A 138,649-nucleotide genomic window follows, 5' to 3' on the forward strand; every position below is an offset into this window, starting at 1 on the left:
GAAGGACACACAGGTCCACCTCTCCAAGTCCTCTTAGCTGCAACGTCCCATGGTTTGACTTTTTATCCCAGCCAAAATTGCTGAGCTTGAACTGGTGACCGCTTTGGGAGCGGACGGAGCGGGATGCGTCAGCGTGGGAGCTGCTTGCCGGAGCCACGGGGCTGGAGGGGCTCCATGGCCAACCCTCCTTTCCCTAAGGTCTCCCTGTTGATGCCCGAATCGGCTCCGAGCAGCCCTGATTTGTCCGCTGCCTCGGGCTCGTCTGCCTGTGTTTCCCCAGCTCTGGCGTTATTTCTCCCAACGTTACCCAAACCTTCCTCGCCTTCAGCCGTGTCCCGCGCGCAACCGCGCAGCTCAGCGCCCGCTCGTGAAGCCTCGCGACGGCGTCCGTCTCTGCACGACATCCCCGTCACCCCGTCCCAACACGGAGACGCGGGCACAGGGCGCGGCGAGGGGAGAGGGGACAGCCCCGGGGCGTCTGCGGGTACCAGGGCGCCCGGCTCCGCGGCCCGCATGCGCACGTGGCCCTGGCCGAGCGGCTCCGTCCCTTCCCGCTCCGTGCTGCGCAGCGCATCCCTTTTTTTAATCAACCCCTTGAAGTGCTCTCCAGATTTCGCAGCTCCTGCCCTCGCCTTTCCCCCCTTTAAATCTTGGAAGCTTTTAGCCGATAGATCAGCCCAATAAAGCCCAACAATCGGAGAGAAACCCAATCCTACCCCACCCTGCCCCCCTTCTCCGTCGAGATCAAACGCCTTTTAATCGGAATAGAATTTCCTTTGACAAAATGAGTAAAATCTGTCGCTCGCATCCGCCCAGCCGGCCGCTCCTCAGCCCTGGGCTGTGTATCCGTGCTTGGCGCGGGAGCCGAAATCTCCCCTTTCTGCTGCCCCCTGTCCTGCCGCCAGCCCTGGCCGGACGGCCCGTCCTCGCTCGTGGCTTTGTCACCCCCGAGGGACAGCGGGGTCCCGCTGAGCCGTGCCGGGAGCCCTCCCTCGCGGAGACGCAGAGGCCGGGAGCAGCGGCCTCAGGTGCCGGAGCATCCGGGCTGCCCCTCCGGCAGAACCCGGGGCCTGGGACCCACCAAAGTGTCCCGCGCGATTCAGACATCTGCTCTGGGGGCTGGTTAGCCAAGTCCTGCTGCAAATGAAAGCTCCTGCCATGGCGCTCAGGAAATGGGCCTCAAACCCCACTCCAAAGCACCAGCAACTCGTTCCAGCCGCGGAGGGGAGAGTTTCCTTTCATCTCCAGCCAGGAGTTTAACCGGCCTTTCGTCTCTCCCCAGACAGGGCTTTGAAGGCTTGCGGGGTCCTCCCACATGTGCTGCTGGGGCTGGGAGTGGTGTCAGGGACCGGGAGGGAGGAGAGGGTGGAAAGCAGCACGGGAGAAAAGCGTGCTTCCCTCCGGGAGATGCCCAAACGGGGCAACTGGAGGGGCTCCTCCAAGCCACCTTCACCGCGGATGGTCACGGGGGGCACCCAGGGGCTGGGGGGATGCTGGGGCTGGAGCACTGTGGGACACGCCGTCTCTCAGGCATCTCCTGGTTTTGGACTTCCTAGGCGGCTCAAAAGAGGTTTTGGAGCTCTTTGGGATGGAGGCAGAGGCGCTACCCCCTGCTTTCCCAGGCTTTTGGAGGGGCTCTGGGCTCGCTGGCTCTGCCTTCTGCCCGAGGCTGTGCCGTGGGGAGAGCGAGAGGGTTCCTACAGGATGGAGCTTGGTTCTGACCGGCACCAAAGTGTCAGTGATGTGGGGAAGGGTCTCCACCACCCTCCGCTCCAGCACCCGCCCCCATCCCCCTTCTCCCAAGTCCCCCCCTCCTCTTCCCGGCCCTCTGTGACTTTGACAACGGAGCGGGGCACAGGGTGGCGGTGGTGGAGAGGGATGCTGACGGCTCTAGAGGCTGGAGGGGGGGAGAGGACCCACCCTGTCCTCTCCCATCCCACCCAAGCGTGCCCATAACCGCGCGTGGGCCGGCTGGGAGCGGTGGGAAGCCACCAGGCTGTGAACGTGAGCCGCTCCAAGATGCCGGCGGCTTGCAGGAGCGCGGACTCTCGCGCAGAGCCGTGCGAAGGAGACCCGGCACCTTGGCTTTTCCGAGACCCCTTCCTCCTCCGTCCCTGGGGCTGGCAGGGCTCCAGTTTGGCCCGCGGCTGGGAGGGAGGAGATGCAGAAAACTGAGTCAGCGTTGAGCGCTTACAAAGTTGCTCACATAAAAATAACTCGGCGTTCTTTGGGACGTGCATCATCGCTATCATCTGCCTGTCTGTCCGCTCGGTACTTTGTGGCCTCGTCCTGCTGCTGGGCTCTGCGGCATTCAGCTAACAGCCCCAGGAAACCCGCTGTAAAATGGGGGGGCTCGCTGGTGTCTGTCTTCTGCCTTTTCTGGTTGCCCCCAGGAAGGAAAAAACCAGATTTTTTTTTTCCCCCCTATTTTCACTCCCTCCCAGCTCCTGAACCTGAATCTCTGGTCGATTTGCTGTGAGCACGAGGGACCAAGAGCGATCGGTTGCCGCTTGGGTGGAACAGCAAGCGAAATGTCCCCTCCCAGCTGGGGAAGATGCTCTCGGACCGGGACCCCCGGGGCCATTTCAACCTCTGCCCTTCCAACGTCTTCCCGCACAGGTTTTTTCAGAGGCTGTTTTGCTCGCAGTTTAAGCAAACCTCACCATAAACATTTGTCTTGTTGCTAACGGCAGTTCTGAACTCCGCTTTCCCACAAATACCTGAGCCGGTGTCAGAGGATCGCGTGGCGCTCGAAGGTCGGGACGGCTCTGACCGACTGGATCCTCTCTGGTTCTACGCAGAGAGAGGTAACTGTGCACAAAAAATATGCATTTGCCCCAATCCAATTCCTTTTAAAGCAAAAGATCAGTGCACTGGGGGAGAAGAGTCAAGTTTTGGGCTTTGCTGGGATTTCAGGATCGCACGCAGGGGAGAGGGGAGGGACAGCCCGGCAGCAGGACGGCAGAGTGAGCGGCCGCACGCGTGGTACTCAGCAGGAAAGGGTCCGTGGGGGCGGATGGGTAGGCAGCTGCGCGGGCACGGAGGTGGGGTTACGGCTGCAAGAGGCATCCAGCAGTCAGATGCTGGAAGGTCTGAGCCTGAAGCTGAGGGTGGGCACACGGCTGAGCCCAGGAAAGGGCAGAAATGAGCCCAGGAAAGGGCAGAAATGGGCCCAGGGCTGCGGCCCGCGAAAATAGGAACAGCTGTTTCCTCTCGTGGGCTCCCACACGTCGCAAACTCCGCTTTCGGGGGTCAACAGCTGCAAGGGGAGGGTGTGACGTCCTTGAAGGACGTCAACCTGCCCTGGAGCAGGGGGTTGGGCACCTTTTGCACATTCAGAGGGGATTAAACCATGGAACTCCCCGGGAGCAGAAGGCGACCCACGGGCCGGGCTGGGGGCTGTCGGCGCTGCTGGCTGGGGGTGACTCACCGCAGGAGCAGCCGAGCTGATGCACAGCGCGGTGGAAAGGCGCTTCCTGCTAAGCCAGCCGCAGCCGTCAGGAGCCTTGCTCCATCCGACAGTGAGTCACCGACCTCATCCTCGCGTTACTGGTGCTAGCCCAGCTCCAGCTGTGTACTGGGAAGCACTGGGATGAAACGTAGAGCTCCCAGTCAAGCCCTCGCCTGCAACGTGCCCACGACAGCGCTTGTTTCCTTCCCCTGGAACGCATCAAGCAGAGCTGCGGCATCACGGTGCCGCGTTCACCGCCCAAACCTGCTCCCGAGGCACAGATCTCCGTGCCTCCAGCCGGAGGGAGCCGGGAGCCGGTGGTCCTCGGCCAGGCGTGAGCCGCGGTGTGGGCGAAGCGCGTGGGGGTAGCGAGGCAGAGGGTGGAGCTGGGGGGGGGTTGCATTGCGCTGGGGGCAGGAGCTGCACATCTGGAGCCAGGATCGGGCCCTGCAGCTGGGTCTGCAGAGCCGGGGAGCTGCAGGAGGACGGGCGCCTCGCCCGGTTTCTGCCTGGCAAGGAAGGAAAGGTGAGGGTGCCAGGGGGCTTGTGTTTGCTCCCCGGGTGCAAGAGAACAACAGGTACGAGCACAGCCACTCGCAAGCGCGAAGACGATGCAGCCAAGCCCTTCTTGGCAGCGCCGGGGCGGCCAACGCCGCACGTCGGAGCCGAGGAGCCGGCCCGAGGAAAACGTGCTGAGGGGACGGGGCAGACTCGGGGTTAGGCTGGGTTCACCCGGGCTGCGGGGCTCTGGCTCCCTCCTCCTAGAGGGTTCCTTTGCCTGCAAAGCCCACGTTCGCCCCCTCCATCCCAAATCCTGGGTCAGCTGTTGGCTGGCCACAGCACGCGTGCCCCCCGCCTGCCCCAGCCCCTGCCCGCCCTCCCAGGACGGCTTCGCGCCTGCCAGGCGTCACGGGGCTGGCGAAAGCTGGGTCCTCCGGGGGAGAAAGCTGGGGTAAATGGGAAGAGCAACCGCCTGCGACGGTCTTTCACTGCTCGCGGGAAAGCGGATCCCGGGGGGGCTGATCCACTTCAGCGCTGCCTGGGACGGGTGCAAATTCACGGGCAGAGCAAGGTCGCGCGCGCCGGCAGCGCTCGCTCTCCCGGCCGAGGCTCCGTTGGCGGCGGCGGCCAGCGAAGGTCTCTGCTCGGAGGCCGCACCCCAGGCGCGAGCCCATCGCTCTCGGCCGAGGCGTCGGGGCTGGGCCGGGGGCCGTTGCGGTGGGAACGGCTGGGGGAGCGGGGAGAGCGGGGAGGCTCTTGGCAGCGAGAGGCAGAGCACGGCGTTTTGCTGCTTTGATGGCCAGATGGAAACAGATGGGGAAGGAGGGGCGGGGGGGGGGAAGCGCCAAACTTTCACGTGTAAAAATTAACTGGAACAGGATGGTTGGCGGCACGGGGTGGTGGTGGCATCTGCGGCAGCACATGGGGCGTCTCTCCATCGCTCGGCCCCATCCCACTGCTCATCCCACCGCCCCGTCCCGTGGCTCCGCTGCCGGGGAAGGGGCAAAGCGAGGCGGGAAAGCACCGCGGCTCGCACCCAGTCTCACCAGTAACACCGCTGCCAGACCCCATCCACCACCCTGCGTCCCTTCTGCGAGGGGGCTGCGATTCGGTGGGGGAACTTCTTTTAGTTCTTAAAAAGTTCAGCAAGTTCCAGGAACATTATGTCACTTTGACAAGGAAATGAATTGCGAGGCCATCAATCACAGCCGCGGGCGCGCGGATCAAAGGACCCCGCGGCGCTCGCTGTCCCTTTTACAGCCAGGGCCCGGCACGATCCCCCTCGCCCCGATTCCCCGCGGTTGCTGCAGCAACAGCACGCCACAGCGGATGCTTCGCATTTTTATTCGCGCCGCACATGTTTCCACTCTAACGCTGCAATAACCAGAAAAACCTGCGAAACCAAAGCCGCTTCCCCAGCCTCCAGGGCAGCCGCTATTCCTGGCTCCCTTTAATGTTCCCACTTTATTAGCGCTATCCTCCCTTTTTTCACGCAGGATAAAAACAGAGATTATTTTTGTCCTCTCTAACAAAGAAAAGGAGCTTGCAAAATAAAAAATAAACCCCTCTGCGTGGAGGCTTGCCCTCTGATTTCGTGCCCGGAATTATTTGCAGCGTAACCAGGTCCCCGGCCATCAAAGCGATGCCGTCGCCGGCACCGGGCTCGCGCAGGGACCGCGTCGTCCCCGCGCAGCCCCAGCTCTCCGCAGCAGCCGGCAGGGTCGCAGCCCCGTTTTACCGGCGAGCAAAGCGAGGGTGGAGGCACTTTCTTGGCTTCCCCGGCCCAAACCGGCGTGAGCGCAGAGGCCGTGGTGTGCGTCCTGTCCCAGCCCCGTCTGCCTGCCGAGGGCAGGTCGCCGTGTCTGCGGAGGTTGGTTGCGTTGAACCCAGCGCTCTCGGCCACTCCACGCTGTTACAAGAGGTGCAGCTCTGGTTCGTGCCACACAACACAAGAAATATCAAGTGTTCGACCCCTTCCCAAAAGCCAAGGATGGAGAAGCCTCCAGCCCACCTCATACCGGTGGTGATGGTGCATCAGCTCCACACCAAGCTCTTCTCCAGCCTGCGTCAACCTAAGGACCCCGTCTACCCCGAGACCTCCTCCCATCACAGCCAACCCAGTTCAGCGTGTCCGGCGAGGTCGGGACGGATCCTCACGCTCTAGCTCCAACCCGGGAAGGCCAGAAGACGTGAATCAGTCACAGCTTGCTGTGATCAACGTGTTTGCTGTTTGTGATACCGAGTGGTTCCTCTGCTCACCCATGGGTTGTCCTCAGCCGGACCTGGAGGCATGGCAGTGCCCCACCGTCCTTCAGACCACGCACTCGCTGTGATGAACCATCCCCCAGAGCTGTGGCTGACGGAGAGGGGCCGGCACGTCCCGGGACAGCAGGCCGTGCGAGGCGGTGAGCTGTAGTGGAAGGAGCTGAGTAAGGGTTTGCGCCAAAGCTCAGCAACCCTGGGGCTGTGAGGAAAGGCTGGTGCCCCACGGGGACAGCACAGAGTGGGGCTGGGATCACCAGAGGTTTTGGAGACCTGCTGGCAGGGGAAAAGCCTGAAAGGGCTCGGCCAAGCAGATGGCAGAGGGGGGGTGAGACAGCTCCGGGACTGGTGAGGAGCATCTGCAGGCTCGGAGACAGAAATCGGCTCAGGCTGACCAGGACGTGCTTCAGCTCACCCAAGGATGTGGTTTTGAGGGGACCCCTTTCCAAAGAAACCCTGCCTCCCAGCTCGACCCCGTGGAAGAGCTCCCATTTGAGGTCCCTGAAGTCACTGGCGTGCCTCCGCCCCGTTTTTCCAGGCGAAGGACACCCCGCTCCCTCGCGCGCTGCCCATGCCTGGTTTGGTAGTGTCCTTGTGGGTTTTTTGGGTTTTTTTTTCACCCTCCTTCCCGTTCCAAAGTGCCAAGTGGCCCTGCAGGAGCCCTGCATGCCCTCTTCCAGGTTCAGATCTGCTGAGAACACCCCGGCACCGGGGACATCTCCTATCTAAACCCCAAAAAAGCCAAAGATGGATGTGAGCAGCGCGAGGGCGGAGGAGGACGGGGAGGGGAGGTGGGCAGAGGGGCTGGGACACGGTGGGAATTCAAATCTTCCATCTGGTGGCTTCTCACTGAGTCAAGCAAGCTAGACTTTTTTTTTTTTTTTCCTTTCTCTCTGCATATTTAAGGTCTGAAATTGTCACTGATCTGTCAAAACAAGCGCTACAGAACCCCCAGCTAGCTGGAAAGGCAAAGTTATTGCAACCAGTCTGGTGACTCGTGACCTTTCCGTGTAAAGTTTATATTCATCTTTTCCCCAAAAAAACACTCGCTGAAAGAACAAATTGAAATGTTCAAGGGGGAAAAAAAAAATATTCTTGCCACAAAACCTCCAAATCTGGGTAAAAAAGCCGTCGGGAGCAGTCCGGGGCCTCGGCTGGCCCGTCCCGCGGATCGAAGATCATTGTGTTTCTCCTTTTGCTCAGGGATATCGGTGGCAATACCAAACTTGGCTTCCTCCGGCCAAAGCCGTTCGCCAGCGAGATTAAATTAAACTTTTTTTAAAAGGAAAACAATAAAAAAAAATTAATAAAATTTAAAAAGGCAGGAGCCTGTGCCTCAGCTGGCGTTACCTGGCAGCTCCCCAGCCCCGGCTCTTCTGGGCGCGGATTGGGGGGCCCTGGCTCCCCCTAAATCCCGCTCTCCCTGGGGTGTTTTTTTCCTCTCCCTTTGTTTTCTCTGGTGTTCCCAGGCCCCCGCGATCCATTGTCTCTCCGCGTTGTGAACATCTGATATCCGTCGCTGTCTCGACAACGCTCGCGTGCGAGTGACGTGCCGAGCCGGGCCCTGCCGCCAGCGCGGCCTCGCTGAGGAGGAAGGCAAAGCCACCGGGCTCTGTCCCGGGTATCAACTCGTTTCTGAGCAGCTTTTATTTCTTCCAAAGCCCTCTCCTTCCAAAAACCGTCGTCCTGCACCGCTCCCTGGGACGGGGGCTGAGGTTGCCCTTCGAGGTCGCCATTTCGCTTGGGCCCCCGCCCAGAGTGAAAGTCATTCGAGAGCAAAAAACCGTGGAAGAATGTGAAAGCACACGTTTCCTTAGAACAGAGAGCAGGGTGCCTGCGTCCCGCGTGGGAAAGCGGGATCTGGGCGGGGGCGGTGAGGGAGCCAAGGGGCTGGGAAGGGTTTTGCCCGTGGACGAGAGGTTGCGTCCGGTCAGCAAGGCCGCAGGCGCTCGGCAGGTCTGCGGAGCCCATTTTTAAGAAACGCCCCATAGCTGAGCTTGAATTGAGGTGATTTTTTATTCTTTTTCCTTCTGGAAAGGGGTGTAGCTTTCCTGAGCAAATTTGGGCAAGTTGTTGGCTTTTGTTGAGCCCCATCCCAAAGAGCAGAGAGGACATCCCCCTGCTCCTCCTCCTCTTCGTGCTCTCGGGTCAGGGGTTCCAGGATGAGGAGAATACTGACAAGACGAGAATATTAATTCATTATACGCATTCATTAATTCATTATATACAGCAAGACCAAAAAAAAAAAAAAAAAAAAGAGGACATTGTGTTTTAAAGGACTTTCTCCTGCAGCCTTCTGCCCACGCTCGGCCTGAGCTGCTGCATCCCCGTCACTGCCGGGCTGGGGCCGGTGGGGAACCCGCTGCGGCGCAGCGCCGGCCCGGCAGTGCCGAGAATTCCGTGGTACGTTACGTGTTCCTGTCAGTAAAATACATCACACAGGGCAGCTCATTATGTGTTAGAAAAAGGAGATAATTTGAAAAATATCTATACAGAGACAGGCACGTCAACTCAACAATTCATGTTTTTTGATATTATTTTAATTATTTCAATGAATTATTGACACTCTTCTAAACGATATTGTTCCCGTTTGTGCTCTCGTTATAAGACAGGACGGCAAAGCAAGATTTGAACGAGGGCTGTGGAGCGCCGCTGGGGACGGATCCTGACATCCCCAGGGAGCATCGTGCCAGGACTTCAGTGTCCCCACAAAGAGACTCGAGATGAGACCTCCCAACAACCGGAGCAATACTGCTGATAGCACTTGATTTCCCAGGAAAATCCGGGGCTGAGCTGGCTGTGGATCCAACCAGGAAGAGGGTCTGGACCTATGACACCCCCTCTACCTGCAACAGCTGCCGTATTTGTTTGAGGGGAATCTGATGGTGGATGAGAATTGGCTGCCATCTGTACCATGAGGGCTATTGTAGGCTGCCAGAAACGTGGACAGAGGAAGAGGGATGGATGGATGGATGGATGGATGGATGGATGACTGGGTGGATGGACAAATGGAGGTAAACTCAAGTTCATTTTGAATTATGCCTGTTCTCAAGAGCAGTATGGATGCCTATGATGGTTGCTTCTTCCTTTGGGTTCAGGGAATACCTGTATTGCCCATCGAGACATCCATTGCTCCACGTCGCCACTTGGATCTCTCGTAGATTTAAGTCTCCTATTCTAACCTACACAAGTGAATGTTTCTGGTTGGTTTTTTTGCAGGGTCAACTGGGCTTAAAATTTTTTTTAAAAGTCTAAAAACCAAAAAAGCCTGCCGTGAACTCCATGCCTGCTGCTCGCATTAGCATAGGCAAGGTCCCCTGACATCCGGGCAGCAGGCAGGAGCATCTGCGCCGGAGGGCTTGGGGGTGTCGGTGGTGGAGGGAGGGAGGAAATCTGGAACCCATAAGCTCCTCTGATGTTTGCATTACCTTGCACGGCTGCATTGGTCTGTGCCTGGTCCGCCCACGGTCCTCCTCGCCCTATCAGCAGGAGCCATTCCCCAAAGTTATCCGAACGCCCTCCTCTCTGTAGCCCAAAGGAAAAACCAACCGAGCTCCTTGGAGGGCTCCGCAAGGCTTGGGAAGTTTGGGGAGGCTGAAGGGTGGATGCTCCGCGCTGCATCTCTTGAGCGGGCGCCGGCTCCTCTCCAGGCCACCTTGCCGATGTGCCGCGGCCATCGCGTCTCGTGAGAGCCCAGAGCCCTTCACCTGCAAGGTGCGGAGAAGATGAAAGAGGAAAGCATGTGCCCGGAGTCCCCCGAAGGCAGCCTGGTCACCAGCGAGGAGGAAGGCGAGCGGCTGCACAAGAAATGCCTCCGCAAGCGCGGCCAGGGGGGCAAGCCGTCGGAGGACTGTGGTGCCCCATCGCCGCAGGGCAAGCGGAGCAAGCGCAGCCCCGTCCCGCAGTCCTTCGAGGACGTGCACACGCAGCGCGTGATCGCCAACGTGCGGGAACGCCAGCGGACCCAGTCGCTCAACGACGCCTTCGCGGAGCTGCGGAAGATCATCCCGACGCTGCCCTCCGACAAGCTGAGCAAGATCCAAACCCTCAAGCTGGCCGCCCGCTACATAGACTTCTTGTACCAGGTCCTGCAGAGCGATGAGCTGGACCACAAGATCGCCAGCTGCAACTACCTGGCGCACGAGCGGCTCAGCTACGCCTTCTCCGTCTGGAGGATGGAAGGGGCTTGGTCCATGTCCGCGTCCCACTGAGCCGGGGTACGTATCGCCGCCTCCCCGCCGACGCCTCCGTGCGCCCCTCGCTCCCGCGTCCTCCGCGCATCTCCCCGGCTCGGTCCTGTGGGGGCAAAGCGCAGCAGCTGCCCCCTCCTCAGGCTCCACGTGCAAGCGATTTGCGTTAACGAACCCCAGGTGCCACCAAGGCCGGCGGTCGGAGGAGGTGGCGATTCCCGGCCTCGCCGGGGCCGGTAGGGCGTTGCAGGGGGCCGAGCAGCGGAGCCCTAAAGCAACCGATCTTATTTAGCGGGGTCTGGCCAGGGCAGGCTGGTGAAAGGTTTAAAACGAGGGCTTAAAATTCTGATTTATCCTCCCGCGGTAACCCGGGTGGGTGCGTAAATCAGCAGCCGCCCTTCCGAATGTGCTTGTGTTACCGAGGCGTCAAAGCCGCACGAGCGAGGCCAGCGGCCGCCCGGCGGCCATCGCTCATCGGCTGCCACCCCGGCAAAACTCGGCGGCCGTTCCCTGGGACCTCCAGCCCACCGGGCTTTTTCCTATCCCTCTCCTAAAGCACTGCAGGTGAGGTGGGATCCGTAATCCCTTTGGATCTGCAGGGAAGGAAACGTTGAGCAAGGACGCCGGGGCAGCGAGCTTTGCTTGCTCGTGGCACGGCACCACCTGAGCATCCTTTCCACCCGCAGCAAAGCTGCTGAGAGGAGCGGGGAATAATCCCAATTTTCAGTGCTTTCGGGCTCATTGGGCTGGGAGAAACGGGGAGCGGGGGGAGGAGGGTCAGCTACGTGCCAACGCTTCCTGCAGCCCGCGTGCAGGAACTTCGGAGGGCATTCCCACGGCGTGGCCACTTCGTGGTTTCCCAGCCCAGCTCCCAAGCGTCCCCGCTGTCCCCTGAACAGGATCAGGGCTCCTGGCTTTCCTCGGGCGCTGACCCCTTAACCCCCGCCCTGCGTCGGCCCCGGCGCTGGGGGTGAGAGACCGCCGGGTGTCCTGGGGAAGCCAGCCGCAGAAGGACTCGTTTTTCTTGCACCCAGCGCTGAGGGCTGCAACGCGGAAGAGCCTTTTATTCTTCTTTTCTGCCATTTATTGGGGTCAGCCTTGCGCACCCTCCTTCGTCCCATTCCCGGCCTTACCGCAGCCCTGGGCCGGCGCGGGGACGCCGGTGCCCGTGCCCAGTGCTCTCCCTGCGAGCAGAAGCAGCGAAAGTCCAGACCCCGGCAGGAGAAGTGCCGAGCGGGTGCGAGACCCGAATTTAAGCCGTGCTGACCCCCAGCTGGGGCAGGGAGCTGGCGCGATGCTGCGGTCCCCGCCTCGTCACGGGCGCAGCGGTGGGATCCCGGCCACTGGGCCAAGCCGTAGAGCAAAAAAAAAGAAAAAAAAACCCAAATCTGCTCTCCACTCTGGTCTCGAAAGGCCAGAGGGAGTGGGAAAGGGAGGAAAGCGGCCTTTCTGAGACAAAATAATCATAGCAAGTTCCTGCAAAGTGATGCCCGGGCGGTGGGGACCCTCTGCCACGGCCGGCGTCCCGCTGTGAGCATCGCTGCCCCTCCTGCCTTTGGGTCTGGCCACGCAGCAGCCCCAAATTTAAGGCCGGATCCGCAGATATAGGTAGAGCTGCTGGCTGAGGACGTTTCCCGGCTCCCAAGGGGATTTCATTGAGGGATGTGAGCGACTTAAACGCTCGCTTTCCGGCCAGCCTTGCTAAGATCTCGTCTAACCAACAGGGAAACCGTCAGTTTTCTAAATCCGTGTATAGGTGTCGATTATTTAGGACGGACCCGGTTGTTTAAAAAGTGCTAAGGAAGCCTGCCCTTGCTGGGTGCTGGCGGGGACACCGTCCCCTTCGGAGGTGAAGGTGTCGCTCGATTTTTCACTTTGAGAAGCCAAAACGCGGCCAGGGCCAGGCGGGATGCTGAGCCCCCCGAGCAGAGCGAGCCCGCATCGCCCACGGCCTCCTGCAGCCTCTTCCGGGCGCAATGTTTTTGGGAGTTTGGCAGTTTAGAGCGGGGTTATCCTGTTTGGGGGACACAGGGTGCTCCGTTATCCTGTCTGGGGGACGCGGGGTGCTCTGTGCATGCTCCCGAAAGAGGGGGGCTCTCGGCGTGGCTCTGCCCCGCTCCTGGCTTCGCAAGAGGGGTGAGAACAGCCCGGCGGGGCCGCGGGTTGCTGCGGTGGGTGGGTTTTAAGAGCTTCGGCGTTGCGCTCTGCTGACGAGTCGCGCACTCCGTCAAAGCCCAGCTAAAGGCACCTTCGCCCTGGGGAGCTGGGGGGCTTCGCGTCCCCTCCCCATCGCTCCCAGGCCGTTGCTCTCGGCGCATGCGTGTCCGCTCCCGGTTGCGTGCGTGGGCTGGCGTGCGGCTCTGCGTCCGGCCGTTGACTTGTAGGCCTGTTTATTTCAGCGGAGTGCTTGGCAGGAACCGTGTTCCCGTGATAAACAGGGGAATTAAAGACCCTCGGCGATCCTAAAGACCCCGCTGCTACATGAAAAAGCCTCCGCACAAAACCCCTCGCGTCCCGTGAGCGGTACTCTCAGCGCACTTATCGCTGCCGGTTAATATTCACCCCGAGCGGCTGCGGCGCTCGCCTTGAGGCAAAGCATCCTCCAGCTGAACGGATAACCATCCGCTCTGTGCCAGCCTGCAGCGGTACGCGGGTACCAGTTAGCAGCTCCCAGTTGGGCAGGGATGTAACGGGCGGAGGATTTGCTAAGCGCAGACCAAAAAGGGGGAAGAGCCGCAGGGGGAGCGATGCTGGGGCTGGAAAGGCTGCGGCTCTCTCCCGTTAAGTGAATTAACCCAGCGCTTGCAGCGGGACTGTAATTTTATAATGTAAAGCAGCTCACGGCTGCTGCGAGCGCCAGCGGACTGGTCTCCACTGGAACCCAGCCTATTAAATATCAAAGGGCGCTGGAATAGCTGGATGTGGCTGTGCCCTTGTTAACCAGGAGCCATCATCTGGGGAAAGAGGGACCGAGCCCTCAGGCAAGAAAAATAATGTTTGAAGTTCCCCAAGCTCACGGGTTTCAGCAGATTAAAATGGTTTCTTTCTGCTGGAGGAGAAAATGAGGCTGGAAGCTGGAACTGCTGGGGGGGAGAGGCTGGCGAAGCCGTACGGGGAGATGTTCCTCGCCCTTCATTTGTCTCCTGGATTTATCGTCTTTCTCGCGGTGCCCTCCCTGAATTGTCTGCCCTGAAAGACCTTGGATAAATCTTCCCTTAGGGGACCGTTGCTCTTGCTCGGAGGCGGCTTTCTCGGGCGGCTGCTGCCTTTTCTGTTATTTATAAACACGGCTCGCCGCGCAGCGGTGGAGCACCGGCGTGTTCCAGGAGCTGGGGGAGAGCTCAGCTCCGCTCCGAAAATGCAGATAAAGCAGCAGCTGCTTCGAAAAGCTGGGACCCCGCTGCAGACGGGCAGGAAGCATGGTCCCGCCCGGCTGCGCTGCCTCCCCACCCCGCACCGGTTCCTTTAAAAGCAGTGGGAAGTGGGGCCATCACCGCAGCGCTGGTTAAACTGGCCAAGGTGGCCCAGGACCCCCAGGCTGGCTCAGACACTTGGTTTGAGCTCCCAGAAAAGACGAGGAGTTGCCCAAAGGAAATCTGTGCCTTAGTGATTTTTTTTTTAATCTTTTTTTTCCACTCGGGTCAAGGGCCATGTGAAGTACTTGAGCTCCACGGTCCCGTCCCTGCGCTCTCGCGGGATGCTGCTTGGATTTCCTCCTTGCTCCGGTGCGGAGGTTTAGAGGCCAGAAGTGTCCTCCACAGGCTGCTGCTGAGGACAGCATCTGCCGCGGCGTCGGCAGCGGGGGCAGGAAGGAGAGATGCTGGGTGCCTTCAAGGCTCCAGCTTTGGTGCTCCGAGGAGCTGCCCTAGATGAGGATGCGGGACATCCCCCCAAAATCCCACGCCTGGTCTCACGCACGGGCTCTGGATAAGGACGCAGGACCGGACTGGGATGGGGATGCTCACGCTGACCCCCGCCCCCCAACACCGCGCCGGGCTGTCAGGGGCCACCCCGACTGCCGTGTAGGAGCAGGAGGTGGCATCGCCTCGATGTCCCAGAGCTGCTCGGAGCAGGGAGAGCCACAGGCTCACCCACCCCTCTCCAGGCCCCTTGGCGTGACAGCACCTGGCACAGGGACGCGTCAAAGGGGCAGCTGTTAATTTCACCGTCAGAAAAGCCTTTTTCCAGCAAAAACTTCCACTTTTCTATTAACGATGGAAGAACCCAACATTGAACCTGCCCGGGGGGACTGGGCTCCCCTCCGTCGCAGGAAGGCAGGTTCTCGGCACCGCTCAGGTTTGGTGAAAATTAAAACAGAGGTAAAATGACAGAGCCAGCCTCACGAGCGTTGAAATGTCTGCCGGTTTACGACCCTCGCGAGGAGACGGGCTCGCTAGATCTCAGCTGCGCTCGCTTAGCCCAGAGGAATGCCTTTGAAACGAGCCCGTATTTCATCGCCGAATGTCACGGGAATGCACCTGGGACGCGAGGGGGAACGAAGGAGATGCGTTAACGAGACGGGCTTTGCATTTAATTTCCTTTTATAGGGCCGTACCTGCGCAGAGCCCAGGGCGGTAATACAGCGGAGGGAGAGAAGGGCAGTCGTCGGCCGGGGCGTCGAGGCATCTCCCCGGCTCCGTGTCTGGTCCCCGCCAGCCCCGTGACCGTCCGTCCGCAAGCCCTGCACGCTGGGAGCGGGGCTGCTCCCCTCTGATGGCTCCCGCAGCCCCCTGGCAGCCTTCAAAATCGGGCCGGGAGCGCGTTATTTGGCGCTCGACCACAGCTTGAGGCACAGCCGTGCCGCGGGGCAAGGGGATCGTTCACTTTCACGCGGGCTGGGCCGAGGCGCCCGTGCTCCCCGCACCCCGGGACATCCCCAGCTGGACGCCAGCCCTTTTTGGCTGCCCGCTGTGCCGAGCACCGCTACCCCTGCGCTCCGTCCAGCGCGGACCGTCCGCACCGCGGCTCCGAAGGGTGGGCAGCGGGACGCGTCGGGCTGTGGGGGTTTGTCCTCTCTCTGCCCCCTGGCTCGGGTGGGCTCTGTCCCCCCCCACTAGCCCCCGCCCGCAGAGCGGGTGGGCAGGGGCTGCCCCCGCAGCCTGCCGACCCCGTCTACATTACCTCAGCGGTGCCGGGGGGGAATTACTGGAGGGTTTGATTTATTCCTCTCCAGGCTCCTCTCCGGAGAGTTCTAGGACTAAGCTCTTGTGCAAGGAGGGATTAGAAAAGCGGGGGGCAAAGCGGCAGTGAAGGGGGGATGAAATAAAACCGGAGACCTGGGGGTGGTGGGGAGGAAGCCCAGAGAGATGAGGAGCCATAAAATGGAGCCATCGCCCTTGGGGGGGCTCCGCTCCCCTCGCCCCCCCGTGCCGGAACCGTTTCTGATCTCCTCGCAGGAGACGCGTCCCCCTGCCCAAGGTCGGGATCTGGCCCTTGCCTTGCCCCGCTCCCGCCCTCGCTTCACCCGCACCACAGCCCCCGGCTCCAGGCTGGCGTCCGGCGTCGGCCGCAGGCGCCTGGCGGGGTCCCCTCCGGCGTCACCCACCCTGGGGACAGCCTGGCGTCCTCGGGGCTGGAGGGGGAACCGTTCATCACGGGGTGACACCGGTGCTCCCCCCGGAGCGGGGAGACGAGCAGTTTGGCTGCTTTCCTTCTCCATCCTCCCACAGCGGCGTCTTTGGGGCGAACGCTGGGATTTTTCTTCGAGCGCTCACGGTCCCGGGCTCAGGTGCAGGACATTTCCCAGCACGTCCCACGCAAACTCCTGTGGCCACGGCGGAGTCTGCGAATGCGAAGCACGAAGGAGCAGGAGCCAGCAACCAAACGCGGCTCTTGCCCCCGCCGCCTTCCCAGCCGCGCGCCGGATTTTGGATGATTTTGGGAAGCCTGGGCTGGCCGCGCCGAGCCAAAAACCTCGGCAGCTTGGCAGCCAGGCCGACCCTGCCTGTCTCCCCTTAGGTCTTACGCCTCCGCCTCGACGGAAACAAGCAGCAGCTCGCCAGCGCCCTGGCACCCAGACCCAGCAACCCCAGCACCCGAAACCCGACAGCAGCCTCCCCGGCGAGCAGGAGAGCAGAGCCCCGTCCCGCCCCGCCGGACCCCTCGCCCGGGGCTGCTCTGACCCCTCCAAACCCCAGGGCTGGGACAGAGGGACCCGAACCAGGACCTGGGTGGTTTTGCTTGGAACGAGCGCGGTTGGATGCTGTGTATGGAACTCTTTGGGGTGTAATTTATTTTTGACTCGCAGGTAAGGAACAGTCACGGTTATCCACGCTGGTACCAGCCGCCTGCTTCCCGAGCCCGCAGGGAAGCCACGGCCTCCAGCTCAGTGGGCTCGGTCATGCCCGCGTCCCCCCGCTGCCCGGGCAGCGCCGGGCACCCTTCTGCCAGCCCCAGGCAGGACAACTCCTCTCGGGACAACGGGAAGGGCTCCAGCGCCTGGTCCGGGCCACGCCGCTGCCCGGAGCTGCCCCGAGGAAGGGAAAACGCGGCGTCCAAGGGTTTGGCCAAGGACGGAGCGCAGCTGGCGGGTGACGGCCGCTTTGCCCCCGCGCTGGAGGGCAGCACCGCAATGGCACCGCGGTTGGTACCCTGCCTCGCGCGCGGAGAGGTTTTGGGGGGGCTGCTGAGCCCCTCAGCAAACCCCAAGGCTCACGACGCCCTCCGCTCCCTCGTACGCCATGGACGCGTCTCAAAATCACCCGCTCTGTTGGAATGACCCCGTTTCTTTGAAATTATTGGAAAATGCATTACACACAGCCCCTCCCTCTGCCCCGCAAGGCTGGGAGAGTTTAGGGATATTTCGGGAGCCGCGCTGCTCCGGAGGGATTCAGGCTTTTTGGGGGAGATGCTGGCGGGATGACAGAGGGGCGTCAGGGTTTCCAGAGAATCCCAATAAAGTCCAGGGGGATTTTCCAGGGTTCAGTCTCTTTGTTTCCTAAGGAAATGGTGCTGGCGTACGCACGAGGCGGCGCGGCTGCGCACCCACCCCGCCCCCTCCGCCAGCGCTGCTGCTCGGCCCGTTTTGTTCAAATCGGGCAAATTTTTGCTCATTACAGCAGAGAACCGGGCAAAAAAAAAAAAAAATCCCTGTAAGTGAGGCTGCAACGAGCACGCAACCCAAAATAGCCCACGTGGGAGAGAAGCGTTACGAATCACTCAGCAGCGTTTCAATTAGTGCTCACACTTTCTTACACACCGGAGAATCCGACGGGAAGCGACAGCACGGCTCAGGCTGCCTTCCTCTGCCTATCCCTCCGTTTTTACCCCCTGCCTTTAAAAAAACCAAAAATTCCATGAAAAACAGGGTCGTGGATGGCTTCATCACTGCATCGGGGGAAGGATTTTACACGCGAAAAATAAAACCACCTTTAGAAATATAAATTTTCTTTCAAAAAAATAAAATGTGCTTTAAAAATAAAAGGGAATACCTCTCTGACTCAGGCTCACAACCCTAATCTTGAAAAAAGGGTAAAGTGTCTTTAAAAAAAAAATTTAAAAATAACATTTTGTTGACTGTTTGTTTGTTTTTTTTTAAATGCTTCTATTGACTTATTTTAAACCGAGCCCCAAGGAAAAACCAATTTGAGCCAAGGGCTGGGGGCTTGCCGGCGCTCACAGCCGTGGTTACGGCAGCTGCCCCCAAAGACACGGGAAGTTTGGGGGCGAGGTGTCTGGGGCAGGGAGGGGTGGATCTGGAGATGCTCTGGCCCCAGCATCTTCACAGGTTTTGGGGGAAAGCCCCCAGTAAACCCCGAGGGATGGTCCCCAGCACCACCCCGGGCGTCCCACGGCGTCCCCTGCTCGGCCACGGTGCCGCCCGGCTTTTCTGGCCACGCCGACAACCCACCCAGCAGCCGGCAGGCGCGAGGGACCCGTGCGGGACGCGGTGCCCGTGCCGGAGGTGCCGTTCTTCGCGGGAGCCGGCTCACGGGGACGCACGGGCACGGCAGCAGCGACGGCTGCAGCGGGGAGCTGGAGGAGCCGGCCGCCATCGGTGTCGCGCGGGGACCCCTCAGCTGCGAGAAGCGGGCAGAGGTCCCTCCTCCATCCTGACCGAGGAGCGGTGGGAGCACCCAGGCGGCGACGCACCCACCCAAACCTGGGCTTCAGCATCGCCACGGCAGGACCTCCACCCCTGGGACCCCACCGCCCCCTCCACCCCACCCCACCACAAGCCCCCCGTCGGCCGCCGGGGCCGGTGCGTCCAGTGAGCCCTTTGGCATGTTGGTCACTGCTGCGGTGCCACAACATGGGGGCGAACACAGAGGGGCTGCTCGGGGTTTGGCTCCGGCGCGGGGCGGCCCTCGCAGGCGGGGTGCGCAGGATGAGGGGTCTCTGGGCCGCCCGGCCCGGGCCAGGCCGCGTGAGGCCCAGGAAGGGCTCGCTGGGTGCTGCCAGCCATTCCGGGAAGGGTCAGCCCTCGAACTCATGAGCTCAATTAACCTCAACTTTTTCCCTTTGTTAATTCACCCCGACAGACCCAGAGGAAACCTGGACTCGTCAAATCCCCAAAAAGTGAGGAAAGAGGCCGTGTGCTCGGGGCATTCCCTCTGCTTCACGGCAGCCACGGTTTCCACCGCCGAGCGCAGCGTCGCACCCGTCGCCTTCTCCGGGTGGAAACTGGGGCACAAACTCTGCTCCGATGCTGGGCTTTGGGCTTCCCCAGAGGCGAGCGGCCGCGGCCTGCTTCGCTCCGGCACAGCCGGGACCCGCTGGGAGAAATGGGGATGAGGTTGGGACTGAGCAGGGAGCGGGAACGGAGGCCGATGGCGGGCGAGGCGGTGGTGCAGGGGGAGCCGTGGCACGGGGGCTGCGGGGCGCCCGGCTCAGCCGAGGGGATGGGGTGGAGGGACGGGGTGGCAGGGGGTGACACGGGGGCAGGGACGGGGTGGCAGGGGGTGGCACGGGGGCAGGGACGGGGTGGCAGCACCAGCCTGGGCTCGGGGGCACCAGCGACGCCCGAGCGCCGTACGGCTGGAGCGGCAGCAGGTCCTTCCCACCACCCCGCGGCCCAGCTGAGGGGCAGACCCACAGGACGGAGGGCCAGCACCCACAACTGCCAGGCTCTGGAAAAGAGAGAGGTTTTAGGGTGCTCTTAAACCTCTTCCTGCTCGAGCTGTCCCACTGCAGGCTGATGCCCTCTCTCCTGTCCAGCGAGAGGCCGCTGCCGAGGGTGCCCACCCCCGGACCCCCTCGTGGGGTGGGTGTGGGTACCCGCACCCATCTCTGTGCCCCCAACCGGCGCTGCTGGACCCCAGCTCTGGGCTCTCTGAGACACAGAAATGCTTTATTCTTTCAAAGTCTTTTTTTTTTTTTCTCTCCTTCTTTGTTAGGTTTTTTGTTTTTTTTTTTTTTTTTACAAAATCTCCTCCCTGTGCCTGCAGCCAGACCCGGCCGCCTCCTGAGCTCAGCCAGGCCTCAGCGTCCCGTCCGGCCCCTCCGCCCCGGCCCCGCTGTCCCCAAACCCTGCTGCAGCCCAGCACCGCGACGCCCAGGCGGGGACCTGTCCTTGCGGGGTGACCCACAGGACACAGGGAAGAACGGGGGAAGGCTCTCGGGGCGAGGAGCCACACAAGGCCCCGCTTCAGCCCAAGACGGGAAGAAGGCAAATCCAGCTGGACACCCCATTTTGGGGGGGCCGGACCCTACCCCTGTCCCTGGGACAGACGCTGTTCCTGGGGCTCTGGGCATCCCTGGGGGAGCTGAGCGCCACGCAGAGGGTGCCAGGACTTGGTTTGATCTCAGCTGGAGAAGAGGAGCCCGTTGGGGCGCCGGCAGGGGGCTGGGGGTGCACCTGCAGAGAGGGGGGGCGCAGGGGGGGAACTGGAAGACAGCTGGGCTGCCCCTGCGCCGGGGATCGCAGGGTCTACGCCGACACAGATCCGCAGGGCGGGGTGGGTGAAAAGGGCTCGAGGCACCTCGGTAACGTCCACACGAACAGGTGTTCGATCCCAAAATTCCCCTGGGAAGAGTCCGTGAGGTTCACATCAGCACACGCCAATTGTATATAGTGCAAATCAGAGCCCCAGCACCAGAGGGGCCACGCTCCGGCTAGTGGTTAGGGTGTCCCACCGCTGCCATCCCGGGTGCAGACGCTCCAGCCCTCGCTCCTCCCCGGCTGCAAGGCGAGCGGTGCGTCATCCGCAGCCGTCCAAACCCTTCTCCTGCAGAACGAGCTCACGCCCCACGGCGCCGTCACGCTCGCTCCCGCCTTCTGCCCTGCCAGAGGAAGGGAGCCAGGAAGCCTTCCCGAGGAGACACGGAGAGCCTGTCCCACCCGAGCGGAACACAGCGCTGCTTCTCACAGGCACGGCTGCCCGGCCGGCGAGGAGCTCCGGGTGCAGTCCCGACGGTGGCTCTAACCACCCGCAGCACGGCCACAGCATCCATCCCAACACCCACCCCCTTCTCCAAGGGCGAGGAAGATCCCGGGAGAAGGGCAGGTCTGCGTCTCACACGTGGCCCCAGAGGGGTTTCAGGTCCCAAAGGTTGAGGACTGATTGCAAGCACGGTCTGGGTTTGCGAAGCCACGCCGTGCAGAGGGAGTTCATGGTTTTCCATCCATCCCGAGCAAGAGGACGTCTTCCAGGTGGCTGCAGGCGCATCCCTTCTGGGAGGCCTGCAAAGGTCCAGGCCATTTCGGGACCATGACTCGGAGAGGGAGGACGACGTGGCAAACGGGAAGCCAGGAGTGAAGAGCGAGCACTGGGCTCGGGAGAGTCCAGCCACATCCTGGAAGCAGGGGAGCAGAGAATGTCACTGCTCATCACTGGTTCATGGGCTCCTCTTCCTCCATGGGCTCGTCCTGTGGCCTGAAATGGAGAAATAAGACACACGAGATGAGGAGGAGACCCGTGTGACACAACACATCCCTCGCTGCATTGAGGGGCCTTCCAGCAAGTCCAGCCTCTACACAACAACCTCCCAGTGCTTCCTGCCCCACCGAGACCTACGTAGACTCCGGCTGAGTCCTGGTTAGAGAAAGAAAAGGCGGTGGGCAGGTGAGGACCGCGCTGAACGGAGGCGATGAACCTCCAGACTCCAAGGAAGGGAAGAGAATCTGGTCTGGTTTTCATCTTGTTTGGGAAGAACCCAGCACTGAATCCCCCAGAAGCCAACGCAGGTCCTGACCCCCTGGATGCAGGACCTCACCCCACCACCCACCGACACCGAATGCTGGGGCCGAATTTGCCGGGATGTGAGGGTGACAGGATCAGAGCTCTCGGGAGGGAGGACGGTTGTAATTTCTACCTCCCACAGCCCAAGACCCAAAAGCCAGCACTATGCTGACCTCCCAGGAGCTCATCTGGCTGTGGGGCACCCTCGTGACAGCAAGGCTCAGAGCCAGGCACACAGGGAGCGAGGGGCACCCACACCTCCCAGGATCGATCGAGAGCATCACCTCTTCTCCACCATCACAGCCACCGAGAGGGAGGCCAGGGCTGTGACCGTCTCCACCTCTTCTGCCTCGTGGTGCTGTGCCTCCAGGAAGGAGCAGCCCAGCTTGGAGGCAAAGCGCTGCACGGCCACCCAGTATTTACCTGCGGGAGAAGGAAAAATCAGGGGGTGTTGGGATCAGGGTGCCCCAGGTCTCTGGGCTTCCCTTGCAGTGAGCGCAGGGGCAACACTGTCCCATGAGGAGGATGATGATGAAGGGCTCCACTGGGGTCTTTTAGGCCAAGCGTCCCCTTACAGGTCATGGGGTTTACTGGAGAGGGGAGGAAATGCTAACGCTTGGCTCTTCCATGGTCCCTAACTGGGCCCCCCTGGGACACTCACTCTGGACCTGGATCACCGTTTCCAAGGAGCGCACAGCGTTGGGGTTTGGTTTCTGCCTCATGCTGTCTTCTGGGAGAGGGTCCAGCTGCCAAAGGAAGACACAGGGGGTCAAGAGCAGGGAGCTGCGTGCAGGGCTTGGCTCGCAGCATCGGTAGAGCCCCACAGCCGCAACCTGCCGACCCCCGGCTCTCACCTCGTTGCCCAGCAAGGCTGACACGCAGGCCTCGGACGCGTCGCAGATGGCCGTTAGGTCATGGCCACCTTCTAGCGCGAGGACGATGGCTCCGCCAGCCAGGCTCATCAGCTGCTTCGTCATGTAGCCAAAGCCTGGAGGGGTAAAGCCCAAGCGGCGGCTGTGAGCCTCCCTGCCCGAAACACGAGGCCCTGGCCCTCGACACCAGGCCGGTACCACCCCGCAGCTCCCCACGGAGCTGCCACCCCTGCGCCGTGGTCCCAGCCCGGGTGGGCAGCGGGAACAACCCACCCCGAGCCAGCGGCGCTGCCTCCACCTCCTTACATTTAGCGGAGACTTTGTAGCCGCCCAGGGGTGGTGGGTGGCCATCAGCCGCGTCGAAGCCGGCCGACACCAGCACCACATCAGGGGAGAATTCATGTGCAATTGGCATCACCACCGTCCTGCGTGGGCGAAAAACAAATACGAGGTGTTGAGCGCTGGCTAAGCCTACACGGAGGAAATGATGGGACGAGGAGAAACATGAGGAACGGTACCTGAAAGCAGCCAGATACTCAGGGTCACCCATGGGCGGGTTGAGCCCTCCAGTCCAGGCTACGTTGACGTTAAATCCCTCACCAGGCCCAGCGCCAACCTGCGAGAGAGCAAGGACAGCCGTGAAGGCCTGGATGTGGCCTGCAGGGATGCTGAGCGGGCTTCACCGCTGCCAGGCTCCAGGGAGGCCGGGCTGGGTGTCCCGGACCCCCTGCCCCGTGCCACAGGAGCTAGCTGGGTTTGCTGCAGAGCAGAAGCCGTGGCATTTTCCTGACACTTCCCAGAGCCAAGCAGCCGTCAGTCACCGTGCCCTGCCACCAGCTGCAGGCTGGGACGAAGCCTCGGCTCTGCAGCCAGCCGGGTGACCAGGCCGGACCGGGCATCGCCGGGAAACGAGCCCACAGGCACCGACACAAAACAACTCTGCTTCTCCTGGCCGCCACCTCCGCCACCGGCCCCGGGCAGAGCGCACAGACCTCGCAGCCTGCCGGTGCCCTTACCTCGTCTGCGGCCCCGCTACCGGGGAAGAAGTTGCCATCATCGTGACGATGCAAGGAGATGTAGAGAACATCAGGGTCTCTGTAGAAGATCTGCTGAGTCCCATTGCCGTGGTGAACGTCCTAGAAGGAGAGAGAGATTGGGAAAGCGCTCTTTTTTCAGCCTTGAGGGTGGCTCTACAGCCTAACAGGGCTAAAAGCAACTGGATCTCTCCCCCGCTCCAGGGCCAGGTCCCCCATTCCCAGGATCGGCTCCTGCTCCCCCATCCTGGCACGTCGGGGGGTTCCCGGACACGCTCCTGCAGCCGGTCCCCGAAGGAGGAGGTTTCGCTGCTCTCCAGTCCAGCTCCAAACCAGAGCTGGGAGAAAGCGCAGGCACCCGCTCCTGGGGACGTCCTGGGGGAGCAGGGACACGGAGGGGACAGAGGGGACTTACCCAGTCCACAATGAGGATCTTGCTGAGCTTCCCTTTCTGCTGCAGCTGCCTGGCGGCAATGGCCACCGAGTTAAAGAAGCAGAATCCCCTGCAAAGAGGGAGTCGGCGCCAGTTAACGCTCCAAGGCCCTTCCTGAGCACCCTTCCCTCCTGTCCACGTGCGCCCTGAAGGGTGGGCTCTCCATCCCCTCTCCCCCGGCCTCGATACGGACGTGTCCCGGGGGAGGTTAGTCTGGAGTGACTGGGAGCCAAGCGGCTGGTTTTTGGGGTGCCAGCCCAAAGCCCTGTGGCTTGGGAAGGGGCCCTTACATGGCAGTGGAAGGATCCGCGTGATGTCCAGGTGGCCGCACCACAGCAAAGCCGTTCTGGGGACAAAACAAAGGCGAGCGATCAGAGTTGACGGCCCCAGCATCACGCACCCCCTCCACCCCCCGGCTGGTGGCTCCTGCCAGGGATGGGGAGCGCAGCAGCGCAGGGCTGGGAGCACCCGGTGCCGGCTGGGGAGATCCCCAGCCCCTCTCCTGCCCAGCCGCGGGGTGACGCACAGCTCCGGCACCGCCGCGTGAAGCCACTCTACCTTCAGCTCCCTGGTAGCCACCTTGAAGGCCAGCTCGGTGACGCTGCCCGCAGCCCAACGGGCCGCGTTGGAGGAATGCAGCTCGTTCCAGATGGTATCGCTGTCCACCTGGAAGCAAGCGGATCGGTCAGGTGGGGACAAGGCACCGGTGGAGGAGGTCTCGGCTGTGGGACCCACACTCTGCCAGCCACCCCGCTCGGGGCCAGGGGTTGAACTCCCATGCAGGCTGAAGGGCCGGGCACCATGGAGCTGGAGCACCTCGCATGCCATGGGGCAAGCTCCCCGGTGGCTCCTTGGCCAGAGCGGCAGCTCCTCTGCCTGCTGTCAGCCCCAGCCCCGAGCCGAGCTCCACACAGAGCATCTCACCCTGCACCCAGGGGCTGGAAGGAGAAAACACCCGTTACCTTCTTTATCTTATTTTATCGTTTAACCAAACATCTTGGTTTGATCAGGATCACGTCAAGGGCTGAGCCAGAGCCGGAAAACTCAAGTCTCTTCTGATCAACTCCATGTGTGCAACTCAAAGGCTCCCCTCTGCCCATGAAGAGGGGCAGCTCCAGCCCCCCGCCGTCAGGGCACGGGTGCGGGGAGGGCAGGGAGGGAGAAGCAGAGTGGGGAAAGTGGATGCAAACGGGGCTGAGAAGAGCTGGTGCCCAGCAGCAGGGGCAAGGAGAGAAGAACCAGAAGAGGCAGCAGGAAGGCATGGAGTGAGACCCCTCCTGAAAGAGAGAGAGAAGGACAGAGACAGGGAGGAGAGAGGAAGAGAGGAGAACACAATGAATGGAGAGAAACCAGAGTGGCAAGCTGTGAAAGGAGAGGCCACGGACGTGTCTGGAGAGAAGTAGCAAGCTGCTGTCCCCACGACACTGCTCCCTTCCCTCAACAGAGATCACGGCTTGTGTCCTCCCCCGGCCGTCCCACCAGCTCACTGTCTTCCAACACCCTGGGCTCTCAGAAATGGCTGTGAGGGGCTCTGGCTTGCCCCAGAGTAAGGCAGTGGAAAGGGCCCCCTTTCAAGGGTGGGATGCTCAGGACCATCCCAAGGACAGGGGAAGCTCTGATACAACGACATCTTGCCCACAGATTAAGTGCTCCCACCTGGGGCTACCCAACCTTGGCAGCCCAAAGGCTTCAGGAGCTCCCTCTCCGCTCAAGCCCACGGGGAAGCCCTCACTGGGGACAGAGGAAAGGAACAACCCTGTCCAAAACTGGCCGGAGCAGAGATCAAGCACTTACCCCCACCCCTCCGCAGGGCAGCATGACGAACATCCGCTGCGACAGGATCCCTGCAGAGAGGGGACAGCGAGGACTTCAGAGCTGAGAAACGGGGGAATGCTGGGGGACAGGGTGCACGGCACGGAGGTACCACGGAGGGAGGTCTGGCCTGGCTGCTCAGCCAGAATTAGGACCAGCCCCACAGGAGCTGCTTGGCGCGGTCCCCAAGGGCACCCTGAGCCGGTGTGGATGCGCGGGCAGGGACAGGCATACGGCAAGGGCGCGGCTGCCTGAGGGAGCGGTGGGGATGTGGACTCACCCGCCAGCTTCCCGTTGTCCAGTTTCAGGCGGTTGAGAGGGTTGGTGCCGTAGAGGAAGACGTGGCGCTCGGTATGGACGCACTGCAGCTCTTCCAGCGTGGCCTTGCGTCCCCGCAGACACTGCGGCAGACAGGGGCTGTGACCCAGCCGCTCCAGGTGGGAGATGCAGGCTCTCCCACCCGCGCACACCAGCCTCCGAGGGTGGAGGTGGCACGTCCTGCTGTCTGAGGACGGCCGCAGCTCACGCCACCGCAGCCAGGGAGGCAGCTGCAGGGCTGAGCAGGGTGCTTCTTGCCTCGGAGCTGAGCTAGAGCAACCCCCCTTATTCGCAGCCAGGGATCAGGCAGAAAACGCCAGCATCACCTTCCCACAACTGGTGTGGACCAGTCAGCCCAGCTAGCCCAGGGCAAGGTTTCTAACAGACTGGAAGTGACACTGATGTTCCCAGAGCTGGCAAAACTCCCTGTTTCAACAGGCATCATGCCTCTCCCTACGCCCAGCTTCCAGCAGAGCAGACTGCTGCTGCTGATCGAAGCCGGAGATGGTTAGACCAGGATGCTCTGGCTTGGCACTGCCAACAACGCACCAGTGCAAGCCCTCTCCCAAGGTCTTTGCTGCCTGGATAATGGTGGCAACAGGCTGAGAAGATCTGGGAGCAAAAGGGATGGAGGTGGGAGCAGGATCTTCCCGTACCAGCATCCCTCTCTGAGACAGGCTGTGCGGCTCCCACCCCGCCGCTCGCGCTCACCTCGCACTGGCTGCGCAGCCCTCTCTCCTGCAGACGGGACCAGATGCTCTGGATCCTGCCCGCGTGCTCCGGGTGGTTGCTGTTGTCCCCGCAGGAGCACTGGTGTTTGAGCATCACCGAGTCGTAAACCAGCCCTGCAATGCACAAGGAGAGACGCTGTCCAGAGACTGGGCAGGACACCCAGGCCTCAGTGCTGCTGACCCTACAGGGGCTGCCTGGGACCCTGAACACCCCCAACTACGTGATGTGACCGAAACACCTCCCTCCAGCCACGGGAGCCTCTGTCCTTTGCCTGAAGCAAATCCTGCCTTGGATACGAAAGAGAGTGAACCAGTCCCGTACCAGCACCGCTGCATCAGGAGGGCAGTCAAGGGGCTGGATAGGCAGGTCCTGCTTGGAAAAGCCACCTTAGATGGCCTCCTCCCGTCCAGCTCTTGTCCCCAGCCCCTGCTGCAGCTCCAGCTGTGACAGTCCCTCCAGGTCGTACCTGTGGTGAAGTGTGGCTTGGCCGGCTGCTCCTGCACGGGCAGGGAGAGCGTCTTGGAGGCCGTGTCCGGGGCAGGGAGGGAGACAGTCGCGGTGGCGGGAGATGACTGGGCCCTGGAGAGGGGCCTGTGCCCCCCATGGATGGTGGGGACCATGGGGGAATCGGCCAAGGGCTGCCGCTTGAGGAGCTGCTGCTGCACGCGCTGGTAGGAATCCCAGAGGTAGGCCTGGTGGAGAGAGCACGCCATGAGCACGGCGTCCAGAGCCAGGCACCCCGGCAGCAGCACCCGGCACGGGGAAGGGACCCTCCCAGGGTCTGGATACCACAGCCCCCTCCATGCTGGGGGCGCTCAGAGCCGGTTTGCAGGAGCTGGGACACGTCGTGCAGCATCTGCTGCTCTCTGCCAGCTCAGCCCCACGGTGCTGGGCAGCCCTGCTGCAAGGCGCAGCAATTTGGGGAGCGACGCCCGGCACTCCGGGGAGGATGCCCAGCCTCGCTGACACCAGGGTGGCTGCAGCTCTCGGCCCTGTCCTAGCGAAGTGCCCCGGGTTCAAGGAAGGTACAGACGGGGCGCCTGTGTCCTTAGGCAAGCAGCACCCCTTCAGTGGCTCTGGGGTCTGATTTGAGTCTTCCCAGGCTCAGGACGCTGCCAGCTTTGCTGGGTTTGTGCAAAGCCTCGGATGGGAGACACCAAGGGATGGAGAAAGGAATTGCTCCGAACTGCAGGGCCGGATCTCTGGGTGCTGCCTGCTCAGGGCTAACGCTTGAGCAATTAAGCCACAGCTGGAGAGAAGGGCACGGCTAGGAGCTGCACCTCTTACAGCCCGCTCCTGAGCCTGCTGTGAAGACCTCAAACCACCCCAAGGGCTCCATGCAGCTTGAGACAGCCAGAGAAGCCATTGCCCCTTTGCCCATGGGCTCCTTGTGCCCAGAAGGGAGAGGGCTGCCTCAGGTTGACCCCTCCCCAGGGCTCTTCCATCCCTGCCAGCCCTCTGTACCTGCTGCAGGACAAGCTCCTCTTGAGGCTGCATCATCTTCTGCGTCCTCTCGGGCTCCTTCACGCCGCTCCCTGGCCGCGCGGGCTCCACGTGTGCCCTCGCCGGGTCGCTGCTCTCGGCCCCGGCCTCTGGGAGCGTTCCCTCGGCCTCCATGTCCTCTGAGGAAGGGATCTGCCGCAGACGGGGCTTCTCGCTGGATTTAGCCATGCGCTGTGGCCAGAGGGGTCACGAATGAGCACAGGGAGGTGGCAGGGGTCAGGCCAGGCTGAGGAGGTCACAGGGAGTGGCAGGGCATCTTGGGGCAGGAGCAGAGTGGGTGCAGGAGCCAAAATGCTGAGCAGGTACCCTCAGCTAGCTGCCAGGAGCCTGGGCAAGGCAGCGTCTCGCACGCCTGGCTGCGGCTTGGCCCCGGCCATCTGGTACCCACTGCCCAGCTGGAAGGGTTGCCATCTCGCACCCTTCCAGCGTCTTTGTCCCAGTGCCTCTTCACCCTTGGGCTGGGCCTCCATAACTCACCTTGCCCAGGTGCGTCTGCTGCTTGAGTCTCTCCAGGAACTGGGTGTGATGCTGCTGGTAGACCAGTTGCTGCTGGATGGCCTTGGGGTTCTGGGGCAGGGGCTCCGAGCGGGTCCTGCCCAGTGGTTTGTGGTGGCCTGGGAGCGACAGGCGCTCTGCAGAGATGAGTGAGGGGGCGAAGGAGAAGGGGACTGTTCCCAGCCCTGGCACTGGAGGGGAGAGGAAGGAGAGGTGACGGGTGGCATTGTCCCCTGGGCAGACACGACACTCGGCAGAGCGGTTAGCCCGTGCCATGGCAAGCAGCAGTGCTGTCTGTACCCATGATCTCCAGACAGCCCTGAAAACGACGGTGGCCCAGCCCTGGAGCCCAGAATCTGGCTGGCTAGAATGGACGGGCTGTGTCGTCACGGCTCCCCTCCTTCTGTCCCCATCGCTTTGCCCACACAGCCCACAGGGCTCTCGGGACAGGATCTGGCTGACCTCAGTCATCTCAGTCCCCGTCCCTCAGCTTCATCCTCAATGGGAGAAGCTTTCCTCACTGCAGGTATCACAGGGCAGGGAGAGATGGAGCCAGGAACCAGCACAACGGAGCCAGTTCTCGTTCTGCTACAGCCAGAGCGGATTACCTAGAGAGGCTGTGGGGAGATATGGCAGCTAGAGGCACAGCCAAGAGATCTGAGCTGCCTGGCTCAACTCAGGGTCTCTAGTGAAATCTGCTGGCACAGGAGCCTAGGAAGAAGCAGGAAAGACCCCTTGGAAGGGGGCTTCTGGGCTGCAGAAAAGGCGCATGGCTCCACAGCAGCCCAGCTCAGGCAAGCCAAGGGGCAGCTGGGGGGCAGAGCCGAAGCTATGGCGCTCTCAGCACTGTGGAGGCCGTGGTGCGTGCAGAACTCTGGTTTCATCCCTGGCAAGGACACGCTTGCCGGCTAGCCAGAACCAGGGTCAACATCTTCCGTGCCCTCAGCCCCGGCTCATGGGAAAGCAACGGAAAAAACAAGGCCACTGGGCTTTCCTGGCACCCAAAAAACCTGCCTGCCCCGAGCAAAGCTCCACGCTGAGCCACAGCGCCCGTCACCGAGCTCGACACGTACCTGCCACCAGCGGAGTGTGGGTGACCGAGGGCTCGAGGATGATGACAGGCTGGAGCCGAGGGGACAAGGGGCTCCCAGCCTCGTGCTGCTCCAAGCCAGCCGGTACGAACATGGGCGAGTGCGTGCCCGCGAGGACAGGTCCGTTCAGCACGGGCACCCGGTGCGCCAGGCTGGAGAGGGGGCGGCGATCTGCCTCTCCCTGCAGGAAGGAGGAGGACGGGGTTAGCAGCCCCCCGGGATGCAGCACGGGGAGGGGACGGCACGTCCTCACCCTGCCCGTGGGCAGTGTTTGGGAATGCCCAGAGCCAGCACATGCCTGGCATTACCCCAGCAACCCCAAGCCCAAAGGAAAGGGCATCCCCTGCCCCACGGGGACCTTCCGCCCAGTTCTGGGGCTACCTGCAACCTGGCTACCTACCCTGGCGCTAGTGGTAGCCGGCAATCCCAGCGTGATGGCCGGAAGGGAGGCTGCACTCTGCAGGGCAAACTGGGCCAGTGAGCTCTCCTGCATCATCAGGCGCTGGGCCAGGGGAGCCTGCACCAAACACAATTCAGTCATCAGTCTCCTGCTCCAGCAGCGCCAGAGCTCAGCGCAGGACAAGCAGCTTGGGTGCGGGCAGCAGAAGAGAGCGGCTGAGCCCCAGCTGCCAGGGGACCCCTGGGGCCTGGGCAAGGGGCATCAAGGACCCGTGGGGACAGCACATACACTAGGAGACAAGAAATGCACGCTGTGAAGGAGGGCGGTGTGTTGTGAGCAGTGCTGGCGGGGCAGAGGATCCCCCCGAGCAGGGAGAGCAAGGCTAAGGGCAGTTCCTGGGCAGTGGGGCTCAGGGCCAGGGTCCCCGAGGGGAGATGCTACCTTAGCCTGAGGATGGGAGTGGGAGATCAGGACGCCCAACTCTGGGGTCAAGAAGGCCCAGCCCCCAAGATCTCTGGCTGCGAGGCCGCTGGGACTCACCTCGTGGGCCATGCTGGAGGCGGCGGGGAGCGCTCCATGCTCGGCGGGGAGGCTGTCGTTGGGAGAGCTGCAGCCGGACACCGGAGTGCTGCTGCTGCTTGGGGAGGAGTCTGCACGAGGAAGACAAACGGAGGTGATGGGCACAAGCAGCCAGAGAAGGGCTGCACAGCCCCTGCTCCAGCGTTTCATAGCCCTCCCTCCCTCTGAGAGCTGCCCACCGCGCCCGGAGGGGCAAACCTCCCTCTGACTGCACGGCACAGCGGAGACGGAGCCGCGCTGACAGCGCGGGGTACCCCACCACAGCAAGGAAGCCTGACCAGCCACATTTGCTCAGTGCCTCGGACCCTTCCAGCCTTGTAGGTCCATCAGGAGCCCAAAAAGCAGCAGGGCACAGCTGCGGCAATGTCCTTCCCTCATTCCTCTATCCCCGCACCACTGTGGCAGAGCTCCCTCCACGGGCTGTGCCCAAGGAGGGCACCGAAAACGTGCCAGCCCCAGACACAGCCCCCCAGCAGACGTGGTGCAGGATCCTGGGCAGACCACAGCTGCTCCAGCCTGGCCCCAAGGTCTCTCCGAACCCCCGAGGTATCACCAGCCAGGTGAAGCCCTCACCGATCGCCTCGGGCGGCCGCCTCTTCAGCGAGGGAGGAGCGCTCTCCTTCCGCGTCAGGGGGTTCTTGCGTCGGTCAAGGCACTTCCTGGGCTTGCAACGCACCTTCAGGTTGGGCTCGGAGGCTGTGAGCAGACAGGACAGTTAGTCCTGGCCCCACTGCAATGGGGGCAAAGCTGGACTGGCTTTGCGAGGCCAGGCCACCCCGCTTCTCAGCTCCAGCCATCCCCTGCAAGCAGGCCGCAAGGATATCGTAGTGGGAAGGAGATGACATTATCCCCAAGCCTTACCTGTCTTCCGCAGCGGAAAATGCTCTGGGGGGTCAAGAGAAGTGCTGGGGACGGCGGGTAGGAAGGTGCTGAGCACAGGAGGGGAAGGGCCTTCAGGATCCAGAGGCTCCAAAGACCTACAGGGAGAAGTCACCTTGTTAGAGACCTTTCCCAGCGACGCCCTCCAACGCAAGGGTGGCCCACGGGGCATGGCCTTTCCCGGGTTTGCGCTAGCTGCTCTGCCGGTGGCCAGAAAGGCTTGTCCTGTCCACTCCCACAAACACCTAGAGAAGAGATCCAGCTGCTGTGTTTGCCTTGTCTTTGGACAAAAGACAAGCAGCTCGGCAGTACTTTTTAGGTCTGGAGATGGATAAGCCATCAAAGTCCAACGAAGTCAGGGAAAGCAACATGGGAGCTGCAAACACGTAACACAGAACCAAGCTACCTCACCCTGACAGACATCAGCTAAACCGTACGTCTAAAGACCACGAAGCAGAAGATAAGGGCAAGATCTTGCCCAAGATAAACAGCCACCTTTGCGAGGTCCTGAGCAGATGTCCCACTCAGGGCAGGCCAGAGGGTGCCCTCACTTTACCTGTACGGCATGGCTGAGGGGTTAGGGTTGCTGGTCCTCTCCAAAGCTGCCTGCTGCTTCTTCAGGATGACCTCAGCCAGCTTCTGCTTCACCACTGTGCTGGCCACAGCACCTGCAGAAAGACCAGCAGTGACCACACGGGGCTGAGAGCCAACACGGAGCAGCCCAAAGAATCCCTGCGGACACGAGTGTGGCCCCACAGCTCCCGAAGTAACGTCAGGACAGCTGGAGACCCCTACAAGCACACAGACACTGAGAAAACCCTGTGGAGATGCTTGGTGCAGTTCTCAGGTCAAGGCTGGCTCAGGGAGAGGAAGGCCAGCTGGGAGAACAGGAGCTTCCCAGATGGTCAGGGAAGCATCCCCGTCCCGCCCTCAGCTCTCCCGTGTCACCGCAGCAGCCCGATCTTTTCGTGTCCGCCTCGCTGAGCATTGGGAGTGCGGCTGGTGAGAGGCAGAGCATCGCCAGAGGCGAGTCTCAGCTTGGATCTGCCTGCTTCACGTGAACCAGAGTGAGCAGGTCTGAGCTGACACCTACAGAATAACGAGGGCATGAAAGCACAACGCGGCTCATACAGCAGCGACACAACTCCCACGGGTGCATGGGAGCCTTCTGAAGCCCCTCCAGAGACACCGTGCCCTAGGGCTCCATGCTGGTCATTCCCAGCGGACGGCACGCAGCTCTGCTCCTCCTGCAGCTCCCCGCGCAGCCACGCTCTGCCCTCAAAGGGGGACAGCTTGCGTGAAAGACAGCAAGAAAAAGAAAGCACCTCCAAACAGTTCAGGGGATCGCTCTGAGGCTCCCAAATCTCTTGACAGAGCTGCGCTCTTCCGGAGAAGCATGAGCCTTACCACAACCCGCCGGCAAACAAACAGCAGTGCCCCTGGCTCAACACCTGGCCCCACCGCAGTGGTGTACACGCAGCGCCTGAGTGCCGCAGGGGGGCCGCAACCGCCAGCCCCCGGCTGCCGTGAGCCTCCCGCGTGGCTTCCCGCTTCGGACTAGGGCCTGTTCCCACGCTCCCACCTCTGCCGGGCCGTGTCTCCACCGGTCAGTCCCAGCAGGAACGCGCTGTGGTTACGGGGGGACGCTCCACGCCTCTCTGTCAGCATGCAGCGCCTCCGGGCGCAAGCTCCTTAATTTGTAGGATCAACCCCCAGATTGCACAGAGGGGCTGTGCACAGGCGGTCACGCTTAGCCGCGCCGAGCCGACCGCGCTCGCAGGAGCTGTTTGCTCAGGAACGGCACGGAAAGGGCAGGCGCTGGGTTTTCAGCGCTGCAGTCATCCCCATCCACCCTGCGAGCTGCGGCAGGGCAGCGCGGGCTCCGCAGCCATTTGGGAGCTGAGGGACGAGACGGGAGAAGAGCAGCATCCCCACAGACCTCAGGCCGGGCTCACGGACACCGGGACGGGGCAGCGCATGCGATGGGGGCTGCAGCTGCACCTTTGGGTGGTGATGCAGGGCACCCACCAGCCCCGGCGGAGCCCCCGCAGCGACTGGCACTAGATGGCGCAGGGAGACCGCAGCCGGAGGGGGCTCGCAAACGCTTCTGCCCAGCGTGGGAGGACCCACGAACCTCTCCCCACCGCCACGGGTGCTCCAGCCCAGTTCATGCCCAGCCCAGCGCACCGGGCAGCCACAAGCAGCCAGCTCGGGCAGCACCGCTGCAGTGGGGCATGACCAACTTTGGCATGGAGATCGCTGGGCCTCGTGAGGAAGGACACGAAGGGCAAACACCAGCTAGGCCAAGGAGTCCCCCAAAAATCTCTTGCCACTCGCTGGCATCGCTGCTGGCTGCTCAGAAGGAGCAGAGTTCCTCACGGACACTAAGCCCTTCTCTCGGCCCCAGCCAGGCGCAGCGCGGCTCCGCTTGACGCACAGGACAGAGATGCCCAGTGACGTGGACCCTATCACACATCTTTAGACCAAAAGAAGGCAGAGCTTGGTCCGGATGAGGGCAGAAGCACCTGCTGAGCCCCCTTCTAAAAGCCACTCTGATCTCACTCCCTCTGTGAGCCAAGCCCCCTGGTTTTGGGGACACGGCTCCTCAGGCAGAGACACAGCGCCCGGTGCCGTGTGCCGGCAGACACGCGGAAGCTCTTACTTCGCTTGCTCTTGTCCTTATTGAGGATCTGCCGCAGCTCCTGCTCCTGCTGCCCAGGCTCGGCTTCGCGGTGTGGGGACTCCATAGTCACCTGCAAGAGGAGAGGGACATCAGCACCAGGAGACCCCAGCCTCGCCAGCGCGGAACAAAGCCCTCTCACCCCCTCCCCAAGCCCAGGGCATGACACCACGGTGATGGAGCGTGTCTGAAACGGTCTGTTAGGTCATTTTGGGAAACCTGATGGGCAGCCCTGGCCGACAAGGACGTGTTAACCTGCTTCATCACAGCAAACCGGACACGTCTTCGTCTCCAGAGACGTTCTCCCCAGGGACGCTGTAAAACTCAAACCAGTCTCTTTCAACTTGCTGCCTTTCACGGTGTTTTGACATACTGGTAGCTAGAGCATGGTGTAATACAGCAAAAAATAAAAATCATGGTTGACTAAAAAGAGGAAAAAAGAAAATAAACCATTACAGCAGTCTTAAAGTTTGGATCTCGGTGTTTTCCAGCGCTGAGGTTTTCAGAGACGATTCCGTCTCACAGACAGGTCAGAAAGCATCACGTCTGCACAAACGCCTCAGCACCCAGCAGTCGTGGCGGCAGCAGCATCTCAAACTCCCCTTGTGTGGACCAAGCTGACGCTCAGCCTCTTCCAGAAAGCCTCAGCGTGATCCCCCCAGGGCTTCCAGACAAGATTACTGGGACCAGTGAGCCTGTGGCAGCCACCGAGAGCGGGGCTGGTGTTCAGGAGCAGAGCACATGGGATGTGAGAGAGGTGGATGAGGCTGGAACAGAGAGGGTACAGCTGCACCTTCCACCGCTCGAAGGGGTTACAGAGCAGATGGAGCCAGGCTTCTCCAAGGAGGGCAGCAAAGGATGAGTGGTAACGGGACAGATGCAGCACGAGAGAAATCCCAACGGGAGGTACTGCGCTGGTTCCTGCCATGGGCATCGCGTAGCCCTGCGTGGTGATCTCTGTGCTCACAGGTGGACACAACTCGCCTGGACGTGGTTCTCCACGACCTGCCTGGACATGGTTCTCCACAACTCCCTGGACGTGGCTCTCCACAACCTGCCCCTGTCTCTGAAGCTGGCCCTGCTCTCAGTGGGGGCCTCCAGAGGAACCATCCAAAGTGAATCCTGCTGTGATTTTGTGACAATGCAGTCTGGCAGCAGGCGCCGTGCGGGGCAGGGGTGCTATTCTGGGTGACGCTAGAGAATCCCAGTGAAGCCTTCCCAGAAAAGCAAATTAGCTGGTAAAGTGAGTAAGCCGTGCCTTCAGGGCAGAGGAACAGCGGTGGCCAAGCGGAGTGGCAGATCATAGACACCAGGCATCCTGTCCAGTCGCTCTGGCTCCTCGCTCAGCACACATGGAATGCGGCTGAAAACATTTCCCCGCTCTGCACATCCCAGGAGGCCACAGCTCTCCCGCTGGCCTTGGCAGGACGGAGATTTGGCCTGAAAGTAAGACACGAAACCCCCCCACCTGACTCCCTAGCCGGCCTCCTTGCGTCAGAGAGGTCTCCAGGCTGGCTAAAAAAGCACTACGGACTCTCCAGCTCAGGGGGAAGACGGAATTCACCTGGAAAGGTTATTTTGGGGTTGGGATTTCCAGCCTCTGCCTCTTAATTCCTGCCAGAGAGCTCAAAGCCAGCCCTGACGCAGGGCACTGCTGGCAGACACACGCGGCACCATGAGCTACGTGCTCTGGGGGCAAAATTAATCCTTCAAAGCACCCAGTCCTCACCCAGATGCTACCAAAAGCGGGTGCGGGTCCCTCCTGCACCCCGGAGTGCCATACCCTCACGTGCTGGTGGGCGAGCTGCTCCACTTGCTGCTGGTGCAGGCTGGCGAGGAAGAGCTGGTGCTGCAGCTGCTGCGTGTGCTTCAGGGCCAGCAAGGTGGTGTCAGAGCCGGGCTTGACGACGCGCTGCCCGATCCGCAGGTCCATGGGGACGGTCTGGGGCACCCGCGGGGAGGTGCACGGGTTCACAGCAGCTGTCGAGACACAAAGCGGGGCACGGCTCAGTCCCTGTCCGGCTCAGAGCACCCTGTTGGGTAGATCGGCAGGGAAAGCACCAGGATGGGACCCAGGTATATCCCGATGCACGGGAGGGCACGTGAGGAGCACGCCCTGCCATTGGGAAGGGCGTGCCACACACCATCGACCACCCGCAAAAGCCTCCTCCATCGTCTGGGAAAAAAATCCTGTAAATCATACAGCCCTGAGGAGTCTCCGAAGCGCTGCAGGCATCTCTCTCTGACACCACGGCTGAGAATCGCTGTGCAAGCTTCAGACACTCCTGCCCTGCCCGGACGCACAGCCTCCCCATGCGGTGAACCCCCGTCCTCACGGGAGCACCTAAACCAGCCCCAGCGACACAGAGCGTGGGAGCACCCGCTGCAGCGGGGGATTTTCACCAGCCAGCTCCTAAAGCCTCGCTTAATTTATCCCGCACGTGCCACGGGCCAGCGCAAAGCAGAGCTGGTCGCCTCCAGTTGCAACAAACGGAAGACAAACCTGCAGAAGAGGTGGGCAGAAAATTCAGCACCAAAAGACGCTGCGAGGGGGATGCTCCTGCAGGACGCAGGGCCAAGGCCGCCGCAGCCTGAGAGCCAACTGTTTTCCAAAAGCAGTTTCAATTTAAAAAAACCAAATGCAAATGTTATTTTATAGACAGAGACCGCACCCTGCGCTGTTCAAACCTCAGCCTCAACAGCATCAGGGAGCGCGTGCTGACAGCTGCAGCAGTGCAGGAGAAATCTCCGCGGGCTCTTGCCCCGTGACGCAGCATCCACACAGCTCTTCCAGGGAAACCCGGCACGCTCCTGCCCCGGCCCGCAGCATCCACAGAGCTTTTCCAGGGAAACGCGGCACGCTCCTGCCCCGGCCCGCACTGCCCCGCAAGGGGAAGGAGGAAGAGCGCGTTCACCCAGGGAGGGAGCAGGTACCACCGATAACTGCAAGCACACACCCGCGCAGATGATGGGGTGCAGAAACGCGGCCAGCTCTGCTCTCCTGCACGGCCCAGGCTGGGAAAATTCCCTCTGCTCCAGGGCAAACGCTTCTGGGCACCAGCTCAGCTCTCCAGGACAGAAACGTCCCCAACCTCAGCCCGTGCCGGAGAAGGACCTGTTCCCAGGAAACCCCACGGCAGGGTTTACCCTGTTCTCTCTCCATCTCGCTGATAACTGCCTGAGATTTCATTTGTCTCTGGCTAATTGGCTCTAATTGCTACACCCTGCCTGCCCCAGCGTAACTGGCATGATGCGGAGGTTGAGAAAGACGAACAGCCGCAGCCCAAAAGCCGCGGAGCTCCTCTACCCCGCGATCAGCGAGGCCTCGGGGCTGGACACGACACGATGCCACGAGCGGGGAGGACGAGCCCCGCAGCCCCTTTGAGGGCCAGGCACGGCAAAAGCAGAGGAGCGCATTCCAGCTGCGTTTTTATAGTGAACAAGGGTCCGAGGGAAGTCACTTTGAGCAAGAAGCCCCCAGGTCCTCCCGCTGCGGGTCCTACCTCCCACCTGTGAGAAGCCAGCGGTCCCGAAACGGCTGACACCCTCCATGGGGCTCACAGCTCATTCCAGCACTGCCCAAAGGCTGCAGCGCCTGGGCCCGTCTCCGCACAGCGCGGTGCCAGCACCAGCGCCCTGGGCGGCCGTACCTGCCTCTGCTCCAGGAGCCTCCCCGCTTCAGCAATCCCAAAGCGCCTCGCATCTCACTAAACGTCAGTGATTTTGAAGGATGCAAGAGAGAAGCCGGGCTGTCACCTCCTGCTTCTCAGCTCAGGTGTGTTCCCAGCTCCCAGCGAGGAGGAGGAAGGTGCCAGAGGGACGGGCACTGGCCAAGCCCCTCGGGGATGCTCGGCGGGAGGAAGGCTGGAGGCGGGCAGCAGCACGCCATAGTGCCACCTGACGTGCCGGGCTGCTGGCAGCCAGACGAGAACAGACCGTGACGACCAAACCTCAAGATGGGAAACGGAGACTTCTGACAGCTCCCGGCCGAGCCAAATCCCCGCCACGCGACGTCTGTCTGCAGGAACCTGCTGAAGCTCAGCTGTCCCTCGGTGCCCTCCAGCCAAAGGTCACTGTCCTGGTGTATGCCACCGAGGGGCAGGAGCTGGGAAAGGCAGGGGGGCTGCTGGGGGGCCACAGCTGTGGGGCTCGGCTTTGGAACGCTGAGAAGGGCTGCTTACGGGCAGGAGTGTCGCTCGGCGGGGAAAGCAGGGCTCCAAGGAGGAAGGGACGAGCCCACCGCACCACAGCCTCCGTCCTCAGAGACGATGGCAGCCAGAGAAGCGTTGGCACAGCCTTCCTCTGCCTGCGATGCCAAAAACGCCCATGGGGAGCTCCCCCCGCCAACGCTCAGCGGCAGCAGGCCTGTTCTCACCTCCCCATCGGCTCGGCCTGACGCTGCCTCTCCAGCACCTCCCTGGGGCAAGAAGGGGCAAGAAGGGCCAAGAAGGGCCAAGAAGACCTCGGGGGCAACTGCAGGTGCAGGAGTGGGTATCACGGGCATCGCCATGGATGGAGGGGGAGGCACGGCCGGCGGCACAGAGCTGAGGGGGAAGGCACTGGTGGGGTCTCTGGGAATCTCTCTGCCTCACTTGTTTCAGTCTTTTTAAAAACAAACTCTGAGGCAGTGGAAGAGCAGAAGTGGGAGGGAACGCATGTGCTGGGAGAGAGGGAGGACGGGCAGGCCAGCGGCCAGCAGCCAGAAAAACAACTCCTCACCGCTCGCCCAGAGCCAGGAAAAAGGCTGTCGAGCATCCCCGCGGCCAAAAGGCTCCAGAGCCAGGGAAGAGCCCCCAGCAGCGGCTGCGCAGACCCTCCTCCTGTCACGGCCCCCTGCTCCGCACATCGATGCTGCACGGAGCACCCTGCCACGCTGCGCCCTGCTCAGCTGGGCACGTTCAGCGAAACGGGGCTGTTCCGAAGGAGGAAGAGAGGGAAGACGGGATGAAAAAAGGGACCGTGGGAGCACGGAGCGGCCCGAGGTGCCCCAGAGCGGCGGCAGGCGCTCCAGCCTGCGCAAAGCCCCGACGCACAGCTTCGCAACCGCCCAGCGCGGGCTAACGCCACAAAACTCAGGGCGCTTTCCAGAGCTCAGAAACACGACGCTCCGCACGCCGAGCGCCAGGGAGGAGAGGGACCGAGGATGGGCCGGGGGCAGCGGCGCTGGGAGCGCAGCCCACCCCCCGGGCAGGAGCCTCGGCCACCGTCCCCACGCCGGGACCCCTCCGGCGCGTGGCAGCTCCCCGGGCACGCCCTGCGTCCCTCCCGCTCCGGCACGGGCTCCAGCAGCCCCGGACCCCTTCGCAAAGCCCTTCGTGCCCTGGGAGCTGTTTGTTTCAGCCGTGACCTCCCGGTGTAGCTTGAATTCATTTTTGAATTTGCTGCCGGGCCCTCCGCCAAGAGTTACAGTAAACAACTCCCCTCCCGGCAGCCTCCGACGCTCGCACATGATTCAGGGGGCAGGCGGCCAGGCGAGCAGCTCCTCCTCTTCCCCTCACCCAAAGAAGGCCAAAAGCACGGCCCCACGCTGGCTCCTGGGGGGTCTGCCCCTTTCCCCAGCCCCGCCTGGGTCCTGCCAGTTCCGAGTGGACCCTCGTAAGCCACCAGCACCCCGACACGCGGCCACGGAGTGGCCGGGACTGGGATGCACGGGCTGAGACTGGGATGCTCCACTGGCCCCGTGCAGCCTCAGGGGGCCGAATCCATCATCATCCTCCTCACCCGCGTGGCCAGGAGCGGGGCTGAGTGCCGGGACAGGGAGAAGCAAGCTGGGAGCACCCACTCAGGGAAGAGGCGGAAGGTTTCTGGGACAGGCTCCTCTCCCGGATGGACGTCCAGCTGCCAACATTTTTGCGAATTATTTTTAGTTCGCAAGAACATTCGCATGGGAAGGTCGGCGCTGGTGGCGAGCTCGTCTTCACACAAGTGCTGGGGTTGGCAGGGGCTCAGCAGCCACCACGTCCCCAGCAGCACAGCGGGACCGGGGCCGCACTTGCAGGGCAAACAGCGTGGAAACGACCCTGCCCTCGCACCACAGCAAAACTCAGCTGCTTCGCCAAGACGCGATGGCTGCTCCCGCTCCTCCCTGCTTCTGCTGAACAATCACTGATTGCAAAGCCTGTCCGCTCAGCTCGGACAACGCGGGAGGCATCCGGGGTGCGAAGCAAGGCAGTCTCAGCCTCTGCGCTGGCGAGAGGTGAAGGTGGCCATGGGGACCAGCTGCCGCCCCGTCCCAGCCTGCGCCACGCGCCCCGGCCGGCAGGCAGGAGCACCGGGGCCGTCACGTCACTGTGGCACCAAGCGGTTGTTTTTCTGGGTCACCTCACGCAGCCGGGTCAGCGGGAGGAAAACAACACCGCTACGGCAACGCGCTGGGAGGAAGCCGAGGCCAAGCGCGCCGCGGTCCCGCTGCGCGGAGGCGACGGCCCGGGGCTGCCCAGCCCATTGCACAAACCGCTCCGCACCTGGGCAGGTACAGCTGCTGTGGATCCACCCTTCCTCCGCGGGAAGGGGAGATTGCAACACAGCCACGAGCAGCTTCGGCACGGCGTCTCTCCTCGGCGTGCCCTGGGAAAGCCTTCGGCGGCAGAGGCGTGAACGCAGGCTCCGTGCGCAGCAACGCGGCGCGGGTTACCAGCATTTTCCAGGCTGCCGGCACGGCGCAGCGCGGGGAAAGCAGCCGAGGCGCTCCAAGGGCCCGCGTGCTCGCCGGCGAGGTGGGGAGAGACGCGGAGCGAGCGTGCAGACGGAGCCGGGCTCCCTGCTTTGCAGTCAAACGCCTCTCGGGCTCCTTCTGAGCTTTTGGGCAGGGTGAGGTCTGGTGCCAGCGAGCGGTGGGAACCCGGCACACGTGTCGCTCGCTGCCCAAAGGGAAAGCGCTGGTCGCGCTGCTGCTCTCAGACAGACAGCATCCCCCTCTCAAAAAAAAAAAAAAAAAAAAAAAAAAAGCAGCGCAGAAATCTTTGCTTTGGCATTTCCTGATTTTTTTTTTTCAAGCGGCAAGACCAGCCGTCAGCAAAGAGCTGCGCTTATATAAGAGGGAAATAAAGCAAGAGGCAAACAAACCGGGGCAGGCAGATCACTGAGGAGCAAACCAGCCGCATCCGAGCTCGCCGCGCCTTTCCGTGCATCCCTGGCCGAGGGCAGGCTGCAGGCTCTGCGTACCAGCGCTGCCCGCACGGCGATCGAAGAGCTTTGAGGCCGAGCAGCAGCTAAAGGCAGGGTTTTTTTTTTCTGAAAACCATTTCCCATCTTATGTTGATTAGCTGTGAAAGGTTCAGAGTTCAGGCGGGTTGAGGAATGCACGTGATTAAAAACATTCCTCTCTAATAAAAGGAAAAGGTCTTCTCCAGAGCCACGCACAAGTAACAAAAATTAGCTGGCGGGCATTTGTTCAAATTAAAAACACTTAAATGAGAAACCACACGAAAAGGACTATGTTGGAATAACACTGAAGATCACAAAGCCAGAACTCGAGAAATAGGAAATCCCGGAGTCGGGGTACCTCGCACCGCCTCTCCCTGGCCCTGCTGCCTACGCGCCAAGATGCTGGGTTTAATCACGGGACCAAACACTGCGCTCCCCTCAAAGGCAAGGAAAAAAACCCGACAAAACCAGCATCACCCCGCTATCTGTGCCCAGCTGCACCAGGAGCTGGGACACGGGCACGGCTGTCGGGTCTCGCAGCTCTCGGGGGGACAGCAGGAACCCCGAGCCGATGCTCCACACGCCCCTGCGCTCCCCTACCTCCATCTGCTCCTGCGTCCCCGGGGCGCTCCCTCGCAGGACCCCGCGAAATCGGAGCGCGTGGGGCATCTTCCTCCTTCCTCGCCTTGCCAGGGAGCTGCCACGCGGCGCCGGGGAAAGCCCTGTGCCGCCGCAGCCGTCCCCGGGCGGAGAGGCCGTGCACAGCGTCCCGCGTGAGCCATACGAGAGCAGATGATGCTCAGGGCAGATGTAATGCTTGGAGCGGTCGGTTGCCAAATTCTGATAACTCTTTATGGAGCACGTTAACTGGGAGTTTCAAAGGCTTTAGCAACTGGCCAGATGTGGGTGGATCCCTCTCCTCCCTACCAGACAATAAATTCCTGCTCCAAAACAAGAAGAGGCTCATGCTTCTCCATTAAAAGCCCTCGAGAGTTTTTCCACAAGGGTAAAACAATTATTTTTTTTTTTTTCACTCTGATTCTTGCAAACTTTCTTCTGCAGAAGGTTTCCAGAAAACATTTGCGACAGACGATGATTAAAGCTTGGCAGAGGCACACGTGCATCACAAAACCCTTTCCGCAACCAAAGTCATGAACCAGGATTCAAAGCGCACACCTGAAACCATCCGGACTACGCGCGTCCACCTGTGAGCGAAGCGTATTATTTAGGTATTTCAAGCACATAAATCAGAAAAAACCCCTCTGTTTGAGCCTGTACCGAGATCCACATCAGGCCTGGGGGAAACGGATCCGGGCGAGATACTTCCCCTGATTACTTTCGCTGGTTATTCGTGGCTTGTGACCTTTGAGGTAGACATTTAATAGCCCTCCCTGGAATTTTCTCCCCACAAATGTGCGTAGTTCCATTTTGAAACTCATGACTGCGGGACGCAAAGCTCTGACCGCGCGCTGCGGGACCGCACCGCCGAAGGACGAGGTGCAGCAAACCCCTCGGGGCTGAAACAGCCATGGAAGCGGTCCAGCTGCGTCGCCGGGGACATACAGGTGCCTGCGCTCTCCCTGGACCGCGAGCACCCTCCTCGCCGGCCCCCGTCTGCGTGCGGGCCCTGGGCTGCCCCACGGACGCGGTCGGTGGGGCGAGCAGCTCCGCGCGGGTGCGTTTAGGCGCCGTTTCACGGCAGGTTTTCCACGGGCTCTCAAATCCAGACTGGCCTCAAAAGTGGTCAAGAGGATCCCAAGGCAACCTGGCACCACGCAAAATTACCCCAAACCTTAATACCGGACTTGAAACTCACTGCAGGCCTTACTTAAACCCCCAAACCGCTTCCTCCACGCTCACATACGGCTCCCAGAGGAGCTGGGCAACCGGCCAACGCGCCAGGGGCTGAGCTCCGCGGACGCTGCCCCTCCTCGGGGGATGAGTTTTTAAAGCCTTCAAAGCAGCCAGCCGCGAACGCGCAGAAGCAAAACCTGGCGATAGGTTTCGAGTCTAAATCCGAGGTGGTTCGGTCAGAGGGACAGGCAGGTGCTAAGCCAAAAAGGAGCTGGGCACAAGCAGGCTCAGACCACGCCATGGGCAGGCAACGCAGCGGCTGCGGTTTTGAAAATAACTGCTCAATATCCCAGTGTGCGGCATCCCATCCCTGCCGGCTGCTCCGCGGTCGTGCCCTGACGTACGGCACCGTCAGCCATGCCTCCGCAGGCAGCTACACGTGCGCTTGCGCGCGTTTAAAACAAGAAAGTAAATAAACAGTGTTTTTACCGGCGTCTTTGCGGAAGGATCAGGTCCCCACGCCACACAGCGTGAGCGTGGGCAGCACGAGGTGCGAGGTGGGACCGAAGGGCTCATCTCCTGCAACCACAGCCGGGACACGGGACCGGAGGTGCAGCGAGAGAGCTCCATCCCCGCCACAGCTCTGGCACAGCTGGAAACCTCTGGCAGTCATTTCCTGCCAGCAGTCACATCCTCCCACCCCCACCGCTCACAAACCCCATCCCAAATAGCAGCACGAGGCCCCTGCGGGAGGATGCTGTGCGGAGGAGTGCGAGGTATCCCCAGGAAGCCTCGCAACAACCACCATTTCCTCCGAAACAGAGGGAAATTCATGACCAAAGGGCTCTGTTGAGCCAAGGTTGCCTGGCGGTGCCTCGTGCTCCCCAGAACAGCGTAGGCAGCTCCTGCTCCTGGAAACTCCCAAGATTCAGGAAAAGCCCTCCCTTCCCAGAAGGGAAACATCCCCCACGGTGCAGTCCATCCCACTGGATTCCTTCCCCTCCGGCCACTCTCACCTGGTCGCGCAGCCCGGACGGGGTCTGCCAGCTCCTCCCTGCTTGACAGCCACCAACAGCGGCTCGGCACGGCCCCGCACGCCGCGCTGCCCCGACTCACGCGGTGGAGAGGCAGCGCCGTTCCCTCCCGGTTCTCCCTCGAAGCCCGTCTCCGCGGCGGGCTGACGCCGAGCTCCACCGCTCCTCGTGCCCCGCCAGCCCCGCAAACGCACTCTGGGGAGGGCTGCTACGCATCTTCACGGCCCATGGCCTCTCCTTGCAGGCAGAGCTACGGGAGCAGCCGGAGAAGGGGCGAGGGTCTGCGCTGTGTTCCTGAAACCTCAAATACTGCCAACGCCCGCGGGCAAAGACAAACGCGGATGACAGGCAGCAGCTCCAGGCAAGCAAGTACCCCCACTCTGCCTGAACTGGAACAGCCCGGTGTCTTCCAACAGCCCCATCTTCTCGCTCGACCGGGCTTCCAGCAAGAGGCGTCCGTCCCGCCTAGAGCCGCAGCACCATCTCCCTGCCTACACCAACACAGATCTTCTTTGGAGAGAGGCTTTAGCACCGGTCCTGGTACGGTAAGCTCCTCTGCGTCCCCGATCTCCAAGCAGGCAGATGCCAACCGAGGCAGAGCGGCACAGCAGCCCCACGGACGCAGCCAAGCGCTCCCGGGAAGGCAGCGAGCACCCTCTGGGCGCAGGACGCCTCGTCTTCCTGCGCCGGGTTTGATTACATCAGCACGAGAGGATGCGGCCTCCGTGCCAAGGGAAGCAAAGGAGAGATCAAACGATTGTACGAACCTCTCCTCAATTACCAGCCCTTTGCATAAGCAGAGGAGAGCGTTCCCAACCGGTTTGGACAGCACGCCGATGGGCTCCTCAGCACCACTGCCCCGTGCCGTGCCGCTGCCCGCAGCCCATCCGGGCACCGCTGCGGAGGGGTCCGCGCTGCTGTCACCCCCTGTACGCATAAAGCCGCTGTCGGGAGCGTAATGCCGCGGCACGGAGCGTCCCGCGGGCACGGCACGGAGCAAAGCCTCCGTCCGCGTGCCCCAAACCCACAACCTGCATCGCCTCGCGCCGCCGGCGCAGGGTCACCGCTGCGCAGGGGCTGCTGGCGGCAGCGCTTCGGCTCAGCCTACACGTTTATTTTTTTAATTGCTGCATGCAACACGGCAAGAGCCTAGCTTGACTCATAAGTCCCTGGGGAAACGCTCAGGGCTCCGAAGCCGTGCCTCACTTGATCTGGAAGTGCTGAGACAAAAAGCCCGGGCTCCCACAATACCCACTCTCAGCGAGTGCCTGCTCACGGGGACGTGCCCGTTAACCGGAGCCTCTCCACGTGCTGCAGAGAAGGAAATCCCTTTGGCAAGTGCTGGCCAACGGCCAAGGCTGGGCTGGAAGGCAGATTCAGTCGTGAAAAGAAAATTTTCAAAAACCTCAGGCCCAGTACAACGCAGAGAGCAGGAGAGCAAGGAGCTGGAAGAAACACCGGCAGCCCCGGCTCGAGGGAAATACGATGTGACCCAGGGAGGGAGGCACAAATGCAATTCCCCACGTGGATCTAAAGACAGCCCAGCCACCATCAGCGGGGCGCAGCTGGAGCTCGCCCAAACCTTGCTCAGTGCTGATGGAGGCGTTTGCGCAAGGAGGCTCTGAGGAGAGCTTTGTAAGGCTGGGGAGACACAGCTTTGCCCTGCCAGGCCAGGGGACGGGACGTGGCGGTCCCCGACCACTGCCAGGCCCGTCTCAGCATCCCCTCGAGCCGGCGCTGGAGATCACCAGCCCGCAGAGCGGACACTCGGGTTAGGGCGAGCGCTATTTATGTCGGAGGAAGGAAGCTGCAACATTTTCAGCTTCCTGCACAAACACACTTCTGGCACCCTTTGCTGCGGGGCTGTCTAGCACGGCCTCCCGTACCTGGGTACTCACGAAGATGCCAGGAAAGCATGGCCTTTGGCTCAAAGGTGGCGTCTGTGCAGCTGGGCGAGGCGCAGGTGTCAAATCCTTGCCGCAGAGGAGGCCGAAACGTGCCTGGATCCCCCATTCTGCCACGGGGACACCGGTGACAGCCACCCTGGGGGTGAATCTGGGTTAGCGCTGGTGCGTGCAAGCAGAGATCCACAATGCCAGAGCCAGGGAACGTCATCCGGGCCAGAAAAGCTCCAAGAAGTGGCACAGCCAAGTCATCAGGCAGGATTTCTGGGTCTCTGCGAGAGCTGGGGGTGAAGAAATGCAAGGAGGACCCGGTGTCTACATGCAGCCGGAGCTGCCCAGGGAAAAGCGGGAGCAAACGGCAGTCGGCAGGGAGAAGCCTCGGAGGAGGACGCAGGCCGGCTCCCCGCTGACGGCTGCAGACCGCGGGTGCCCCGAGGCAGCCGAAGCGCCTGGCAGGGACGGAGGGCGCGGTGGGGTGCGTGCACTCGCACTCACGTAGCAACGCTGCCCAGGGTGTTTAACCCAGAAAGCAGGGTTAACCCTACCGCTGAGCCGCTCTAGCACGGGGGGGAAGGAAAATAAACAAACAAACAGACCCCCGGTGAGCCCAGCGCAGCAGCGTTCACCTCAGACACGGAGAAATCGGTGCACGTGTTGGGATGCGAGCCCTCGGCACGTCTCAAGATCAGACCTGGTGTCAACTCAGCAAAACCACGTCCTGATCGAGGACTTGACGGCCAAACAAGGAACGGCGTCAGGCTGGGCGCACACTGCAGAGCTGCGCTGGACGCGGCTCCGGACGGAAGGATGCTCACGGCGCTTCTCACACAACCCCCTCCGTAACGTCTGCGAGGGCTATTTCCCACCCGCGGGCACGCTCACCGACAGATGCCATCCTGTCCCTCCGAGTCTTGGAGGTCAATGCGCCCGCAGAGCCGGGCCCTGCGAAGCGGGCCGGGCCGATGGCACAACGAAGCGTGGCGGGTGCTCTCAGATCTCTTCTCTCAGCGGTTGCAGAGCCAGGCACGGCCGCGCACCACACCCTTGCAGTTCTCACGGGCAAGTACGAACCTTGGCAAAGCCCTCGGCTTGCTGGCAGCCGGCCTCAGCAGCCTCATTAAGTGCAATTAAGCCAGAGTGGGTATTCCCCCCCTCACCCCCCGCTTTGGGAAATATTGCTTTTAGACAAAATAAACAGGGAGGCTTTGCGTGGGCTCGGGCAGGTGGCTGGCACCCAGGCCCCACGCAGCAGCAGGTGGAAACACTCAGGTCTTTGTCAGGGAAGCAGAAGTCGCGGCGGAGCGGAGAGGTCGCTCCACGATGCCAGCCCTCCTCCCGCGCCCGCACGCGCCCGCTCCAGCTCCCTGCGCCACAGCAGCTGCTGGAGACCAACGCAAGCCCCTCTCTGCTCTGCAAACGGGAACGTGCGTAAGACAGACCGTAACAAAGCTTACACAAAGCTTGCTCATATTTTAAAAAACAGGGAAAAATTTCTGCCCCAGCCTACAGTGGTATTTGACTGCATCAGCTCCTCCAGCATCGCTTCTACACCAGCTTGCAGAAGAACTGCTATTCTGCGCCCTCTCCACGCTCCGAGCCTTCCTACGACCACAAAACCACGGAGGAGGGATGAGACAGCTGAACTGCGCATCGCCTCCTGCTTCCACGCAGCCTCTCCGCCCTCGCCGCGCGGCCAGCGCCAACATACGCAACGGGACGCGCGCGGCCGAAGCGTCAGGGAGGCCGAAGCCGTCAAGGACACGCAGGCGAGGCTGTTACCCCTGCCCCCGGGGACGAGCAGTACTTCCCAGCCTGCAGACCGCTCGCGTTTTTCACGAACGCAAAGAGCTGGCTCCGACGGCCGCCAAGTAATTGCTCCATCGCCCTGGCACTGCGGGACGCCTCCCGTCAGCAGGGAAATCGGGAGCTCCTGGTATTCCTGGCAGGTTGTGTGGGCTGGCCCCGACCCTGGGCTTTGTCAGAAACGTTCGGCGGCTCCACACTGGGGTACAGAGGGGAGAGAACGGCACGTGACGGGTACCACGCGCGGCCGATGCTGTCTGAGAAGGACAGAACAGCCACACTGCGTCCCGATCCACTTTGGGATAAGCAAAGAAAAAAAGCCAGAACGGATCCTTAAAGCTTTCTGCTCCGCCATGGAAAAAATCGGCAACACCACTACGTCCCGGGGCTGTCGCACGACAGACTCAACGCCAGCACACGTGAGACGTGAATTTGGACTCTTGTGGCTGTCCTGGGGTGATCCCAGCTGAGCTGGGATCCAGTTCAGTACGAGATGGGCTTTTCCCAGTCTGGCTGCTACCAGGAAGCGACAACCACCCCAGTAAAACCGGTAAAACTCTCCCATACAGTCGGATCCTCAGAGATGTGTCACGAGCAACTTCACCGCTGAACAACGGCAGAGGTGTGGCCGCACTCTGACCAAGACCTTTGCTTCAAACGTTTGGGATTTACTGGTGCTGAAGGGATTTAGCCGGAACAAATTAACATCATTTCCCATGTTAATTAACTCAGCTTTCACTTCCTGGCATGCGGGAGCCCGGCCTCCTCCGGCGCAGCGAGGAGCCTCAGTGATGCACGGCCACGGCAGTCGGAGCTGTGCAAAAACGCAGGAGGGGCTTTGCAACGTTTCTTTGTCACCATCAGAGCCCTGTCCACAAGACGGAGACAAAACACCCCCAAAAAGAGCCAGAACCCCCTTTCCTGGCCATATTTCTCCATCACAAAGCAAGAGGTGACCTTCCCATTCCCTATCCCCACCGCACGCTTCCTCTAACGCTTTCAGAGGCACCTGAAACCGCCCCGCCACGGGGCCAGGGACTATCCTCGCCCCCGCCGCAGCCCCCCACGACACCTCCACACACGCGGCCCCACCGCAACACGGCTCGCAGGGCATTTATAACATCAGGATCCCGCTTTACCTTCCCAAAATACCTTACGTTGAGCGCCAGCAACCTCACCACAGCTTCACCCCGCTGCTGGGAACGGGGGATTTGGAGGCAGCAGCGTCTCCCCCCGCACGGCTGAGCACCGCGAGCCCGGCCACGTATGCACGTCCACTAAAAGCCGTGTTGTAGAAGCATCTCCTGGGATGCAGCTCCGAGTCCTCGCCTTGCACAGGAGGCTGTGCCTCAGCCCGCTGGCTGCCAGCGAGGACACGGGACGAGGCGCATGGCCACGGCCGAGAGTGTGCAGAGGAGGGGAGACCTCAGGGACGTCCGAGGCCAAGACGCATCAGCCCTTTGACCTGGGCGGAGAGGGACGGTGCTTCGAAAAGCGGTAATTGTGCCTACTGCACAACTGCCAGCGAGAAAAATCCTCTCCCCTCGCCTCCCCACCCACCCCACATCCCTTTGAGGCAAAAAGGAAGAAGGCTGGAAACATCCTTCCTCTCCTCGGGACAATGCGATGGAAATAGCAAGGGAGGAGCGGCGGCGGAGGCAGCCTCGGCTCGGCGAGGATGCGGTGCCTGGCCAGCGGCAAGGAGCTGCGCGCAGCTCCCAGCTTCCTGCCATTGTCCCAGCCGGGGCCGAGCCCACGCAGCTGCACGCCCAGGATTGGCAAAACCCAAATCGCCTCTTTGCCCCACAGGAGCAGCCCCGAAACGCAAACCTGCTGCCCCATTAGGAGAGGCGGCCGCGGGGACAGCCTCCACCGTCACGCGGGATCCCCCGGCGCAACAGCCAGGTCTCGGATTTGATCCGAAATCCGCGGGCAGCCACCAGCTGCCAGGGAAACACGGCAACTGCCGTGCGTGGTCTCGCAGAGGGGCTGGAAACCAGAGTCTTTGCTACAGGTGCAAACACCGCGATAAAATCCACCCCTGAGACCAGAGGCATTTTCCACTGCACACACAAAAAAAGACAAGAGAAGACACTTTCTCTGGACCCAGCCCGGAGGGCGAAACAAAGCCCCCAGGGAGCAAGTTCCACCCTAAATTCCTATTTTCTCCTCCAAATGGGAGGTGCACACGTTCAGGCTCCTCAGACACATACGTCAGCAGCCGGAAAATCCTGCAAGGACCAACGCAAGCCCGTCCTGCCGGAGGACGGCTGCTGACGGCAGCCCGAGCAGATGAGGGTGGCACAGGGACTTGGCTGGAGCAGAATCACTCAGAGTTCTGAATCAGCTCCCAAACTTGGGATTGCAGCTCAAGTCGGTGCCGGTTTTGTTATTCACCACGTGTCTGGAGGGCCTGGCAGGTTATCGCTTGCAGCCCTTTTTCATGATCAAGGTGCTGACAGGAACTGTTTTTCTTAAAAAAAAAACCCAACCAAACAAAAATCCAAAAAACAAAGAACCAAAAACCATAGAGAGAAGGCTCGAGACGCTTTTAGGACCTGGCACCACCCAAACCAGCACCACGGAGTCAGCACCGCAGCCGGACCCACCAACCCCTCAGTGCTCCCCTCCGCCTCCGCGGCCTCGCAGGGACAGAAACAGGCGAAAGCGAAGGACGGAGGATGCCACGCGTCCCTGCTCCTCCCCACCACCGCCCAGCCCCGTGACCCTGAAGCAGCGGCTCTGCCGAGTCCCCCGGAGCGGGGAGAGCCGCCCTGTGCAGACTGGTCTCCCTTTACCTGCCGAAAAGCGGGGCCGGGCACCCTCAAAGCCCGGGCTGCTCGCCGAGCTGCTGGCGTCGCTCCCGAAGCCCGGCCGCGCCGGCAGCGCTACAGGCAGAGCCGCTCTGCTCCCTGAAGATTCCCAAGTGCATTTTTGCTCCGCTGATGTGTTAAAAATAGAAAGCATCAGTATTATTGTCCTCCAAGCAAATATAGAAAGATTACATCCTCACTGCTAAAAATCCCTGCAGCAGAGATGTATTCCAACACGGACACACGGGAAAGCTCTATTTCTGGAGCAAACAACTCGGGAAGTCAGTGCAACAGCCGTAAGAGTATTTGTTATATTGACACGCTGCGGCATTAAACACCAGGGGTAAACTCGCCTTCCCCCTCCTCTCCTCGCCTCCCTGGGGTTTTTTCCAGGCTTTTACGCATCTGCCGCAGGCCGCCTGCCTGCGCTGGCCCCCGAGCAGGGCGCGGAGGCTTGCACGGCACTCCCACAGCAGAACGCGCTGCCCCGGCGCTGCCCTCGCAGATGGGAGAGCACGCGCGATCCAGCTCGGGAGTGGCCTTGTCACCGTCCTCACTTAACGCTTTCCAGCTCTACACGGAGCGTTGCCGCAGGAAAGCGCGTAACGCCGTCGCTGCGGCACGGGGAGGGGGGCTCCGCAAAGCGGAGGGCGGAGGCAGCCGGATGCTCCATCCCTGCTGTGGCTCCCAACAGGTAAAAGCAGCCCGCACGCTCCTTTTGCGACAGCAGGTTCCTCCTGAAGGGAAAAGCCACCGGTGACCTCGCTGGCAGGAGACCTGCTGAGCGTCCCCGCCTCCCCTTCCCCGCTCGCGTCCGTCATCCCTGCTGACCCCGGAGGGAGGGGGCCTCAGCCTGAACCTCATTCTTGGAAAGGGAAGATTTCTACGCAAGCTTCGGCCTTTCCATGAGTGTTTGTGCTAACGCACTGGACCGCTCCCACCCAGCTGGGACCGGGCTCCAGATCCAATTGCATTTCTCAGAAAATCACACGGGAGATGAGAGGAATGTGTCAGGTCACTTCCAGCTCCAGGCAGGAACCCTGGCTTCTGCAAAAGCAGCCCTCGGAGAGAGGGGAAAAAAAAAAAAAAACAAAAAACCAACCAACCTATTGGCAAGGGGATGTCTGTCCTTCCAGCGGCTCCCCGGAGAGGTGCCCAACGTGGAGATGCACCACCGGGACCCACCGCCGCACTGTCCCACACCAAGCCAGCTCTGCGGGCCACCGCGCTTCGGACTCGGCAGGCAGCAGCCGCAGCGGCAGCGCTCGCCCCGCAGGCACCCACACACTGACCCACGCGCAGCGCCGCGGTCGTTGCTTCAGGGATCGCTCAGCCCCCCCAAAAAACCAGCCCCTGGCTCCCAGGCGTCGCCGCCTCGCCGGGGGCAGAGCGCCCCACGGGAGGGCCCGGGAGGAGGCTGGGGTGGAGAGGCCGCACCACCATCCCCAGCGCACGGCAAACACCTCCCACCCGTCGCCGCTGAGGCAGCGAGGCTGTAAGTACGCTCTGCAGACAAAGCATAACTCACTTCACCCCCTCCCCTTCTCCCCAAAACAAAACACACACCCAGAAACAGAAGGAAACCAGTCAGGAAAAACCCGACAGTAATTCCACAACTATTTCAAGCGGTTCGGTTCCCAGCGGAGGCTGCTCTGCCCTGCGCCACAGCCCCCCGCCGTACCCGAGCTGCCCGGGGTCCCTCTGCGAGCCCGCGCCGGGGCCGGTGGCGCAGCGTGCCGGGGCCGCTTGCTCCCCGTTCCATACCGCGCACATCTCATTGGCATGGCAGCGCGAAGGCAGTGCCAGATTTCCCTCTGCTGAGCCAACGCGCTTGGAAATGCATGACGGCTTCAGCAGATTAATTGGAAACACAGCCTGGGTGTTGCAATCCCAGGAATGACTCCAATTTCAGGAACAAATGTTTTCATCTCAAACTGGGAGCAGTCACCCAAGTGGAAGGGCGCATTTTTGTTGCTGTAGCTCACCCCTCCCCTGGCGCGCCGGCGATGGGAAGAGCGCTGCGTCGCACCCCGACGGGGCCGCTGTGCCGGCGCTTGCGTCACCGGGGAGCTGCTGCTGCTGCGGGGATTCCTGAGGCTCCCAGCCGACACCAGAGAGGGACAGCCCGAGGCTTTCCTACGTCGATGTCCTTCTGCAGCACCGCGGTGCTCCTGACGGGGTCTGCAGCCTCCTCTGCCAACAGCGAGAAACAGGGGAACAGGACGGGGCACAGGAGTCCCCTGCCGCAAGTCATCAGCTCCCCAGGGACGGCAATGCCACCGCACTGTGGCTCTAGAGAGCCGCGGGCAGCTCCTCCGCAAAGTCCTCTGCGGCTCCACGCACAACATGAGGACGTTTCCAACTCTGGCACAGGTGGTTTCCCAAAAGGCCACTGCCCCTCCCCAAAGCCTCAGGAGGACCAGCTCTGCTCCCTCCATCAAGGCTGGAAGAGATGTCCCTCTACGGTGCAACTCTTGCATCTTCCGCACTCACACACGGAAATGCTCATCCTGAAGAGTCCCAAACTCTGCTTCTGCTGAAGGACATGGGCTGCGAGAGCTCAAGGATTCTGTTTCTGTGGCCTCAACACCTGGAGGTGACTCCAGCTCCGAGTTCAACAGCCTGGATCACCACATCACACACACCTCAGCAGCCCTGGAGAAGATGCTGATGGCCAGCTCAAGTCAGCCCCCCAAGGTCAAGCCCAGGAGAAAGGACCTAATTCCCCCAACAAAGGTCCTGAACAGAATTTCCAGAGGCTGAAGATAAATTCCCACGAGACCATTCACTCCATCTAGTGGCAAGCCATTCCCATGCTTCCGTATCATTTTTCCCCCCTCTACAGCAAGAGCTCTCCCCCTTCCAGGGGTTTCAACATCAGTTTGCTGTTTCTTTGCTCAGCCCCGTCTGCTGCCACCCTCCCATGCTCTCTTAGGTGGTCCCTCTGCAGCCATCGCAACTCTTGGTGTTCTCCCTTCACTGCCAAAACCAAAAAAGCTCTTCCATGGCTCGGCAGCTGTGCAGCGGCTTCCCTGTTCCCAAAGCTGAAGGGGATAAGGGAAGGAGAAAAGCTGGTCTCTCCACCCTCAGAGCCCTGGCAGGGAAGTCTGCTCCGACGTCCCGCTGCCAGCGCTCCCGCAACCCAAGAAAAACCGTGTGGGCTGTGGCAAGGCTGTGCGGCTGCTGCCGGAAGGAAAAAAACCGGGAAGCTGGGAGCCCAGTGCCAGGCTGAGGGAGCAGCTCGCGCGCTCGGCTCCGACGAGCCTGCACCCAGAAGGGACGGACGGGCCGGCTCTGGAGGTGCTGGGGCTGCTTTACCGATCCCCGCGCGCCGCAGACGGACACGGAGCAGCGCCTGGGTAAATTCCCGAGTCGGCAGAGGCGCGGCAGGCAGACGCTCCCAGAGCGAGCGGCGGGGATCTGGAGCTCTCGGCGAGCAGGCACAGCCCCGCCTTGCTCAGCCTAGATGGAGGCCACGATTTCAGCTAGATAAAAAGGATTTTAATCTTCCCAGATAAGTCAGCTCCTCCAGGCCTGGTTTCTGCCAGCTTCACCTCCTCTCCCAGCTGTTTGGCCTCCCCTCGCAGCACAGCCCTGCCAGAGCCCTGCCTGACCCGGGAGCGGTTCATCCAGCGGCACAGACAGCCCCAGGCTGCGCGAACCCTTCCTGCAGCCCCCCTGCCCCACTCCAGGCTCAGATCCACCGACCCCAGCCCCAGATCCAGTTCCCGTTGCCTCACAGAGCTCGTTTTTCTGCACGACAGCCACAACTCCCAGCCAGACTTTCGGATTGTGATTTCTATCCCTTGCCACAAGGTTCTCACCCAGCGAAATACAAATTTCTAGACACGGAGGAGCTGCAACGCCACCTCTCACTACGACACCACCGTCCCCGCGCCGTGACCGTACGCTGTCACCCAGGTCTCCCGCTTCCCACATCAGCCACCTTCCAGCCACGGCAATTTCGGCGCGCTCTTCGATCGAGAGTCTTTGGAGACAACGTGTCAAGCGGCTTCCCAACGCACAATTCTGCCAGAAACTGTTCACCCGTGACCAAACCCTGCCCTCAAAGTCACATAATTCACAGCCTTGCTGCCATTAATTCGGATATTCTGGCAAAATAAACGCACCAGGTTTGTAATGAGCACCCACCTCAGGAGCGTTGCTCATCCCAGAGCCTGCTCCAAGATCTTTGCTTGGGGTATCCCTGTCTCCCGGACCGGGAGATCTGTATGCTAACGCTAAGTACCTTGGAAAAGCAACCAGCAGCACATAACTGGGAACCTCTCTTCTGAACCGGGCTGTCGGTATCAGACTGGTCAGTAGGCAGGTGAGCTCTGGCAAAGTCTCATCTCTCGTTCCCAGGGTCAGGAACGCGCAAGAGCTGTTGCAAGGGGATGAACATGGAAGTGGCACGGACAGAGGGGAAAGCCATGGGCATCCGCAAGGATCTCCTCCGGCAGGCAGCTCTGTTGGGAGGCCTCCCCCGCCGAGCAGAAGATAAGGTGGCAGAAGGGAGGACAGGCAGATTTCTGCAGATGCAGCACACGCCCAAGCTCAAACCAGCTCTAGCCCACAAATCCTTCTGCAAGTTTCTCTGTCCCACCTCCAAATGTGCCAGCACCCATCCTACACCCTGCACCCCTCCCAGGCTTCTCCTCAGACACACCCTCCACCTTCTTCGCTCGCTTGGCACAATGTCCCAGACACGTCCGCGTGGTGCGAAACGGCCTCTCCGTGCCAGCATCCCGACCTCTGCAGCAGGGAAGCAGCCAGGCATTATCCCTTGTTCCCATGGCCGTCGCAGGCTATCATCCCGTCTGGGCTCCTGCAGGACAGAGAGTGAACCTCCACCCAACCAGCACAGCTACTCATGACCAGACCCAACCAGACATCCAAGCCTGACAGCAAGGTCCCACCAAGGAAAAAAAAAAACAACCAAACAAACAAACAAAATCCCCAAATCCTCCCAGTTCCTTGATCTTGACAGATCTTTCAAGGATTTGTCATCATCACTGTTAGAAATCCACACCTCTAAACACAAACAGAAAAAGGCAGCCAATAAAACTGACAGGAACTGCAAACCAGACTTGTAGATCTTCGGCCAGGGAAAGAGCAGACTCCAGACGTTTCCCCAGGGACTCCCTTCTGCTGTGATTTGACACGAAAAGAGATGAGACATGGCATTGCCAGGGTTGTTCACAGAAGATGGACAGGGCCAGCACAGAAACCACGAGCTAACCTCTGCCTCCAACACACCGTTGTTTTGGTCCACCAGCCAAAGGAGCTGATGCCTTGAGCCTCCTCTGCCGAGATAACCAGCCTGAGCTTCATCCCATCTCTCCCTGCAAGGCAGATCCTACACTTTTGTAGTTTTGGGTCCTTTCCGTTGAGTCACTGCCCTTTCTGAAGTAAATACTACAGTGCCGGCCACAGCACTAAGACCACTCAAGGAGTCATGAGCTACAGAGGCAATGACATCTCCTTACTCCTACTGGATGCTTCTTGCCATCACTTGAGAAACAGACTCAACCCTCAACCCTGTGTAGTTATTTCTGAGGACTTGAGCACAGCCACCACGGCACTGCCTGAGCGGGACCAGCACCGCCTCTCTCCTGACAGCTCAGTTCCTGCTCATGGAGATGGATGCTGTTGATCCACGACAAATAAACCCCCACAAAACCAGCAAGAAGTACGCACAGGGAGACAGGAGGCAAAGGACGCCCAGTAGAGACGAGCTGCTGGCGCATCTTCACTGCTCGGTTGCATCCATACTGGGAGCACTTCGCAGCTACAGACCACCAATACAGTGCTGTGGCTCTTCAAAGCCTAAAGACGGGTTTATCCTTCCAGGGAAGGAGGTTAACGCTCACCTGCAGGATTTACCAACAAAGAGAAGAAGCACAGAGCTGACATCCAGCTCCCTGACTCTCTGCAAGGCTCCCACCTGCCAGTACGGGGTTCCTCAAGTTGCTGCTCACCCCAGAACTGGGGGTGCAGTGCAGCAAGCCCTCTTGGTGACAGACGAGACACAGAACCACCACCCCCTGCCTGGTTCCAGCCCACTGCTGGTATTTATCTTAACCGGAGGAACCGCACGGTGCGAGCGAAGTGCCAAAGCACGTCTGGAGTGCACGGCAGGCTGGGGGCACGGAGGGTCTCTTTCTGCAGTGCCTTTACTTGCAACGGTTCAGCATCCCAGTCTGCTCACGACGTACTCCTAACGCTACCGGGGACGAGCAGAGGGGCGGTGACACCCCAGAGCTCGTCCTTCAGGTTGCCCCGTAACTCGCAGTTGTACACTTGCGCCGCGGCGTTTCACAAGCCGTACGCTGTAACAGCTGTTGGCTCCCCTGCTCCTAAACCAGCACGCCTCGCACCAAACAGTTTTCCACGCCCTCAGCAGTCACTTTGCCGCCAAACTTCCACCGAGAGACTCGGCAATGTGCAGAAATGGCCTCTGCAGGACAGGGAGGCATCTGCAGCCAGCACACGCAGCCCTGGCCACCACGAGACCTCCCCGCCCCCCCTTATCTCATCTGGGACATACGTGACAGTGCCCTAACTATTTCCCACTCAGCCCTGAAAAATAAAACTCTGGAGTCTGACTTCAGGGTAAGGTCCAAATCCACCAGCTACAGCTGTGATTCATCTGCCGGAGTCGACATTTCAGTGCAGATGTCTGAGCCGGCTGCGGAGACACCAGCAATGAGCCCATGACGGATATCCCGAACCGCTGCGGTTTGTCTGCCCCGGCAGCTCTCCCCTGCCCAGAGCGTGGCAACGCGTGGCCCGGGCTCCGATACAAACGCCGTTGCTGCAGACACCTGGAAACGGGGGAGTCAAAACCGACGCACACCGCTCCCAAGGAGCGAGCAGCAGCTCCGTCAGCTGCAGGATCTGCTCTCCCCTGAATCCCAGCTGAGCCCAGGCGACCGGTTCAGCTCCCTCTGCAGAGTCCGAAAGCAAGGTCCCCAACACGCGTGTTGAAATCCCCCCACGAAGCGTTCCCACTGCGGCAAGGCCACACCAGCGATGGCTTCATTTGTGGCGATTTCACGACTTCTCCAGAACACGAGGAGTTCAACAAAAGCCCCTCCTGCAATTTAAGGGGACTTTTTATGGCTCTGTGTTGCCAACGGAGGCCACCTGAGAGCTACTGGGAAACTGAATTCAGAGCCTGAAGACGCCGGCATCCTCCAGGCACCAACACCCTGGGGGTGTCAGCACTTCGGGGTCCGAGCAGAACGATGCTCTCAGCATCTTTGACAGCTGCAGTCAGCTCAGCCCACAGACGACCCCACTCCGCCGCTCCTCTCTCCCTGAGCATCTCCAGATTTGGGGGCACCGCACAGCCCTACGTGTTTCTAGCACAAAACCGGGTCCGGTGCTGGTCTGGAAGCACCGGACGGCTGCCTGGCTCAGCTGTGCCGCCCCGGCAGGACGGCCACGGCCGCGTGGCGGGCGTTTGCAGGTGCTCCGTTTCCGCACAGGTGTACGACTTGGATGTTTGCCTTCCTGGGCGTTTATCTCCGTGCTGTGTCTGCACACAAACTTATCTGCCAGGGGAGGAGCGTGTTGCTCCTGCACACACTGTTATCTCCAGGGATGTGGGCCTTCCTCCGAGGCGGACGCCACGTGGGTGAGCTCAGCCGCAGGCCCTGTGGCTTGGTACCCCAGCTCTCCGGCTGCCCGAAGCGGTGCGGGGGCTTGCAGGAGCACTCCTGCTGCTCTGCATCCCTCCTGCCCCCTCCCCAGCTCGGCCTCAGCCCCTTTTCACCACCCAAGCAGTCTGGCACTGGAACACGCAGCAGCTCTCACAAGGAGGGGAAGGAAGGGAGACGCAGGAAGGGCAGCGGAGGGAGGAAGGAGGGATGGTGGGGTCCTAATGGAGGAGCACTGATCCCAACTGGATACGTTTGGAGCTCACCCACAACTTCTCCTGAGAGAACAACCTCAGGAGCACCCCAATTTCTACATAAACACCTCATCTCTTACCATCTCATCCCCAGCCCTCTAGTTCACAGAGGGGACAATTAACTCAGTTATTCCTAACACTCATCTAATGTGGACAAACCCTCCAGAGAAACCTCCCAGCACATCCTCACCTCTGGACCTGTCCTGGCCCCGAGAGGAGGTCTGCCTGCTGCAGTCCAAGGCCGTCACCTGTGCTGGGAAGGGAAAAACTTGCTCTTACATCACCGCAGCATCGTTTGGAGACCTCCATCTGCCTCCTGCGTGCTTGGCTTCACAGGGTCCAGCCCTACCAGATGTGCTCTGTGGTCCCCCCGGCACTTCTCCATCACTCCTCGTCTTTCCAAATCCCCCAGAACAAGCTGCGGCGCAGGCTCCTGCAGCACCGCAGGGGAAAGGACGGCTGCGAGCCTCCCAGACAGGGCTCTCGGCGGTGCCCCGGGACGTTTGCTTTTTTCACAACAGCAGGATATTGAGTCACGGTCAGCCTCCTCGCAGCCTGCTCGCCCATGCAACCTCCCGGCTGCCGGGGCGCGCGTCGGCGCTCCTCTTACCCAAGACATGGCTCCGTCTCCAGGCTCCCCGCATGCGCTCGACCCTCTCCCTGGGCTCAGCAGCTCCAAACCTGTTGAAATGAGGAAGCTGGGAAACTCTTTTTTTGGCAGAGCTCCTGAGAGAACGCAGCTTGTGTATTCCTTGCCTCAGATCTACCCTTCCTCCTCCGATTTGCCCAAGAGCCCTTGGCCCCGTACGCCTGCAAGTTCAGCTGTCACAGGCTGTGGGAAACCTCAGCTGTGGAAACGCTGCATTTCCAGTGATGCAACTCGAGAGACATTCGTCGTCCCAAGTTGTTTTTAAGGGGGCGAGGTGGATTAAGCAGCCCGGTTTAGGAACTGACCCTCGACGCAGATGGCAGCGGCCAACTGCCCGCCTCGCAGCCCACACGAGCTGTAACCCTACCTCCCTTCCTCTCCCTCCCCCACAGCCCCGCTCCCTTTGCTCACACGGTTCCTGCAATTCCTGGCCCTCGGCTTCGATGCGTTGCACAGCTTCCGCCACCATCTGGGCTCCATTTAGGGGAGCTGATGTTTTTCACAGGGCTGTAATCTAAACTTTGGTATTGAGTTTACATCTCGCATACCAGCGTCTCACCACTGAGCCTGGCCACGCAGAAGGGGCGTCTCGGCTGCCAGGCTCCGTCCCACCGCGGGAGGACGCAGCACGCTGGCGGCTCCGCGTACCTGGGAACTGTGCTGCCGTGAATGCAGAAGACTGAGAACCAGGGATTCATATGGACAAAGCACCCATAGGTCCGGCGAGGCACTGACCCTGCCAGTAAGCGTGAGCTGGGAGATCCCAGCAAGCTGGGAATCAGGTCAGCGTCCCCTGGGAGCCCGGGAAGACTGCAGATGGGAGTTGAAACTCTAGATCAGCATTATCCAGGCTCCATCAGCAGGAAATTCTCCTAATTTTTGGCCTTAAATTCTGCCCTTATCTCCATCCAGATGTCTGTCAGAAGGGTCAGGTCCTGCAAGCAGCGACAGAGGTTGCTCTTCTGTTGCGGAGGCAGGGAACAGACACTAAGAGCTACCGGGGGCAGACGAATATCCAGCGTAGCATCACAGGCCTGCGGCTGCTCTGCTTGACCCCGACCAAGCACACACAGCCTCTGAGTCCAAGTTCTGCCTCTGTCTCCACCACCAGCAATCCCAGACTGCCCAGTCTGTGCGTGAGCCCCTGCAAGCCATGCCTGTGGAGCAAGCAAGGAAGACGAGACGCAAAGGGATGGTCCGTTCCCACCACCACCTCTGACCAGTCAGCACAGAGCCCAGTTTCAAGTTTGCCCTTTTGACGCGTGGGCACGCTTGTCCTCTCCAGCTACAGATGGAGCTGAGCACCCGCTGAGCTCCCGTGGGTTCCGAGCCCCTCTTCCCGAGGCAGCTGCCCCCATGCTCCATCTCTAGGGGCTGCAGCTTATGGAACAGGAGAGCAAATATCCATTTTACACTATTGCTGCTGGCCAGCTGGGAAACTAAGCTTTGCAAGGGCTATTCCAGGTGGAGAGAAGAGGGATACGCTTGGGAGAGCTCCTTCCCCAGAGCAGTGCCCTACTAAACACGAGCGTCTCCCGTTTCATATCCACCTATTCCCTACGAGCCGGCAGCAGCGGATCAGCCAGGCTGCAAGAAGACGACGGACCCACAGCACGGCTCAGCAAGGCTCCCGACCCAGCTCCAGGCAGGCAGGGCTGTCTGCAAGCAGGCAAGGACCGGCCGCTTCCCAGCACGGGACGTCAGAGCAGCGAGCAAACGAGGGCAGCACACAGCAACCCCAGCTGCACGCAGACCCTGCCGTGGAACTGCACACAAGTCAGCTAAAAAGCCAAAAAACCACAGGCAAGGTGCTGCATCTGCACAGGGGCTGGCACGACAGCTCCTCTATGAGACACCGGCTCCCCAGCCCCCTCGGTTATTTATGACCGGCCGCAGCACCGCCCTCCAGCCCTCCTGCCAACGCGCTTTGCCAACGGGCACAACAACTTCTGCAAGGGCGCTGGTAGCAGATCCCGGGCCGTAAGGCTGGTCCGAGCGCCGGCGGGGCAGCGGCAGCCCCCGGGCACCTCCCCGCGCCCCAGGCCCCCGCCTGCCCCCCGACACGTCCGCACCAGCCTCCCTCCGCCCTCCTCCGCCAGCTGCAAGGTGGGCAGAGCCCCAGCCAGCATCCAGAGGAGCGGCTCCGCTGTCCCGCCGGGCAGCCAAGATGGCTCGATCCCAGCAATCCACGAGGCTCAGCCAAAACCAAAAAATAATGTTTTCATACTTTGATTTTTCAGGCAGGATTTAGTCATTTGTGGACACGAGGGCTTGGCGGGACCGCGCTGCCTCCACTTACCTACTCCAGTAAGCAGCTGTTTACGACGGCAGAGCCTTGAAGACGGAAGGGAAGAGGAGACTCGTGATTTAACCCAGGTGAATTATTCCTGCCCCCTTTCTGGAGCACCCAGCCGACGAAGAAGGGGGGATTCAGCGTCCACGCCCGCCCGTCGCATGCGGTGCACGCCAGGGATGGGCTCGCCGCACGAGACGAGGCGTCGCAACACAAACAACGTCCAACGGCTCCGCAACGAGCTGCCTGGACAAACCCAACAGGGACTTCTGTCCCATCTACCTAATGGCTAAAAAATGAGTTACAGCAGAAAAGCCAAACCCTCGCTGAGTACACTTGTTTAAAGAGGCAGAGCGGCTGAGGCCTGCTCCGGCGTACCGGAAAAGCAGGTTCCAGCCCGGCTTCGTAAGGGTTGTACGATCCCTGTTTGCTTCCCCCTGCACCGGGGTGCCCGCAGCCTGCCCTGCGCGGGCAGAAGGTAAGCGCTCGTCGGTACGGGCTCGTGGCAGCTCGCCGAGGGTACCCCTTTGTCTTAATCCTCAAATCACCTCCCAAGGATCCCAAGAGCCTTGGCCATCACTGCTTCAGAGCAAGCCCAGCTCCAGGGAGCCCTAGGGAAGAAGGCAGGAGAAGACCTTGCTGATAACCCACAATCCTCCGTATGCCTCAATACGTTCCAGAGGAGCTAAAGCCCGGCTCCGAGCCACCAGGACAGCCTGCAGATCTCCTACAGAGGAGTCAAAGCGCCAAGAGGCCTTGCACTCAGGAGCCAAGATCTGCTTTAATCCCCTAATCCTTCCCATCGAGTCAACAGCAAGGTTTGCCTCTGCGACCGTGCAAAGGACAGAGCCACCTTCACCTCCCAAGGTCTGGCCCACCAGAAAGGATTGACTTCCATCTTGCAAATGTGTCCTCAAAGCCTCACAGGTCTGAAGCCACCAAGCCACCACGTCCCTCTCTTGGTCTCTACACAGGGCCTTGGGCATGGGATGAGCCAATCTGGGAAGGCAGGTTATGAACGCATGAAGGAAGCTCCACCAACATCTCCAGTTTGCAAAAGCATGGTGGCTCCCAGCACCACAACAGGCAAACGGTTTATCCAGCCGCAGAGCCAAGACCTCCCTGTAGCGTCTGCAGAGGGTGCAGAGGGACAGGCAAGCTTTGCAGCACATATTCTCCGAAGACGTTTTTTTAAAAAAAGAAAACAAGGGAAATTGCAGGAAGCTACGGGGAGTTTGCCACCACTGCACCATGTGTCTAAGCCTGCTGCTTCTTCTGATGGGCTCTGACGACTCAAAGACACAAGCTGGGAGGAGGATGAGGCTGCAGGAGGGCGGGCAAGGCTCACCACACACCAGCACCTCCTCCAAACCACTAAACAACACCAGATCTGTTGCAGAGAGCCCCGTTACGGTTAGACAGGGAGCCTCTCTGCGTAGAAAGAGGATCACCCAAGCCTAATCTAGAGCGCCAGAAGACGAGGACAGCAGGAGGAGGGGAGAAACGTCCCGTTGATCTCAGCAAAATACCAGCTCTGGTGCAACTCCCCACCTTAGCGTCAGATTAAAGCTTTGCAGGCGTGAGCCCAAGGCTTATCTGCTGCTCCCCTCCCTTCTCCCACATTTCTGTTATTGAACCAACCAACGCCTCTTATCTACAACTCCTGCCTCTTAAACCAGCAAAGCCACACCACGGCTCTGCAGCGCTGACACGCCGCCGTGTCCCTGTGCTGAAGGGGACAGCCCAAGGGGATGCCCACACCTCGCTCCCCGCAAACCGTGCGCCGTCTCCCTTCAAGGCTAAGCCGCCACGCAGGTCCCACCACGATGCGGTTCCCACCACGACGCTCTGCAGCCAGCGTCCGCGCTTTCACGCGGCGATCACACCACTCAAAGCATCCCGAAGGCCAGATTTCCACAGGAGCCTACAGCAAAGCCGGCACGGAGCAAGTCTTCAAGGCAAGGGAGTCATTCCAGAGCTGCGCTTGGTAACCCAGCGTGGGACAGAGCTCGGAGGGGCACACAGAGGAACTCTCAGAGGCAGGAACGGATCGGCAGCACAAACCCATTCAGCCCCAGCCACTGGCAGGGGAAGTTTTTCTGCGCGGAGGCTCCGTGCCCTCCAGGCAGACTCCACACAGCAGTGGTACAGCTGTCCCCAATTTGAAAGACAGATAAGGCTCAAATGATTCATTCAGCGTAAACCTTTATTTGTTCTTGCTTAGCCAGAAGGAGCCAGCAGCTGCTAACGCTGAACTGGGCCAGCTCCCAAGCACAGACAAAGGCCTGCAAAAATGGGTTTAAGGAGGAACTGATTGTTCAAAAAGCAATCCTAGAAGAGGGAGTTAGAAAAAGGGAGTGCAGCGTAGAGCAGGAGGAACAGGAAGCCAGAGAGCACCTAAAAATAAATGTTAAAAAAAGCAGCCAGGCACAGGACAAAGGCCTCGTCTGCACGTGACCGTCACCCGCAGAGCGGGCAGGATGCGAACGCCGCGCACTGCGCTCGCTCCCCAGCAACCCCACGTACAGAGCCCCAGCCACCCCGCAGCACGCAGCCCGCGCCTCTCGCCCCCGGGCTGGGCGCGTTTCTCCTCTGCCGTAAATCCCTCAGGTGCAGGATGCTGCCCCTGTCCGTGCCCTACGCCCAGCACGCTGTGCCTGATCCACTCCTGGGCGGAAATCCACCTGAGCCCAGCAGAGCTGGCTTCAGACGGCTTCCACAACCATTTGAAAAAGTTAAAGGGATTTAAATGAAGTCTAGAAAACAAGATCTCTCCCCAAATGCACTCTCAAAAATAGCTAAGTCCTGCTGAAGGACTAGCAAGGGTCCCTCTGCACCCACCCAGGCAGCACCTTCGCCAGATCTGAGCAAGAGCTGGTGGGTAAACGGTGAGTTCCCAGCGAAACAGCCAGAAATGGCTGAGCAGGTAACAGACAACGTGTCTTGTGTTTGCTGGTACAGCTGGAACTGATGCCGTCTGCTCCTCCCCTGTGGCTACGGGCTGGGATCCTGCGTACGGCGATCAAAACCTCAAAGCCCTTCACCTGTCCCGGCGGTGGCTGCCCCCACCAGACACAGAGCTCCAGCGCAGCCCCATGTGTGAGCCACTCTCCACGGACAGAAGGACGCTCCCATGCACAGCTTTAGCCAGACTACCCGACTGGCGAGGATTCACAGCTGCGCAGGGAAGGAAAAAATCCCCCAGGGCTGGGAAAGGCACTTACAGGATGGGCTGAACATCACCAGCGTGGTAGGTATCTTCGGCCTCAGCGCAAGACTCTTGAGAGCATCCAGCTAGTTCCGCTCCTGGGAAGCCACCGCTCCACATCCCACATTCACTTCTGCTTCGCTCCTGCCGTGCACGTATCTGCTCATCAGTGCGGCAGCGAGAGGCGCCCGATAAGGCCGCTCGTAGATGGGTCAGATGCAGTACGCCGCTGAACAGACTCTGGCGTACTGAGTCATCCCGTCTCCTCAGCCGTCTGCCTCCCCCAGGGTCCGTCCCAGCTCCGGCAGCTCTTACTTCATGCTCGCTTCCATGTGGCTCTCTCTTTGAGCACGCACGTCTGAGGCTGCTGGGCAGGGCTCTGCCCAAGCCGTCCCTTCAAAGCTGCCATGAAACGCCAACACAACTCCTGCATGGCATGAGTTTGCCAGTCTTCACCCTCCAGTTCTTGAACTCATGACTACTGAGTAACGCAGCTTGCTCAGCTAACCAGCGAGCTAAGAATAGAGACCTTGAAGTGAAACCTACTGGGATTGGCAGCTATTTTGAGCGCACTCATCGGCGGGGCAGCGTGACATAAGAGGATATAAAGAGGAAACTCTGCACAACAACTCTCACCTCACCAAGAGAGGTTTGGGTAACAGAAGGTAGAGCCGCTGCACATGCTTTTGAGGCAAAGGAAACGCTGAGACGAATCCCCGAGGCCATCTCCACATCACTTGGCCAGTTCACTCCTCAAAATCTAAGCCACTGCCTCTGCGTTTGCGGCAGCGTGATACCAAGCGGATCATCCCCAGGCACAGCGCCGGCCCCGCAATGCCCTGAGCATCCCCAGGACCAGCTGAGCCCACCCAGAACTGCACAGTCAGACCCCGACGGGCACCAGCCCAGCGTGGCCACTGCTTCTCCCCGCCTGGGAACCGGCAAAACCCCTGCAAACCGCCTCCCGTGCTGCCCGCGCCTCCGCCACGCAGCCCACGGCGCGCAGAGCACGTTGCCGCCGGTCCAGCCTTCCCAGGCACCTTCGCAGAGCAGGGCTGCCGGAGATCCCGCTGCGACCGAGCCGAGCCTCAACGAGAGCAGACACGACCGAAGCGACCAGCCAGAGCACCCGCAAACCCCAAACCTCGCCTTTGCTTTTTAACCCCAGGCGGACCCTCGCAGCTCTCCAGCGCAGCACGCCCTCAGAGGAAGGGCTGTGACCGTGCCTGGCCACCAGATGTGTTTAGGAAAGAGCTGGTCTCGGTTAGCAACCAACATTAAGATGAACGTAGGGAAATTTAAACGGCAGCACTTGGAGCGTATCTGATCTCAACACTTAGATACTGGGAAAACAAACATACAAGCTACGGTTTCTGGAAATCAAACTCGCCACCTGACAGCGGTCCCTGCAGCAGCTCTCTGCTAGCTCGTCGTGCGCCCACCTCGGCAGCACGCGTATCTGAGTACTCGTGATGCCAGTATATCCTGCCAGCTTACTCAACTACAAATATTTTTGCTACTGGTTTTGGAAGAGCAGTAAGTCATCAGCGGAGACTGATAGAGTCTACAGTGCTAAATAACTGAATTCCCCAAACCCACCAGCTCAGTCTGTTACAAAAACATCCTCCAGAACTTACACGGGGCACCCGAGGGAACACGGCACCTCCAATTTCAGTCATCATCCAGACAGCAACCGCTTATTAAGGCCTCGTCAGACCGCCTGTGTTAAACCTCTGTTTCAAAGGGGCTGAGCACTCTGAATAAAGATCACAAGCCACAGATTTGCTTAACGCTGCAGTTCCATTATTGCAGCGGCGTGAGCCAGCGCTGCTGTCCTCTGTGCCCGCCCCACGGCGGCAGGTGACAGCCACATGGCTGCAGGCACCCAGACAAAACCCAGCCACCCCGGCCCTGCGTCGGTGACTGTCCCCCAGCACGGGAAACCCCTCTTCTGGGACACGACCACCTCGGGCTGGCGGCAGCTCCGTTCTGCAGCTGCGCTGTGGGGACAGAAGTGCCACCACCAAGGGCGGGGAGCATCCAGCCTGTCTCAGCCCCAGCACAGAGGGGAGCAGCAAGGCCACGAAGGCACACGAGGTGTGCCTGGGAGTTTCGTCAGGCTTTGATGTGTCCCTGAGCCACGGAGAACTGCATCCGCTCTCAAACGCGGTCTCTGTGGAAGTAATTCTGAAGGCATATGGACCACACTGCGAGTCTGCCCACCAGCACCTCCGCACCCTCGCCTGGGGACCCCTCCACTGCTGCAGCGAGGGTTGGCGCCGTCTTGGAAAACGGAAAAGGACACAGGCACGATCCTGAGCTCAGCAGAAGCCAGGAGATGAGCCCCAAGAGAAGCAGAGGCTCCTGCATCCAGGAGCTCTGTAGCATCTGCAGAAATAGTCAGCCCTTCATCCTCGGCATCCCTGGGACAGCAAGGAGCCACGTGCCAATCCCTGCCTCAGCCCTGGGACAAGGACAGCGAGGCCAGAGGACCAAGAGTAAGCCAACGCGGATGGCGGAAAGGAGGTGACAAAACCTGAGTCTGAGCAAGGCAAGGGAGACAGGAGAACGGTGCCTCCCTTCTGCTCTGGGCTGTCAAGGGGAGGGAGGGCGCAGGAGCACACTCCCACCTCAGACAGCCTCTCTGCTGTGAGTATTCCCACCCTGCAGCCAGGAGAGGATAACACGGGAACGCAGGCGCTTTCACCGGCCTCTTAAGTGTTGCTGAAGGCAGGCAGATGAAGAAAAGAGTCTATGGCAGGAACAGGAGAGACTATTTTCACTCCGCAGTTGTACCCCTGGGCTAGGTATGGAAACATATCCTCTGCCACAGAAGTGCATCAAGCCATGAGCAAATCTGGAGAATTTACATAACCCTTGAAGTTTAGGATATGCATAAAGAAAGAAATTCAGAGAGCAATTCTCGCTTTGTCTTGGGCGCCTGCTAGGAAGTGACGTTCTCCACATTTTCTGTGCTGCCCAAGGCTTTGCTCTTACACAACAGCGGCTTTTGAAAAAGCAGCCTCAGCACCAACGCTGTTTTCCCCTCCCTTGCGTAAGAGATTCTCCTTCCACGGAGGCTCGAGAACATCCCCCGGAGAACGGCTCCCAGCCCCACCTCCCGACTCCTTCCCGCAGCATCAGGGAGCCCACTCCTCCCGGAGGCTGCCGCAGCGCCCCGCTCCCGCTCTCCACAGAGCTGAGCTCCCACCCACCTTCCGGAGCGCAGGACGCTCCACGTGCTCCTCGGACACGCTGCTCTCCTTCGGAGACCCAGATGACCCAAGCGACACGCTGATACCCTTCCAGCTACAACTGGAACACAAACCCAATGAGGACACCTTCCTATGTTACGTCTATAAACGCCCAACACGTTCCTTGCCAAGGGGGAGCTGCAGGAGGACTGGGTGTACTCAAGTAAAAGGGAAGGGGAGAAAGGGAATGACAGAGGCAAAGTAGGAGAGGGAGGCGGGAAAGCAGATGGACAAAAAGTCCAGGATCACCCAACAGGACCCCACGAACCAGTACTGGTGAGAGCAATCTCGTCAAGAAGCCCGAATGCACCGGGAAGCCCTACCTGCTTATTTCGTCCCTCACAACATCAACTGAAACATTTCTAAAACAACCAGAGGTTTGGGTCTTGGCTTTGAGGTATTACTTTAGGATAGCTGCAGTAGACCAGCAGAGCTTTTTTGATCCTAAGCGATGCACAAACAGCCCAGGAGAGCGATCGGCTAACAGTGCCAAAAGCTAGGAGCCACGTACAGCCACCAGCGACTCCCGCTGCTGTCCCACTCACCCGGTAAACGCTGGGAGGGTGCTCCAGGCAGGCACCGCTGACAGGGACACTGCATATTTTTAAAATTTCTCCATCAAGAGAAATGAGCCTTTTCTGGAGGCCAGCGTGAGATACTCTCGGTTTCCAGCTCTTCCCCTAACCACTGTATCTCCTCCCTCCTGTTCCCCACCCCTAGCACCCACCTGTCCGGTGCAGAGCCTCCGTCCCTCCGACACGCCATCATTTGCCGCAGCACAGAGAGGCCGCGAGGCGAGCGTGACCGCGTGCCAGAGCAGCGGCAGTGTTTGTTTTGCACTGATGTGAGCAGTATTTTGATCCAACTGTGCAATGCAACCCCGTGGACCAGCTAATTCTCCTGCTGGCACACGTTCCTACTCCTGGATACAAACACCTCACGGGACGAAGCCCAGCGTAGCCGCCTGCGAGCGGGCGATGTGGTTCGTTACTGTGCTGAGGTGCAAGAAGCAGGCCGGTCAGCCACCGAGCAAGACTGCAGCCTCAGAGACACCTTCGTAATTCCTGCATTGTCAAGAGAGCACCACCCACCACAGGCAGTCTTGAACGCGGACAGACTGAACTTTTAGGATGAGGGAAGACAAACAGACAGGAGCGATGGATGTGCTAGGGTGTCGGAGCGTAACAGATAGCTGCTATCTTGCTCCAGCCCCTCCTCGGGGTCAGAACCTGTGTGGGAACCCTCACTTTAGGACATTCCCCCCTTGCTGAAGACCTCTCTGGGTGACAGCACAGCACTGACTCAAGGCTCTTTCCTCAGCATCCTCAGATACTGCCCAACAGGGACCCCGGTGACACAGACCCACTCACAGCCACTCCGCCCCCTCAGCGGCTCGCTCACCGGTACCTCTGCCTCATGCCGAGCGCTCACCGCCGTCGGCCCCGCTCTGCCAGGGACTGATGTGCCTTGGCGCGAACTCCTCCTCCAAGGTGAGTCCGGGAAATTTCCAAAGTCAGTGCGACAAGCGCTTGGGCTCCCTTTGCTATTTATAGTTTGGCAACTGGGACAATGCCACCCAAGCATACCAGCTTCGCTTGCTCTGACTAAACTCAAACCCAACAACTGAATCCTGCACAACACACAGCAGCCTCAGAGCTGCCTAAATTCAGCACGCATTCATTCAGCGTTAGCAACTGCTGCTATATCTGGAAGACAGTTTCAAGGGAAGATGGAGCTTTCCAAAGCAGAGAAAGAAAACAAATCCTTTGCCTACATTCTGCAGGACAGCACTGCTCTCCTAAACTTCTTAGGCTCGGCTTTGCTGAGAAAAACCCAAGTTTTTCTGCTAAGAAGTTCACATTAACAGCATTAGCAACGCACACCGCGCCGCACCAGCGCCTGCACGCTTCCTGGACTCTGTACGCCCCCTTGAAAACTTCATGGCACCATCACATCAGACAGCAAACGTACCAACTCGGACCTTCTCTGAGGGAAAACGCTGTCCCTAACATACTCCAGGCCCAGCCCTGCCCCTCGGGGAAGGCAGTTCAGCAGAGCAGCCGGTACACGTGCACAGAGGTGGGAGCGGGGTGACCAGAAACGTTAGCGGACCAGCAGAGGTAGGACAACACCACAGCCGTTCAGCGAGGCCGCAGGGGGTTCTGCAGTATTTTTAGGGCAGTCAGAGCGGCAGGCGAGAGACCAGCCGTGCCAGCCGGGAGCTGAACCGTGCGGGGCTCTCAAAGCCTCGGTCACAGAGGGCTGCTCAAGTCTGACAGGAGCCCACCCAGCTGCAACCGGACTGTTCAAACTCAGCAAGGCCAGGACACGCTTCTCCGGCCGTCTGTCATCTCCCCCATTTTACCAACGACACAAAAGCCAGCAGAGAAGCTGCTAGTAAGAAGCCGGCAAAGCCTGAAGCGGGGAAGGAGGCGTTCCTGCCTTCGGGGAGCATAGCGAGGTAACGAGGCACAGACACCGGGAGGACGCAGCAGCGCGCAGGACTGACTCACCCACCCGCCCCGTGCTGCCCCGTCGCTCTGCAGCAGAGAGCGGCTACGGGGCTGGAGGGAGATCAAAAGGTAATTAAATTATATCAGGAAAAACCAAGGTCTTGATGTTTGAACCAGAGATCGAAGAGGAGATTCGTACACCTCCCCTGCGAGAGTCAGGCAACGAGGCAGAAGGAGCCGGCTTGTTTCGGAGCACTGCCAACACACTTGTTTGTTTTTTCCCCTCCCCAAGGTCCCAGCTGCTAAATACATGATTGCAGGATCTCTCCGACTCTCATAAAAAAGCACGTATACCATTGCGCCCCATTATTTGAACAGGAAAAAGCCTGAAAATCTGAGCCACAGAGACTCCAGATACACAATGTCTCTTTATTATTGACATTTTGAAACCTCATTTTTCTTTCAACAGCTTCTAAACGGTCAGGGCTTTGCAGGATGAACTTTCAGCCTCCCAAGAGTTGTTTCTATCCCAGTGTCCCACGGTGGGAGAACTGCTCGGCTGAGACCACGTATCCCAAAGCCACGGGTGCTGCCACTCACATCCCTAGAGCCACCTGCCTCCAAAGCCGTGAAGCAACCCGCCTCCGTTCCCAACGCCAGATACAACCCGGGTCTCTACTCCAGTCCACAGCCCAGCGACACGCGAACACAGAAACCAGGCCCAGAGTCGTGACACGCACGCTCCAGCCATCATGGGCCCGAATTCCCCGTCTCTGCCAGAGGCACAGCACAAATCCAGACCCACAATCACGAGGACACGAAGTTTATCACTTTGCTAGCCCAGATGTAACACTGCGTCGCATCGAAACACCTCTGCCAGACCAGAACTGCACTGGACAGCACCCAGCACCACCCCAAAGCACAAACCTCTCCCTGCCCTGGGGAGGTTCCTATCTGAGTCCCAGCAGGATGCAACCAAGCTGATTAATAACCTGCAGGGAAAGACACACGCGCACCCGTCCACGCTCACCTCCATGCTCCTGCCACGCTGTCCCGGGACGAGATACGCGTTCGCACAGACCGGCCCTAACGTCGTGGCATGTCCGTTCCCAAACAACACTTCCAAAAGGTGCAAGGACCCTGTTCAGGACAGGTCTGACCTCATTACCATCCCACGCACGTACGCCTGCTGAGCTTCCAGCCTCGCTGCAAGCACTTTGCTGCCATTTTCACGCTCCCACTTCCTGCTCACATCAGGCAGCCGAGTAGGAAGTGCTGAAATCCTCCGATCCTCGCTGCAAACCAGGAAGCGCTGGAGATCTCCTGAGAAAGACTGTGATTTCCAGGCTGCAAATGCTCTGCAAACATCTGGTCAGAGGTATCGCATCCGGACTCTCAGAGAGCGGGGCTCACCCTCCCCGTCCTCCCAGAGCGCGTTGCTTTGACCGTCTGCTAGAACAAACGCAGGGCAGAAATCACGTACCAATCACCCAGCTGGGCAAAAACGGCTGCACCGTTCAAACCCTCGGGCCATTTGCTTCCCTTCCTCCCCCACGACAAGCGACATCTCGTCTCTCCCGCGCACCCAGCCCAGTCCAGCACATCTCAACACCGCCTCGGCAGGAGCCTCCCGCCGTCCTGTTACTCAGCAGAGCCTTGTAACGTGCCCAAACCCCGGATAATACCTTTACCATGGAAAAAGGTGTGGGAAGATCTGCTTTTTGGGAGCACTGGGATTGCCAGCAAAGGGCAAATCTTGGACGACTCACTGATCTGTGGGCTGCATTGGCTCGTATGCTCAGCCTCCAGACAGATCCGGGCTACTCAGGGTATCAACAGCTCTTTTCCCAGCGCAGCTGCTCACATCCTTTCTCAGCAAGTATTTAGAGAGAGATGCCGTTTCAGTAAACACGCACAAGGAGGACGCAACCCAGCAGAGCCGTCAGTGCCGTCGCTCCTCTGCCCTTAAAGCCTCGCTTCCTGCAAGCACCAGCTGGCCTTCAGAAGGGAAAGGAGACAGGATTAGAACAAATTCCAGCAAACAACAGGCTCGGGTTTACCACATCTAAATATCTGCTCTCAAAGGCGGCCACGGGTCTGCAGACGTCGTTCAATCTGACAAGTTAGGGACGCACGAGCCTGAAGTCTCTCCCTCGGCTCCGGGCTTACACCCACAGCCACGCGCACACTTCGCGTGGGACACCCTCTCCTCCCGCAGTGGATCAGCTGCTCTTGCAGCCACCACCACCCGATGCTTCCCCAGGCACCAGCACCAGCCCGGGCTCTCCGCTGCGGCCGGGGCCATCCGTGTGCCGGGCTGTCGGATGCTCCCTCGCCCGGAGCCTGGCACGCCACACACCAGCTCCTGCTACAAAAACCAGTACCGGGGGCGACAGCACAGCCAGCACCCCTCCATCGATATGGGGAGCCCCACCACGCCCAGCCCAGCCCTGGCTGGAGGCTGCGGACCCCGAGGCAGGGGCAGCAGGGCTCCAACACCCCCGGGAGCGAGACCCCCCCTGATCCGGACCAGCCAGCTCCCCGCTGCGAGGGGGCTTGTTAACCCCACACAGCACAGGGCCCAGCGGCAGGGCACCCCTTCACAGGAGCCCATCGGCCCCGGGGGGCTTGGGGGAGCAGGGGGGCAAGCAGAGCCCTTCAGGGGGCTTGGCCAGGGCTGCCCGGGGGGAGGCATCTCCCTCCTGGGTGTGTGAGGGAAATGGGGCCAGGCCTGGCCCGGGGGGGCCCTCTCCTGCCCGGGGACGGGGTGTCGGCGCTGGGGAGGCCTCGTACCCCGCTGCGGATGGGGGGCTCGGTCCGGGGGAGGCCTCTCCTCCATGGGGATGGGGGGCTCGGCTCTCGGGAGGCCTCCTACCCTGGCGGGGATGGGGGCTCGGCCCGGGGATGGGGGGCTCAGCTCTCGGGAGGCCTCTTCCCGCCCCCCCGAGGGAGACAGACCCGCGTCCGCCCGCGGTGGAAACGTCCCGGCCGCCGCCGCCCCGGTGCCTACCTCGGGCGGGAGCCGGGCTGAGGCCGCCGGCGGGGACAAAGGCGAGGCCGGTCCGTCCGCGGGCTGAGAAGGAGGAGGCGGCGGCGGCGGGGCGCGGGCCGCCATGGGCTGGGCGGCGAGGCCGGGGGCTCCGCTGGCGGCTCGGCTCCACCTGCGCCGCCGCCGCCGCCACCGGAACCGGGCGGGGAGGAGCGGCCCGGCCCGGCCCGGCCCACGGCGCGGTGTCTGCGGGCGGCACCGCCCCGCGGCCGCGGCCAATGGCGCCGCCGCCACCGCCCCCCCCGCTCCACGCCCCGGGCTGGGCCGGGCCGAACCGCGCCCGCCGCCGGCATCGCCCCTTCCCCGGGGCCGCCGAGGTGGGGGCGGAACGGAGCCCCGCACCTGGGAGCCGGGGTGCACGCGTGGGGCAACGCGGGGGGGGGGGGGGGGGGCGTGCACCCGGGACCAGCCTGGGCTCGGGCTCAAAGACCCCCCCGGGCCTGGGGGTCCAAGCACTTGGACCAAGCTGAGATCTGCGCTCCTGGGCAGAGCGGGGATTCACCTGCTGGAGCCAAAACAAGGCCCCTCTGCAGCCTGGTCGGCGTGTGCGGAGCCCCGCCGCACGGCTGGGCTGGAAAATCCCCCCCGAGACCCCCGTGATCCAGGCCCAGCCGCTCGTCCCGTCGCTGCGGATGCTCCGTGGGGCCATCCCGCCACCCGCGGCCTTCCAGCGCTTCTGCTGCGGCGCCCGACGCGCACACGGGCACGGGGCAAAGGGGAAAGCGTCGTCTGTGCCACCAGTACAGCCCGCTGGGACGTACGACCCACCAGCGAAACACCTAAAAGCGTTCACGGGTGGGAGCTTTGACTGCCGGCGCCGCTGCCTTTGCGGGGTCTGAGGCGTGCTTTGCTTGCATGCCATCCTTGGTTTACGTGCTTGCTTCAAACGGAGACTATTTCAGTTCTATCTCAACATCTTATTTTTTTAACGTCACAGAAAAGTCACATAGCAAGGCGCTGGCTGAATTTAACCGCTGCGGGTTCAACGGCTCCTCCTCTCCAACGGTGCCGTGCTCGGTCCTACCAAACCCATCCCACTGAGATCGGTGACCCGCAAGAGAAGCTTCGCTACAGCTTATAAATCCCAGAGACAGAAAACGTAAGGGTCAGGCTGGTTACATGCAGGAACTTAAGAAACTCGCCTCTTGCAGCAAGAGCTCTTCGGTAAGAAGCTCTGCAGTTCCTGCAGCGCTTTACCTCGCTTCCCAAACCCACCGGCTTGGGCAGGACGCTGCTCTTTGCTAGAGAGAGTCGATGCGATTCACAAGCACTTTTAAAGAGGAAAAACGAGGAATTGCAGCTGGACCCTCACTCAGTTAAGTTTTGGAAAAGGCTCTTCCACCACAAATTTACTCACAAAATCTGAAATCCAGCAAAGTCTGCAGCGAGAGCAGCACGGCAGCGCAGAGGACGCAGAGCCGAAAACACAGGGCTGACTTTGGCAGATTGTTGCTGTTTCCTGCCCGGGTCCTTGGGGCTCGGTCACCAACGACAGCTCCTTTCAAGTGGTCGCATCGTTTGGATTTGGTGCATCCGGCTGGGAAAAGTAAGGGTGGCTCCAGAAAGATGTGGGATGTGCAAGCAGGAAGGAGCCGTGAAGCTTGCCAGCCTTCTCTACTGCTATTTACAGTAGTCTTCAGTGCATTCTCTTTGAAAATTAAGTTCTGTTAATCCAGATTATTACACCCGTCACGATCTGCCTTAAATTTAAGGAACATTGCAGCTCTTTAATTGAAGCTAAGCCAAATATGCCTTTTCAGAGCACTGTTTTCAGGTGCTCTAAAGTCCACATTAATATTTAGGTTGTCTTTCCAACATCCAGCACGTAGCATCCCAGGTTTTTGACACTCTGGTCACCCTTCAGTACCTCCTGTGACTATGTCCCATTGCAACTGGGTGACGTTTTCTTTTAGAAACACCGGTCCTACAGCCACCCTGGGACAGGCAAGTGTGGAGTGCTGGTGGGAAGGGACTTCTGGGGGCCCCAGTGCAGCCGCCTTCTCAGAGCATCACCCTCCCCACCACCACAGCAGGGGCGTGGTGGCTTTGCGTCCCTCAGGAGGCTCATCTCCAAGGATGGAGACCTTCCACCTCTCTGCAAAACATCTTCTCCAGCCTGTACCATCCAACCGCAGACCGTCCCAGATGCCTTTTGTTGTCTTGTACTTGCCCACAGGTGGGCAAGATCTCTCCTTCATCTCCCCTTCCCCACCCTAAAATAGAGCAGCTCCCCTCACCTCTCCATGTAGCCCCCTTGCTCTCGACCCTGACCATCTCAGCAGCTGTACTGCAAACGCAGTAACCGTTACAGCAAGACCCAAAACTCAGGTTGCTCACCCATGGGAGCACCCTGACCTCCAGGAGGAGGGAGCCACGTTGTCTCATACCAAATAAATACAGACCTGCTTCAACGGGAGGAGCTGTCAGCAGCTCGCTCCGGCAATCCCTCAGCCAAGTGGTCAGAAAGACCCAGGGCAAGTGGGAATATGGTTCAAGTCCGTATTGCTGGAAGCCAAACTTCACCCTGAGTCCCCTCCATCCCGGGTGAACGTCCAAGCCTGCTGAGAAAAGGCGCAGCAAACACGCTGGCAGAAGGCCCTAACCTGAGGGAGCTTTGCAAACCTAACTGGAGATAGGCACTTCCGCATAGCCCCGAGTAAAACTCCTAAATGGAACAAAATTGCAGGCTTAAGACACACCTTTCTCCTGCGCGTTTCCCAGTGACGCGGTCTGCTGTCGAGGCTCTCCCGTCACCCTGCTGCGGGAGCTTGCCCACAGACCCTCCCGGGGGTATCGGGGCCGGGACGGGGCAGTTCCCGTTGCAGCCAGACGCAACGGGGTGAGGAGGGGACGAGCTGAGGGCAGGACAGCGGGAGCATCCCCGTGCAGTGCATGGCAGAGACCTAGCACCTCAAAGAGGGAAAATGAGCCAAATTCAGAGCAAAAGAGGTGGTGCTGAGGGGCTTCAAATCCCCTTCCAAGGCAGGGCGATATCCCCCGAGATTTCCTTACGGACCACAGGGTGAGCAGCCTGCGACAGCGGTTATTTGGCCGCAGCTCCTCGGCAAGAGGACAGCTGCATTTCCAGGAAATCCAAAGCTTGGGGGATTCTCTGACCACTGAACTGCACTTCTCTTTTCCACAGAAGAAGTCACTTCAGACCCAGAGCAGAGCCCTGCCTCGTCCCAGCACGAGGAGACCTGGAGGAGCTGCTGTCAGCTGCAGCATCCTGCATCTCCGGAGGTCAATGGGTGCAGATGCAGCGAGATAAACACCGAAACGTGGGTGGGCAGTGGCTGTGTTTTTGCTGAGCTATTTTGCTCGCTCTGACGGTACCAGAACAGAATATGGGAAGTTACATATCAGGCATGCATGCGTGCCCACGGGCTGGCACACAGTGTAAGCCCCGGTTACCAGGCGGTTATTTTTGGCGCTCTCTGAAGCTGGGAGGCTCAAACTGCAACCGCTCATGGTGCATCTCACCTTTGGGGCTTTCTCTTTCCCTTTCATTTACGCCAGTTTTCTTCTGGGCTGGCCTTTCCTTTCATTTCTAAACGCTCGAAACCTCATTGATTCACAGTTTCATCTTGGAAATGCTTGGCAAAAGCTCCTCTGAGGAGATGCATGACCCTCAAACAGCACCTGATAGCGAAGACAGAGGGGACAAAGGCTTTCTTACTAACTCATAATTACGGAGGTTATGCTTAACGCCTCTCAGGTTTGGAAAGTAACTCCAGAAGAGAAGTGCTAGTCATTTAAGACAGTTGTAAATGAATCCCAAACTGAAGCCAGGGGAGAGAATAGGGAAACCTCAGCGTCGGGATCAGTGGAGGAAGCCGACTGGCAGGGGAACGAGCGTTGACGTCCTTGATTTCGTGAGCTGCAAAAGCGCTGGCCATTTCCCAAACCGGCGAAGAAGCCAGCGCGTGGCTGGGGGCTGCTCAGAGCCCCGCCGGGAACGGCTGTGCTTTGGTGGGAGGACCACACCGCAAAGCAAGGTGGCGACAAGAGGGATGCAATGAGGTGCAAAGCCTCTCTGGCTGCTCGAGCAATGGCAAAGCAGGAATGTGGGGTGGGTGAGTGGCCTTGACCCCACTGGTGGGCACCAAGTGGACCCACAGACACCTCAGCACTGCGAGGACTCGCCCGGCCGGTGGGTCTGCACTTTGAGCCCACCCTGCCCTCACCTCAACCAGCCTCGTGAGGTGGGACGTTAAAATGCTCCCAGAGCCCAAACAACACCATGGCAACGTTTTTATGACTAACAGCTCGTTCTGCGAACAGCCAATAACTCCCCAGCCGGCTCCGCTCTGCAGCAATTTGCATATTACTCAGTGGGGCCGAAGGTGCGATTGGTGGGGACCGGTCTCTATGGTTTATGTTGGGCAGCAGCAGGGAAAAGGGTTCCATCCTCCCCAACTAGCTCTTTCCCCTGCTCGGTGCTCTAAATCCGTCCTTCCGAAAGGCTCAGACGCACGGGGAAGGGCAGGCTGGGGGCTCAGCCAGCACCTTCGTTCCTGCAGATCGCTCCCCATTCCAGATAACCCATGGGAATCTGCCCCGGGGCATCCAGCTCAAAGAACAGGTCAGTTTTGGGGCAGGCTGGAAAACCAGAGGTTTTCTGGTCTTTGTATTCAGCTTTGAAATTTGTGAATTTTTTTCATGTTCGCGTTTTGAAAAAGAAGGAGCAGCAGCAGCTTGGCTTCTCCTGCTACAACCCCATCCAGAAATTACCTGCACATGAAGAGCAAAGCCCACCTCCAAACAGCAAAGAGAGCCCACCCAGACCTTCCTCCATCCAGATGACCAAAGCTCAGACTGAAGTTACTGGGGAATTGAACCAGCCGGCAGCCTTGGAGCATGGGGTCAATGGAGATCATTCAGCCAAGGTTATTTTGGAAGCCCAGCCAGTATTTTTAGCCTGGAACGCAAGGCACCGCTTCCCTTTCTCGAGTCTCTCCTCCATTACAGACCATCGCCAGCAAGGCTGGGGCTCTGCTGCGGCCGGGACATGTGCAGAACTCGCTGCCGGTTGTGAAAGAAACGTGCTATTTTCATCGGCGGAGATGAATGCGCTTCACCCCCACACATTGTGCAACCCTCAGACTGCCAACAAAGGAGACAAAGGCGCTCAAGGCTGCCCAGGCTCGTCCGAGCCCCCCGGCACCCAGCTCATGGCAAGTGGGGAGGCTTCCTCCATCCCACCGTGGGCCCGGCCCCGATGCTCGGGGCGGAGGAGAGCCAGAAGGAGGTCCTGGTCTGCCTGGAAGGGGGAAGGAGGGTGGGCAACGGTGGCCGTTCCCAACCAAAGTCTTTGCCGAGCAGCTGGGTGTGCTTTTATAGTTCCCACCCATCACAGCACACTGCCAAGGCACGCAGCAAGCCAGAGAGCTGGAAAACGTGAGGACAAGCCTGGGAATGTCCCCAGGGCTGGGGGTGCACTCCTGGCCCCCCAAATGGCAGGAGCCACGGGGCCGGGCACACTCCCCGGGAAGACCCATGCATGGGGAACAGGGGCAGTCCTGTTCTCAGCAGCTCTCCCAGCCTCCGTCCCCCATCTGGGGGCACCTTGGAGACCCCCAGCCACCAGCTCTCGCCCGCCCAAGCTCAGGGCTGCCACGCTCCCCTTCCCACACCTGTAGCTCCTCTGCACGCAGGAACATCTGGAACAGCAAGAGGCCACGTAGGTGGTGGTGGCGGCAGGTGAGGAGCGACCGCGGTTTCGATCAGAGGAGAGCAATGCTCCCCGGAGGAGAGCATCCTCCAACGTGTGCTCAGCTCCCCGGCCCGCCCTGGTTTAGGGAGCCGCGCTGGGAACCTGGGCTGCAGCCAGCTTTCTCCTGGCACGGGGCTGTCCTAACCGGAGCCCTGGGAACAGAACGCTTCCCGGTATCTCCACGGTGGTGTGCGGCCGCAACCAGTCGAATGCCCGGCTGCTGCCGGCATTGGGAGGGCTGTGTGCAAGCGTGGGGATCCCGCTGATCATGGGGAAGAACCGGGTAAAATTAGGGACACAGCAGCCAGCATTCCCCACGTCCCCGTGGCTCCATAATTACCTAAGCGAAACAAGGGCTGCGTGAGCACGAGAGGGGAGCGCACAGATCTGCTGGGGCAGGACTCACAGCCTCGGGGACAGCCCAGCATCCTCTCCCCAGCTTTGTGCGGATCTGTGTCCTCCTCCCTCCATCCACGCGCTTTCCATCCCAAAAACGTAGCTCCTTCCGCCTGCCTGTCCTGCAGCCACAAAGTTCTGCTCTCATTACAGTTGGGCTAGGGCTGTGCCTGGTCTGCACCTCCCAGCTCACAAAGGATGAAAAAACAAAAAGATAAAAATGAAGGTTTCTCCTGGTTTCCAGGGGGAAAGGGCACGGTGCTTGTTTTGGATGTGTTCTGGCCTCCCTGGGCTGCGGCAGGAGCTCGCAGGCTGGCAGTAGGATGCTTTCGCCTCGTGACGAGATGCAGGAAAATCACTGCGTGCTCTCACTCGGCAGCTGCGGATCTCCCGCTGAAGCTGCGGCACGCAGCACCCAAGCGTGCTCCTGTCTGCCACCTGCAAACCAAGGCAGGGCCGTTACCCGCCCCACCGGCGTGCACGGCGGCGGAGATGAAGCTGCCCCTGCTCCCCGCATCCACGCGAGCCCCACCACGCCAGAGCGGGGGCCGCAGCTAACGCAGCACCCGAGGCAGCGTGGCGCAGGTTTGGAGCTGTGACTGGCAGGGAAACCGGCTCCGTTTCCTCAGATCCTATCGAAAAACCTTCTTCCTGCTCACCTCAACTCCAGCCTCATGCTGGTGGCACTGGCGAGCCCTGTGCTACCCGGCGTCCCGCTGCAAACAGCCTGGCCAGAGCAGCCCGCAGCAGCAGGCGCAGCAGGGACGCCTTGGTGACAAGCAGCGATTAAAGCTCTCCTCCTACCCCCTACCTTTCTATCACAGACTTCCTCCCTTTTTTTTCTTGGTTTTGGTTTGGTGGTTTTTTTCCCCAATTTCTTCTCCGCTGGGGGTGGAATTTGGGACACTCGGGAAGGTTTGCGGCCAACCTGCTGAGCCTGCCAGCGGCAGCGGGACCGGCTGTCCCAGCAAGCGGGTGGGTGGCGGGCGAGTTGCTGACTTGGGCACAAGAGTGCTTGATGCCTTTTTTTTTTTTTTGTATTTGCTGACGTACGATACGAGAACAGCAACTCACACCCTGCGTTGAGCAACGCTCGGCTGGGCTGGGCGGGAGGCGCTGAGCGGCGCGTGGGGTGAACAGGCACCGAGCGGCGGGCGATCGATGGGGGCTTCTGGCCGCGCGCTGGGCACCGAAGGGGTTGCGGTTCATGTTTTGAGGTCTCAGCTGTACAAATGAAGGAAGCGGCGCCAGACCAGGGGCCCAGCAGGCCCTGGGCACACTAGGCGAGCGTTAGCCCGCTCCCGGCACAGTTTTGGCCCCATTGCATCCTGCTTGGGCGCAGCTCGGCAGAGCGCGGCCTTTCAACTCCTCGACTTCCATTCAGTAAATGTAAAACTGTTCCTATTTAAATGCAGAGCGCTGGCAGCCTGCGGACACTCTGCATACAGGAACTTGTATAACAAATATTTTTTCTCCTCCACAGGCCCGTGTCTCGCACCGCCTCTGCCTGCGCCGCGGTGGGTCCACCCTCCCTACGGGTTCAGCTCAAGATCCGAGGACCCTCAGAGACCTCACAGCACCGACCAGAAAACAAAGTGGTGGTGGCTGCCACCAGCCAAACCATTTCCCCATGCGCCCCGTCCCCCGCCTGGGCTTTTAACCGAACAATGATGTTTGCTCGGCAGCCCAGCAGTTTGTTTTAAATAGACACTCCTTGAATAAGACCTACAAAAATACCTTCGCCGCCCTGCTGCTGGGCGTGAAACCACAGCGCAGTAAAGAGGAACCATCGACTTAAAAAAAACACAATTAAAAAATAAAAAATAATCACGCTTCTGCCCGGCTGTTTCATCCTCCCGCTGTTGATAGCGTTGCGCAAAGCGGGCGGCGATTAGAGGGCAGGGGCGATGCCGGTGGGTGGGTTCGCTCCAGGGCTGCGGCCGCCTTCCCCAGCTGCGCTTGCGGGGCTTGCGTACAGCCCCAGGGGAGAGAAAAACATTTGTTTGAAAAACAGGAAAATGTGATTGTAAAACCACAACAATGGGCTGGGGAAGGAGCCGGAGCAGCTCTGAATTCAGCTTTCGGAACAGCCTTGGCATTGACTCAACGTTTCTGTACCAACCCCTCGCCGCGGCCCCGCGCCGCGCGCCCTCTCCTGACTCCGGCAGCAAACGCAATAACTCGGTGGCTTCGCCGCCTCCCTTGTCACCGGGTGCCAAACCTGCACCTCCAGCTTCAAGCCTCTCCAATGGGATTTGTAGGCACGGGGAAAACCTGGGGGGTTCCTCACTGTTCCCCGAGAAGCACGGCGCAGCCCAGCTCATACGGGAGTTTCTCTGGACCTCTGCCTTTTTAATATCTCTTCACAGCGACTGCAACGCGGCAATCACACGAAAGCCCATCAGTACACGTCGCCCGCGACCCACTCCTCTTCGCCGTTTTCATTAGAGCAGCTCAGGGGCCGTGTAAGTTCACGGCGGTTTGCAAATGTCACCACCTGAGTGACTGGAAACTGTTTATTTCCCTTTCAAACACCCAGAGGGTTTGTGTCCAGATAAAGAAATAATAGCCGGCAAAACCGTGTTTTCCTAAAGGCCAGGAGAAGGAACAAAAGCGTCTGGCACGCTCTGGGCGCCGCTCTGAGCCGCTGGGCACGTTGGCATCAGAGGCTGTAACCCCCCGTTACGGCACGACCTCCTCGGCCACCGGTCCAGAGCCCACCCTGGGTGCCCTGCGCCTGCACCAAAAACCGGCTCTTGCTAAACCCTCGGGGTGGGTTTGGGGCCACCCGAGCATCCTGTGCTCTAAAGGTTAAAGCATGGGCTTGCTCGGGGTCAAAGTGAGCCGGGAAGGGCTCGCGGTCCCACCGCTGCGGGTCCTGCCCTGGCACCTCCGCCGGCCCCTACCACCCACATGGCCCCTGCCAAAGGGCCAGGGCCAGAGGGTTCCCCAGCAAAGCTGGGCTTTGGGTGGCTCATGGGGCGCTGCAGGTGGCTTTTCCTCTCCAAACCTTTCAGATAAATCCAGATCTTTGACTATCGAGGCACAAAAAAGGCGATTGCACCTCATCTCAAAGCTCTTCAGAGCCAGCCTGAGCACAGCGATCAGCCAGGTTTACTTAAGCTCAGCGGCTGCTGCTGAAAGAGAAACAGCAGTTTCTTAACCTGGCCCAGGCACTTGCGATTTTCTCATCGAGCCAGTCAGGAAAAGGAAATATTGATCTGGAGCTAGCAGCTTGCACAGAGCCGCTGACAGCAAAGACAGCCGAACAGACCTGGGAGGGCAACTTTCCACGGGCTCCGCAGCAGTTACACAAGCAAAAAACCACGCGTGAAACCCCTGGGCAGAGCAGATAAGGTTCATCTCCAAAACAGCCAGACGACTCACCCCCCCGAGAAGCTGTTCCCCTCTGTCAACTTCATGTGATGCTCAGGTGAAGACATCTGAAGGTGGGTGAGATGAAGCAACACCTCCAGATGAATTCATGTCCAACCATCACGTCCAAATCTACGTGCTTGCCCCCTCCAAGCCTAACGCAGCTCTGATGGCACGGGGACAGACCCTGCTCTGATGCCTGCCCTTGAGGAAGGGCAGTGGAACGTCACGGCAGGTCGGTCCGTGTGTCCTGCCACGTAACGAGAGGCCAAAGAGCAGTGTCTGCGTCCAGGGAAGGGTTACGGGGTGCACAAACTCTTATTAATAACAGCGCAGAGCTCACCCAGGAGCTCCAGTCCTGGGGTAGGAAACACTGAGGTTGGACTGGGCTGGAGAGGGAAGACCAGTATGTTTTAAAGCTCTGTGACAGCAGCTGCGCCGTCCCCTTCCTGGACAGGATGGCCAGAGAGCTGTCTCCAGGCTCAGCAAAGCAGCGGTACCACCGGAGTAGGTGGGTCTGCAGGGGAAGGTGGATTCCTGCCTTTCCAAAAGGCTCCGAAAACACGCCAGGAGCGGCCGCGCCAGTAAATCCTTCCACCCAGCAAGCGGTGACCTCAGCTCCCAGCCTGCCTGCCAAGGCCAGGCAACGCTCAGCTCCCTGGGGCCGATTCACCGGCGAACACGTCGGCAGCACAGACGAGCGATGTGGAACAGATGGTATCACGCTCGGAGCTTGCCGAGAGGCACACGCTGAGAAAGGCAGGAGCTGGACACCCTGATGGTCAAGGAGGTGGGTGGGAGGAGGACACGTGAGCTGCTGCCAGCAGGTGGGACATGCTATCGACAATAGATGGGTTGAGATGTGAGAGCACAAGCCGTAACGTTCCTACTATGGCCAGAAGAGCTGTCACAGGATAATTCAAGTTGGAAGGGACTTCTGGAGGTCTCTAGTTCCATCTCCTGCTTGAATCACAGACAGCTATGAGATCACAGCAGGTTGCTTGGGGCTTTGGTCTTGAAAAGCTGAAGGACGGAGCCTGCACATCCTGTTCCAACGCTTGACCACCCTCACAGGGAAAGCATCCCTCCTCACATCCAGCCAGGACCTCTCTCCTTTCAGTTCTTGCTCACAGCTCCTCCTGCCATGCGCCACGGTGACGAGCCCGGCTGCGGAGCATCGCTGCAGAGCGGCCCCGCAGCGCGGGCACCCCGAGCACCGCCGCTGCCACTGACCCCCAGTATAAACCAGTATAACCCAGCCGGAGGGTCTGAAAGCATCTCCCAAAAGTGGGTCGGGCTCCTCACCTGCAGGACCCAGGGCAGACACAGTGCCACCAAGTGGACACCCGTACAGAGGTGTCCTCGCAGCCTCCTCCAAAACATTCAGAGCTTGCAGTCCCTGGCAGAGAAGGCGAGGGAAGTGCCGGATCCAACATTAATTCAGCGAGACAAATAAACCCACCGGCTCCTGACAGCCTGGGTGCCCCGGGGTTGCTTTCACCCAACCAGTCCACCTTCTGAAGCTAGTTTGGGCACCAGCTCTCCTCTTCTCCCCACAGTCCCACAAAGTGTGACAGCAAAATGTTTGTCAAGGCAAAGCCGCAGAGGAGCCCAAAGTGACTTCTGGCAACTGCAGAATGAGGACATTCAGCGAGCAAAAGGTGACAACCAAAGAGGCAAATGTAACGAGGGTGAGGATGGAGGTGTCCAAAACCCCCGGACGTGCCCAAAGGCTGCTGAGAAACCACATCCTACCCACAGCCAGGCCAGTCCTGGTGGCTTCTGCTTCTAACTGACCCAGATGTCCCTTGTGAGAGACGCTGTGGGGAAGAACAGCTCAGGCTGGCCGGCTCAGCGCTGCCAGCGAGCCGCCGGGCACCACGACCTCCCCAGGGTCACCATGAGCGGGGCCGGGGTGGCAGCCGTGCCAGCAGCCCGGCTGCAGAAGCGCCCGGACCTCCAAGCGAAGGGGAGTTCTGCTCTCAGGCTGAGGTTGCGTTTCCGTTTCGTGCTTGGCAGCGCTGCTGGCAGCCCTGCCACGGCCTCCCAGCCCTCTGCATGCCACGGCAGATGGGCCAGATCTGCCAGGGACTCCCCAGCCGGCTCCAGGCTGCCTCCTCGGCTCAGCCCTCCCTCCTCCCGGGACGTGCCCGTGTCGCTGCCATCCCAAAGGAGACCTTCTCCGCTGTGCCATGCCTCGAAGCAGCTTCCAGAAGCGGTAGACAGTGGGTGCAAAGGCAAAAATCTCCAAGCGTGAGGAGATCCCTTATGGCTTGGGTTTCCTCCCGGAGCTGGGACGTGGGCCAGCTGTGGTAGGAGTGGGGAGGATTTCTGGGTGTAGCTACACAAAGTGCTCTGGGGGTGCCGGTGAAACCCCCCTGTGATGGGGGAGGATGGAGGAAGAAGCCAGCAGAGCCACTGGGAGCAAGCTGGGATGTCTGGACAAGCAACCCAGCGCTGCTCACCCCACAGATCACAGAAATCCCGAGAAAGCGAGGGGACAACCCGAGGCGTGCGTGTGCCCTGGCCAGGGGGCTGGCAGGGAGGGTGGCCAGGCGGCTCTGCAGGCTGGCGCGGACCCAAGCCTGCCTCCGGCCAGCTCCCTTCCTCCCGGAGAGTTTCCAGGACAGACTTTAACGCTTTGCTGGCTAAGCCGTGGCTTCGGTTGGGATTGATGGCGTCTTTGAAACCAAGCTAATAACTCTGATGGGATTTTATCTCACGAGGGAGGTAAATAAAAGTCAGAGGCAGGAGGCTCTGGGAGAGGCATCACAGCCAGACGCCTGTGAATTTTCCTTGGGACAGACATCGGGGCTGGATCTCACCGAAAAAGCTCCTCATCGTTCACACCAGCCTCTTCAAGGGCCACCTTCCCTTAGGGGACAAACCACGGAGGTCTCAGCCCAGCCCGGAGCTCATTGCCTTGGGAGCCATCCCCGGGCCGCAGCCTACACACCCTTCCCACTGCCGCTCCCCGAGCCCTTCGTCGCCTCTTCAGCTTTGACTCAAGGTCCGCTTCCTCTCCACCTCCTCTCGCCGAGGGCTGAAGGTTTCCTTTCCTCTCCCACAGAGCCATCCCAAAAGCAGAGAGCATTAAATCTTGCCTGTGCACGCTCCCGTTTCCACACTCATCCCTGCAGCTGCTCAGATTTTCTCTTCCGACCTTCTCCACCGCAGTTGCCCACAATGGACGTGAACGTTTCCAGCAGAGCTATTTTTAAAAACTGATGCTCATACAATAAGCAGTCTAGTTTGAGGTTTCATTAAGCGACGTTTCAGCACGTTGTGGTCCCCATAACACGGGCGCTGCCCTCGCGTGAGCTTTGAACGCGACGCTCAACAATTTTTAAGGCTTCCTTTTGACAATTGTAACCTCACCATCCCCATGACTGTGCGATTACTCACCCTTCAGATTCAAAGTAATTGGTTGGAAATCATCCTGTTTTCGTTAAAGAAAAGGCCCCCAAAAACTCCTAAAAATGAGATGTGGCTCGTTCTCTGCTGTTGCTGCAGGGGTCTGGCTCTGGCTGCGATCGCAGGGCAAGGAGCTCTCACCAGAGAGGCATTTTCTGAACAGCGACAATTGATTCAAAACCATCATTTCCCAGGAAACGCAGGGAAAGACCAGGTAAAGGCAGGCTGGGCATAAAGTTCTGAAATTACCACCAGAAGAGCTTTTATCTGCCCAGCCTGCACCTTTTCAGGTTTTCTTTGCCCACCGTCAGCTCAAGGCTCTACGCTCACGCTCAGCCCTGGAAGGGCTGTCTCTGAACCGTGGTAGATCAGCCCGCCAAGAGACGGCAAAAGAGAACTTTTACCCTTTTTGTCCCACCAGTCGGGATCTTTTGGGGTTCTGATGCAGAGGTGACAAACACCCATGGGAAGAGTGACCCTGTCCGTGCGGCGTGGGCTTTAACCGCCGGGCTTCCTGACCTTACACCCGTACGTGAAGTGGTTTTGGTAGCATTGAGTACAGGAGCCTAGCCACTGCGCATTAACCCTCTTCAGCACACAGAATATGTAAATTCTGCTTATTTTAGGTATTTTCCATCATCAGCTGAAGGGGTTTGCAGTTTTCCTCCCTCCGAAGGCAGCGGCTCTGCCCTGGGTGCCTGTGCTTGCTCCTGACACACGAATCCATCCCAGCCGCTCCTTACCAACTCCCTGCTGGCGTTTTCACAGCCCCATCCCTGGAGTCTTCACTTTTTCCCCATGCGTCTCATTGCAGGCTGTCACTTACGGACCACTCAGCCGGTGGCATTGCCTCGATCCCCCACCAAAGCCGAGACCCAGCCATTTCTCTCTTATCCCCACTCAGAGATTTACGGCTTGAATCAAGACACCCCCCAAGGTTTTTTTCCACAAGGTCTCATCTCTGGTCCCCGTTGCAGTCTGGCCATGAGCTACAGAGTCTACAAGCCCTCCAGAATTGCCCATCAGACTCAGCACAACCAAACCTGTTGGAAATGCCACAAAAGAGCCTCTTTTTTTTTTTTACCTCTTACCTGAATCTAGCATCCTTCAAAACTTCCAGTCCTTCGAGGACTGTTTCCCACAGCTTTCCTTGAAGCCTTCAGTTACCCCAGAGCATCCTCAGCGGCTCGGTGCACTTTGGCTCTTGCCTTGCAAACATCTTGAGCTGCTTTTCTCACTCAGTTCCTTCCCTCTCTCCTCCAAAGAAGCATTTGGCCTCACCGCCGTAGGCGGGGAACAAAGACAACTGATGAAGCTTTAATACAAGAGGAAAGCAACAGAGGAAAGAGTGGGTGAAAGGGGAGAGGGTCTGCTGCATCTCTCTCCTGCTCCTTGCCAACCAACTGTAATTGGCTCCAATTTGCACTAATTGTTGACCATGATCAGGTGGTGCTGTCTCCAGCTGTAGAGAACAGCCCTGAAGGTGCTTTCTTGGCCTGGAAGTGGTTGTAGGAACCCTGGGATTGAAAGCCTTCCTGCTCCATGAGGTCTACAAAGTTCCTCCACTTTCTCACCCACTTCTCAACAGCATCCCATCATGTGTAAGGCTCCATTTTCCCCAGTGCTCTGTCCTCTCCCTCTCCCTCTCCTTTCTCTCTCACTATCCTCCTCAAAGCCAGGAGATGAGGTGCTTGAAACACAGTTGTTGTGCTGCCAAGGTCAACCATCCAAAAGTCATGTGGGATGCCCTTTGGCAGATCATGAGATTTAGCTTTAAGGGTCCTGATACTTTAAAAGTAAAGCTCTTCCAATTTGTGTCCTGATTTCTGAAACATCTAGAGCAGCCTGAGCATGTGCTCAGCTTTCTCTGCAGCCCGGAGGAACCAAAACCAGTTTGTTTTAGTTGGAAATTCCCAGGCTGGGATGTGGAAGCTTTACAGCAGTTTCAGTGCTTTTGAGGTAGGACAAAACTCAAGTTCTTCCATCACAGCGTAACCATGGTGCCATGACCCGTGCGTTTCTATCCTGATGCAATTTCCCAACCTGCTCACACAAAGAGAGCAAGGAAGTCCCAGGGGGTGGCAAGAGAAGATGGAAGAGCTGTGATATTTGTCTTGGGATGGAGAAAGTGGGGAGGTGCTCTCCATGCCCTGGCTCCAGACACTTGGTCCAGGCCAGGGCTCTGCAAGGCGAATACCGGTGTAGGGAGAAAAAGCCGTTCATGTGACGTAAGCAAATGCTGCAGCCGTTGTATCTCGTCATGGCTTAGCACCACAGAGCCGGAGCTCATGCCCAATAAAGCCCCCCACGCTGTGGGTCATACAGCAACACGGTGTCCACAGCGCAGCGCACACAGGAGGGTCTTGAGGAGCAGCAATGAGAACTTCATGCTTTGAGGGTGAAAACCTGTGACGGAGCGTCTAGCCTGGAGGTTGGAGAGCTCTGGTGTCCCACAAGAGCCAGTGCTGCTTCCTACCATGCAGCTACCTTCCTACCTACACCTAACGCAGCACCTTTCTCAGCTGAAAAAGAGGAGATAGCCCCACCTGCTAGGAGATTGTCACATGCTGTATGGTGAGCCACCAACGGTGAACATGAGCGAGAGCCACCTGCCGTGTCGGCCATTCCCTTCCTGGCTGATGTCCACCAGGAGATCCTCTGTATCCTTGACTACGGCCCGTCCATCAGAGCGTCTCTCAGCTACTTAAAATAGAGAGGCTGTACCGGCTGGGATGGAGATGCTGAGCCAGGGCGATCCAGGCCAGAGCGTCAGCGATAACACAGTACGCACCACACAAAAATGGGTCCACTGGCCTAAAAATCCCTGACTCCCTGCATGTTCCTGGGCAGGGCAGGTCTGGCTCACGAGGTGCCGGAGCCACGAACGCAGCACACGCCGCCCGTATTTCCTGATGAACGTTACCCGGGCTCTCGAGCAGGCTGGCAGCTCGCTTGGCAGCAAACAAGATGCAATCACAAGCTCTAACAACCGAGCGGAGCCTCCCCCTCTCCGCACCCCACCATTCGCCCCCCTCCGCATCTCCTTGTCCTCACGAGCCGCACAGGTCAGGCGATGCCCAAAACCCCCCGTGCGACGACGGCGGCGGTCACAGCGACGCGCCAGAGGTGTTCGGTGAGGAGCAGAGGACAGAGAAAGCCCAAAGAGACATTTAATCACAAAAGATGGGCTGGACGAGAGCCGCCCAGAGAGGACGAGGGTACCTTTGTTGTCAGTGCTCATCTGCCCGGTCGGAGCTGCCTGCTGCCCTTCAAGTTTCCGTCTCTCTTTCGCCCCGGCGCATGCGACGGTCCCCTGGCAGAGCCGCTCTCTAGTGTGGTCTGCGCCGTGCGTGGCGAGGAGCCCCAGCCCTGCTCTCTAGCTTTCCTCTCGGTGCAGTTTCCATGCTCGGTTTCAGAATGACGACCTCTGATGCTGCGCTGCCTCGGGCAGCGGCTCGCTCTCTCGCACAAGTGGGTTTATCTCGCATCCTTTCATTTTACTCTCACACCCAGCTGGGGGCCAACCGGTTTCAAAATAACATGAAGCTGCCAGAAGCTCTCGGGACTCTATCAACCTTTTGCAAACACTTTGAGCTGTCGCAGAAAATGGGCTGTTTGCGCCAATGCTCCCGCTGGCGTAGCTGCTCACCCGGGGATTCCCGGACAATGAATACTCCGGGAGCAGATGCAGCGAGATGCCCGGTTTATATCTGGGTGGTGCGGGGATACTAAAACTGGAGCAGCTCCGGAGCCACCCACATTCACCCAGAAAGGGAAAAATCCCTCCCTAGGAGAATTTACAGTCTAAAGCTCAGATTTCCAAATGGCAGCAGGCGCCCACGCAAACGAAGGGCCGGTCCCGATTAATGAGGCAGACGAGAAAAACGAGGCGACGCTGTCCCCCCATTCTGCACCAAGCGCAGCCGATGCCCACGCGTGGCGGGCCGGCTCCGTGGCGCTGGGGGAGCCTGTAACCAAAGCAGGAATTGCCCCAGCTCTCCGTTCGGCATCTCAGAGCCCCGGTATCGTCCGTCCGGCGCTTGGCAGCCCGTCCCTCCATGCGATATTTACTGTCAGCCGGCTGTTTCCGCAGCCATCCCCGCTTTGGGCCAGTCGAGAGCAGATGGAGGAGCCCGGTCCTCCACCGAGCAAACGAAGCTTTTGAACACGGGCGGCTGTTGATGGGAAGGCCGGGAGGCATTGCCGCTGCCGTAGCAGCGAGACAGCCCGTGGCGGGGCTCCAAGAACAAGAGGGTGAGTTCCCAAACTATCGTCATCCGAAATAGCTGGAGGCAGAGAACCCGGGCCGGTTCTTCTGCTGGGAAGGACGCCGCGGCTCAGACAGCGTAGCAGTGACTTTCCCCCACCACGCTGGTGGAAATTAGTTTTCTCCCTGTAATTGTCCTTCTGTTCACAAATTGCTAATGCGCGCTTTAAGCCTAAATAACTTTCATTTTAGGTTAAAGGCACATGGCAAATCAGGAGAGAGCCCAAGCGAAGTTTCCATGAGGCAGAAAACTTCTCCCTTGCCATGAAATTAGTTGGCTCCCGCTAAGCGACAGCTCCTACCTCGGAAGGACCGTGGGACTGGAAGTGGACCCCGGGGCCATTAAATCCAGGGTCAGCTTTTACATGAACTAAGCAACGTGGTGCAAAATCGTCCATGTCCCCACTCCTGGCGTTTCCCATTGCCACGTTTATTGCTTAAGAGCAAAAGCCACCAGCTATCACTCGGTACATGAAGAGAGCAGGAGAAGTTGAGGAAGACCCAAATCCTCTGAGAGGACTCAGGGATTCACTGTCCTGAGTAAGATAACATGAGCGGTATAATTTTCCTTCCCTCTACATCGCCAAGGTATCAGGCATGCGAGAGGCGGATAAAGGAGTAGATGTTCCCCAACAGAAGAAGTTTATAAGAAATATAGGGTCAAATTATCTTCTTATGCAACACCCCTGCAACTTGTAAAATCTAACGCTGTAGGACATAAATCAACCACTAACTGCCTGGGGTTAGAGAGACTTCCTCTCGTAGCAACCTGTTGCGTAAGTGCCATGTAACAGAGCTCCTATCTACCAAAATCTCTGTTAGGAGGGGCTGGCTGGACCATAGGGCTGCTGGGCTGAGTCTCTACCATCTCTTCTCTGCCCTCTTGCTCTGTTCCAAATTATTGTCTCTTCCTCAAGCCGGCAAGCATCGGGGAGGAGGTACAAAGCCAGCAGCTCTCTGCTTGGTGCTGGGGCTACCGCAACGCGCGGCTCGGCTCAGGCTGAGGTTGGTCCCACCGCCGTCGCGTCCTCATTTCCTGAGCCCTGCTCCAAGGACCGGGGACTTCAGCACCTTCTCCTCCCCTCGCTCTGACTCGGGTCCTGGAAGATGTCACACGGGATTAGTGAGCGCTGTCTGCTCTTCGTCACGTGCAATCTGTTCCTGCCAGCCACTTTGTTGGCGCTGCCCCGGAGAAAGGCTGGAAAAGGCTCTGAGGCCAGGCACCTGCTTACCCCGGGGATGTGAGTGGGAAACCGCAGCAGCACCCCGCTCAGAAACACCCGCAGCGCTGCTGAGACCACCCGTCCGCGCTGAGCTGAGCGGTGCCGCGGGGCTGGCTCCCCCCGGCTGTTGGGAGCGTTTGCTATACAAACCCCTGTCAGCCTGAGCAGGGGGTCCCGGTGGGAGATGTGTTCCCAGTACAGACGTCGGATGAGAAGCAGCAGCTCGCGCCGCTCCCCAAGGCTGCTCAGCATCCCCCGGCGCCGGCCGCGATGGCACGTGCCCACCCGGACACTGGAAACCAGCCCCAGGTCCAGAACCGGCCAGCGAAGTCCCCGTCCTCACAGAGCCCATTCCTGCTGGGCTTCCCTTCCTCCACGGCTTTCCCCAGCACATTGTCAGGCCAAACTGATTTCCACCAGCCATTTCTGCCCAAAATTTGTTTTATTTATATATTAACCCTTGCCTTACTCCCCTCTCCTGCTAAATAAACCAGAAACAGAGGGAAATCACGGCAAGCGGCAGCCACCAGCCTTTGTCGCATCACGTTACGCCAGAAAAACCCCGCAGGGGTAGGGAACGCCAGAGCTTTCGGAGCCCCTCCGAGCCCGCCGCTCCCCCCCGTGCCGTGGGATGCGTGAGCGCTGGGTGCCGGGGCTCGTGCTAACGCGCTGTTTGTTTGGTGACTGTTCTGCTCGGGTTATTTTTAGCCGGTGACGCCCGGGGTATTTCGCTTCAGGATGTCCGGTCTGAGCCTCTTTCTGGGAATCCCATCTTCTCTAATTGTAAACAGCCCCATTCAGCCGCTCGCAAGCGCGAGAGGCCCCGGCTTCTGCAGCGGGGCTGTCAGGTGTGAGTCAAACAGGAAGCTGCTGCTGCGCAGGCGAGCGGGGTAGGAGCCACCAAAAAGCGCCCTCGATTCCCCGGCGGGTCCTGGCCCCGCAGCCCAGCCCCGGCCAAGCCGATCCAGCCGGCTCCTGCGAGGCTGGGGTGTTCGGGATGCTGCCCGTGGGATGCTGCCCACGCCGGGTTTTGGCTCTGCACCTCCTCTGTGCCAAGGTTTATGTGGAGGCTCAGCGTTGCCTGTGCCGCCCTCTCTGAAAAATGAGGTTTGGGTAATTTTGAGGCCCCAGCTGCTGGTTTTGAAAATGTTGACGCTGTGGGAAAAGGGCTCCGGAGCATCGGGAACCTCCCTGTGCGCGGATGCTTCACCTCAGGGACACGAAGGCATCGGGGTCTGGACGGTGCCGGGAGTCTCTGGGTGCCTGGGCTGGGACTCAGGAGGTGTGGGGGCATGGGAGGGGAAAGGCTGGAGCCAGGGGGTGGTCTCGGTCCTGTCCCCCTACCCGCGGGGCTGAGACAAGGCACTCCATCATCCCCACCTCAGAAACCCTGCAACTGTGCTTCGGCCTTTTGCTAAAAGCAGCGGCACGCTGCTGCCTTGTGTGCAGTAACCGGCCTGGGGTGACAAACGCGTCTCCCACGTGTCTCAGCGCCGGGGCAGAGGCTGCAGCTCAGGCTCCATCACCCTCCGGTGAAGCTGGTACCAGGCAGAGGGCAGCAAGGGGTCTGGGCGATGGAGACGAGCCCGTAGCCCTGTGAAAACACGGGCTGGTGGCTTGGTGACTGTCAAGAGACAAGAGAAAGGCAAGGGCTGTGAAGGCAGCGTCCCATGGCGTTACGTTCAGGCATCACTGGATGACGCACGTAAACAGAGGTTCCTAAGGCGGCACCAAAAATGTTCCTGTTCCCAGCAGCGCCGGCCAGCCCTCCCTGCCGCGCGGTGCCGGTGGGCTCCGAGCGCCCAGGCCGGACACACGGGTCTAAACAGCAGCAATGGCAGTGTCACTCCCTCTCTCCTCCCTTTGCAGCTGCTATACGGGCCCCAAACGTCAGCGATGTATCGGCAGTCACAAGCGCTCGGTTTGTCCCAGTAGCAGTTATCCCTGTTTTCCACCCCCTTACATTTGGGAGCCCAAGAAAACCTTGCAGCAGTGTTTTTGTTCGTACAACCAGACTTTACCAGTTCAGCTGAAAGAACCCGGGACCCCTCCAGCATTTCCAGACCGTGGACCTGCAAACCCCCCTGCGCACGGGAGCCCAGCTGCCTGAGGAGCAAAACCTTCAGGGACAGCAGAATCCTCACTTGTGCTTCTCTAAAACCCAGGGATTACGGAGCCTAAGTTACGCGACCTCCACGTCAGAAACAAATTTTTTTTGCACATTTTAGAAAAGTCGGGGTGACGCCTGCCCGGCCCCCCGAGGTGCGGAGGCATCCCAGGTCGGGGGGACGCCAGCGGAGCCCGGCGCCTTGCAGCGAGGCGGGTCTGCTCAGGACCCCCGCGCCCCACTGCCGCCCCCACCGCGCCCTCCTCCCCGATACCCCCTTGGTGAGCTCAAAACACCGGCGGGAACTGAGCCAGCTTAGCAAAGAACTCCTTCGCGGCCGAGGCACAACAATTGATGGCAGAACGCAATGTTTTCAACAGGGGCCGAGCTCCTACGTCCTACATCCCACATCCCACTCTCGGATGCTATAAAGCAGCTCAATCTGGTAGGAAAATGACTCATTCTGAGCATCCATAGGAACTGCAGCTTCCCAGGCACCTCAGCACGTCGAAAACCCCGCCAGCGCGGCCCGTGCGCGGCGCCGGTGAAGTGGGGCATGTGCACGGCTGTGCCCGTCTCTTGCCTGACTCATTTCAGCCTCGCAGGGGAAACCCTGGCACTGATAAACAGCGCTCCGCTCCTGCCTCCGCATTCACCAACCGAAATCGGGAGGCTATTTTTAACCCCGAGACACCCACTGCCAGCGCGGGGAGCCCGCAGCGCGCTGCAGCGGGTCGGCCGGCACCGGCGGTTGGGACGGGGTCGCCGCCAGCCCCGTTTCTGAGGCCGGGCTGGCTCGTGCCGCTGTTTGCCGGGGTGCTTCGACCGCGGCGTTGGCACGTTGTCAAGCCAAGTGAGACCAAAACAAGTCACGCAGGCACTTTCCACGCTCGCTGCCGGCACCGTGCCCCCGGATGGGGTATGCAAAACCAAAAGGCTCCAATTTTTTATTTTCCAGTGCAACCCCTGAACGAGCGTGCTGTTTAACCAGCTCAGCACCGCTGTTCTCGGGGGGACGGGTCTGAGGGGGCAGCATGGCGGAGGGGCGAGCGAGCTGGAAAGAGCCTCCAGGCCCAAGAGGAGCTTGCACTAGGCAGTGGGAAAGCAGAGCCGTGCTGTTTGAGGGGCATTTTCTTCTTGGTATTTCCTTCCCTCGTGCTCCGGGCTGTGGTGCATGTGGGCACACACCAACCGGGACACTACAGCACACGCGTGTGCAGACACACACACGCCTGCGTGCGCTGCCCGGCGCAGCGGTGGGATGCAGCAGCGTGAAATGGCGAGAGCAGCTCTTTGGGTCTCAGGCTCTCATGTTACAGCTCGTCCGTCCGGAGACGCTCGGCCGCTCTGGCTGGAAACAAGAGAGGTGGCATTTTCGTTTCCCAGCCAAACTGAGAACCGTGTCAAAGCCCGAGCTGCCGCGGAGCCGTTGCATCTGAGGTGACGCACATCCGAGCCCGGGTGACGATCTGAAGGCTGGCCCTGCCGCAAATTTGGAAGGGAAGTCGAAGCTGAGGTTGGCAAAGCCTCCAGCTGCTTCAGGTGCTCACGGGAGCTTTTTCTGCTCCCTCTGCGCAGAGGGAGCGGATCCAGCCGGGCGTTGCGGTCCGGGCAGGACACCTCGTGCTTTCTCTGGCCTGGTTTTGGAGGATCTGGGGCTGAGGCTTCCAGCTCTCCTCGGGGAAACACCTCCACTCCCAAACATTGCGGGAGATAAAGAGAGCCTGGCTGTAATTCCTGCCTGAACAAAGGCTCCTTCAACAGCAGCATCGTGTCCCATCCCGCCTCTGGACGACACTTGGTGTTTGCTTTCCAAAGCCCCCAGGCCGTCTGCAGGGTTCTTGGTCATCAGCAATTCTGAGACAGTTTGTTCTGGCTTGAGGAAAAATTTCTGCGGCCAAACCTCCCTGCACGTCACAGCCTCTTCAAAGGCAGCGCGAGCCTGCAGCTCAGGTGGGAGATGTGTTCGATGGCCTCCCACAGCTCCACCCGGCCCCTTTGGACCATTTTCTCCCATTTTCTGCCTCTGCTCAGAGTCCGGTGCAGAGTTTCTGCCTTCTCCCCAGTCACCGGCTTAAATGCTTCAGGTTGCCTCTCCTCCAGGGCGTTTCAGACCAGAGCAGAAAGCTCAGCAGGCCAGAAATAACTCAGGAGACATAAATCAGCCTTGCAACCCCACGAAATAGCTCCCCACGGGAGAGGCCCCCGGGGAGCCGCACGCCGGGCAGCCCCCGCTGAGGGTGGGTTGTGCGCCTGTCCCCGGGCCGCGGTTCCCGCTCCGGCTGTTTCTGCTCCGTGGCAGAGATGTACAATAAAACCTTCATTTCCTGACACGCATGGGATGAGGCCAAGGGGTCGTGTTTTGGACAACCTGGCTTTTCCATGGCAACCGGCAATGATGTCACCGACGTGCAATGATCGGAAGGGGCCTGGGGAATGGAGAGCTCTCCAGGAACGAGGCGGGAGAGGAGGCCGAGATGGCGGGGGACGCGCTCGCCGAGGGCCGGGGCTGCGCGAGAGCAGGCAGGGCAATGTTTTCCTTGGATGGCCCAGAGCACAAGCCACGGCCGAACTGCACGGGGGCTGGAGCAGAAGCCATCCTGCCCTCTCCTTCCTCCTCCTCTGGCTCCCATCGCTCTGCACATCCCCACGGCGTTTCATCCCTCTGGCCCCAGCCAGCTGCTCTTGCACAACGCTGGCTAAAACCTCTGACCATCTTCTTTCCCGCACACAAGCATTTGCAGGATTAATCCCCCCCCATCCTTTGCCTCCAGGGCTCTGAGCTGCCCCGCTCCCCACTTCTCTCCCCGCTTTGTTCCTACGGCCGCTCTTCCTCCCATCACAAATTCCTTCTCTGCAGGGGAGCCCCTTTACGACAGCAAAATAATTAAAAACTCGGGCAGACAAGTATGCGCAGCACTGACGGTCGGCATCTGCCGCTGTGAGGCAGTTGGGAAGCTCTCATGCCACGGTGTCCGTCTGTCTGTCCCGGCTTCCTGCGGCCGGAGCCATCCGACACGGCAGCGTTCACCTCCGGGCACTGCAGTGAAGCCCTGTCTGGGCTAGCTACTGGGCACTACTGGGATAAACACGCTGAGTAAAAACATCCCGGTGTGCACGGAGCTGCCAAGGAACCGCTGCTCCGCCTGCTTGCGATTGGATGGAAAAGCCGAAGCATCCCTTTTCCACCCCAGAAACACCTTTGCTGGTGTGAAGCATCGGCTCAAACCCCATCTCTGACCAGGACGCTTCGTGGGACTGACCGGGACACGCAGTTGGAACCAAGGGGGAAGAAGACCGGCGGCGTATCGCCGGTATCACGGAACCGCTGGGAGACACCACCCGCTTCAGCCGCAGCGGGCAGAGCCTGAACAGCCATCTATCACAGGCTTCTTTGGTAATTGGCAATAAAACGTCCGCCTGCTGCACCCTCAGAGCGTTCCTCTGCCCAAAGGTCCGTCTAGCACAGCACGCAAACAGCGGGTGGACCCGGTCCGGGTCTCAGTTTTAACTCCTTGCTCACGTGCTGAGTCTTTACGTGACACCGGGCACGTCGTTGCAGTGACCCGTTACAAACACACCTTCCTAGACAGTCAATTAAATAGCATCCCGGAAAAAAAAAAAAAATTTCCCTACAAGGCACACATCACCAAAACAGCAGTTAGAGGCTGGCAAGACTTGTGAAGAAATCGGGCGCTTGCGGACGCGCATCTGCGCTGCACGGGGGTCCTCAAAAGCAGCGGGGAGATAAACGTGTGCTGCCTGTGGTAACGCACCGCTGTTGTCAAATAACTGCCAAAACCAAACGTGTTCAGTAGCGGGAGGCTTGGCAGTGGTGCGAAGACAGCGCAGCGACCGTCTTCACTGCGTTTTGGACCTCACCAAAAGATTTTGGCCTGGATGGAGCCGTTTTGGGCAAACAGCATCATCCAGCGCGCTCAGCGTGTTGACTCAGGGCCGTCTCAACACATCCTTCCTACGGAGACCAAACACCGCCCGTGCCGCTTGCAGGGGAGGAGGAGGGGAAGAGAAAACAAAACAACACCACGAAAGACCTTCCAGAAACGTTGCACGAAAAGTGAACACTCAGCAGAGCGAGGTTTCCTGCGCAGTGAGAGTTGGCCGGCGCGCGAGCAGGAAATCACTGCTTCCTGCCTGCAGAGGAAGCGCCTATCTGCTGCCTGCGATCAAAAACAAACAGCACTCCAATTAAACAAACAAAGAACCCAAAACTTCCACAGCTCGCAGCCTGGGCCGGCTCCAGCCGTGGGGAAACGCGTCCAAAAATAAGAGGCTCGTAACCTTGAAAAGGGCCCTCATCCTCTTCCCCTCGCAGCGTCGCTGCTCGCGCCGCGTGCGCGGAGAGCTGAAGGGATTGGGGAACCTCCTGGCCACGCTGGGTGGGTGCTGCCACCCCGGGAACCAAGCGCCCCAGGGAAGTGGGAGAGGCGGCCTCTCGGCTTTGGCGAAGGACCGGAGCTGCATCTGAGCTCGGCCCCATGCGTCCCCAGCGCCCAACGCTGCGGGTGAGGCAGGAATCCCAGCTCCATTAAAAAAAAAAATAAAAATCCTTCAGCTCCAGCCTTATGGCTCTGGAGAAGAGTTTGAGAAGCATCTGCAGGAGGACAGCAGCAGTGGCTCGGTGCCTCGCGACCCTCCGCGGGAGGTGGGAACCGGCTGCGCGTCTCCCGCAGCCCCAGGGCTGTTCCGATCACGGAGCTGGCGGAGGGCACCTTCGTCCTGCCCACGACCCGGCTCAGAGGCTGCGACTTCGCATGGCCTTCAGCCAGGTCCCTGCCTCTGGTCTCCACTTTCCTTCTCCCAGCTTTGGTTCGAGATCTGGTTTCACATAGGAATGTTTCCTTTCCCATCCGCTACAGAGATTTTTAATTTTTTTTTGTTCTAATGCAGATTCACCTGTCTTAAATATCACGAATTCAGGAAATGGGACGGGGGATTCTTCCTTATTACATCTGAGTAGAGCAGGATTTACAGTCCCTGGCCTATAAATCATTCCTAGGACTGCACCAGGAGTACGATCTCGAGCCTTTCCTAATTTCAGGGTTTCCCTCCATAAAGAGACCGAAGGATGCTGAGGGCTGTGAAACACCCAGGAACCTCTCAGTGTTTTTCCAACTTTTCTCTGGACACACAGCAGCGAAGAGATTGATCTGAAAAGACAGCAGGATTCAACAGCCAGGTCCGGCCCGCGCCGGTGGGTACCGCCGGCCCCGGAGCCGCAGCGTTTACGGAGGGAGTTACGGGGCCTGGGTCTCACCAGAGGAACGACCAACGCTGAGCGCGCGCCGTTACCAGACTTAAAGCACAAGCATGAAGAGATGGAGGAAATAGCTTTGCTTCAAACCCAAAGCCTCAGGATGTCTCCAACTCCATCTCCACCTCTGGAAAGCCTGTATTCCCTTCAAAACCATGCTCCGTCCCCACAACGCACAACAAGCCCTTTCCTCCCCTGCGAGACCCTGCTCAGGGGTCCTCCAGCCCCGTGTCCGTCCGTCCATCCAGTGTCCGTCTGTCCATCCAGCCCAGCGTCTGCCAGGCCCGGCCCCGGAGCTCTGCCATCGCTCATTCCGCACATGTCCGGTGCTCTGGGCTTCTCCAAAGCCAGGCTGGCTGGAAAAACGGCTCTGCCAGCAGGAAAGCCAGCACAGGAAAAAAAATTAAAAAAAAACAAAAAAAAACAAAAAAAACAACAAAAAGGCTGGGGTTGTCCTGGGACTTTGTGTTTGAAAGGGAGCTCGCTTGACGACGTGGTGAGAAATATGGTTCAAGAACAAAGGGCGGTGAGCAGTTACCAAGGAGGAGCAGGCTGATGCAGGAAAAAAAAAGAGAAAGAAAAAAAAAAAAAAAAAAAAAAAGAAGGCTAAAGCAGGCTGAAGGCTGGTGTTACCTGTCTGGGGACCAGCAGAAGCCACGGGCTCCATCCCCTCCGCTTCCACCCGCCGTCCCCGGGGCCAAGCAGCAGCGCCCCGGTCCCGACGCCCTGGCCCTGCCCTGGGCTTGCCCCGGCGCTGCGGAGCTGGGGCTGCGTTTTACCGCCCGCGCCCCTGCCAGGCACGGCACACAGCGCAGCACCGTCAGGTGCAGCCAGCACAAAATGCCAAATGCTTGCAGCTCAGGGAAGATTTTTTTTTTTTTTTTTGCCTCATCCGCCTGGTTTGTTCAGGGAAAAAAAAAAAAAAAGTTTACCTGTTTCCTGGCATTCTAGCTGCTCACTGGTTTTATTTGCTTTTAAAGTAAACTTCCTGATGAATTAGCCCAGCCCAATTAATCCATATTTAAAACGCATCTTCCTGACGACACAAACACAATGCGTGGCAGTGTCCGGCCAGGAGAGCCACCAACGGGCGAGCGCCACCGGAAATACGGGCGCAGCTGGGTACCTGTCCCTTCCTACCCCTGTGCGCCCCGAGCCTGGCCAAACACGTCGTGTCACCTCCGTCCCAATTTACCGACTGTTCCAGGTGACCATTTCCAAGCGCTTTGTCCCAGTTTCCCTTCCCAGTGTCACAGCCCGCACTGAGCGACCCCAGCTCAGCTTCACCAAGGGAACGAGGCCACAAAGCTGCGATGATGAATGCCAAAAACATCTCTGATAGTCCATCAAAATGCCAAGAAGCCCCATCAAGTGGAACAAGTGTCTACGGAGCAGCGTTGCCATCCCACCCAACCCTCCTGCCATCGCCCAGTCTGCCCAGTTGCCCGCTGGTGAGGCACTGGGGCTGTCGGAGGGAAGGGCTGGGGCAGGGTGCAGCGCTGGCGACAGCGGCAATCACCGTGCCTTGCCAAAACATCCCAGCAGGGACAATACGTGAGGGCCAAGTGCCAGGACGTGGGCTGAATACAGTGCTGAAGGAGCGGCCTCTCCGGGCCTTCGCACGCTGAATGCTCTCGTCTGAGTTTTTTTTAAACAACGTCTGGTCCTTCCTACTGCAGAATTGCAGCCCTGGCCTAGCTGGATGAAAGGGTGGCCGATGCCGTTCCATCCCATGCTGGAAAATACATGCAACATCCCTGGAAAGTTGGTGGCTAATATGGAAATGCTGGCCCGTTTCCTCATTGTGCGAGCGCCAAGAGCACAGACGAGCTCCCGGCGGCGGCTCCGGAGGGGACTGTGGGCACAGAGCTGGGGAAGGCTCTCAGAGGCAGCAAAGTCCTCATCTCCTCCTGGAAACCGAGGGGACACAGTCACGCCTCCGAAAAGCTCCGTTAAATCCAAAGGTTTCACCTGTATTTATATCAACACAGGCCAGCTCCCGCTGGAGAAACGCCCGTCCCGGCAGCAGCACAGCAGCTCTGGAGGTTTCCTCCGGCCGCAGAGCTGAGATCTGTTCAGCATCAAGTCTGGAGATGCGCATCGCGCCTCCCTCGTTCTGCTTCTGTAAAGCCCAGTTTTATCTTGACTTCAACTCAGTCAAGGGGATTTGAGGTGAATGCGACAGCTCCCTGAGGTCGATAGGCTCGGATCCTTCTGGGACTAGAATAATCCCGTTCACGTCCATCTAGCCTAGCGTCCCTTCCCGCGCCATCTCAACTACGACCCCTGGTCCACTTCCAGAGAAACCGGAGTGCCGCCCAGCGTTGCTGGATTTAGCAGAGGTCTCTGGCTGAGAGAGAATGGCACAGGCAGAGCTGTGCTGCGATGGAGGGAAAGCACCTGATGCTGTGTCGGACTAGAAATAGCATTTTAAGGAGAAAAAAAAAGCTCAAAAATTTATCCAGGCTACTCTGACTTTCCACATAACAGACCACAGAGGCTTTCTAGATGGTTCTGCACAAGCCACAAGCTCCGCAGGTCTCCTAGAAAGCTTCCAGCCGTGTTCTGAAGAGTTTGTGAGGTGCAGAACACAGGACGACTCTCAGGTTGTTTATAGCCGAAGACGACGCCATGCCCCAATGGCTACCTGAACCGGGGCAGATCCCAGGCAGTCCCAGCAACGCTTTAATGGGCAGTAAAAGTGTTCTTTTATACCTTCTTTGATCGTTCCCTGTTCATAAGGCCTGAGACCGTGCTTGTTTTTTCAACTGCAGTGTTATACCAGAAACAGGACCAGTCGGTTTCTCCTTTCAAAGCCTCCTATAGCCTCTCAAAGGCGTTGCTTCCTAAAACACAGCTCCCTGCCATAAATATGCTCTACATCTACGATGGGCAACATCAACATTCCCATTTTCCAAGAAAAATTCACTCCAGTGAGATTAAAACACGGTAAGGACAGAGCTTCTCCTGAAGCTGCTACCAGCAGGATTCAACTTACCCAGATTAGAAGTGCACATCAAGTCTCTACTTCAGCCACAACAAACAGTCCCCAGAAGAGCCGCCTCCTCCTCCTCCTCTCCTCCACTGCCGCCAAGGCCAAGCAGCTTGGCTGGGCTCATCCACCTCAAGGTGGAGGAATTCCACCTGACAAGCCTACACGTGGGACGAAGGAGACTGATAACACCATGGAAACCTTCCTAATTGTAGTTATCCCTGTCGTAGTTCAGGGATACCCCTGTCGTAGACTTTCCTTCCTGTTCCAGGGCAAAAGACAGAAATCTGGGAAACCCACCTGAAGTAAAGCTTTTAGGAGAACTTCTAATCGTGTCATTATGGCACGGAGGCTTGCTATGGACCTTCAGGGACCGATCTTTTCCATGCCCCATCCTGGGAACCTCAGATGCCTAGGCTAAGATTCTGTTTCCTCTGGGTCATATTTCAGCACAGACAGCAGATACTGGAGACAGATGGAAATGAAGACAAGAAACTCAAAGGAAGGGGGGCACTGAGACAACGGCATCTGGGCTGTGTTTAGTTGCATGCAGTCAACTCCTCAACCCGGGAGTCATTCCGCTTCACGAGGTCTTTGGCAGTGGAGCCTCAAGACTTCCCACCGAGGCCGTTGGGTCCCACCCCATGTCGCAGTCCATGGCCCCTCTCAGCGGCAGCACTACTATCACTTGTGGTGTTGTATTGTTAACCCCACCACTGAGTTAACATCGAGCAATCGAGGTTAAAAATAAACCTGAGGACCCAGCTCAGCCGCACTGTAAGCGCACAAGCTCAACGGCAGAAGCGAAGGGGCAGCTGAGAGATGGGAGAAGTGGCAGCACTGCTGGAGCATCTCCTCTCCCTACTGCTCCATCTCACCAGTTTTCCCCGCTCTGCTCTTTCAAACTCCGGTGGTTACCAGTCTAAGGAACGTTCCATAACACAACAAAATCTCCCTTAAGCACGCCGTGTTTCCCATCTGCATCCAGTACCACCGTCCTCAGCCCAGGTTGTCCTGCAGGTCCCTACACGGCTCTGCGGCCCGCGGGCATCACCTGTACTCACAGTGCTCACCCGTCTCCCGCAGTTACCCCGAGTAACGTGAAGGCAGGGAACGCATTGCAAGTGATTGAGCAGACAGAGGAGCCAACACGAGTGAGAGCGGGGACTTTTTGATCTCGGACATCCTTCACCGTCACGGTCCCTGCTCTGTCCTTCCCAGTGCCACCCAGCACCACAGCAAAACAAGTTTGCAGTGACGGTGGAGGCTGCTACACCAGGGCACACGAGAGCTCAGGGGACGCAAACACCTCGGAAGGACGATCTCGCGCAATGAGGGTATTGTAGCTGTTTGCAGAGGCCGGCCAGAGGAGCCGCGGGGAAGCGCCGGGAGCGCGGAGCGGGTTTGGTGCACACTGAGCAGAGCAAGTGTCCTGGGAAGCTGCTCTGGAGGACCTGGCAGGTTTACAATGTGCTTTTTTGTGGCACCCAATCCCTTGGGAAGATCTTAAAGATTTATGTGGGATAGGCCTTGGTGTCCGTCATGGTCTCCCGTGTGAAGCGGTTGCAGTTCCCTGGCAGGGTGAGATGGGACCCCACGCTGGAAGCTGCAAGCCAGGCAGCAGCTTCATCACTTGTCCTAAGTTCCCTTCGTTAACGTACATCACGCTGTTGCAGAGATGTCCTCTATTTTTCCTCCTGATTGTTCCACAGAACAATCTAACCAGATCGCTCGGGCAAAACCAGGCTCCAGATAACCCTTTACAACTGCGGCACGCTGCGCCTCTGCCCGCTTTCTGCGGCGCCCAGCACGGAGCGACCGGCCGCGCTCCACCCGGGACACAGCGGCTGTGAGCCACCGATCCTCTGCCCGGAGCAGAACTTCCCCTGCGCTCCAGCCTGTCTCTCACTGTGCCATTTCCAATGGGCTGGAAAATTCCTACCAGGCTGCTCAAGGCAGGAGAGCAGAAACGCCACGAACACCGGCAGGAAGGTCCGCAGCATCCGCACGACACAGCCCTTGCCTCCGAAATCAAGTGTTCCTGGATTGTGGAGGTGTCTCCCACCCGGCGCCTTCCCAACCTCCTCTTTTAGGACTGCACAGCCCCAAAGCTGCGGGGAAAAACCTCTCTCCTGCAGCCCAGCTCAGAGTCACGCCTGATTGCATCATATCTGTTTTTCTTTACCTTTTGAGATCAGGATTCCTCCCACCTTACCGAGAACCAGGTTTTGCCCAGCCTCACAAGGAGGGGAGCCGATGGGTGCCCCAAATCCAGGCAACGCAGCCAGGTGGGAAAGCCTTCTCCAGCACACGCGCGTCCGACGGGGACAGCGTCCGGTGGGGACAGCGTCAGCGCTTTCTCGGACATCGCTGGTTGGGTTTTGGGAGTTTTAAGGCTCCCAGCATCCGCTCGTGCGCTACGCGATACCTCCGCAGCCTCGGCATGGGGACGGGACCCCGGCACCGCGGGGACGGACGCCAGCACCCACCGGGAACGGACGCGCTCGCGGACGCAGTGACCGGCAGAGTCAGCAGCAGGCTACTCACCCTGGCTTTGTCCTTGCATCCAGAGGAATTAAAGCCCTTGGAGATGAGGTCTCATTGTTCAGGATGTGCTGAAGGGAGGCAGCTGCTTTCTTTATATCTCAAGATTCACTGAAGTTCAGGAAGAGAGAGAGAGAGAAAGAGAGGGGACGGGGAAGGGGAGGGACCGAGAGAAGGGCCCAGAGGCCGTATAGAATGACAATGGAAGGAAATGCTTTATCAAACCTAGAAAGCCAACCCTGTCCTGGGAACACAGAGGGAGAAAAAAAAAAAAAAAAAAGAAAACTTGCAGAAGAAAAGCGAGTTCAGCTGCCCCGGGTTCCTCCCTTGGCAGTGCGAGCCCTCCTCCCCCTGCCCCTCTCCCAAACACAATGCAAGTGGTGAAAGCGTCAGGCAAAAACACTTCTTTTTCATCAAACAGAGAGAAGTTTCAGTTCTTTAAAAGAAAAAAAAAAAAAAAAAAAAAAAGAGAAGCAATCCGACAACCAAACCCTGCCCGGGAATGGGAATGTGACGCTCTTCCCCCTCCCCCGGCTCCAGCCTTCCAAGTTTCTATGAGTCAAGCGTTTGCAATGCGTTACCGAAATGTTACCAGGCTGGAACGCAGCATCCGAGAGGGGTTAGCTCATAAAACTTGTGTTTGTTGGCTGGGAGAAAGTGTCACCGGCAGAGAATTCCGTTCTTCTGCCTTTTGTTTTCCCCATCTCTCCCATCCCGAGAGGGTTAACCGGTTGTGCAATGCTGACACCCTGCCAGGGTGGCTTTAACCCAGCGCTCCCAGTCCGAAGGGAGATGGGAAACGGGACTGTTCAGTAGGCGATGGAGGGAAGCAGCCAATCTGAGCAGGTGGGAAACGGAGGGCCAGGGAGAAATTAAATTGCGCAGACATCCTCGGGCACAGCCCAGGACCGACCTCAGCGACTTCTCAGACACAGGGTTTGGGGTCTGGGCGTCAGAAAAGCCCCATTTCCTCATCTGACAGCCCTCAGGTTGGTCCCCAGACTGGAACTCTCATCCAAGATGACCAGTTCCCGGGCCCAACATCTGTAGCATCTTCCAGAAGCATCTGCTCTGGATTTGCACACATCAGGCTTCTCAATTTTTCCCTCAGTAATTTATCAGCCTAACAAGGAACACTTTTTTAATGATGTTAAGTCACCACCAAAACCCGTGTATTTTTGCTTCGACTGCGCCTGGCTTCAGCTCCTGGAAATTGATTATCGTTGTGCATTTTATCGCTTTCAAATCCAGTCAAATCCAGTATTTTCCAGTGTCACTAACCTCACAGCTGAATAATCGGTTGAGAGGCTGCTGGGTTTTGATGCGCTGAGCAGAGTTCCTTCAATAACTTACGGCGAGTCACGCTCTCCTCTGCTCGAGCTGATCGGCTCTGCCTGGAGCCGTCCTTCCCTTCGAGGAGTCACCTTGGGAAAAGCACAGATTTCCAACACTGAGTCAGCTGCAAACAGGGGAAAAAAAGGTCCAAACTGAGGATTTTATTTTTAATTTGTTCAGAAAAGTTAAGCCAGTGGCACTCAAAGGTGCTGAGCAGTGTTACAATGGTGGGTAAAAGCTCATCTAGACACCTACGTCTAATTTTCACTAAACTTTTAGGCATTTATAAAGCAAAATTATGGCGATGGAGGGGGTTTCCTCTCCGATCAAGAGAAGCTCTCCAGGCTGAGATTTCTTGGCTCCATTCCCACTGCTCTCCCCCCGATCCTCGAGGATCTTGGCCACATCCTTACCTGCCCTTCGCTCCTCATTTCTTTTCTTTAAGGAGAAGCCACTGGTGCTCGTGCAAAAGGCCAGCGGGGCTTCCTGCGTGCTGAGGGATGCATCTTCCACTAGATCTGTAGAGGAATTGGGGCCGTAATAGTTTTGCAGCTCTGAGCTTTTGAGCACCTCGCTCTCACAGTGGGAGCACAGCCCAGTCCAAGAAGCGTTCATGAGGATGATGAGTGCAAGAAGGAAAGCAGGAGGGTGGGGGAGAGGCTGAGGGACTGTCCTTCAGTGCTTGCAAGCCTTGGTTTTTCCAGGAGGTGGCTCCTTCCACCTGGGATTCCCAGCCCCAAACCATTTCCAAGGCTTGTAGCCTTCACCTCTCTGAAGAACCTTGTCTTCAGAAGGAAGACAGTAACGCTCTTCCTGCCTCAGCCATTGCCACCCCAAGTGTCCCTTTCAACAACAGCAGTTGGCCTAACGCAGGACACCTGGCTTCAGGTTTTCCATCTGTCTGAGGGAAGGAAAATCTCCAGCAGCCAGGAGAATCCTCCCAGGAGCCTTGCAAAAGAATGGACTCCACCTCTTCCGCCGAAGTCGCCCTGCTTTGTGCAGAGAGCACACAAACTCTCCTGAGAGCGGAGTCTGGGCTCCCTGCCCCGCTCCTGGATTGGAGGATCATGGTCAACCTGTCCTGGCTATTTCCAGCTCTAGCACAATTATCCTTTAATGCCAATTGGAACAATGTCAGGGGAAGAGAGAGAGCATGGTCATCCTTCTCCCACCTCTAAAAACCAAGTGATGCCAGTCCTGCTCCAGCAGGCAGGTGTGAATTCCTGAGACTAGAAACAGCTGAAGTCTTCTCAGAAGCAGAAGTCTAGTTCTGCTGTCACAAGGATGAGGGAGGAAAATGCTTATTTGTCCTCACAACTGGCAGCGGCAAGGTTCACGTTCACAGCAACAGCAGGGCAGGTTCTGGAAGGGGGCTGGGAGGGATCCATCAGACCGCAGAAAGCTGCGATGGAGGGCTGCTTGCCCCTCCAAATGAGAGGTCACATCTGGGGTGTCCCAGCCAGCCCTGTCCTGGAGAAGCCCTGCAGGTTAAAACCGTTCATGGGATTTTTCTGACTCTGTTCTCAGAGAAAAGAACCAGATAGAGGAAAAAAAAGAAAAATAAAGATGATGAAGAAAGATCTGAGGGAAAGGAAATGGCTGCGGTAAATATGTGCTTAGGGGAGAGTCTGACTGCCCCCAAACAGGATCACTCCTGCTCCGGCTCTGAGCCAGGTTTTCGTAGCGAGTTACAAACTTTTACCTAGCTGGATGTTAACATCATCGGCATGTTAGGTGTGAGGACACAGAAGGAGTTGCCAAAAGCAGCCTTGTTTGAAGGCCAGGCAGAGATAAGGGATACCGCCTCCTTTAACAAAGACACATTTCCATATCTAAGGAAGTGAGGCAATCCTGTCTAATTAAGAGCACTGACCAAAGCCTCCCAGGAGGAAGAAAGAGGGTGAAAGATTAAAATCTTTGTGTTCCAAAGGCAGAGGACATCAGTCCGTAAAGCTCATGTTCTACCAACTGGAGAATCCAAAAGAAGTTGTGTGGCAGCTTGAGCGCTGGAAGCGGGTGTGCTGGTGGATCTAAGGAGGTTCCTGAAGGTGTTCACAATGGGAGCTGTGTCTGAAGGGTTCGGGATGGCCACCCACAATAAGTTCTGTCCCAAAGCTCTGTCTCTACCAGAGGTACCTGAAGCCAAAGGCAAATTCTGAATGCAAGACAGGCAGACAGACGGCTGGATAAGAGGAGGATTTTGTGCACCATGCCCTGACCCATCTTCTGAAGGAAAGCATGTGCCTAGCTCCTTTGAACTTCCACAGCTGTGCAAAGGCTAAGCCCCAGTGCTCTAATCTGTGCTGGCATTTTCCAAGAGCACTTCTTCAAGGCTTTATCATGAAAGAAACCAAACCTCCACACATTCCAGTGGGCTCCTGAAATCCCTAGCTACGCACGCAGCTCTGTCAAGGGGAAATCTTCACATAGTCCACAAGCGCCTGTTTGCCATTCATGCCTTGTGGGTACGCCCTCCTGCATTTAAGGATGTACATGGAGAGGAATTTCAAAATTCCATGGAATTTCAGGGGAACTGTAGGCTAGCACCGAGGAATGTAAAGGCGCAGATGGAGAGCACTTGCACCACGTGAGAATGGTGTGCCAGAACACTCCCAGAAGATGCTGTGCGCATGCACGAGCAACCTGCAAGCTTTCTGCACAGCAGATTGCTTTGGCACCAGGAACGAAGCAGCTCTGGAGGGACTACTTTGCCCTTGTTCTGTGCTGTCCCTCCTTTCTGCCGGTGATGGTCCCGGTTAAGCCTGGGATGCCTCCTCTCAGCAAAGGCATGGTGGCACGGCCACGCCGCGTTGCACTCTGGGGTTGGGTGTCCCCGAGCAGCTCCAGGGACAGTGTTTGTTGGCAGATGCCGTGACATCTGCCAGCACTCACTTCTCCCCTGCTGTCCTCTCAAGCGTGGCACGGTCACATCAGTGTGGACAGTCAGCTCATTGAGGGCTGAGACAGCTGAGGCAGTGTAGGCAGGAGAGGAAGGGTTCTTTAAATTGCATAGATACAGCCAGGTATTTAGAATCACAGGATGGTTTGGGTGGGAAAGGACCTTTAAAGCCCACCCAGCCCAACACCCTGCCAGGAGCAGGGACATCTCCAACTGGATCCGGTTGCTCAGAGCCCTGGCCAACCTGGCCTGGGATGTTTCCAGGGATGGGGCATCCACCGCCTCTCTGGGCAACCTGTGCCAGCGTTCCACCACCTCAGTGTAAAAAAAATTCTTCCTTATATCCAGTCTGAATCTCCCCTCTTTTCATTCAAAACAACTACCCCTTATCCTAACAAGGACAAGAGCTTGCTCTTTGCTTCCAGCAGCCATCTCGGATCACCTGGGATCCACCTCCCTGCCTGAAAGGTGAGCGGAGAAGGGGACCACCGGAACTGCCCTCAGACACTGCGCCGGCCGTCAGCGGCTTAAAAGCCGGAGGAGCAGCGGCAGCGTGGGTGCAGGCAGTGGGTGCAAGACAGGGGGAGGAGAGCTGCCTGGAGCTGCATCTCTCCATAGAAGGCACGAAACGAGCAGGTTTGTTTCTTCAGGAGGAGAAGAGTTATGTCTGCAAGTCATGCCAGCTAAAAATACTCCACGCTGTTGAGAACCAGGATGCACGAGAAAGGTCACTCCGGAGAGCACGCCCTGGGGCGCTGGGTGCCCTGCGTCTGGGCGAACGGTGGCAATGCCTCACGTGTGGCACCGTGGCCTCCTCCTCCTCCTCTGCAGGGGAGACCCAGGATGATGTTCAGCCCACCCAAGGGGTAGGATTGGGGTGTCCAGAACCCACAAAACTGGATGCTGTCCGAATGCTGTCCATGTACTCTGGCCCTTGTTTTAGACTCTGGAGCAGACACAACAGCCTGGCTCAGCCTGTTCAGTAATAATTAGTAAACAAAGTAGTTTGAGCCCCAGCTACGCTCCGCAGGTTCACATCAATATTAGGATTGTGCAGGGGACAGCGATACGAGCCCCCCGGGACGGGTCACCCCAGGGGACCCAGCGCCCCCACACAGCACAGCGCAGCGCCCGGGACACAAATGAGGCTAAAACCCCTCGGGAAAGGGGACAGCGGTACCCAGCCTCTGCCCACGCGAGCCACAGGCAAGATACCCAACACCAAGAACATTTTGGACATCTGCGCATGAAATGGGTAGGGGACACAGACTGACAGGCCCTCACACCTCCAACGACCTTCCCACCGGGATGCACTTATTGACCGAGAGCGACTCCAACAACCACATTCCTCGTGGGATATTTCCACTAGAAACCAGTCAGCCACCACAAGCCCCAGTGAAGAAGAAGGGCCGGGTTAAACGCACCTGTCCTCCTGGCTCTGAGCTTCTAAGGCTGGAGAAGGTGGCACATCAGCACACGCGCTGCCCCTCCGCATCACACCAGCGCCTCCCCAGAGACCTCATCCACCAGCAGACCTGCCGGAATCATTTCACATCTTCTCAAGTTTCAGCCAGCAAAAAGGCATTTCAAATAATTTTTCCCCTTTTCAAAAGGCTGGTCCCTTGCAGACAACTCCACGGCAAGGGTGTGAGGAGGAACTTGCCTGGCCTGGGTCCCAGTAAATCACAGTTCAGAGACAGCTGAACTCCATTTTGTGATTATTAACCCCAGCCCTGCTTCATTTGTTTGGCCTGTCTGAGGCTATATATAGTGATGGGAGCAGGCATGGCTGGGGAGAATTGTGTGCAGCTGTTAGGCACAGCCCCCACCTTTCCAAAAAATATAATTTAAAATATATATATATATATAATATCCAGCAAAACAGGAAGACTATGGCTGGGAAATGAGAAGCAGCTGTGAAGAGGAGGGATGAGATGTCATACTGGGAGGCCTGACTTCAAAACGTGCAGGAAATGTATGAGGAATTTCACAGGCGCTTTTCTAATCCATCACCCACCCGTGTCCCACGGTGGCCCTTGGCTCCGGTGGCAGATGGGGTAGGAGCATCTCCAGGGTGGACTCATCAGAAAGACCTACAAAAATGGCTGTTGGCTCTCATGTTGCCATCAACGGTCTCTTGCTGTGCCTCTGTGGCAGACCCTAACCGCTCCAGATGGACTGAGTGTCAGGAACAGGCAGGTGCCCAACCCAGGGAGCTCCAGCGTTGGTTCTGTGCATGGTAGTGGTGAGACGCTCTGAACGTACACGTACCTGACATGTAACCTAGGTGCTAAGGGAGCAAAGGAGAGGACCAGGATGGAAAAGCAGAGGTGGAGAAGCATGGAGGTGCCTTGCCGACACCCCTGTTCTCTCACCAGCCCACGGCTTCTCGGTCAGCAGAAGCCGCTCCCGCTCCTCGCTGTGATTCATTTTGGGGCGACCAAAGAGGTACACACCAGGCAACGTGATGCTGTAGTAGCAGCCTGCACACAACAGCTTCCCTTTGGCCCCCGCATCAGCCTGAGGAGCACCCAACGATTACCAAGAAACGCTGACAGGAGCATGCAGGGCGCTGAGCTTTCACTGTCCAGCACAGGAAAGTTGCTCTCGGTGTGCACACGCAGCAGAAACCTGCGGAGCTCGAGATTCGTTCACTTTGGATAGATGCTGCTCTGAAATCAGGGCCAGCGTTTTGACAGAAGCACACCCCCCACCCGGCCTTAGCTGTGTGTGTGTTTCCTCAGGCGCTTGGACTGTTTAATACCAATTCATTTACATGAGTTGTTTTCCCCTCCAGGCTTTCCCTGGGCAGATATTTCCACAGCCAAGCGCATCTCACTGCAAAATAGCTTTTATCTGGCGCGGTCGCCTTTCCCCGAGCACGCGCCTGCTCCTGTCCTCTTTCCATCAGCGTGCAGCTGGACAATCCCCGTCTCCTGTCACAGCAAATGGCAATGAGGCGGCTCCGCAGCCTGAACCCCCTCACCCGGGGGATGACAAGGCGGCCACCCCTCCCAGATGGACTTGTTCCACGTTCCTGGAGGAGTTCGGAGGTGGAACAAGCGTTGTGGGGGAGCAAAGACCTTCCTTCTCCAAGGGAGGATGGCTGACTCTGAAGACCTGGTACCAGTTAGTGTGGTACTGGCATTGAAAAGACTCATTGCTGGCCACTGAAGTCCTGGCTCTTCGACAGTTTTTCTCCCTGGCTGTAACGGCAGCTCGCACCTGAACTGCTGCTTTGGCAGATGGTTCATCAGTTTAACGTTTCGTCTGAAGACAAAGCTCAGGGAGGGGAACGCAAGTGCTCCACTCACCCCCGGTTTGGATACAGATGTCAGCGCATCAGCTGGCCAGGTGAACCCAGGCGCCTGTGTTTACCTGGAAAGCGTTTCTTTCTGCAGATGGTGTCTGGGGTATGCTCCTGGTGTCACCCAAGAGCCCATCAACTTGCTCTTCCACCCTTGCTTGTAGCTTCCTGTTTGTGAGGAGAGTTTAGGGTGAGAACAGCCCGGCTGGGTTTTGTTTTCGTGCGGCGCAGCCTCCTCCCGAGCGAGGCAGGGGAAGGCTGGCTTCGCTCAAGCTGTGGTTTCAGCAGCTGCTGGCACCGGGCGCCCCGCAGTCAGGTGCGCTGCTCTCGAGCGACCGCACAGGGCTGATTCGGTGAGAAGGAGACAGAGGGGGAGCTGAGATCAAGGTGTTCATCTGCAGAGGAAGGAGCTTCCAACCGAAGTGTTGCCTGCGCGGTAGGCTTGTGGCTAGCTAGCTCACCCCTCCCTGTTGAGGCTCTGAGCGCTTCAAACTCGACCCGATGCTCTTGCTCTGCACCTGCTGCCCGCCGAGCTGCTCACCCGGGGGAGAGGTCTCATTTCTCTTCTTTTCAGCGAAACCCTGGGATGAAAACGGGAGACCAGTATCTCTCTTCAGAACAAGTCTACATTTACATTTGTCACTCTTCCAGGGTGATGGGAACTCTCAGCCTTTCCAATCCCTCTCCCTCCCACAGGCCCTGGGGAAGGGGTGCTGCGCTCCAGGTAGAGCTGTGCCTCCCACCCACATCCCTAGCCGGGACCCCAGTGTCTGGCTTTGAGTCCCGAGGTCCAGGTGATTGTCCCAAGGAGGAAGGAATGAGCAGAACACGTGGAAAAGTCACCCCCACCCCAGGCAAGGATGTTTCACGCTCTTCGTTCTGTTCGCTCCATCCCTCTCAAGGTGCTGCTCGCACACAGCACAGAGCAGTTCCTTGGAAAACAACCCAGAGAAGCTAACTCAGGTGTGAGAGCTGCCAGGAATTCCTGACAATCACCCCCTTCACACTCATTTCTGCCCTTGGCTTTATCGTGTCGGTTTTAAGACAAGTCCTGTATCCCATCAGAGCTGCTCGGTCCACCATGCCCGAGAACGATGCTTCTCAAGCTTCCCTTTACCAGCAACCTCTGCTCTCACCAAACCACTGTGCCAACCTCATCACAAACTCCTCCTCCAAAAATTACTAATTCCTCTCATGAAATCAGGAGGATGGGGACTCTTCTGAGCATCTTCATCACCCACAGGGAAGCTTCATGCCTGCAGGGTCGCTGGATGTCTTGGTGATGGGACATCTCTCTTTTGAAACCTGAAGTCCTGCACCACAGCCTCATTGCACGGGGGCATTGAAACTTCTCTCCCCGTCCTGCCTGCGGCAGGAATGGACTTTTTTCCAGCTTGTCCTGAGAGCTGACACGTGGGCACAGGCATCTCGTGGGATGCAGAAAATATAGGACAAAACCTGGGTGGGAACAGGAGTGCGGACACAACAGGAGTGCGAGGGCAGAGAGGTGCGTGCGAGGTCTCCACGAAGTCCTGGTGGTCCCGGTGCTCCCTGAGAAGCACTGGTTTGGATCACTCGCGGGTTGAAATCTAACCATTAATAGCTCACATTTTCCCCATCAACCACCACTTCTTCAGGGCTCATTTTCTTGCCAGCTGCTCTTCATCTGTCCCAGCCAGGCCCTTGGAGAGCTGCGACAGTGGCATGGACCTCGAGAAACTCTGGCTCTGTGCGAACCCAGATCTTCTCTGCTCGTCCCCATTTGCACCAGCCAGCAGAGGTTTAACCCCTTGTTGTTTTGTCGCTCCCATCTCGATGCTGCGTGCAGGCAGGAGAGAGAGAACGGGGAGAAAGCATGGGATTGACTGCAAATCCCTGGTCAGGAGAAGAGGTTTGATGTACCGAGGCCAGCGGTACTAAAGAACTTGGACAGGAATTTGCTCTAAACCTTTGACACACAAGACATTTCCCTTTCTGGCCAAGGCAAACAAAGGAAGGAAGTGTCTGGGACTTTTAAAGCGACCCAGTGGAGACAGGTAAGGGCAGATAAGGGCTGAAGGAAGAGTGGGCTGGGTAAGGGAAGTATCTCGTTTTAAAGAGTTGTTTGAGTCCTTGCTGTTCTGCACCCCAGTGAGGGGAGGCGAAGCTGCCTGGAGGAGAACTGCTTGTGATGGGAGGAACAGGCTAAGCATCCCCGACGCGCTGAGTGCGGGGTTTCTGTTCGCCCTCCGCTTCCTCTCCTTTTCCACACACTTTGCAAAGTTCTGTGTCTCCAGTGCTTATCCCTTACAGGGTTTTGATGCTCGTCAGCTGCCCACCACCAGGCTCTGGGAAGTCTCCTGTCCAGCCATGCTGGGCTCAGGTGCCTGGGCGATGTCTGCCTGCGCCGTTCCTGTGGGATCCTGCGCTTTCCCAGCCTTATTGCTTGGGGTAAAAGAGTGTTTGCCCCTTTCCAGCACTTGTTCAGATCCTCTAATAGAAAGAGCAGCTGTTCTGGAGCTGTTCCTGCCCTGCAAAAGGGAGAAAAACAGAAAGGAAAAAAAAAAAACCCATGATTAGTGGAAGGGTCAGCTCTTCACAAATGCTGTTCTCTGTCCCCACACCACGTCTATGGGGGACGCGGGGGATCCTTGTGTTTCCACTGCTGGGAATGGGACCAGCAAGGAGTCTGCTGTGGGACAGCCGTCAGGATGAGCCTGGCTCCTCCTTAGCCGTGGCATCTCTGCCGGACTCCGAGGGGGCATCCTGCACCGGGAAGCCAGGCGCCTCAGCCTGGAAGCAAAGGATGAGTACCTTTCCCAATTTAACACCCCTGCCTCCTCACCCCTGCAGCAGGTGATTGCTAGCAGACTGTCCCTGCCGACAGCCTTCAAATGCCAGGGTTCACCGTGCCCGCACAGGGTTAATTTCTCTGTCAGGGTTGCATTTTCCCCTGGAGTTACCTGTGTGGTGACTCCACAGGTCCCCAGCACCAATCCCTCCAGTAACATTTTGCTCTTTGACCTCAACTTTTTCCATTCTCCACAAAACTGCTCTGGTTTCTTTTTAACCCTTTTTCTCACTGGGGATGCAACACAGCACTACAGAGTCGCAGCACGGGGACGCTGCTGGTGTTTCTCTGGACAGTACTGCAAAGCCCAGCACGGATGGAGGATCTGTTTCGGCAAGATCCAGGGGCCAGAGGGAGCAGGAAGGACCCCAGTGCCGTGCCCGCAGCGCTCCCACGCCACAGAATCACAGCTCCTGCCCCTTGGTCTTACCCTCCTGGGGTATTTTGCATCCCGTGAAGTCATTAAACGAAATGTCCCTCACGGACTGGTCTCCCTGGCCAGGGCTGCCGGGGTTCGGACAGGCCCTCTGCTGAGGTTCCTCCGCGTGCCCAGTCCGAGGTCGTGAAAACAAAGCTGCTGCATTCTGGGTTATTTATAAAGCAAGCTGGACAAATAAACTTTTCCTACCCAGAACGGTCAAGGTTACAATCCATAGTTCTCCTTTCCTACGGGGACCTTGTTTGTGACTCATTCCCGGCAGCCGCTCAGGGGCTTCCAGCCCACGAGCTGGAAGCACCGTGCTGTTCGAAGGCAGGAACGGCTTGGCAGAGGCAGTGAAGGCTCCCTGTGAGGACCCTCGTTGGTTACCATTCAGCAAAGACTCGCACAGCAATGCCATCTGTAATGCATGCAAATTCTTCTAAAAACCCAGAAAACTGGCTGGAGCACCATCTTGAGGCAGTTTCTGGAAGCTATGGGCAGACCATCTCCTGTCTTTCGCTGGGCTGGGGGCGTGAAGGTGCGGGTGTCCCTCTGTGGGCGCTGCCTGGGGTGATGCACACATCATCGGGGAGCCTCCAGCCTGTGGCTGGGTCCAGCCAGCTCCCGTCCCACCCAAAACCGCCAGGACACAACATCACCGTGCGGTTCAAGGTCCTTAATAGCAGGTCATTACCCCCTTCTTCCTTTCTTCAGCCAGGTACCCTTGGCCAAAGTCTCCGTTACTGGATGTTCTGCCACGTCATCTGGTGGGCAGCCCCGGGATGAGGGGTTTTTTAAGTCAGTCTCTCCTGTGTCCCTAGGAACCAGGAGGGAGCCCCTTGAATCGCCCTTTTCCCTCTGCTGACCCTAATCTGTGCACTTACATCATCTGTGACCACAGCGTAACGTTTTGCCCAAGTGTCTCCGCTCTTAGTGCTTGGCACTGGAGCCCAGGCGGATCTACCTGAAACTAGAAAATGCTTCGCCGTCGCTTTTTCAGAAATCCTTGGTTTGTTATTACTGCGCTTGAGGTGTTGTCAATGTTTCTGAGATTTTTCTTTCAAGACCCAGTCTGCCTAAGAGCCTGCCCATGTCTCCTGCTGGTTTGCCCACAACTGTGTTATCCTGCTGTACCTTTCCGATAGCGTTCGGACAGAGCAGAGTGCTGCTTCTCTTTGCTCTCTGAAGTGGAAACGTATATTATTAAATTCTGCTGATGCTGACAGGAGCCGCGATTTCTAAGAAGTGATGCTGTGCGTGCCCTGTCATGTTTCACAACTCAGCACCAAGCAAGCTGGGCTCTGCGGCGTTCAGTGAAGAGGCTGGAATTGTTTTTTTGCAGGGATTTATTTTCTGTAATCTGACCATTCAGGTTGTTCACAAAGACAACTTGATTTTCCAGTACGCGCAAGTCCGCGATCGGCTTTCTCCACAGCTGATCAAGGTTTCCTGCACAACGAGTCGCCCCTTTGTTGCCAATTCCTGAGGAATTCTTACCAAACACTGCCCAGGCTTAGACAACCTTTCGCCTCGCTGCGCGCATCCTGAGCTCCGGGATCGCTTCAGGGATGCTCGCCCTCGGCAGCAGCGGGTTAACAGCTCGGGGTGTGTTGGAGGGCGATGCGTCTCGAAGCGTTGTTTTTCTGTGTGTCCTGTGTTCACAATATTAAACACTTCCTTCCCCTTCGGCCCCGGAGGCTGTTCTGAGAGCCGGGAGCCCGGTGTCTGTTTGAGCAGGGCCTCTCTATCGCCAGAATCTGCTTATCTGCAGCGCAAAGGAAATTCTGCTTGGCTGCTGTGTCCCAGCTCCGGATGGAACGCCTCCCGCCTGCACACGCGGAGTTTCGTAAGCGAGGGGCCGAGATGCTGCGAGCTGCTGCCAGGCTGCTTCTCAGGAACGCCGTCTGCGAAAATAATCAGGGGTTCTCGTTTCACGCAGTCAGCGATTGCGGGGCCAAAGTCACTGCTGGGATCATCCCGGCACCACGGGACTCGCTCAGAGCCTTTGGGGCAAGAGATGTGAGGACTTCAGCGCTTGAGAGAGAGAGGGTGGAGGGACTCGATAAACACCTGCATGGGGAGCAATATCTCGAAAATTAAACATCAAATAAAATCCCATCAAACGAAATACAATCACAAGGACTGAATTCAGCCCCTAGAAAGTCTGGGCAGGTTTAAGAGCTCATTTCTGTTGAAAAAGGGGGGTTTTATATTTTCAAGTGTCTCCGTGTCACCTAACGGCATGCCTCGGGGCACAGAGTGTGCTCTTGTGCCGTGCTAAAAATAAACCACTCGGGAAGGCTTTGACAGCCTCCTCAGTGCTTCAGGTGCTTTGAACCGAAGACGGAAAAAAAACATGAGAAGATAAAGTCTTGGTGAGTCACCTGGGTGCCACGTGACCCTGGAGAAGGCTTTGGCCAAGCGGTAGGCAGTAGATACAAAGCCAGCGTCCACCCGGGTTGCACCGAGTTGTGTCCCCAGATGTGGGCTGCAAAGATGCTACAAACAACATGAGTGCCACATTTCTTCTCGTCTAGTCCAACGCACATCTGAAGGCTCTAAAACAGCCGGGGGGATGGTACCGGCAGACACACACAGCGCCGTATCCGTGCCGTGCACCAGTGACAGTTGCCGGCCGAGGTACGTCCTGGATGAGAACAAGCGGATGAAGCAGAAGCAAAGCTTCCAGGAGACGTTGCTGCGAGCGGCTGCAGGCACGTGGGGAAGCTTGCCGTCCTGGTGAGGTGTCTTGTCCAGAATCAGGCCGTTAGACGTGCCAGGGTGAGAAACGGCCCAGCTCCGCTTGACAGAGAGGTGAGCAGGGACCTGCTGTCTCACTGGGTGGAAATTATAGTTTATATAAAACAATTTCACCTTGGTCACTTCGATTGCCGAGAGCTGGTGGAGGCAGAGTCAGAATTAAGGGGTGATAGAGGTTGTTTTCTTTTTCTAGAAGACACTGTATATTTTTATTCTCTTCCTTCTTTTTTGTGTGTTTAGATAAAAGTTAGGACAAAAAGACTTTGTTAAATTGGTTCCAGGTTAAAGCCCAAGAAAACAAGCTTCAGCCTCCGAGGCTGGGAGGTTCAGTGGGTGGGCAAACCCAGCTTTGCTCGCACAGGAACTCACGTCACGTAATCTCGTCTGTGACTTGGGCCAAGGGTAAAACCCTTCCCAGCAAGGCTCTACTGACGTCTCAGAGCGCGAAGCCCCAAGAGGAACACAGCATTTGAGGGAACGGGGATTTTTCAGGAACAGACAATACAGTGGAGATCTGTTTGCAGAAATACCCAGGCTGAGTTTGAGCTATTTCTTCACGAATCAACACTTTTAAAAGCATCTTTCTATCTGCAGCCACTTTGCACTATGTTTTTGTTATCTTTGTTGAGTTAAAGTCACTGACAGTTTCTCGTTTCAAGGTGTATTTTAGTATCCTGCTTGCAAAAAAAAACCCCACAAAAGTAATTTTTTAATTTCATGGCAATTAAAATTATATTCTTTTCCAAAAAGGGGATTCACCTCTGTCAACAGAGGTGAGAAAGACCAGTTACACCATTCCCAACCCATTTCTTTAAGCCCTCTTTAAAACTTGCTCTGCTTCTGCCCTTCTACTTTGCAAGGAAACCACTGAAAAGTCTCCTCTGCGTAGGGCTCGTCACGCGGTCTGGGATCCGCTCTGGAGTGATTTTATCTGGACTGTTTCTTCAGCTTGCTCATGTACCATGTGGAGCAGTGTCAAAAGCCGTAAAACCGTATTTACGGCCTCTCCTTGGAGCGCAACACTCATAACATTGTTGTAGAAGTAAATTATCTTAGCTTGGCATGGTTGGGCCTTGCCAAATTAGCACTGCCTGTTACTCATTTTCGTTGGTGTTCTTCTTTAGGTGCTGACAAACAACGTGTTTAACTGCTTGTTCCACTGCTTCCCAGATCCCAGCACCACATAATTCTCCCCTGATCTTCAGTCTCCTTTTTAAGAGAGACCTTTAGCATTTTTCTTGACCATTTTCCATCCTCCTCAGGTTAGCGGAGGCTCTCTCCTCAGGTTTCTAGCCTGTGCTTTCCTTACTCAATTGAAATTTTTCCCCTTTTTACCAGTCCTGTCAATTATGGTGCTTATCTGATCATCGCCCTTTGAAGTTAGACCAATGTATTTCGACTTTTTGGCATTACCCACTATTAACTTCTTATCTTGAGAGAAACTTAGACCTGCTGTTTCCTTAATCTTCCCTCTCCCCATAAAGAAATTACCAGTGAAATAATCTCCTACCCAAGGAAGAATCTAAGGAATTGCAGAATCAGCTACGCTTCATCTCAGATACACCCAGACTAACATGGTCTCCTGAAGGACTAGCCACAGACGTGCGAGGGACCTTTTCCTTTGTGTCCATGGGACTTTCTATAGGCTCAGCCTCGTTTCAGAATTTTTACATTCTTTAAACCCAGGCAAAGCACCTGAACATTTCACTGGCGAGGATCTTCTCGCCTACCCGTACTCACAGCTGCTGCTAACTAGTCTGAGCGTACCGTGTTCCAGTTGTTTCTAAGCTGTGCAGGAAACAGATTTGTCCCTCAATATCTATATTATTTTAATTAACACATTGTTTAAATCATCCACTGACTATTATTCTTTCTTTCTACACATCATGTTGGGTTGTCATCGCTTCAGCTCCTCTTCTTTTCCCGTTGCTCTCTGAGATTTCGGCTCAGAACTTCACGTATTACTGCTGCAATCTTACCAAAATCGTACCACCGCTATTTCTCGTTACTTGTGTGCCACGATGGTAGGATCGCGTGCCTTTGGACCAGCAGTTGGCTGCTGGAATCAGAGGACGATTTTCTCTCGTGTTCTGGCTTTCATTAGTTGACAACCCTGCAAATCCCACAGATCATCTCGTGCCCTTTCCTGCGCTCTGCAGCCGGGACTCAGCCCCAGCCCTTTTGCCAGCCTGAGGGCCGTTTGCTGCATCCTTTGGCAGCCGTGAACACCCTCAACGCGGGAGGCTGCCAATCCCGGTCATCTCGGACACAAGTCACTGCTCTGCTGTCCCACTCCCTGTGCTGACCTGCAACGCACTGAATCCGGAAAAGGAGGAGAGACTCCCCCTCACAGTCACGGGAGAGAGAGCCCAAATCCAGTGAGAGAAAGGCAGAATTAGAAAAATAGTTGGTTTGGAATAAAGAAGGCTGGAACGTTGTGTCACCTGTCCCAGGCGGTCACTGCTGTAGAAAGGACCAGACAGGAACTGAGATTTCTGCAATGCCTTGGCCTCTGAGCAGGGTAGGGTTTGGTCTTATTTCTGAGCTATATCTCTCTTCCCCACATCTCCTTTGCCTATCTCCTCATCAATCGCTTCTAAAGAACAAACCAGACACCCTCTCCGTGCCCCTATTACACTCCCAGCTGAACCATCCTCAGTCCCCTCGGATGATACAACTGGGTTCAAGCCATTCCCACTCCTGGAAAAACCTTGGCGCCCCAAAACACACATCTTCACCGGCGGGCGTTAAGAGCCATCGGAATTACACGACAGCTCCTGCGCGCAGCGCATCGCTAAAAGCCGCTCTCAGCTTTTGCTGCCCGCACGTGCAAGGCAGCCCTGCGCTGCCCAGGCTCTGGAGATGGCACAAAGGCTACGGCCCCTCGTGGGGAAACGAGCTGTTAATAGAGCCGAGCTTTTCTGCGTGCTGTTTGCCGCTCTCCATTGCCAAGCCGCCTGCCCTGGAGCAGACCCCGGTGCTCTGGAGTTTCCCAGCTTCGCCGAACAGTGAATGCTCTGGGCTTATCGCTGCATCGTGGCAGTTAGGAGACAGTTGAGTGTCTCTCTGAGTGCCGATAGCAGGGAAGGCTTTGCTTTTGGAGATAAGAGGCCCTCCCTGAGGAGCCAGGCGAGTCCGTTGGTATCAGAGTGTCTTCCAGCACTTTGTGGACATACCCTTTGTACGTGCGAGAGGGCGAGGCGGTCACGTAGACAGCAGGCATCGCGGGCTTGTTTTTGAGGTCAGTTAACTGAATCTTTCGCTATCATCTATTTTCTCTTCCCTAGCATTATTTTTCTCCTGTGGACCAAGCCTTTGCCGTGGCCTCATTGGCTCACCACGCTGTAAACAGACAGAATCCTTGTGTTTTTGGAGATAGATTAATTCAGGGGAGATAGGCACCGCAGGAAGTTATTTCAGCCTAAGATTTTGAAACTCTTAACAGCTCCCTTTTTCTGCTCGAGAAGCTGCCCTGCTCTCACTGCAGGTTGTAGAAGGCACAGTTTTGTAGGCACCCCTTGGCTGGTTTGGGGGGCACCAGGCGTGGCTGGAATGAAGCTACTCACTGCCGTCTCCAGACAGAGCTCCCTGCACCATCCCACGGCAGCAGTTCTGTCATCGGATGCTCGTGTATTAGTAAAGCAGAACATCTCAGCCGCCTTTATCTGGAGGAATTAAACAGATCTAGTTTCCATTTTGGGGTAATTTGGTGAGTGTAATAATCAGGGCATGCACGGAGAGGCTGTTCTCTGCCGTACATTCAGAGTGTTTGAAAACAAGGTGGTCAAATATTTTGGTGAGGCAGGGGTTGTTTTTACACAATGCTGCTCTCACACTTCCAGTATGGAAAAAAAAAAATATTTCCTTTTTCATTTTAAACTTGCTGCCTGGTCATTTTCTTGGGCCTTTCCTACCTCAATTGTGAAGAAGGATGAATGCCCTCCGCACACCAGTCCTGGTCTGTTCCCCCCCACTGTTTACACCCAAGGGAAACCGCCACATCTCCAAATACAGGTCTTTTCATCCAAATCAGGGGGAGGGAAATTGCAATAATGTTAAAAAATAATCCAGCTGCGAGGCAGAAATCTAAAAGTAGCAGAAAAGCATCGCTGCTCATCCACACCCCGCCTTGTGTCCTCCAGCTCACGCGTGGAAACCCTCTGCCATCTGCTGGTGCTCGTGCCCAGAGCACGCGTGGTTAGAAGCGACTGCTTTGTAACACACAGTAGGAGAAAATAGGTATCTTTGAAGTACACAAGCCCTTGTTTGGGAGATAGTTACCTATTTGGGTCTAATAAAAAGGTTCTGCAAACCTCTGCAGATCCTCCAGCTTCTGGGCAGGTGGAGACCGCAGGCTTTTGTCAGCAAAGCTCTTGGCCAGGGCTTTGTGCAGTGACCAAGGACGCTGTAGGAGCTGGATACCTCTGCGCAAGTATTGATACGCAGGCAAAAGCCCTCCGCTTTTGCCAGCGGCTTTCCCTGGAGGAGTGGGCACATCCGCACGCGGGACTGCGAGTGGCACGGCCCGGAGCAGTCGAGTCAACACCAGCTGAAAAGGTTTAACACAAACCGTAACAGAAATGGAAGCCATCCTCGTGTCACCTGCCTTCTCACCCATACTTCAGTATGAACAGAGAAGTTAAATGCAATTAACAGGAGAAAGATTTTACACATTCTGCAAGGACTCAGACTTTATCAGGGAAATCCCACTGCGCACCTCAGTGTATGTTCAGTTCTGGCCTTTGCTACTCAGCTGAACTCCTTGACACGTCCGAACCCCGCAGGTGCTGTTTTCAGGACAACGGCATTTCCAGGCTCTGTCTGTCCTGCTTCGCGTGGCAGAGCAGTCTGGGGCTCAGAGCCCTTCGTCGCGTCCAGGAAGAAACAGGCTCAGAGTCCGGGTTTTTGTTCTTCCTTTGCCAGCTTGATAAAGCACTCAGGGGCTGCTGGCCCATCTGCATTTCCTAACCAGTTCTTTTGTCTTGTAAAGGTTTACTCCAAAGAACATCGCAAGTAGGAGAGCTGTGGCAGGGGAAGATGAAGAACAGGGCTCGGATGTAGCGGCTGGCCCAGCGACAGCCGCAGGCTGCTGCAGGCCGAGGAACAAACTCGAGAGGAACCAAAGCGGGTTCGTTTCCGTGGAGGGGGTGAGGGTACCCAGCTGGTTCAAGCCCGCTGCGTTCCTGAGCAGGCAGCAGAGGAACTTTATGGCGGACGGGTGTTTTTGCAAACGGGGGAAACGTCTGGGCCAATACACCAGGATTTCCTCTCCATCAGCTCGGAGAATTCGATCCGCGTTATTTGATGTAACAGAACTGCTTTGGAGCCAAGGATTGTTTTCAAGCGATCTCCAAAGCTATTTGTGTTTTTCTCCTCTGCACCTTACTGCAGCCCGTGTGCTTTTCCTTCCCACCGGTTATCTCGCACAGCACCGCGCCTCGCCTGCACTTCCCGTTTGGCCGCGCAGTTAGCAGTTCTCATTTGCTGTTATTTTTGACTTCCATCCAAGCTTTGTACGATATTAATAGCTATTTCACAGAACCGTCATCTTCCTCAAACCAGTCCTAATATTAGCAGGAGAAAGAGCCAAGAACCGCTGCCGAGGCCCGAGGGACCCGAGCGCTGAACTCGCCCCCCGTTCTGTCAGCGCTGCCCGCAGCCCCTACCCCAGGGAGCCCAAACTGTCACCTCAGCCATCACCCAGCGCACGCAGCCCCGTCCCGGCCACGCCAGGCGACGGAGAAACAGCTTGTGCAAGCCAAAGCATGCAGAAAGCAGATGCCTGCATGAGGATTCAAGAATTAGAACTTATTGGTAGTCTAATTAATGCCTCAGTCTCATCAAGATATAGCAATCAGCCACCATTCATCCAGTTACAGCAGAGCTAACAACTAACGTCCGAGCAACTCCATTTCTAGTAAGGGTTCTCAGTAACTGGGAAAAAAAATAAGCACAACAAACAGAAGTATCTCCCCGTGCTCCCTGCGCCTTGCTGCAGTGACTCACCAGCATCCCGAGGGGGGAAAGTTTATTGATGGGGTTTTTTCTTCTTCTTTCCTCCTCAATTTAGGGTCTGCTTGGGGCTACTTTTTAATGTCATGGAGCTGCCATTCCATGTCATGTCCAGATACATGCTGTATCCCATGTTTCACTGTATTTTTTCTGGTACCTCTATGATCAGTTTTTGGCACCTGTCTTTTTGTCACTCTGTGCGTCACTAATCGGTGACGGGTCACTGAAGAGTTGGTAACAGCCCTGGGAGCACCCTGTGCTCAAGGACCATGTGCTGACCCTCTCTCAGCACCACCTGCTCCTCAAGGAAGCACATCAGATTCATCGCAGGCACAGCTGTCGCACACCCCAGTCGCACAAAACCACGCTCATTCAGTTGCTAAAACCAATTGGGTAACAGCCACCTCGTTACTAGGCAGTCGCTAGTACAGGTAAATAAGCTAAACAAACTACAGCAAAGTTTTGGGCAGGTCAGGACAGATCCAGAAAAAAAAAAAAAAAACAAAACAGCCCAACAATCCCTGGTGCCAAGGTCCTGCAGAGCCACAGCGAGCCTTCGGCCATTTTAAAGGTGACGGCAACGCTGTGTTTACCTCCTGTAGCTCAGCATCCTTCTCCTGTCACCTGAGCCCCGTCACTTTCTAAAATCTTGAATGCTAACAAAGTTCTTTTCAGTGGGGAGAAGGTCTCCAGGGGCGAGTTAGAATCACAGAATGGTTTGAGTTGGAAGGGACCTTCAAAGCCCACCCGGTCCAACCCCCCTGCCAGGAGCAGGGACATCTCCAACCAGATCAGGTTGCTCACAGCCCCGGCCAACCTGGCCTGGGATGTTTCCAGGGATGGGGCATCCACCGCCTCTCTGGATGACCTGGGCCAGTGCTCCACCACCCTCAGTGTAAAAAATTTTTTCCTAATATCTGATCTAAATCTGCCTCCCTCTGTTTTGAAAGCATTCCCCCTCGTCCTGTCCCAGCAGGCCCTGCTGAAGAGTCTCTCCCCACCTTTCCTGCAGCCCCCTTTGGGCACTGGGAGCCGCTCTCAGGTCTCCCCGGAGCCTCCTCTGCTCCAGGCTGAACAGCCCCAGCTCTCCCAGCCTGGCCTCACAGCAGAGCTGCTCCAGCCTCTCAGCATCTGCGTGGCCTCCTCTACAAGGAACTGCAGGAGAGAAAGGACACCCTGAGCCTCAAAGGCCGTCAAGCCCTCAGTCTCTCCTGGGGAAAGTTCTTCCTCTACAAGAAGAGATCACTGGATGAAGCAAAAGCAAAGTTTATGGATGGTTACAGAATTTCCATAGTGACAGAACAGAGGAGGGAGTGCGCAGGGAGGCTGACGAAGATGGCTCGGCACTGCCACAGCGACGATGCTGACGCCGTCTACCGCTTCATCCAAGACACCGACCACCGCTTGCCCGCAGAATATTCCAGAACTGATCTAGAATAATGGTGGGAGCCTCAGTCTGGAGAAAGCAGCGTATCCTTTTTGCAGGGCTAGAAGGCACCAAGAACTAGTGTCTGTGTGTCTCTCCAAGAGCAGGCTCATCACCTCACGCAGATGTGAGGGCTTATCAGCTTCTCTGACCATCCCATTGCTACCCATTAAATACAGGCCTACCCAGAGACAACTGACTGCCCAAAATTTACACATGCTGCCCTCAATCCTGCCTCTCTGAGAGGACGGAGTGAAACAAAGATGAAGAATTTGGCTTATGGAGTCTGAGCACAATCCTTCGCAGGTGCAGAGCAGGGTCACTCCCTTGGAGATGCTGTAGATGAGAACTATGTGCTGATTAGGGCAGCACAAGGAATGAACTCTCTTCAGTTATCAGGATTCTATCATTTGCAACAAATGAGATCACTAATTGCTGAGGAGGCTTGATGAGGCTGAAGTACTTGTGTACAGGCAGAGATGGTCCCTGGCCTGTCTAATTGCATTAAATGCAAATGTAGCAAGAGCTAGCTGCTCATTAAGGAGCACGTACGTGTGATTATATCGGCATCAATCCTTTGAAGCGTGTGCACGCTCGCCCCTGCCTGTACAGAAACAGAGGATTTGTTTTCCTGCACTGGTACCCACTTAAGAGGAATCACTAAGAACAGTGTACTCACTGCTGTTTCTGGGGCCAAAGGGAGGCTTTTCATGTTCTTTGATCAATAAACACTTCAAAATCTCTTCCACCCGATTCCTCCTGTGCAACAGCTGGCGTCTCCTTGCAGCCTAAAGCAATCAGAGCATGGACCACCAGAAATACACCCTTTCTTCACAGCTTTCACCATCCACGCCCCCAGGCTTACATTAGGTACAGCTCTTTCTCTGCAGTGTCCTATCACCTTCCACATCCCGTTGTGGAACTTGTGTCCTTCCCGCAGGCACGGGCGGGCACACACACCCCCATCCCAGCCTTTCAGCGAGGTTTCCAAACACTGACAGGGCCACCTCTGCGCCAGCAGTAAGCACGTTGGGGTGGCTTGCCAGGGTGTCCCCAAGCCCCACTTGTCCCCATGGAGTGAAGCCACGGGAACCAGGAAAGATGTCCCGCAGCAGGTCCCACTGCAAATCCCCTGGTTTCTGCTCCAACAAGGAAATAGGCAAGGACCCAGTTTGGGAGAGGATGCTCCAGAACAGGACCAAGCCAAGTGTGTCTAAGACACAGGGCTTGGGGTAGTGGAACATGCCCCGTGCCCCCCTCGTGCACATCTGGTGTGCATGAAGACACCAGAGGCCAGAAACATCCACCTGCCCTGGGGCCCCAGCCCCACCGGGGAAGGGCAGCAGCAGCCCCCAAGCTGCCCCATCTCCTGCAGTGGGTCAGAGCTAGGGTGCAGACGTGGCAGGAGAGCACTTCACCCTCCAGACCCTGCAACCCAGAGGAAGAGACAACCCAGGCCACCACCTTCAGCCCAGGCTATTTCACCTCTTGATACAACATTGGCGATGAAAATTCTTGTTCTCCTTCCTCCTCTGGAGCCATGAGCCACAGCGCAGGGCGTGATCCTGCGCCCCAGCAGCAAAGCCTGCCAGGTTTATCAGTCCTTGGGGCAGGAGGTACTCAGAGCAGAGCAGCTCAGCACTACAGCGTCGCAGCCTCCTGTAATACTACACAGGGCCTGGTTAAAACTCTGTAACACAAGTAACGAGCATCAGCCAGAGCACAGAATCACAGGTCAGAGAACACCACGATTTACTGAACCGCACAATCAGGACAGTTTTCCAGAGCTCAATAAAAACAGCCGCTTTGTAAACCTCTGTACATGTTCTACAAGTCTTTTCACACAGCAGTGGGCAAGGTCGTATGTCCCAACGTGGGAAAGCAGGGACTCCCAAAAGCAAGGGTGCTATTAAACTACCCTAACTCCCCTCACCACTATGAGCAGCACTAGTAATTAATTTTGACTACCCTGGAATCCTTTGGGTTGGCATTTACAGACAGTCCTCTATAAAATTTCCCCTTGTAAACATAGTATCCAGAAACATTTCTTCAGAAAAGACAGCCCCTCCAGCAGTTAGTTAGGAAGAATATCTTCTGCCCAGACAAATGCAACACTGCCATCCTCAGGATTACAGGCTGCAAGTCAAGAATTACAGACTTGGGTGCTGCTTGAAAGCCTGGATTCTGACAGAGTTCAAGGGGGTGTCATTCCTGTGTGAAAAGTTATGGAGTTTGGAAAAAAAAAAAAAAAACCCACCAAGAAGCCACCCACCCACACAATAACACACCTTAGGATCCTTGTATGACTGTTCCACTTCACAGGGGTGGAAGACTGGATGCTACCAAAAAGTGTCAGTGAGCTCCTCTAGCAGGTTTTTTTTTTTATTAACACTTTGAGCAAGTCCTGCTAGTTACTTTCTTTACCAATACTAAATTCAGCACAGCGTTAGATAATAAAAATACATTGCACAATAAAATCCCATTAAAATTCTCAGTTAAGCTGAAAGATAAAAGGAAAAACATCTTATGTCATAAGTTGCCAAGGGCCGGAGAGGACTTGCGTCTATTGTACTCGTGGATATTGGTGTGCAAACACTAGGACGACATCCACTCCCAGGTCCACTTCACTTCAGCATAGGAGAGGCAAAGAAGTTGCCCTGATGCACAAGCTGGGTTGTCGACTTGCTTTTACTCCCAAATCTAATTCAAAAGAAGTATAAACTATCAGTTTTGGATTTGGGATACAGAGTTCTAACACTCTCCCTTTCCCAGGGGTCATTCACCCAAATTTTACCCACCTCCCAGACAAAGTGTTCCCTCTCCCTACTGTAACAACGCTCGTTAACCGTTATGCGGTTTGCACTGTTACTATAGGATTTTTAAGAGAGCGTTGACCAAGTAGTAAATCCCAGAACTGGGTCCAAGAGTCTATTTTGAGCTCTTCTTGGACACCCAAACCACCTGCAATTATCCCAGCATGTCCATAACACCAGCCATTGGCACTCACCTGGGAGTGGTTTTGCTGAAGGTAGACCGGACCCTCTGGGACAGGGAGCTGGATGACGGCGTCTTGCAGAGCTGCTGTTCTGGAGTAGTGAGAGGTCCAAGCATGCTCACTGTCAAAAAAAGAGGCAGCAAAGTGAGCAACATGAGGACAGCTGAAGTTTTCATTGCCAAGCAAGGAACATTAGACATTCCCTAGCATCTGTCAAAAATACAAGACAAATCTGGTATTTCCTGGCACGCTTTTCTTCTCTCTTCCTCCATAAAGCACGCAGGAAGGGCCAGCTCCAACAGTCTCGTAAGCAGCTTTGATTGAGGGTTGTTCCTTCCAAGACAGCAGCTGCACAGCCAACAGAGCAGCACTCAGGGGTTACCTTTGCCATCTGGTGTCTGCGGAGTGGAGTAGGCATTGACATTCTGAATTACATGCGCTGGGTCGATGTTTTCTTGCTCCACCATCATCAACTGGCTCCAGTAGTCCATAGGCAGCAGCAGAAGTCGCTCCACTACCTACAGGGACACCCACGAGTAGCTGAGGTCACAAACCAGCACACAGCTTTGACACACTGACACCAGGCAGGCATCGCCTCAGCTGCCTCCAGCAATTCATTTCAATTCTTTAAGTGGGATACGTTCACACGAGGCAGTCCTGTCTGCTGACCTACCTTGGGCTGCCGCTTGGTGTCTTGCAGGAGTGTCACAGGGTCAGGATCCGGTACCGCATGGGCAACTATTGTGGGGCCAAAGACTTTAGCCAAGTTGGTAATGTCCATTTTAGTCTCTGGGCTCTGAGCCACCCTATATTAAAAAAAATTATATATTAAGGGAGAATGTAGCTTATCCTCTTCACTTTTCATGTAACTCCCTCCATCCCACACACACTTCAGCCTCTGAGTAAGCAGGTTTTCTCCATAACGAAGACTTTATGCTGACAAGCATGAACAAGAGCCAATTAGAGAAAGCACCAGTGGCAACATCCCCCGTTCAGAAGTACCAGCCCATATGAACATACCTCTGCAGGTGGAGCATGAGGAAAGCCAGGGTGTCCCTATTGGCCTGAGGAAGCTCACCAACTGCTTGGTACATAGCAGCAACACTGTTGTCCTCATCCAAGATTTCTAAGGGGGATGAAAAAAAAAAAAAAAATTTAGACCTCAGAAATCAGTCCCAGAGGCACAGCTGTAGTAGTGCCCTCATAGCAATAGCTAGCCTGAGAAATGAGGAAGCCAGAAACTTCAGATGCCATTCAGGGCCACAAAGGTGATCAGAGGGCTGGAGCACCTCTCCTGTGAGGACAGGCTGGGAGAGCTGGGGCTGTTCAGCCTGGAGAAGAGGAGGCTCCAGGGAGACCTGATAGCAGTGTTCCAGTACCTCGAGGGGGCTGCAGGAGAGGTGGGGAGAGGCTGTTTAGCAGGGCCTGTTGCAATAGGACGAGAGGTAATGGTTTTAAAATAGAGGGGGGTAGATTTAGATTGGAAATTAGGAAAAAAATTTTTACGATGCGAGTTATAGAACACTGGAACAGGTTGCCCAGAAAGGTGGTGGAAGCCCCATCCCTGGAAACGTTCAAGGCCAGGCTGGATGAGGCTCTGAGCAACCTGACCTAGTCGGGGATGTCCCTGCTCCTTGCAGGGGGGTTGGACTGGGTGGGCTTTGAAGGTCCCTTCCAACCCTAACCATTCTATGATTCTATGATTCTAATAATTTTGTATCCTTCCCAAGCACTAGAACTGTTTCATTCCTCTTCCAAAAGAGCACAGCAGAAGAGAGACCTTCCCAGCACATTGTGTATCATCAGCAACACAGCTGCAAGCATGAGAGCTCCACAGAGCACTGCAGTCTGCCGGTTCACGCGACAGCTAAACCTGTGCCCACCAAGCCCAGGGAAAGAGCTGGAGATGTCATTTAGCAACTCCTTACCTGCTGCTTCCATAAAAGTCTTGTTTAACCGGAAAGTGAGAAGGGGTTCTTTCAGGCTGCGTAGAAAGTCCTTGAGAAGGCCACAGATAGCATGGATATCGTCCACTTTACTGAGCAAAGGAATACTTTTTGCTCTAAGAAACTTCTCTTTCAGTTCCCTCACTGTCTTGTCACAGCCAGATATCCGGTAAAGGCCCGTCTGTTGACGGAAAGCACTGCTTAGAGGCAGAATATCAACTGCACATATGAAGCTGACATTCTTCCGCTCCCACTTTCTCTCCACGTCTGAGCACCCCACAGACACTGTTGCTCCCTCACAGAGTCACCCACAGAGCAGCACCATACACACACCGTAAATAAGAGATATTTGGGTTCACAATTTGTTTCCCTAACACCACAACCCATTTCATTAACACTCTTTCACACCTCATTTTCATGTTACCTCCTGCAGCCCTCGCTGCTCGATCTCATTAACACAGTGCACTATGATGGACGGGATCATTGGAGGAGTGGAAGGGACAAAGTCCATCAAGGTTCCCTAAGAAGCAGAAGGGAAAATAAATTTTAAAAGATACCCAGTTTTCAAGACACGGAAAATACTCTCTCAGGAATTCATAGAGAGATCTAGGCTTAAAAAGCAAATATTATTGCTTTGTCAGCCCAGGGAAGAGCACCATCAGCACAGTGCTGCAGGATCGCTTACCCAGAGCTGCCACGTTCACAACTCACCACCCTCTTAGCGCCGCATCCCTGCCACCCACTGCCCTGGTTATTGAGCAACACATCAGCAAGCTCATTTCCACTTTCTCAGGCAGCTCTCAGCAACAGGAGCTCTCCCGTAAAAGGCAGACTTCTTGGAGCCTAAGCACGTTCTAACTCTAACCAAATGTTAGCGCAGGTGTTGGCAGCTGTACTGCCCCAAGCTCAGCCTACAGACTCACCTCTCCAATTCTGACAGGAGTGCCTGTCAGGGTGGGGATACAGGGAAGAGGACAGCGGTCCCGACACTCTGGGTGAGCGACCACACGGCAGTCTCTGCACTTCAGAGAGATTTTCCCAAATTTTACTCTCTTTCCACATGGAACACATGATTCTGGCTTGATAACCTAATGATTCAGAGCACAGAGATGGGAAGAGATTAGCGCAGTGTAGTGACTGGGCAGGACTTACACTGGGTAACCATACAGGATAATCTATTCCCTGATCCACGCGGGTAACAGGTACAGTTAATATTGACCTGAGACATGACTGGTAGCCTTTTATCCATAGCTTGATATCACACACATCTAACAATGGAAGGAGATTCTTTTCCAAGTTCTCCCTGCCTGTAGGCCTACCGTCTTTGAAACAAATTCATGCAGCCTCACTCCCCCATTGTTCTGCGGGGTGCTAGAGCCGTCAGTCTCCGATTTGGATTCCAGCTGCTTACTGCCAACACTTGACTCGCTGCTCCAAGCCTGCAAAGAACCTGAAAGATAAAAGAGGAAGAGCGTTGACTGAATGACTCACCTTCCACCCCCATAACCTTTGCTTTGAAAGCAAGTGCATCACAAAACAGAGGCAGCTGCCTAGGCCCTGGAAGGAGGTAACTAACATTTTAGGATAGCCTCTGGCCTACTAAGTAGTTGCTTCAAGACTAGGACAGAGACATGACACCTACCGCTTTTCCCCTGGCTTCTCAGGCTATAGGGCACAGTCTGGATAGTAGAAATAGCTTCAATTGGGCCACCGTCATTGGGAACCATGAGAGTTGTCTTTGCTACGATGGATTCGTTTCCCTGTAGTGGAGGATATGCAGTTAGTGACAGTAATACTGACAGGATGTGGGGTTTTTCTAGCTCGTTTGCCCTAGAAACAGGTATGTGATGTGACCAACTACTGTCAGTGCACACAAACCAGCTGGGACCACCATACCTGGTCCGCTGTGGAGCCAATTGATCTGGTTTTCTTCCGGGGACCTGGTGGGCCTTCAATGAACTGTCTGGAAGAACGCTGAAAAGACAGAGTATATTTTTGTTTATGAGGCAGGTATGCTGTTAACTCAGTGTTATGATGAGAAGGACCAAAACAATGGTCTGCACACATGACAGGCACATTAAGTTCTTCCATGGTACCTGTTCTTCACAGCAACCTTGAAGTTGCTTTGAGCTATCAGGAGGCCTCAATATACTGCCCTTTCAAATAATTTTTCTAGCTAGTTTTACACTCCGATTCAGGAAAAAAAAGGACAAAAACAAACAAACACCACCAAAACCCCAAAACCACACACATAAGACAACCAACTAAGCAAGTCCCAGACTCTTCCCACCTCTGCTAGTGACGATTTCAGGTTGTCCTTTCCCACCTGTGCCTACTGCCTATGAACAGTAGGCCAGAACAAGCACAAGCCCCTTCACAGAATAGAAAAATATTAACTTCCTACATGATCTCCCCTAATCTGGGAGCTGATAATAATCCTTCAAGTGCTTTCTTGCAAACTCCAGGCCATAACAGAACAAGATATGCGGAACTCCACTCCAGCCATTTTCAGTAGACAAACAACGACATCAGAATTAACTTTCAATCTAAATCCACACAGCAGGTCTGAATTCGAGTAGAAGCGCATCCATCTGAAATTTGATGGTGATTAGTAGCTCAGACATCATTACAGGTGGCTGTGAGGTGACAGACGGTGACACTGTGTCAGCCAAGGCTAACAATGGAATCTGTCTGAAGAGGAAGAATTGAACATACCCGCTTCTCTCTCCTTTTCAGTCTGACAACTTTCACCACAGAGGAATCCCAGTCCTGTGGGAAACACACAACACTGGTTAGCTCAGTGTAAATACCACACAGCCTCTGGCCAAGACTTTCATTAAGCTTTAGCCAACAGCACAGCAGAGAAATCCAAATCAGCTCTACCAGTTTAATAGCCCTGTAATCTAAAACACAAGGGGTCTCTAGAGATTACCCCACACCCCTAAGGTTTTACAATGGAAGAAGACTTTAGAACTTGGAGATACATTACCAGTGACTCATCAGTCTTGTCAAAGCTGATGTCTGACAGAATTGAGCCAGATTCATCTATTGTAGACAGCCTGAAAAATCAAAAATTAGAAGAAGCTTGTATCAGTTTGGCTTTCAGTCAGCCATGGCTCCATGCCTGAGAAGAACTATATTTCAAATTGCAATAAAAAGTAAAACTCTGTTGATAGGGGTACAGCATAAACCACAGAGGTGCACGGTTGGAGCGGTATTTGACACTTGTGTTCCTCAGACACACGTTGCCTACCTTTTGTTGCCTGAACCCCCTACAGAAACCTGTGGCCTGTTAAGAAAGGCGAGGGCAGACTTCTGTTCTTCACTTAGCTGAATACTCCCAGACGCGTCGCACATGAGCAGCTCTCGGATCAGTTGTATTTGCCGCTCCTGGGAAGGCAGATAATATCAGAAGCTGCCACAGGAGAAACTGTGTTTAATTACTGTATGAACCAATCTGAACTGTTTGAGATACCACACGGATAGGCTCTCAGAACTTGTCTCAATAGACTGCTAATGGCTGCAAAGCTCATGCTCAGCTCAGCTCCAAAGAGCAGCCAGGCGCCCTTTTCCAGACCAAAGCAGAAGGCTACCACAAGGAGCCAAGCCAAAACGTTGTTGTCGAGTTTTTTCCTCCCAAGGAAAAGAGTTATCATGAGCGCCAGTCCTTATTTTCTTTCGATCAATGCTGTTTAATCACCTTGTCTCCACAAGAGACAAGAGAGCTAACTGGTAATAAAGAAATTACTCACCAGCTTCTCACAGTCCGTTTCAGCTTTTTGCCTCCGTTTGATCTCCACATCCACTTGATTGCGAGCATGTTTCAGCTTCACATCCAGAGCACTACGTTCAGCTTCAGTTTTCATGAGAAGATCTTTGTACTTGCCAAGCTCATGCTCCGTTTTCTGCAGTTTTCTCCGATAGTCTTCAAAGTTCTTTGCTAGCTGAATAAACTCTGGAGAGAAGACACATATATCTTTAGCTACCCAGGCAAGCAGAGAAGATGAAGCAGCCCTCCTTTCACCAACGGTAGATATCTATTAACATAACCTGCTCTCAACAGAAGGGTGGAGAAGCCGGCCCTTCAGCAAAGCCACCTACACTCTAGATGTTCATGAGATCTTGCGGTTTTTCAGACCGGGTCCTTCACGTCAGTACCAACCAGAAGAGCTAGAACAGGAGACCCTGCATGGATGAAGTCAGCTTGCTGCAAGCAGAATGTGCCCCTACCTAGAAGTTCAGCCTGTGACTTCGTATTTCTTGACAATGAAAAAAGCTCTCAGGTCTGACAGCCTGTAGCAGTCTTACATCATCATCAACAGATTCTTCAATAACAGCTCATCATTTCTGTTAGCATGTTTATAATCTTATAGCAAACACAGCACAACCCACTTCAGAAACAGAACTTACGGCATTCATTTCCTTCACTTAGAACTTCAGCCTGGCGCATAAGCTGATCATATAGACGCCGTAAGTTCAGCATCGTGGTCTCCATCTTCCTGCTAAGAAACCAGAGCTAAATAAACAGCCCAGCCCTTTCTTCCCACCTCCAAACAGAAAACATGTTACCAGCCCAAAGAAAACAGAATCAGCTTCAGAACTCATGGTTTTTAATTTTTTAAGGCAAGTTTTAGAAGCTGCACAAACCAAAACACATTAAGAGTTACATTTTATGGAGATATATGCAACTAAATTCCTTCCTAGAGAATGAAAATCCTCACCCCTCCCCAGTTTATGGATAGCAGAGCCACAGAGAGAAGCAGCGCAGCCCCCCATCTTATTGCTTCAAATAATCTCCAGTATACAGAGGCTCAGAACCCAAGGCAAGATGAGGGATCCCAAATCATTCTCCTTCTGGAAGGCTGCGGAACACAGCTCATGCCCCGTCTATAAATAACTTGGTGCTATATATAGGCCACTAAAAATCTGTGATTTTTCAGAGCTTTGTAAGATAAAAATAGGAGCAACATTCTGGGGAATTTTAATACAGTTTTATGTTCAGCTGCATTTTAAGTTACAGCTCCCTACTGCAAATAGCTGTTAAAATTCAGACAGTCAGCACATTTTCCTCAAACAGTAGCAACAATGGCATAAACAGAAGCAACGAAGAGGAAAGTCTCCAACTCAGCAACACAGAAATTACTCCGCTAACGCGAGAGGCTGCTGGGGCGCACAGGGCGGCCTTGACTCACAAAGTCAGGCCAGGAGCAGGTGCGGCCGTAGTCGGGGGAGGCGCCAGGAGGGAGCACAACACAGCAGCCTGACGCTTAGGAGGCCACCGGGGGAAGTTTTGAAGCACTCTGTTCGCAGTTACAGGCTCTGCAGACACGCAGGTATCTCGGGCTTCCTCTATTACGTGGACTACAAGGTGTGGAAAAGCTCTCTACTCAAAGGCCCTCCTCTGCTCCTGGCAGTCTGCTTAACTCATGGCAAGGGGCGCTCCTGCAGCTTCGTGCCTTAATTACCAGCACCACGACCGTTAGCCCCGCGCCCAACGCGACGGCAGAGGCCGGGGGAGGGCGCGGAAACAAGGCCAGCCCGCCAAGCACCCGCAGCCGCGGGCCCCGCCCGGGAGGCAGCGAGGGGAAAAGGCCTCCGCGGAAACCGGTGCCGGGCCCGCCCAGGGCGCCGGCCCGCGCTGCGCCGGGAAGGCAGCTCCGGCGGCCGGTGAGGGGCCCCGCGGCCTTGGGGGGGGTCCCGGTACCGGCTGTCCGCGGCCTGGGGGGGGGTCCCGGGACGAGGGACCCTCACGCTCCCGCGCACTCACCTGAGCCGCCGGCCCGACGCAAGCTCCGGCTCCAACCGCCCAGCCCAACCGCCCCGCACTTGGGTTTGAATCCCTGCTGCCAGCCAATCCCAGCGTGCTCCCCACCCTCCCGGCCTCTCATTGGCTCTGCTCACCGGGCGGCCGAAGCCAAGTTGGCGCCATGTCTGCTGAGGGCGGAGCCCCTCTGCTCCACTCCCCGGCGCGAGGGCGGACGGCCGCCCGAACAGCCGCACGCTGAAGCCGGCCAGGCGCCATCTTTACTGTTGGTTGCCGGCTCCAGCGCGCGTTGCTTAGCAACAGAGCAGGCCAGGGACGCCGGCAGGGCCTAGGCCCGCCGAAACCTAGGGCGGCTGCTTCTGTGGGGGCCCAAGCGCAGCCGTTGACTCCAGAGGGGCTGGTTTGGGGCGAAAAAACGGATCTCAGGCCAAGCCCCGGCTGCAATTTTAAGCCGCGCCATCGACACACAGTGTGGCTGGGCCGAAGCCTGCTACGCACTGGTTCTGCAGAGCGCCTTAAGGCCTGCACAGGCTGCTGGATGCAGCCCATAGCTGGGTCAGAGCACAGATGCTTCACCGGGAGGACGGTTATTACGTGTTCTCGCTTGAGAAATTGTGCCTTGACTGATTTTTTTTTTGTTTTGAAATGTTGATCTGAATAACAACCTGCGATCCCTCCCACGTGCCAAAAGGCGAAACCCCATTTCAGGCCATCTACCAGCCTTCCATTTGCAGACATTTAATATGCACACCGATAAAACACAAACCAAAAGCCAACAATTACAAGAAGCGAAATCACATAATCATAAAATAACAACGTGTTTTAATCTTTTAAATCTGAAACAAAACAGCGGGTAATTGAAGAATGGATATTAGCAATTAGAAAGCGGAACTAAACGCTTAAAATTGCTAAGTGGAAAAGCGAGTTCGTACAGCAGATTGCACTCTAACATCCAGCTGCTTTGTCAGAACTGCTTTATTTAGATTATATAGTCTGCTTTAACTTAATTAATAATAATTAATTCATAATAGATTGTAAAAAGCCTCAAGGTCCTCTGAAAAGTAAACATTAATGAGGCTTCCTTGAGGAAGAAGGCTTCCTTGAGGAAGTCAAAATTATCTACATTTTATAGGGGAGCTGAGGCCCAGAAGAGACACAACTCATCCTCTGAGCGCATGGTAAAGCAAAAGAAAGGCACTGACCTTGATATTTGACCTCATAGCACAGGAAATCATCCAAAAGCCCAGTTTGCCCCAATCTGGAAAGCAAGTTGAAGGCTGGTGGTTACACCTGGCTCTCAGCAGAGCCTCTTGTGCATGCGCTTCCCATCCCGGCACTTCTTGCACACCCATTTCTGAGGAGGTTCAGCTGTTTCGGTGTCACCCCTGGGGCCTCCTGCAGCTCCTGCCTGTAATTAAATCTTCACAGCTAAGATGTCTCTATTGGCAGATCGTATTTATAGGCAAGCGAGTTGTTTTAGTGTCATTCCTAAGGAGGCTTTTGCTCATAAGCAAATTCTCTTCTCTTTTAAATTGTCATCCGCAATCTTGTGCCAATAAAAAGGCACATTATTTTAGATTATTGCCCCCATGGTGCTTGTAGTGAGTTACTGCGTTAGGTACTGGGTTTCAGTGTTACGCAAATTACATTTCTTCCATATGTGTTCAGACATCGCACTTCCAAATCTTCCTCTGAAGCGTGATGGGTGGGAGCTTGAAAGGCATCAGGAACCGAGTATGTCAAAAAAGCTTCTCAGAAACTCCCTCGCCTGCTGATGTGATGTGGACATGGCAAATGGGGGGCCGTGCCCCACGGCACACGTTGCTTCCTTGGCGCCAGCCCCGGTCCCTAATAGCTGTGTAGAGTTTTTCTTTCCTCCTTCCTAACTGATGCATGGTGAGAGCAGAGAGGTCAGCAGCACCTTTCACATCTAGCTTTATTTCAAGGGAGAAGAAAAGGCAAAAGGAGTGAGGGC

At 57.6% G+C, this 138,649-nt stretch overlaps 3 protein-coding genes and 1 long non-coding RNA gene across 13 annotated transcripts; 2 read left to right on the plus strand and 2 right to left on the minus strand.

Moving 5' to 3' along the window:
* Window positions 1-9,930: 9,930 nt before the first annotated feature.
* LOC147597050 (twist-related protein 2-like) lies at window positions 9,931-16,433 on the plus strand. The gene is made up of 2 exons (XM_086768848.1): window positions 9,931-10,431; window positions 16,363-16,433. The coding sequence occupies exon 1, from the start codon at window positions 9,940-9,942 to the stop codon at window positions 10,423-10,425; it is 486 nt and encodes a 161-aa protein (XP_086624974.1). The 5' UTR covers window positions 9,931-9,939; the 3' UTR covers window positions 10,426-10,431; window positions 16,363-16,433.
* Window positions 16,434-19,672: 3,239 nt separating this feature from the next.
* On the minus strand, window positions 19,673-107,120 carry HDAC7 (histone deacetylase 7). Of its 10 annotated transcripts, XM_086768786.1 has the most exons (26): window positions 106,728-107,120; window positions 106,261-106,438; window positions 36,136-36,332; window positions 34,335-34,425; window positions 32,229-32,340; window positions 31,655-31,770; window positions 31,367-31,489; window positions 30,755-30,864; window positions 30,215-30,331; window positions 29,797-29,995; window positions 28,706-28,914; window positions 28,190-28,399; window positions 27,192-27,417; window positions 26,705-26,838; window positions 25,956-26,076; window positions 25,658-25,707; window positions 24,422-24,529; window positions 24,154-24,209; window positions 23,846-23,933; window positions 23,413-23,532; window positions 22,915-23,012; window positions 22,703-22,821; window positions 22,379-22,512; window positions 22,186-22,270; window positions 21,809-21,947; window positions 19,673-21,218 (listed from the first exon to the last, which is right to left on the minus strand). In XM_086768786.1, the coding sequence occupies exons 3-26, from the start codon at window positions 36,283-36,285 to the stop codon at window positions 21,173-21,175; spliced, it is 2,961 nt and encodes a 986-aa protein (XP_086624912.1). In that variant the 5' UTR covers window positions 36,286-36,332; window positions 106,261-106,438; window positions 106,728-107,120; the 3' UTR covers window positions 19,673-21,172. The 10 variants fall into 10 exon arrangements, with proteins under 10 accessions (XP_086624912.1, XP_086624908.1, XP_086624911.1 ...); XM_086768782.1 differs by lacking the exons at window positions 106,261-106,438; window positions 106,728-107,120 and adding an exon at window positions 104,983-105,388; XM_086768785.1 differs by lacking the exons at window positions 106,261-106,438; window positions 106,728-107,120 and adding an exon at window positions 104,621-104,974.
* Window positions 78,283-81,618, plus strand: LOC147597051 (uncharacterized). The gene is made up of 2 exons (XR_015261275.1): window positions 78,283-79,373; window positions 81,266-81,618. It is a non-coding gene; the product is annotated as an uncharacterized LOC147597051 (long non-coding RNA).
* A 21,215-nt stretch (window positions 107,121-128,335) lies between the features above and the next one.
* Window positions 128,336-138,005, minus strand: RACGAP1 (Rac GTPase activating protein 1). Its single transcript, XM_086768817.1, has 17 exons — window positions 137,877-138,005; window positions 135,321-135,409; window positions 134,663-134,865; window positions 134,164-134,300; window positions 133,900-133,969; window positions 133,626-133,679; window positions 132,807-132,884; window positions 132,553-132,670; window positions 132,230-132,360; window positions 131,834-131,998; window positions 131,335-131,430; window positions 130,893-131,091; window positions 129,985-130,090; window positions 129,634-129,770; window positions 129,347-129,478; window positions 128,977-129,085; window positions 128,336-128,669 (listed from the first exon to the last, which is right to left on the minus strand). The coding sequence occupies exons 2-17, from the start codon at window positions 135,403-135,405 to the stop codon at window positions 128,594-128,596; spliced, it is 1,896 nt and encodes a 631-aa protein (XP_086624943.1). The 5' UTR covers window positions 135,406-135,409; window positions 137,877-138,005; the 3' UTR covers window positions 128,336-128,593.
* Window positions 138,006-138,649: the final 644 nt, after the last annotated feature.

This window comes from Chlamydotis macqueenii, chromosome 29 (assembly GCF_036417535.1).
Source record: "Chlamydotis macqueenii isolate bChlMac1 chromosome 29, bChlMac1.mat, whole genome shotgun sequence".
Lineage (NCBI taxonomy): Eukaryota > Metazoa > Chordata > Aves > Otidiformes > Otididae > Chlamydotis > Chlamydotis macqueenii.

What these genes read in the sequence shown, in the direction of transcription:
- LOC147597050 (XM_086768848.1), top strand. Translation starts at nt 9,940, where the DNA reads ATGAAAGAGGAAAGCATGTGCCCGGAGTCCCCCGAAGGCAGCCTGGTC.
- HDAC7 (XM_086768781.1), bottom strand. Translation starts at nt 51,000, where the DNA reads ATGCTTTCTATTTTTAACACATCAGCGGAGCAAAAATGCACTTGGGAA. An exon ending in CCGGCCCCGCTTTTCGGCAG is followed by an intron (nt 36,333 to 50,831) that starts GTAAAGGGAGAC and finishes GTGTCTCGACAG; the next exon opens with CTGCTGTGAACCCGTGCACC. An exon ending in CTACAAAGTCTCCGCTAAAT is followed by an intron (nt 22,513 to 22,702) that starts GTAAGGAGGTGG and finishes TTACCCCTCCAG; the next exon opens with GCTTTGGCTACATGACGAAG.
- RACGAP1 (XM_086768817.1), bottom strand. Translation starts at nt 135,405, where the DNA reads ATGGAGACCACGATGCTGAACTTACGGCGTCTATATGATCAGCTTATG. An exon ending in AAACGGACTGTGAGAAGCTG is followed by an intron (nt 134,301 to 134,662) that starts GTGAGTAATTTC and finishes CTGCCTTCCCAG; the next exon opens with GAGCGGCAAATACAACTGAT. An exon ending in TGAAAAGGAGAGAGAAGCGG is followed by an intron (nt 132,885 to 133,625) that starts GTATGTTCAATT and finishes CTGTCTTTTCAG; the next exon opens with CGTTCTTCCAGACAGTTCAT.